The sequence below is a fragment of the Aspergillus mulundensis genome (genome assembly GCF_003369625.1).
Source record: "Aspergillus mulundensis strain DSM 5745 chromosome Unknown scaffold_1, whole genome shotgun sequence".
Taxonomy (NCBI): domain Eukaryota; kingdom Fungi; phylum Ascomycota; class Eurotiomycetes; order Eurotiales; family Aspergillaceae; genus Aspergillus; species Aspergillus mulundensis.
The window spans coordinates 2,205,879-2,328,735 of record NW_020797889.1 but is presented as its reverse complement, the minus strand read 5'-3'; the positions used below and the strand labels follow the sequence as shown (position 1 = coordinate 2,328,735).

Below are 122,857 nucleotides of genomic sequence, written 5' to 3'. Positions count from 1 at the left end.
TAGAGAAGGTAGAGAAGGTAGAGAAGGTAGAGAAGGTAGAGAAGGTAGAGAAGGTAGAGAAGGTAGAGAAGGTAGAGAAGGTAGAGAAGGTAGAGGAGGTAGAGGAGGTAGAGGAGGTAGAGGAGGTAGAGGAGATGGAGGTAGGGGATAGGTAGGTAGAGGAAGATAAGAAGAGGTAAGCAGAGAGTGAGAAGGAGAAGGGTATGGAGCAAGAATTGGTAATCACAGATTGGTAATGGCGATAGAGTTTAACAAGAAGATTCTACAAACAGGTGACTAAGAATAGATCAAGGTTTTGCCGGAGGAGGTCGGAACCAGCGGAAAGATGAGAAGAGGGTGGAAGTGGTGAGAAATAAGGAAAGCTGGATGATGACGGAACCAGCAGAAGATGCGAGAATGATGGAGTTGAGGTCGAAGAATATGAAGGGAGAGGTAGCTGGAGGGGGACGGCACCAGCAGGATAAGGAGGGAACGGAGTTGCAGAGGGGATTTGGCCCTTTCGGCCCATGCCCATCCCAGCCACCCGCCAGAGCATGGAGGTACCTGCGAGAAAGGTTAGCAAAGGGTATCAAGCAAGAGAAGCAACGCAGTCTAAAAGCCAACGCCATCTATAAGCCAACGCCATCTATAAGACCCAGGCCTTACCCCTCCCTACCTCCCACCTGAGTAATGAGAGGATAAAGAGGAGTGAGGAGATGGAAGAGAATAAAAGAGGAGGAGGATGAAGAGGAGAAGAAGAGGGAGGAGGAGAAATAGGGAAGTAGAGGTAGAGGAAGAGGATAAGGCCGGGACGCGGAGACCAACTCCATTAAGGTTCCTCAACCTGAGTTGGCCCGCATAGATTGGTAATGCAAGGCTTCCAGCTGCTTCCTTCTGCTGCCGAATCTGTAATTACTTTAAGTTTGTAGTTTAAACTTCCGGAACTCTCGTGTCGAAAAAGCCAGAACCACTGTGTCAATGATTGGCCAGGAACTCAGCCCTAATCCAGGCACAGGTGTACAACAAACACGATATTTACTCCGCCAGGCAGCTTGATTATTGAGGTGCAAGAGTGCATTAAGTACTAATCTTTGTTACGTGCCCTACTTTGGGTGCGTTAGACGCTCGTCGCCAAACCCTAACTCGGAGCTAGATTGGCATTCTGGACGATGAGGTCCACGGATCTGTGCTCTATCTCCTAACTAGACTAGCTCGACGGGCTTTATTAGACTGATGCGTAGATAGATATGGCAGTGACAAGGTCGTGTATATTGGAAGGATTATGTACCTAGGTACATGCCGGACCTGTCTAGCCCTAACTGCGAGGCAGCATGTTCCTTAGGGCTACGTCATGCAGAGCATTTCGATCCAGGCGCTGGTCCTGGTCCTTTCAATGCGAGGCGCTCTGAGCCGTGTCACTAAGTTTGCTGCATACGAGATGCATAGCCTAGGTGGCTTCATTTCATGCATAACCTCTATTCCCAACCGGACTATACCAAACTCCTCCAATCTCAATGGCAACCTCACAGACCAACCCTCTTCTGGTAAGCCGCCCATCCTTCATCACGATACCGCTTGGCCGCCTCAACGGGATCAGCAGCTTTGTAGATACCCCTACCCGCAATGATAAAGTCCGCTCCCCGTCCCACAGCCGACTCCGGCGTCTGGTACTGCTGCCCAAGCTGGTCTCCCTTATCCGACAGATTGACGCCAGTCGTGAAGACCACAAAGTCCTCGCCGTCTTCCTTCTTCTCAGCCTGCACCTCGCTAAGTGCCCTCGTGCTCACGAAACCCATCACAAATCCCTTGTACTTCCGTGCGTACTCGACCGAGCGCTCAGTGTACTCGCCCGTCGCCAGGGATCCCTTACTCGTCATCTCAGCGAGGATAAGAAGACCGCGCTCGTTTGCGTCTTTGAAGTCGGCCCCTTGGGTTGTCTGCGCGAGGGCCTCGACGATTCCCTCACCGGGGAGGATGGCGCAGTTGATGATGTGCGCCCATTCGGAGATGCGCAGGGCGCCGCCGTGGTACTGCTTCTGGACTGTGTTGCCGATGTCGATGAACTTGCGGTCTTCGAAGATTAGGAAGTTGTGCTTTTGCGCGAGGGCTTGGAGGTCGGAGAAAGTTGAGGGGGTGAGGTCGTCGAGGATGTCGATGTGCGTTTTGAGGACGGCGATGTAGGGGCCGAGGCCTATTTCCAGATCAATCAGTTACTGGGCTCTGAGGAATAAATTTAGATGTCGAGAAGACGATTGGATGTGAGTGAGGGCGTACGGTCAGCGAGGTCGAGGAGCTCAGCGGATGTAGTTACGTCTGCGGAGACGGTGACGTTGGTCTTCTTTTCCTCGGCGATGGAGAAGAGTTTCGCGGTGAGCGGGTTTGGGTGGTTAGCCGCGCGAGTGGCGTAGGGCAGATGGGATTTCGAGGACATAATGACGGTTCGTGAAAGACAGAATTGAGATGAATTGGTAAATTGAAGCCCAAGTGGGATGGCTGTATAGAGAAAAAGTCACCCCGCCGCGGTGGAATTTTTGCTCCGGCCCGATAAGATGCGCTTATCAAATCTCCACCAAGATCCATTCTGGAGCTCAATTATGTAGTCAACTATGATACACTACCTGAAACCAATTCTCCTCCTCATTTCCATGTTTCATACATAACGATTTACATCAAATCGCCGGCAACGCCAAAGGCACTCAGACCCCAAAGGCCCGCTTGGGCGAACCAGCACAACATACCGTTGTACCGTCCATTTCCGTTCGGCTTATCGCTGTAGATATAGCCCAGCATGTAGAGGGTACGAAAAACAACCCAGGCCGCGCCTAGGCCCGCCGCAGCCTGAGGATACTTGACGCCGGCGACCAGGATCGACAGCATCGTCTGAGGCGCATTCTCGAGGAAGTTGCCGTGAGCGCGCTGGGCGCAATTGAATTGGTGGGCTTTGGGCTGTTCGCGAATATCAATTAGTATTCTTGTGGGGAGTCTACTAGATGCTTATTGGGCGCGTACGTTGGCTTTGCATTGCTCAATGCTGGCGTAGGCGTGGGGGTATGGCACCCCAGCAGCCTTCCGGCACGAACCGACGAGGACGCCGTGGATGAAGCCGAGGACAGGGATCACGCCGAGTGACACGGCGATGGCGTATCTATAGCGATAAACAGGTGATATAGTTAGCATGAGGCGGTTTCAGGGCCAGGGTGAGACTGGGCTAGCCAGAGCTGTCCGGTGCAGTGTCACCGACGCGGACGTACCCGTAGTTACCGGGGATGGAGATCTCGACCATGGCGGGCAATTGGCGAATGAGGTTTGCAGGTTGGTTCAAATAATTAAATATGAGGATTCAGAGGCTTGGAATTCGCGTTCGTTTTGAGATATGGCGTGATGAGAATTTTGTGCAAAGGAGGCTTATATAGTTAAGGGTGCTCGGAGGACGGGCCAGATAATCTATCCGGAGCTTGGGGCCAGCCGTGTTCCGGGGTAAAAATACAACTATCCGGGGGCCGGTCGAATACTTCAGAAACTCCGTAAACAGTAAACACATTACGATTGATTGCTTATTAATACCAACATTAGCTGGAGAGGTAACTCGTCCTCAGGACCCTTCCATTACATTCGACAGATGTCGAGCTTGATTTCCACCACGCAAGGCCCGTCCAACGCATCTCCTGACCAACTACGGATGTGTCTTGCTGACACTGCCATACTTCGCCTGCCACGCGAAGAAATATAGAAGCGCTCCCAAGGGCTGTCCAAGGACGCAAAACGTCACCCAGAAAAACGAATTTCCAATCGCCTTGCCTAGAGGGGACTTTAGCTTCTCGAAAGGAGCCGTTAGAATAATCAACGGAAGCTGGAACATCATTGCCAAGGACGCGACACCTGACATCGTTAGAAGAAGTCCCAGATGTGGTATGGAAGCATACCGATCATATTATGGGTGGGAACCCCCACGAGGACCTCGTGCAGTACAGCGGAAACCGTGAAAACCACGGTACCAGCCAACGTTGGGCTCCAGCCTCGCGCGACGAGCGGCATGTACACATGCCGCTTCATGAAGGTGTAGACAGGGCGATTCCAGGATCGCCAGTACACTCCGAAGCTCGGGCTGTTCCACCAGTCCGTGTAGAATTCGCGGTCCCCAAACCGCATAATCTCAGCCAGACCATTCATCAGCGACTGGAAAAGAGCATAGAAGCTGGCAAGCCAGATAACGAGGGAAATAGTGGAAAGCTTTAACCCTCGCTCTAGGATAGATGTAAAGTCTAATGTGGCAATCTTCTCGGTCGCGTTGCGCAGAAGGGGCGCAGCGTATTGTGCAGACAGCAGCCAGACAACCACCGAAAGACACACAAACTCGAATAAACGCTTCCCCACGAATGACCAGCGGATTCGAGGCGTTCGGGGATAGACTGGCTGATATACCAGCGTTGGTGCCAACAGAAAATATGCTAGATTCCCAAGAGTAATGTTCCGAGGGTACGGACACGACCGGTAGAGCTCTGGGATATCAAAGTCCGCCGATGGAGAGCCGAGCATGCCGCGACGAAGATCGCGGTTCGTCAGCGCGTACGAGTACGACTTGAGCGACACGATGATGACCTGAATCTCAACAACAGTGCCAATCCCCGGGTGGTTGATGTAGTAAAAGATGACATAGCTCGTCGCTGCCAGGCCAAAAAAGCTGACAATGGAATGCAGTAACGCGATCAGAAACCACGTCCTTTTAGATTCTTTCAGGACATCCTCTTTCTTTGCTCGACCGATTACGCGCTGGGCATGCCCGGATGCAGCCAGCTCGATAAAGTACGAGCACAGCAACTGGCAAGGGACCAGGGCGAAGAGGATCGCGCCAATCACGACGTCTTGCCTGCGATAGTCATGACATCGGATGCAGATCAAAACGCCGTACTGCGCTGGTTAGATGGGCAGCCATTGCGTCATATGCAGGAAGCTCACCTTGAGGAAGTTTTCTATCACCAGTCGAAGATTCATGGCCACTGTCGCGAGTCAGCGATCATAATACAATACAACAGCGACAGCAGTCTTACCCAACACGACCACCATCAGATTCCGGAACCCAATAAAGCTCGTGGCCTTGGTTGAGTCCCGGCTAAGGCATGAGTGGCGGACCTGCGAGTGAACAGCTACAACATGTCCATATGTGGCTGTCTTTCTGACACCTGTGTTTCTCGGTCCGTTATTAGAGGCATGGCCATTAGAATGGTTGACGTTGGCCTTGTGGGTGCCGTTGGTGGCTGGAGCAGTAGGCGACGACGAATTTCCGACGCCCATCTTGCTTTCTATCTATATTAATGATATATGATGAATATATGAGAAGTATTGATGAGGTAAATGATGAATAGATAGCGACCGAGTTTGAATAACTGTGAGAGATAGCTGCGAGAACGCGCCGTCGTGCTCTCCAGAATCTACTCGGCCCTGCGGATAATGTGGGGATGATCAGAGCATCGGATAAGAATGCGTCAGTCGATGACAGACCAGGACCGGTCAATTGACGACAGGAGATGGTCTGGCGTGTGAGTGTCCAGGAGGTGAGCAGCAGGAAAGCAGAGACAAAGGATGAGAAGAGGAGAACCCGAGCAGCACGGCGGGGTTGTCGAGGGTTCTCATACTGTCGCAAAAGGTTGAGTTGAGCATAGGCCTCGACGAGCCGACTAAGAGACAGGGGAGAAGAGCCGTTGTTCCACCTGCATGCCTGGAATGCTGGGAATCTGGGATCCAGCGACTGAGAGCGGGCGCTGTTGGCCGGGGACTTTCGAGGCCTTGGACGGTCGTCACGAAAGTGGCTTAGCGTCGGAGGCAGCTCTGGCCCGGCCCAATCATTCCTGCGGCCGCCTTTCACGTCTCAGCGCTGCTGCTGCTCTAACCTCTAGCTACATCTACGACGTCGCAACCAACAGTACTTAATACCGTTCATTAAGGCCGATAGACCGATCTCGCCGTTCTTGCCGTGTCATCGCCGTCATTGACTCGTCGGCCCGTCGAGCTCTCCGCCTCCACCCTGCCATGGTCGCAGAGTTCGCCAGTTTCTTTGTCTGCTAACTCCGATCGCAATGGCCTACTATGACGATGGTGGAAACGACTCGCAGCCATTCGGCAGGAACCAGGGTGGGATCCAAGGACCTCGTCGACCGAGTACGTATCTCAAGTCGCTCGCTTGCTGGATGCTGCTAAACGCTTGCAGGGCTGGTAACCGATTATGGTTCGTCGATGGTACAATGGATGCGCAACCGGCGACCAAAATACCAGGGAGGCCATCGGATGGAGATGGAGAGGCCAAGCGCCAGCTATATGGTGGATGTAAGCGCTGTCGGGCAGGTCGAACTAGCTCAAGGCTAATGGTTTTGCTTTCGCAGATGCTGCCTCCCCTGGCACGAGTACACTCCCCCGTCGATTCGATTCCCGTGCGACATCTACACCAGTCTATCGGAAAGTCGAAAAAGCCCATCACAGTCGTCAGGTGGACTCCGGAGGGAAGACGTCTCTTAACTGGCGGACATACTGGAGAGTTCATGTTATGGAATGGCACGGCGTTCAATTTTGAGACAGTTATGGACGTAGGTGGACATTCTTGCCGTGGAGTCTCCAGAGCTGACCATATAGGCACACTATGATCAACTGCAAGCAGGAGTTACGTCGTTAGCGTGGTCGCATAGCAATGATTGGTTGATTTCAGGAGGACAAAAAGGCGATGTGAAGTACTGGCGGCCAAACTTCAACAACGTCGAGACAATAGACGATGCACATCACGATGCCGTCCGCGATCTAGCATGGTCCCCGAGCGATACAAAATTCCTGTCGGCCTCCGACGATACGACACTTAAGATTTATGACTTTACGGCGAGAACATGCGACACTGTCCTGACCGGGCATAACTGGGACGTCAAGTCGTGCGACTGGCATCCGACAAAGGGCCTGCTCGTGTCGGGATCGAAGGATCATCAGGTCAAGTTTTGGGACCCCCGTACCACCCGCTGCTTGACGACGCTTCATAGTCACAAAAACACAGTGACCGCTACGAAGTTCTCGAGGGTGAACAACAACCTTCTCGCGACGTCGTCGCGCGACCAGACTGCGCGCGTATTCGACCTCCGCATGATGCGGGACATCTGCATTCTCCGCGGCCATGAAAAACCAATTTCTACCCTTACATGGCATCCAATCCACGGCTCTTTGATCTCGACTGGTAGCGAAGATGGGTCTTTATACCATTATCTACTCGATGAGCCCAATCTACCAGCAGGCCAGATGCCTACTGTCGCCCCTTACGACAGCCCCGACCCAGCAAACACCCCTGCTCAGGTCATCTTTCCAGCCCACCGAGTACAGTATGCTCATGCTGCTACTATTTGGACTCTCGACTGGCATCCTCTTGGTCATATCCTCGCTTCTGGGTCGAAAGACAATTTTACGCGATTTTGGTCTCGAGCGCGACCCGGAGAGATAAGTTACTTGAAAGATAGGTTTCACATTGGAGAGGAGGCCGCGGAAGCTCAGGGGACATGGAGCCGCAACTTTGGAAGAAGACAAATGCGTGAAGAGGAGGAGCAAGAATTACAAGACGAGGCGGACAGCCTTGTCGACCAAAGGAAGGCTCCAGGGACAGGTCTTCCTGGTATACAGAGCGCACCTCAACCGGACGGGATGGGTTCTCTGCTGCCAGGTATTGGCGCGGCCCAACCTCCACCTCCACCAGGACTAGCCGCCTCCATGGCTCCAGGCAATGCTTTCCCTCCCAACCCTGCTTTTCCCGCATTTCCTTTTGCGCCACCGTTTTCAGGAGCTCCTCCTGCCTCCGGTACACCACCAATGAATCCGCCCAACGTCGACCTAGCAGAGCTTCAAAAGCAGCTCGCCGCGCAGGGAATCAAATTACCACCGGGCTTCCCACACCACTTCGCTCCTGTGTCTGCGCCAATGGGCGGCGGCGGGCTCCCTGGGTTACAGGGCGGTTATCATCCAGACAACAACTATGGACGGTGAACGTGGAAATGACACGGCATGTGATGGGACTGGACGGGGACGAAACGGCAGGTGCCTTTCTCGGATAGTAGCATGGCAGGGGATATGGTCTTATCTATGAATGTATCATAGCATCTCGACGCTTTGACCTGCTCCTAATCGGAGCAGAGGTTGCATTTTCGGCGTAAAGTTTCTGATATCCTGAACAAATGAGTTCGAATTTCTCACTTTTATATCCAAGCCATACCTTTTGTACGATTCCCAATCATAAACCGCCTGGCATCGGGAAACTGGAGAGTATCAGAACCATGATATTGACGCCGCCCCAGATTATCGGAATCCACGTCGACATTCGAAAATTCCCTGCTTCATACACGGAGCCCAGCCTGTAAGATTTAGCACACAGCCTCCCCAGCTTGCCTATCGGACCGGCAACTTACATTCCGCCGACAATACTCCCCGCTACAACCGCCTCTATACCCCCGATGACGGCATAGACCAGTGGTACCCCCAAGCATATCTTCCAGTTTCGACCTTGCATAATGAGCGCACAGGCTGCGACCGCCAGATGGCAGCTGATATAGAAAATCAAGGTCCAGTATAGCGTGAAGCGCCAGATGTCTTTGGTGTGGTATAGATAAAACGCGACATTGCTGCGGCCGGGGAACGGATCGTAGAGGGACGGGAACGGAGGTGTCACATAGTTTATCGGTACACGGTTATTTGCCATGTCGGATACACATGTATAGCGGGGCCCGTCATTAGGAAGAGCTAAGTAAGTTTGAAGAAGATATCATAATATTGTTTCGCAGAGTTGAAGCTATCAAGCTTGTTCTCTCCACAGCGCTTTACGCGGAAAGAGCCCGTTTGCATCGTTTGCATCCACCCATACAGCAGTAACCTCGGCAGGTGATCGCCGCGGTAATCGTCCGCTGATACCCTAGCTGCTCCACGCCTGTTGACATCCATCGGTCCATCACTGATACCCCTTATGCCATCTATATCCGCCAAACTGGGGCGTGCTTCTTGACATGGCGACCGAGCGCTCTCTGGGCGCTCTTCTGCGTTCTCTCCAAGCTCCATCTTACGCTCAGGATGGCTTAAGGTAACATAGGATTCGCGATAAGCTCCCCGGTCCATTTACGAATGCGATAGCTAACCTTACACTATTTTCCAGCTTGCTTCCCACCGCAACAAGCCTTCTCGCCGTCCTCAAGAACCCATTGAATATCACGCTCCTTTCCTCGCAGCTGCTGGCAGCTCCGGCAATATGGGACCAACCCGTCGACCTTCACCTCTGCCGACGGATTATCAGCGTCTTCAATACGGCATCCATGGCAATTCTCCAGAGCGAAGAGTCGGAAGACCCGCGGATACCATGGGGTGGACCTGGTCCTAAGAAACTGGATCGTGAGGAATGGGTAAAGGCTGTTGTTGGTGGCGCTGATGAAAAGTCGCCGCGATGGAGGCATCTGCTCCTAATTTGCGGCGTTCTGCTAGGGTTCGAGGGTCAGGATAGGCAAGGCTTGCCATGGAACGTGCGGAAGAAGCTCGAGTCTGCGCTTGTCACGGCGGCCCAATTTGCACTGGAGGAGTTGGACCCGCGGGATGAAACCGCGGGTCGCTGCGTTACTATGGTGCTCAATTATTCGTTTCAACTCATTTCGGACGTGGAGAGGGAGAGGCTGGATTATGATCGCTTGTTGCCAGTTATGGTTCAAACGACCTACTTCTCACCTGAGGGTTTTGAAAGCGCCTACTTCCTCGGATCCGTTGACCAGGATATCATTCAAACGCCCTCGAAGCGATTCGCGTGGCCGCCGCAGGCTTCTACCGTTCAGCGTGTAACGGCAATAGCTTCGAGTCCGCTCATTTCTGCATTAGGTCCGCTCTCCAGACTCATTGCTCATGCCGTCGAGAGTGCTCGGGATCCTAGATTGGTTGCACGCTCCGTGGATCAGATCGCGGATTTCGTTCGGACAATGATGGTGCAATGGCGACAGAACAAGTTATCGGAGGTTGACAAGGCTGAAGAGCTTGAGTTCTTGGAGCCTGAGTCACTGCGGGATACGATTCCAGGCCTCTGGAAGCTTCTACGCAACTGTCTATACTCTGTTGTTATTATTCTTCGAGCTGTCCTTGGGCGGGTGATCAATGATCATACATTGGCGTCCGACAAAAGTGAGTGCCCTAGATCGACTGAACGAATACTTACTAATAAGGTATTAGGCGCACCATTTATTTCGATGCAAGCTCTCCATATCCTCCGCAATTTATATTTCATCTCCTCTCGAGTTGGCCAGAACTCTTCTTCTCAGCATACATTCGTAACACTGGCGGCCGTTGATGTCCTTGCGCAATATCCGGACTTGACAGAAAATTTCCTGAAGAGCATCAAGCCAAGCGAGATAGGGCAGATCCCTGCTCATCCTCTTGAGCGATGCCTTGACCTTTATTTCTTGAATATCTCCGAGCTTTTTACGACTGTTGTCTCTCCAAAGTTCAGTGAAGACCTGCTTATCCAAGCGGCTATGCCGTATCTCCCAGCAGGTGGAAACAATCACCTTCTCGAGATATTTGAGGCTGCCCACAGCTTAGCGCTTGCCGTCTTTGCAATCCCTAACAACGCAGCCGTGGCGGCAAAGCATCTTCCTTTCTACATTGACAATCTCTTCGCCGTAAGTCATTAATCATTCATTCTAGGGGCTCCAGCTTAATCTCTTCCCAGGTCTTTCCCACCAACCTCTCCGGTCGCCAGTTCCGCCTCGCATTCAAAACAGTTCTTCAAGTCACCGCACCCCCATCGCCAATCGCGAACCGGCAGCCACTCCTCCCCTCAATACTCCTCGAAGTTCTTTACGATCGTGCCCTCAACAACGCCTCTACAACACCCCTTCCACCATCTTTACAACCGCCCAGCATCTCGCCCGATCCAGACATGGCGAAAGAAGCCCCAGTTCTGCTCTCCGAACAAGCGTACCTCACCCTCGCTCTTATTGATAGCCTATGCTTTCTCCGAGTTGAAGACTTGGAAGAGTGGCTTCCCCTGACTGCAAATCTGATAAATGCTATTGCTGCGGCGGAGATGCGCAGGGCCTGCGTGGAGAGGTTCTGGGATGCGCTGTGCAATGGCGAGATGGATGTTGAGAGGGCGCATTATTGTGTTACCTGGTGGAGTACAAAGGGTGGAAGGGAGATGATACTGTTAGGAGCTGACGATACGAATGCGCAGGGCGATGGGCAAGGAGCTTTCATGTCTGGGGCTCTTGGACCAGTTGCTCCTGAGAGTAAGCTCTAGATTTACCCTATTTAAAGCGAGTCTGTACGGCGTCCGAGGCATCCGATACCACTGATTGCGCCCAGCATGACAGATTGCTGCAATACCCTTCGTCTCAATGCTGGGCGATGCACAAATTATCTACTTGTATATAGCCGATAGAGACATGATTCAACGACCACCCTATGCGATACACGGGATACCAACGATGGTCCTCTTCTTGTACTCCACATACTCCTCCCCAAAGAACGCAATTAAGAAGCGCTCCTCTCCTAAGCACAACGTTAGCCAGACCATCATAGAACCAACAAAGCAAGGAAACTCACTCTGAATCCGACTACTAAAGAACTTCCATAGCACAACCGCGTACCCCACAAAGCAAACCACATTCCCAAGCACCAGCTGCGTCCCGAGCCCCCACCAGAAGAACCCAAAGTAACTCGGGTGCCTCAACACACTGTATATTCCATGCGTAACAAGCATATGTCCATCCTTCCGCTCAACCTGCACCGTATGGTTGAAGTTACTCCCCGCCTGCGCCATCGCCAGCGAGCGAATTACCTGGCCCACAACCATAAACAACAGCCCAGCCACAACCTGGACTTTCACCCCGTCCACAGAAGCCGTGAACTCGAAATACGAGTCACGCGGGCAGAAGAGGTATCCCAGCAGACACTCAACTGCCGCCGAAGAGTGCGCGACATTGTAGGCCCACCCGTTCGTGGAGAGCAGGAACGCGGCGACGTCGGCGTAGCGCGTGTTGTGCGCTGCGGTGATGTAGTATTCGAGGAAGTGGAAGAGCGCGAGACTAGATAGGAAGAAGGGGAGGCGCCAGAGGTAGTGCGGCGACCAGTCAGAGTCGAGGTTGAAATAGTCAGTGATGTTTAGCAGGGTGAGGGTCAGCGCGGTGGAGAGGCCGAGCGTTGTGCCGAGGAGGAACGCGCGCAGCGAGATTCCCGAGAGGGATTTTGAGCCCGAGGGGTAGAGGAGGGCGTCGATTGTTGTGGTCTTCGTTCCAGTGGGTGTTGGAGATTGGGATGGCGACGCTTTGGGTGGGTTCCAGGTGTTGTATTCTGTTGCATCCGCGGCTGGTGTCTCGGAGGACGCGGAGGGAATACCGGTGTCGTTGGCCATGGTTTGTGCTGATTTTCCGTCAATTTAGAAATGAGAGGTTGTAGATTTGTGCTAAGGAAGAAGCATGGCAGGAATTGGGAAACTGGTGTGTGCTTAAATGGTTGGAGCAGAGAGGAAAAGAGTGGTCGAGGACAATCGGAGAGTTGGCGGAGAACAATATCAAGTGGGGATAGCTGTCCGGTACGGTTCCAATGGAGCCTCAGGGACCAATGCTGTCTTCGTTCTTCGCTCCCTGTCTGGTTCTCTTTCTTTCAAACAGCAAGTGCTCTAAGTTATCGCGGCTACTACCATACGGTTCCTTCCGATTCATCCCATCAAGAATATCGTGTCCGTGAGAGTGCGAGGGAAAGAAATTTGAGTGCCTACGGTCTAAACATCCCAAGCCCGAAAAGGACTAGTGGGCCGCAACTATATATAATGGCGGGCGATCTGCCACTCTGAGGTCTCCAGCGTAAGCTTCAGGTCCCCGCTTCCGAAAGTCAATCGATTCAACACGGCCACCCGGAGGGACGGTCAATCGAAATCTATGAAGAGTGAACAATAGTTTCATATTGCTGACGTGCTGACGGGAGGGATACTTGCTAACATGCCGCATAGCATATTCCAAGACAAGACGTCTCTCCCGCCATCCAACGAAGATCCAGTTGAAGATGACATCGTCCTAGAAAAAGAACCCTAACTTGAGCAGCTCATCAGAGTCGACTACGGCTACAATGTAGAACTCGGGCAGGGCGTTTTTACCAGTTTCGACTGCGTCATAATCGACACCTGTCTAGTTACCGCGAACTCTGTTGGGACCTAAGGTGAGCTTGTACAGCGGAACGCACCCTTTAGACCCGGATCTTCGCAATAGAAACTCAGGCCCGGGTCAGGGAAGGAGGTCCATACTGGCGAGGGCTGCTGGATAGGGGAATGTGAATATGTCTCCAGGGGTGACCATAGGAGACAGTGCGGTGATTGGAGCAGGAAGTGTGGTAGGTATGCTTGTCCTCGCCCGTTATCCATTAAGGTTAAAAGGCTTGGTTCTAAGTCTTTTGACTGAAGGATGCAATTTGGACCCTGCATATCATCTTGCTGTTGGGAATCCTGTTAGGATTGTCCGCAAGATTGAGCGTTCTGGAGGAAGTAGATAAGTCGGCTCTAGCATCAAGTCCACACACGTATATCCACCCTACGGTCAAAAAGCTTCTAGTCCGCAGGAGCTTCGATCAGGCGATAAGCTAAAATTGACATGTGCGCTCATCAGACAGTGGCCCAGGCCCGATCCACACATCCTTTTCACAAAGAGACTGTCTCCAGCATCATGCTTGAACACCTCACCTCCTGCAAGGGATCAAGGAAATTTCATCCGTAGACACGCGCTAGGGAGTAATTTGGTAAGAAGAATTGAAGCCACAATTCGACTGGGTTAAGGAAGCGTGGTTGAAGAAACATTTATAAATGGGATAAGCGCCAGTTGCGTAGACATTCCATTGACAGCGTTTGGTGTTGTAGGGAGCGAAGAAGAGAGACACCTGGGCATGTACATAGCCGGCTTGAGGCTAACTGTAGTGACCAGATGCTGTAGTGCAGAGCCTGAACCAATTGAAGATCAACTGTAAAAAAGATTAGCTGTTCTAGTTTCTCGAATGTTGTGTAGGTGAATGTGAAATATAAATGGTGTGAAAGTGCCAGAAGAAGCCTTGCGCCCGCGTCGGCCGCTCCACCGCCAACGTCAGAGCTGCTTCCCCGTCTCCTTCAACACCGCGTTGCTTTTCCAGCTCCAAACCGCCATAAAAGACGGAAAAAAGGCGCATCAGAATCTCTACACTTAAAAAGCGCTGAGCTTACGAGACGGATTCTTCCATCGGTCAGGATTCTCTGGCCTTGGTGTTGCCTCCATTCTTATCTTCTGTTTCCACTCTCTTTTTTCCACTCCGCTCTCCGTGAGGTCATTTGCCCAGGTACCTTTCCCGACCTTAGCTATCGCTCACTCTTAACTCCTGTTCCGACCCTCCATCCTTCTCTCGAGATCTTTTGTTAGTTTGATAAGGCTTGCCGAACTTAAATCGCCAGTTCTCAACGGCCGAGCTGTGAAAATGTCATGGCAGTTGCCCCGCTAGAGAGCTCTAGCACCCCGCCTGGCGCTACATCGACCGACACAACGCGTCCTCCCGGTGATTCCATGGAAGAAAGCGACCCCCAATCCACTCGGAAACGTCCTCGTCTCGACAGTGGGAGCGGTGCTTGTGAATCTCTGCCTGCTCCCGACGAGGCGTCCACCGCGCTCTCCGAAACTGCCCCGAATGCGCCTGCCATAGCGGACCAGGAAGCTGCTGTGCCGAATCGTCCAGCTAGCAGAATGACTATCAACATGAAATCCCCTACTACCACCGACACTCTCCCCTCCGCTCGCGAGAATACTCCCGCTGGGGAACCCATCGCCGACACCGACACCGATGCGCGGATCAGCGGCGAACAACCCTCGAATGTGGTTTCACTCTCGTCATCTCCTGCCAAAAGCCCGGAGATAGAAGTGGCGGAGTTGGAGGATATGGACCAAGATCCTAGTACTACAAGTTGGAAATCCTTGGGTGAAGCCTTGCGGGACCCTTCGATGCCAGACGTGGTGCAGCTCCGTGAGCAGGTCCACTTCCTAGATACTTTTCCGGCCATCAATCATGAACATCCGCGTGAGAATCTGGATGACGCACTCATTATGATTGAGAAAGGTATGGGTTTGCCATCTGCTCTCAAGCTTCAGCCAAATATGGGCTAATATCGTATCCAGGACATGAGCATGACACAATAGCCTTCACTTATGTCAAACAATGGCTGGATGATGTGGTGACCTCTCTAAAGCAGTTCACCTATGAGACTTATATGGATTCAAGGGCGTTTTGGGATGAGGTTCCGCTGCTAGCAGAATTCCTGCTTCGCAGAGCGTAAGTGGCCTTTTGCGTCTCTTCAGTTGTCATCCAGCTTGACCGTTGCGGTCTCGTGTAATGGCCTCAACAAAGCTAATATATTCCCAGTGAACCATTTCAGTCAGATGACAGCGCCGGAATCTGGAGGTGTATAGAAGGGTTCCTCACCAACTATGCTCGGCTAGCTTTCCACCTCGTTTACTTGGACGCTCAGTATCTAGGACGGTTGACCAACGAAATTAACTTACAAGGGCTGGATCTGATATCGCGCAACTACCTTCCGCCGCTGGGTTGGTTGGTAAGCTACGAGAAGACCCCGTTTTTTGTTGCCCTTCAGGGGCAATACGGGCACGAGGTTTGGAACATGATAACCCGCCTCAACGACCAAATCCTAGCCGCTCCAATAAATGGTGTGCAGCCTCTTTGCAAGTACGCGTCCAGTTTGACGGCGCTCATCCCCGAATGTCCTCAACTTTTACCGTCCTTGCTCCAAGCGTTGAGGATCGTTAATTCCTTGGCGGAAGCAAGGAACAACCACGGCGGGTACAGTGGAGATAACCATTTGACGGATTCCCATGGGGATCAACGAGCCATGAGTACGATGTACAACCTCATACGATCCGTGGACGAGGCATACCAGACTCACATCACCAAAAAGTCCCCTTGGATGAACAACGAGGCGAGCGTCACAGTGGTTCGGCATTTGTCGAGCACATATATGGCTCTTTGCAACCAGAGTACAAAAATAGCCTCACAGATTGCCGATGATCTGGCTATACATGCCCCCGAAGACGTGCCCCCGATTAGTCTTCCAGCCATCGTTTATTACAGCTGGAGATTTGGTGTTCTCAAGAAGCACATCATGGGCGGCCGAATGGAATTACGTGTCGCGGGAATTGATGCAATGCAGAATGACTTTGTCAGTGTCTTTACGCAGTATATGCGAAGAGATCCATCAACTGGACTGCATAATCCCGTTGTCCAACACATGCTCAAGCTTCTTAGGGAGAGTAGGATCGTTGAGTACATGGTCGGCATCGAATCCCATCCCCAGCTAATTTTCAGGAGCTATAATATTGTAGGCTTCCTTGTCGTTACCGGAACATACACCGATGCCGACACTGACACGATTTGGACAACCATCACCGAAAGTCCAGATCCTCGTACGGTGTCGGAAGTGCTTGGGATGCTCCAAAAGACGATTACGCTGCATAACGACGTGTCCAACCTTCTTTATATGTGCTCGAAGCTGCTGGAACTCCCTCTGACACATTTTGACCCGCGAATGGTGGATTTCTGCCAACAGCTTTTCATGGCCCTGCGCGACAGGAATCCCACCAGGCAGGATTCCTTGGACAAGCCACACATTGATGTAAGGCCTTTACATCTATGTGTGCGCCTAATTCGTGAGAGCGCTGCCACTGAAGACCTTGCTGTCGATCAAAAAGCCCATCTGCAAAATTTCGCTGGCAGTCAATTAAGCTCCTTTATGAAAGTCGGGCTAAGCGATGCTGACAAGACGGAGATATATGAGCGATGTGTGCAGGATATCGCCGAAAAGAACCACTTTAGCGTCGGCAGTATCCAAGCCCTGAATGCTCTTCTTAGCAGCCAAGATTCTCAAGAAGTCCGGAAACTTGCCATTGAATTCAATCTTACACAGCTAGCTATTTCCGAGGTGGCTGAGCTGGTGCAACAGAATCGAAACGATTTCGCAGATACCCTGTCAAGCAATGGGTTCAGTTTCCGTGTTCAGATGCTTTCCAAAATTATCGAAGGGGCACCTGATTCCATTACTCCAGAACTTGGTGACGTCCTATGGCAAGATGTTTTCATGTCTCCGTCTCTTCCTCGACAAGGAAGAAGACTCCTCTGGGACATGCTGTGTACGACCACTCGGCATAGCATGGTCGAGAACTCATTTATCGATCGCTGCATCCAACACCATCTGCCTAAGCTGTCGCCCTCGGATTATTCTCCCGAGGTGCTCGCATTTGCGAAGGAGACCATCAACTACGAGATCCGGTTCAATCCTCCTGCGTCAGTCACCGACCATGAAGTGGTCTCCATTCCTGGCATGGACCGAATATGGAAATTTATCTTGACCGCGCCTCCGAGCACGATCGAAGTCGATGCGACTGCCTTCGCCATAGAGGTTTATCTCGACCATAATATTATCCATCGTTCTCACAGCTCATCTGTCGAAGCGACGCACATGGCCTTAGTTGATCGTTGTGTAGATCAACTCAAATCTGCTGCATCAAGGCTCAAATCGCTTTCCAGTTGCCGTACAAATCCTGAGGGGGGTATGATGGTTGCTGAAGCCACTAATGGAGAAACGCCCGCGGATGAACTGAAATTCAGCCGCTCGCTTTTCTTTCTTCGTCAATTTCTGCAAGCCTTACGTGCTCGACCCCAGTATAGTCCACCGCAAAACTCACCCGCCAATTTGCCAACCAAGCCGCAGAATGGCGAGTTGATCGACATTCGCTACCAGGCATTTGACGGCGGCGCTCAATCAAAGGTTCGCTCATTGCACATTGGGGATTTGTCTACAGCTTCCGAACTTGTTGAAACGCTTTCGAAAGTGACCGGGTTCCCTAAACTTATGATCATATTCTCGGGACAAAGGATTGAGCTTCTCGAAAAGCCAGACCAGACGCTTCGCGATTTGAAGCTTTCGTCAGGGCTGATGATCGTCCGGAAGGACCCGAGCTGCCGCCGGGCGGCCGCACGAAAATCCCAGCCCTTGACTTCGGTTGATAATGAGGTACTTAAGCACTTCGATGACCTATACGAACTCCTCAGCCTTGACGACGGTTTGGCCCGGGAGGTGCGTACTAATACCTCAAATTCCCCCCAGGAATTCTCGCTGATTTTCTTTGACAGATATACGAGTTTCTTATGGTCTTTCCACCTCAGGAGAAAGTTATGGATCTGGTCAAGTCAGCTGATGCAAACGATGACAACATGTTTCCCATGGCCAAGCCCTACAACCTACTCTACTCTGTTCATGCACTTTCTGAATGCCTTCGACAGGAAGCCCTCGAGGTTTGTGATTTGATAATCCGTCAAGCCTATATTTGCCCGAAGTGCTAATGGTAATCCTCAGCAAACTCCGAGTGAAGCATTCATTTCTCGCAGTATTAGGATTGTGGTTGCCGCTTTGACTCGGCGTGAAATATCGGAGTCACTGGCGACTTCAACGACGAGTATCTTGATGGCTAACAGCTTGATCGATTGTTTTTACACCGCCTTGATGGGTAAGTCAACTGTTCTAGGCTTGGTTGACTATTTCATTGATTTGTCACTAGTGAAAGCCGATGTGTCAGATGTATCAGACGATGTGTCCCTAGTCCCTGACTCCGCTACCTTGGTAAATCGGTTAATCCGCATCCTGGAGGTTGGGCAGGGTTTTCGCAGCGCTCAAGTTCCAGAGTTCGTTACGCACAGAATGGTTTGCTGCATTTTTGCCGTTTTTATCCAAGGGTCTCTTCGAGATCCCGGATTCTGGAGCGCAACCAAGCAGCAAGTCAAGTTCGAACAGCTCCTATCCTCCCTTCTCATTGAGGAACCCCGTCAGCCTATCAGAAAGGGGATATCGGACACCATCTGTCTCATCTGTAGTTCTTCAAAGCAGTTCAAAAAACCAAAACTTCCATCCCCTCAAGCACAAGAAGCACGAGAAGTGGCACTTACAGAGAACCCAACCAGAATTGATATACTTGCGACGATATGGGATGCTTTCGTCCGTGCTTTCTCGCGTGTGCTAGAACACCCAGCACAATCTCAGGAGTTCTTCGACACCGCCTACGTCGTATTCTCCTCAGTTGCGGAGAAGTCGCCTCATGACCTTGTATTCAGCGAGTATCTCAAGCAATGGAGCAATATTATGCTCAACCACAGAACAACTGAGGTTTGTCCCATCTACCTATCTAGTCACTCCCTCAGCTAACGTCGTCCAAGTTTGTCGGTAGAGAGCCTGTAGATCACATCATCTTTGGCTTTTCCCGGCTCTTGAAGTCCTGCTTGGAGATTGCAGAGGCGTCTAATATCACGCTCGATACCTTGTGTGTTGATACATTCTCTGATCTAGTCTTCACCGCTAATAGCATTCATTCACAGCAATCTCACGGAGCAGCTCTTTGATACTTACCTTTTCCCAGACCTTTCGCCTTCTTCACAGGACCTGGTTGTCCCACAAATTCCCGTTATGCACAATCAGACGCGGCAAGAGCTCTATGGTATAGTCTATCATCTTTCAAAATATGGCGATAACTTTAGTCAACTCATATCGCGTCTGGAGGAAATCATACCAGAAGGTCTGTACTGGATGCCTTCAACCTACTAACGCCTGTGACTGACAACCCATTTTATAGACCACACCTATCAGCCCGGCTGGTCCTTTGAGCGACAAAAATTGATTCGCTCACCAGAGGGCTATTCAGGGTTGAAGAACTTGTCAAACACCTGTTACCTGAACTCACTTCTAAGCCAACTTTTCATGAACGTTGGATTTCGTGATTTCATGCTTAGGCTTAACCTTACGGAGCCATCTACGTCTCAAAGGCTGCTCAACGAAACGAAGAAAGTGTTCGGGTACATGCAGGAATCGTGGCTCAAAGGCTTCGAACCCCAGGCATTCGTTGAATCTATTCGAACATACGATAATGAGCCCGTGGATGTGACTATTCAAATGGACGTCGATGAGTTCTACAATCTTCTTTTTGATCGTTGGGAAGCCCAGATATCGAACCCTGAGGACAGAAAGAAATTCAGGTCGTTTTATGGGGGCCAGCTTGTTCAACAAATTAAATCAAAGGAGTGTGACCATATTTCCGAGCGTCTAGAGCCCTTCTCCGCTATTCAATGTGATATCAAAGGGAAAGCCAGCCTCGAGGAGAGTCTGCAGGCTTATGTCGAAGGAGAAATTATGCAAGGAGGCAAGTGCGCCACGATCAGTTGGTGATTCTTTACTGACTTGACAGATAACAAATACTCCTGCACCTCTTGTGGGCGTCATGTCGATGCCGTGAAGCGGTATGTTAAGATCTTGCTGCTGCTTTTTCCTGATGCTGACTTGCGTGCAGAGCTTGTCTCAAAGATGTGCCTGATAACCTCATATTCCATCTCAAACGATTTGACTTTGACATGGTAACCATGATGCGCAGCAAGATCAATGATCAATTTGAATTCCCCGATAGGGTAGACATGACACCCTTTACCGTTGATTATCTCTCGAATTCGAGCGTGAACACCCAGCAGGATGTTTTTGAGTTAGTCGGTGTCTTGGTGCACAGTGGGACCGCTGAGTCTGGTCATTACTACTCCTACATTCGTGAAAGGCCGAGTGTGAACGGGAGCGGCACATGGGTGGAGTTCAACGATTCCGATGTCAGCAGATTCGACCCAGGCAGGATCGGAGAGCAATGCTTTGGCGGATACAGCGACTCTCTACACTCAACCTCTGTTGGACAAATGCGGTTCCATAAAGTCTGGAATGCTTATATGCTGTTTTATCAACGCGTTTCAAGCATTGAATCTGCCAAGTCAACTTACAAAGTGGCGGACAATCATTACCCGATACGCGTTCCTCTGCCAGTGCCGCTTGCCAACCATATCGTGATGGAGAATGAGGTGTTCGTACGGACCTACTGTCTCGTGGATCCGTTCTATGCCCTTTTCGTTCGTTGCCTCATCAACCAACTCACCGAGGAAAAGCTTGCTACGAGTGGAACAAGGAGCAAGCTGGATAGATCAGTAATTTACCTTGCTCTTGACACAGTGGAACAACTGGTATCCAGGACAAAGGATACGACGATGTTTGAAAATATTGTCTTGGAGGTCTATCGGATCATAAACGAATTTCCCAAGGCTTCTTATAGAGTCCTCGAGTGGATTTATGATAGGCCATCTGGAATTTCCCATCTTTTGAGGAGTTTCCATCCCCAGATTCGCTGCGGGTCAACGAGGCTCCTGGTACTCGCCTTGTCAAAGATTCGAGAGATGGCGACCGATAAAGGAAGCCATGAAAGAGACAGCTGGTATGCTATTTACCTGGATGGTCTGGAACATGTCGTTAGCACCCTTGACGACATGTGGCCGGCGCTGCAAAACGTCAGTCGCTCATGGGATGATTACTTTGAGTTTTTGTGCTCGCTAGCAAGTCTTGGCAGAAAAGAAGTCCAAGTGATCCTCAGCCGCGGGTTCCTTTCGAGGTGCCTAGAGATGGTATGGCTGGACTCTGATGACTCTATGAGGCTAAAGCGACAGTACATGACCTACTGCAAACTTGTTGAGAAGGGCAGAAAGTTTTCGCACCGGAAGCTGATGGATTTGATGTCAGAATTACTCGCCGTGATTGACTTTACCGCGCGGCCGGTTCCAGATGATGAACGAGAAGTGCTACCGAATGGCAAGTTCCCAGTCACGCTTGCAGAGAATGATCTCCTTCGACCCTTGGGGCAACGCAGCGAACTAGTCGTCCTGAAGAAAATCCTTACCCAGTACCACAGCCCCCCGGCATGCAGGAGTATCTTTGGTCTTCTCATGGATGCGGAGCCAGATGCCGGTCTCATGGAGCCAGTCTTCCAGGTTCTGGTAGAAGGTCTTCGTATTGCACCGGCTGAGCGCTGTGCTCCGTTCTTGGAAGCCGCCCTCGTCCTTTGCAGAAGAGGCCATTCCAAGGAAAGAATCATATCTATTCTCGACTATGCCGCGAAGGGTGTGGACACCATTAATGATAGCGGAGGCATAGAACACCTTTTGTTCTTCCAGAACATGATGAGCAGCCAAAATGAGCGCCTGGGCCTCGACGACGCATGGTTTTCTTCCCGTGTCATTGACTTGATTCCGGATTGGGTTCCAGCTCTGCTTTTGTATCCTGACAGAACTATACGGAACGGTACGATGGATTTCCTGCGCAAGATCTTGTTCAATGAAGAGTCGGCAGCTGTTGAAGACGAAGGACAGGCTCGTTATGCAGACGTGGCCAAGAAGTTGGTAGCTACGAGCGTCGACAAGCTACGTAAGATGTATCTTGCAGCTCCGGGTATCAGCGCCGAATCCGGGACGTTGGAGGCCATTAGGACCGTGATTGATCATTGCTTAACTTCTTACTTTGCCGGCTCTGAGGAAGACCAGAAAATTGCCACTCAAGCACAAGGTTTGTCTCCTGGAAGCTACATTATTCAGCACTTACTAATGTGCATCTCAGCGGTCATATCGGCGATCGAAGAAATGGCAGTGGAGGTGCCCGAAGAATTACCTTCAGGTAGGCTTCCCTTTTACTTTGTCTGCATTTTAGCGTCTAACTCTTGGGCCCCAGAGTCTGATGTACCTTCTCCAGAGGAATGGGATGACGGCTCAATGATAGCGAGCGACTCGGAGATGGGGATAGCGGGATCTCCCTGAAGGGCGAGACACAGCGAACAATCCTAGTAACACGCCGCGGTCGTATCACACATGAAGAGATGAATTTATGAAAAACGAAAAATGCACAATGCCCTCACCAATCTGTGCTTGCATCAACCGGTGTTTCTCACAAACAGCTCAGCTGTACTAGAGACAGGCTTCGGGCCACGCGCTATGGACCTTTTCAATTGCAGCAGCTCCGACCTGGGTCTCTTTGTATGAGTGCAGAGAGTGGCGTTATCAGGGAATTTGAATCAGGCCTGCTTTTTTTTTCGCTTCGCTTCGCTTTCTATGAGGGCGTACGGCGTACGTATTTAGCTAGTTCACAAGTTTCCTCCAGCGAGCCTGTCTATGACTGTGGCTTTTTTTCACATAGTTTTCTTTTTTCTTGGTTGAGGGTTGCTGCATTGGCTTGTTCATGCACATCACGTTGGGGAGCAGAGCGAGCAACGTACCTGGCTGAGGAGCAACGCCATGTGTGTATCTAATGCAGAAGCATTGAGGCCAGTATCAGGCTATTCGGGCCATTTTCCTCTACTTTTTAGGGCTCCACGAGGCTTACTATACCGCTTACGGGGGACCTGTCTAGATAGCTGTCTGTGGATCCACCATACCATATGTAGTTCAGGGCCTTACATGGTGCGACATCAAAGAAGGCAGGACAATAGTGTGACTAAAGATCAATGTGATTGGTGTGCATTAAGTGACGCCGGAGAGGGGAGTCATAGGTACGGTATTCAGACAGCGAGGTTGACGAAACATGGAACAGCTCTCGACATAGACATTGCTATGGAATAGCTGATATCTGTAGATAAAGAATAACCATATTAAATTGGGGGGTATTCTGCCTTATGAAGGAGGAGTGAAAGCCCCTGACTCTTTCCTCTCATTATCCTCCACGGATTCCGTTCCTTCCAAGGCCACTACTTCCCCATTCCCTTTGCATCTTTCCCCGCGTTGATTGCTATTCAACTGACACCTCCGTTGAAGAGCCATCCACAGTGGGCAATAGAGCGACGCACCTAGACACGAGGACTTCGAGAAACATCGCTTGTCCCCCATCACAGATCCCGGCGCTCAGAAGGGGACTGCAGAGGCTGAAGGTTTTCTACTGAGATCCAAGCCCTCATGTCTAAGCCCTCATGTCTAATCGTGAACAATTTTCGACGCCTTCAAGCTCAAGGAGGGAGACTGTCTATAACTTGGCATCGTCTCTCGTGATGATCCTCCAAAGGATGACTGGTGGGCGGGCTTTGAAGAGCGTGGCCCGTATATTGTCTGTCATACAGCTAGTTATAAAATGGCACCGGCGAGCTACGAGTAGCCTTCTACAAGAACGACACTACTAGGTACGTTCCTTTTTCATGACATCATGAGTTTTCCAAATCAAAGATTGTAATAATAGCAAGTGGTCGTTATAAAGCAAAGCCTTGCTAGTTCAGTTTGTCAGTCCCATTCCAAGTCGGTAGCCGATTCCGCGCCGCCATTCAGAATTGGTCCAATTTTGTGATAATGGCCGTTATGGATAGCATAACCAAGTGGCGTGCGGCCATACGGATCTCTGGGATTACGGACTGCCCCTCTGTCTAGCAAAAACTGCACCATTCCCACTGAGCCTGAGCCAGCGGCATAGTGAAGTGGAGTCCCAAGCCCGGTTCTTTCGTTCATAAGATATTCCGGGGTTCCTTCATCGAGCATCTTGTTGATGCAGGACCTATTGTAGGTAGGATCTTTGTTATAGACAAACTGGAGGACCTCGTGGTTGTCGTCTTTAGTCCGCATTGCGGCGTAATGTAGAAGCTGCCCGCGCTGGACTTCGCCCCCATTTTCAAAAAGCAACTTGATGATATCAAACAATCCACCTTCAACAGCGAAGGAAAGCGGCGTAGAGTTTCGTAGGCGGGACTGTTTATTAGGATCCGCGCCATGGCGGAGGAACCACTCAACAAGCTCCACATCTTCAAAGGTATGCCTGGTCGATCTATTAGCAACAACATAGAAAGGAAGCACGAGATCCACACGTACACTAGTGCGGATGGCAGTTTGTCGTTAATAGGAGAGTTAATGTCATATCCCTTGGACAGGAGCATCTCAAGCATGCCATAATGCTTGTTTTGTGTCGCAGTCACGAAGTGGTATACCGACACTGCAAGACCACTGTCAAGCAGGCCTTCGGCTTTTTGAGTGTCGCCAGCCTCAATTGCAATTCTGAGGTCTTTGTATGGATTCATTTCGGCGTGAGTTCTGAACAGCTTTGAATCTGGGAGAGTTCTGCAGCTGAATGTGGATTATCATGTGGAGTGAGATGGTTACCTACTGTACCACCTCATTTGCCGATCAAACTAGCCGTGGTTCTTAATAAACCGAGTATACCTGAAGGACGTACTGATGCTCAGACTGGAGTTGATGTTGCGCCAGTCAGAAAATGACTTGGACAGAAGACGCGCCGCTAACTTGGTTGACATGTTGGTCTATTGTGTGCGCTGCGGCAGTACCTAGAGCCGTCAACTAATCAAGAACCCTGGGAGGGTGTTTGTGCCTTAATGTGACAAGTCTCCGTACTTGCTGTCTAACAGTCTATTAGAGATGAGCCGACGCACCCAAGACAAGTAGCGCTGCAATCTTTATTTACTACTCAAGTCTGTCTGTCTGTATGTATAGACATCATTAGTTGTCCTCCGGGCCATTTTGTTCATCCTCTGATTCCTGCTCCACCTCAGCCAGTGCTTCCCGGGCGGACTTTCGCTTAGGCGCATTGAACATGGCATCCGCATTTTCTCCGGGGGTACTAGCGGGCTTGGCTGCGGCGATGCCACCGGAGGTGATATAGAGGAACTCCTCCTGGGCATAGTGGTCAATGTGGTTGAAGAACGAGGAAAAGCTGTAAAAATGGTTAGCACCCTCTGCTACGTCAAGTGTCATGGGAAATCATACGTATGAGTCTGCTCTTCCTCCCTGAAGATCCGATCGTAGATCTCCCGCTGCTTGAACTCGTTCATCTCCTTGTCGTACTTGCTAAAATCAATCGGATCCTTCTTCAGATCCTCCGCCTTTTTATTATAAGCGTCGAAAACCGGCCGTTCAAGAAGCAGTCCTAGCCCTGGGGCCTTAGGAATCGCCATCTTGAATGCACCATACGATTCAGAGATACGCTTAGGGTCACAGCCGCAGCGGACAACCATTGTAGCCATAGCGACCATCTTACGGATCTGATGCATCATGAAACTTTGCCCGTGCACCTTCAGACTGAGCCATTCGGTGCCGTCAATAATGATGGGCTTGGGGTTGAGCTGGAAGGACTTGATGTGACGCTTGGCGGAAGGGTCGCGGTACTGTTTCTGGATGGTGTAGTTGTAGAAGTTCTTTGTGCCAACGTACTGGTCCAGAGCCTGTTGGATGCGGGCGAGACGGGCAGGCGGGATGCGATATTCACGGCGGGCCTTAAGGTACGCAACTTTGACGGTTTTGACGGCCTCATAAATCTGCTTGCGGAAGGCAATTGCAGCTTCATCTAAGGGCTCGGACTCGGCTGGTTTTGATTCAGACGAGGGCTCGGTGGCTGCAGGGGTCTCGGCCTCTGTTGCTTGCTCTCCCTCAGTCTCTGGTACGCCGTCGGTTTCGTCGTCCATGTGCAGGGCTTTCTCAACGGGCTTGCGAATCTCCTCTGGGAAAGTTGCCAGGAGCGGCTGTATGACCTTCTCGTCGATCTCCTCCCAGTAGGTGGCAACCTCCTCCTGGCGCGCTTTGTGTGCTTCCAGGTCTCCCTCCTTCTCGGCGATCTCCACAAGCTTCTTCCCCAGGTACGTGTTTGGGTGCGGGGGAAGGTAGCAGTGCGATGGAATGAGGTATTCGTAGATACGGGAGTCGCACAGCTGGTAGCTGCTGAACGACTTGTTGGTGACTAGAATGCCCCAAACACGAATCTGAGAACTGAGGTTTGCGTTGATCTTCTCGACAACGTCGGGGTCCTCGACGATCAACTTCAGCGAGACAATGTTTCCGGCGGCATGGACACCTTTGTCTGTGCGTGCGCAACGGACGAGGGACGACTTCTTCGGGTCGGCCGCGTTGGCCTTTGAAATTGCGCCGGCTGCCACAAACGCAGTGAACAGATCTCCTTCAATTGTCTTTTCAGTTGTGCTCCTACTCTAGTTAGCAAGAATAGCCCTCTCCCGGGAAGAATGACATCGCACAATTGCATTCCCTTGTAACCCGTTCCCGAGTACCCAATCAGCACAGCGACCTTCTTCTTCGGCCGCCGCTGCTCGTTCTCAATATCCTCCTGGGAAAACTCCGTAGCATATATCGGTGCAACAACCTCCTCGCCATTGTCTAATTTCCTTCGCTTCGCCTGCTCCGCTCGCTCATTCCGCGCTCTCTTATCTGGCATGTTGCGACTAGCCTGTGTCAGTCGGGTTCGAATTCGAAAATGCGGGACCCCGCGGGACTTGTATCGGTCACTACGCCAACGTACCTACCTCCACTCATTTCTGCCCATATCTCTTTTCTTATGCTTGCGACCAGCTTCTTGGGGTCTCTCAGTTCCTCCGGCGTTATTCTCCATTGTTCCGGGTTGGGTACTATCCACCATTGTAGACGAGCTCCGTGGCAAACAGAGGGGAGAAGAAGGCGGTTTGAGGTTGATCGGGGGACTCGCAGAGATCTTCGATTGCACAAGATACTGGGTGCTGACAACTGCCGGAGGAGGAGGTGGGAGCGCATCGGGAACGACTACGAGCTGAAGGGTGGTCTTTTTTCTTGTCGGGAGCTTTTTCACATCTCCGGCGCTAGTCTTGTCTGGGTTTAGCGTCTGGGTCCGTCTGGGCCGAGCCTCATTCGGTTTCTCGAACTTGCGAAGACATCATTCATTCGGTTTTCTCTTTCATCCCATCCTTTCACCACTTCAGCGGGCGGATGGCGTCTTCTCTCACTTGATTCTTTTACTTCTTACGGTCTTTACCTACAGTACTCAGGGAGACGGGGATATGCTGAGATCTGAAACTCAGGTCTAGGCACCGCATCACCAACCTCTCCGCGCAAGCGGCACTCTCGCACTCCCTTACTTTTATCACCTCGTTCCCTTCAGACAGCCCTGTGTTCGCTAGCACCATGGATCTCGCCAACACCCTAATCCGGACGGTGGCCCGCTCCTTCTACGAGACTCGCCACATTCTCGTGATCGATGCGCTCTTCATCCATTCGGTGTATGTGTGACTTGCGGATGCAGAGACAGAGATACTGGAGCTTTCATTGGCTGACTGCTTACTATGAAAAAGGCTTCATGCCGAAGATCTTGCGTTCCTTCTAGGAATGCAACAGAAAGATCTGCGCAAACTTTGCGCCAAACTGCGCGAAGATCGCCTGATCGCAGTGTATGGCCTGCCTTGTCATTCTGAACACTACGTCTGTATACGACACATGGCTAATAAAGCGCTTCTTGTGTGACTGTAGTAACACACGAGCCGAGATTCGCGATGGATCGACCCGCCCCGTTAACCGGGAATACTACTACATCCCGCTGCATCCGGTTGTCGACGCAATCAAATACAAGGTCTCCAAATTGACGTCGACCATCAAACTGCAATATACGCCGAGTCAGGAACGCAAGGAATATATTTGCTTGCGATGCGGGTCCGAGTGGACGGAGTTGGACGTTCTCAGTCTGTATTCGGACGAGGGCTTTGAGTGTCAGAACTGCGGAGCTATCCTCGAGCGCACAGAGGACGTCAAAGGAAGCGAGGGTATCGACCGTACGGGCCACGAGAAGAATAGCAAACTCATGGCGCAGCTGGATGGGATGCTAAAGCTGCTTAAGCAAATTGACTCCGTTGAGATCCCTCCCAACGACTTCGATACCGCTTGGGACCACAAGGTCGATGTCGTCCGGAATCAGCACACCAATCCCACAAGAGCCGCGGTTGTTGTCCCATCCAAGAAGCAAGAAGCCGTCCGTGGTAACCTAAAGACGGACACCGCCGCACTTGAAATATCCTTAACCTCAACGGAAGAAAAGAGCGCCGCGGAGCAAAAAGAAGAGGCGGCCCGCAAGGCGGCTCTGGAGAAACAAAACGCTCTTCCCGTATGGCACACCCACTCCACAGTCTCCACTACAGCTGGAAACGTCGGTGCCATCAAAAGCGAGAGCGACATCAAAATTAAACCTGAGCTCAAGGAGGAAGAAGACCAGAAGCCCAACCTTGTCGACCTCGACGACAAAGTCGCCGCCTATTATGCTGAGATGGAGCGCGAAAAGGCCCTCCAGGCACAAGAAGACGCCAGCAGCGTGGACGAAGACTCGGACGAGTTCGACGAGTTTGAAGACGTCGGCGTTTCTGCATCTGCTAGTGATACCGCTTCGCCGGCAGTTGGAGGTGTGAATGGTTCTGCCCCGACTAGTGCTCCTACTGCTGGTATAAAGCGGGAGCTTGATACGGATTCTGGGACGAGTGCGCCGCAGACGGCAAACGGGACGCCTTCGACGCCAGCGGATGAGGGCCCCGCCGCGAAGAAGATCAAGAGTGAGCCGGACGTTGAGATCAAAAAGGAGGAATCTGATGAGGATGATGAGGAGTTTGAAGACGTTTAGTTGTCGATCTTTGGGCGCTGGCGCTCAAAGCATTATAGATCAAAATGTTTCTTTTTTTTTTGTTCTCTCCCTTTTTTTCAGGCACAACATCCTGATTCAATCAAGGTTGATGAAAAGAGTCCGAATTGCTTTGTATTCACACCACTACCCTAATAAGGCCTTATGGGGGCTTTCTTACTCTCCAGCAAACATATTATATACAGGTTTAGGCCAGAGGCCTCGCCATGGACGGCTGAATTTATATTGATATCCTAGAACAATTGATGTTATATTTCTGATGCAGGACACACGCAATAATCCCCTCTGATTCTACAACCAGTGCCCTAGTTTTATTATTTTCTGGAAAGTTTCAAAGCAAGAACTTTCTGCTATGGTTGATGTCAGCAACTTCCGCGTTTCTAAACACCATCCACGCCTTCCTAGTCCTCTTTCCCACGGTCGTCTAGTCCCTCAGTACCTCCTGTGTTCTGCCTCAATCCAGACGACGCCATCTGCAATTAGTCTTACCTTCTCTCTGTCTTCGCCTCTGAGAGTGGATTATCTTGTCTCAACAGCCAGCGAGGGCCAGTAGGCTCCAGTCAAAGCTGCAGGCTCCTGGGAGCGCTTCCAAGGTTCTCCACAGAATCTGCTCTCGCCGCTGCTTCCGTTGTCAAATCATTGTCAGGAGCCTTGAAGGGCCATTTAGCTCAAATTTCATACCCCTGAGAGCCGCCTTCCTCCAAACCTAGCTGATCGGTCTTGTTCAGATAAAAACAATATATGCCTTTTTCTGCGCCACTCATAGACTAAGTATGATAGGGCACATAGTAGTTACATGCAAAACGTAAAAAGCCGATCCAAGAGAACCAAGGCATAAAATAACGAGATTGGCACACAAGGCAAGATGATCCAAGATAACCAAATCATGTCTCAAGTTCAAATATCCTGATATTCATCCTCAAACTCGTGCGGCTTCAACAACTTCCTCATAACCTCCGGCAACTGTGCCTCTGGATAATGAGCACCAGTCACAGACCACGGATTTACCCACGTCGCGCACCTTGGGCGAAGGAAGTGCTTCAGCATGTTCATCCTCAGCCTCCTCGTCTTAAGCGCGTCGACCATGTCCCCTTTTCCGTGGTCCAAGCAAATATTGTACCAGACCTGCAAAGCTAGCACGAGGTCCGCGAGCTTGTGCGACGAGCCGTCGGAGACAACATACTTGAACTCGGGGTTTTTGTGTAAGCGCGCTAGAAAGATATGGAAGAAATCTGTAGTCCAAATAGGCGTAACTGGGGAGCGAAGAAATGGAAACGCAGGGAAGGGGTTCCGGCAGAAAGCGGCCATGGTCTCGCCGAGAAGGGCTACTTGGCTTGTTTTCCAGGTATTACCCTTAAAAGGGCGCAGATCCAACTCAATCTTTGACTTGATGAGGTGAAGCTTTTTTGAGTGGCAATCCAGTAGGGCCTGAATGAACACATCGAACTTGAGCATGAGAGAAAGCAGTTGGACCTCGTTTCTTGCTCTGGGGTTTGGGTCAAACTCGGGCGCGTGGACGATTAGCCGGGTCTTTTTCATCTTGTGGAAGGGTATGCAGCGCAGTCCACCTTTAGATTCGTAGACGTGGTCTTCATCCAGGACGTAGCGGTGGGCGTCTTGGAGGCCGCGGAAAGTCACCTTGTACCAGGGTCCGGCGATGCCTGGGTAGAGGTGCAGGTCGAGGGTGTCATAGAGGCGAGGCTCAAATTCCTCTTTGATGGCACGGCTGGTGGACATGAGGGCTGGGGCGGTGCCGTTGGAGACAGCGTGCTCGTAGACGAAGAGGCGAAGCTCTGGAGGAAGGCGACCGAGAGTGCCGAGTGGTGAGTTAACCCCAGGTATGGGTGCTAGCGCTGGATGGAATTGTGCTGGGGCACGAGTTGAACTTCCGGCTTGCATGATTGCCACTGCTGCATGGTGTCGTTGACGTTTGAGCCTTTGGAGGTGATCGCCGGGGGGTTCCTTGCGCTTATTGTAAACCATAGTGATATTTATCTATCACAATATGTTAGGAAGAACAGTCGATTTCAAAATCAAGGACGCTTGGTGAATATCTTACCTGTATGGCACCGAAAATTCCGGCAACCAGCAAGACAATATGAGATAGATGAGATCAGATCAGATGGTATGAAATGATGAGAACAAGGATTAGATATAATCCAAGCAAAGCTGTAGAAAGACAAGGCGTAGATGAGAACGAACGGGTTGATGAGACGGGGTCGACGAAGCAGACAGCATGTTTTATACCTGATAGTAGCTATGACTCCTTCGGACCTGTACTCCGCCTGGTAGAAGTAAAGCTTTGGTGACAGAATCATTCACTTTCACCCTGATCAGAGAGTGAAGCCGGGCGAATATTAGGGCACAAACACAAGAAAACACACACTTGAGACGTCAGCGAGAACATCTGCAGGGACACGGGAAGGACGTGGAGCTTTTTCACCGTTGCATGTCAGTCCACAGTCCCTGCACCAGCTGCACATGGCATCCCACGCCGGATACGCCCTCCGCGAAGGTACCGACGAGTGTCATTCAGGTGGTGGCACCCGATTCCGACGGCTGGCGTGGGAACGTAGGACTTGCGAAGGAGATTTCATATGCATCTGCCGAATGACGGTAGACTATCCAGTGGTCGGATGATATTGTAATGATGGTTTGTGAAGGACCAGGTGTTGTACCGTAGGTTGAAGTATCGCTCCTTCCTCAACGTCTTCAAGCCACCACGCAGAATAGCGGCATCAAGCGAATGAGCGCAAAGCCAACAACGCTACAATGCGAACACTGACGGCGCAGAAATATTATATTGGCTCTATTATTGGTATATATGCTGTCAGCTCTCTTCGGTCTTGCAATGAGCCATGACCATCATCAATCCTTGATATATACGCTTCTCCCAAGGATCCAGCACTCGTCAGATCTCAACCACTCCGAGCCCTTTGCCTAATTATAACGGAACAATCGTCTTCAACCCCTTCGCAATCCGCTGAATCTGCCCCGTATAATACGTCTGTATCGCATTAGCCAGTCTCTTCCCAAGCGCGCAAATGAGAACTAGAAAAGAAAAGCATACACTCTCTGCCCCAGCCCCAATAGCAGCAAGCGGAATCATCTTGGCCCAGAACGGCAAAGGGATTTTGTTCAGCTTCAATTGCGCTTCACTCTCCTCAATACTATCATCCAGCAACAACTTCGAGAAGTGCGGGTCAATCGCTGCAGGGCGCCCGATGCCCACGAGGTCGCACGCATTCTGGGAGAGGGCATAGTGTGCACCCGCGCGAGAGCGAAAACCGCCTGTTAGCATTAGAATTAGGGATGGATAGCGCGTGCGCACGGCAGCGGCAAATTCCAGGAAGAAGGCTTCGCGTGCGGCAGTGCGCGCAGATTTCTCTGGTTGCGGTTGTTGTTGGCCGGCAGTGAACATTTTGGGGTCTTCATAGCTGCCACCGCTAATCTCGATGAAGTCAATCCCCGCATCGGCGAGGAGGCCAATCTGTGTCATGGTGTCTTCGAAGCTGGACGAGGTGTGATCCGCCGAGTTAAATTTGATGCCGATGCAGAAATGGGAGGGCACGACGGCTCGTGTTTGCTGGAGGATGTCGAGGACGAATTTGGCGCGGTTCGCGGCGCTGCCACCGTAGGCATCGGTGCGGACGTTGCTCTGTATCCTCGTTAGTACTCAATCTCTTTTGTCTGCTAGTCTAGTAGGTAGGTAGCGCACCTTAGGGTTAAGGAACTGGTCTTGAGAACGTCAGCACATGTACACTGAAGCCAGCAAGAAAGAACAGGAAAACATACCAATCAAGTACCCATGCGCTCCATGCAACTCAATACCCGAGAAACCGGCGTCAGCCATCAGCCTCGCAGCATCAACAAACTGCCTCGTGACGGTATCGATATCCGCCTGCGTCATCTCCCTCGGTGGGGGAAACGCAAACCAGCCTAGCCAACGCTGCACAAAGCCATCACCCATATCCAATGGAAGAGGGCTAGGCGCAATGGTAGACGCAAAGACGCCCCTACGCCCTGCAGGACGCGGAGACTGCCGACCCGGGTGGCAGAGCTGGGCGATAGTCGGGGTACCGTGGGCCTGCGAGACTTCGGCATACTTGCGGTATTTCTCGAACAGGTCTTTGTTCGTCTCGGCGTCGGTGTACTCGCCTGATAGGGCTACGTCAAAGGGGTTTCCGAGGTGGTTCACGTCGACTTGTACGTTTCCTTTAGGAATATCATGTCAGAGCCGTCATTTTTTGTTCCCCTCCGTGCCGTAAATGGTGTTATGGAGGCGAACCTGTCAGAACAGCGCCCCAGTCGCCCTTTGCCCATTGATCATAGACATTGATCAGAGATGGGGTAGGGATATTTTGGAATCCGGCCAGCATCTCGGCCATTGCAGCCTGTTGAGGTCAGGATTGGTGCTACGAGGATAGGAAGTGGCGTGGGCGTACCTTGACGAGGCGGTTAGGGAAAACCAGACCACATGGGAGCTTGACCGAATCACTTAGAGAAGCCATTATGTAGAAAAGAACACAATCTTATAATGAGGCGCGCAGGACCAGTCCTCAAGATAAACAATCGAGAGGAGCTCAACCAAAGGTCGGCACGGAGAATAAAAGGCAGCCGAGGTTTTCCATTTCCATCCACATGGGTGGGACCAGACCTCCTCTGTGTGCTATCACCAACCTCCCTACAACACAACAATCCATAACGATGACGAACCCCTCTCGCAAGGAACAACAAAGTCCGAAATTCCGAATCAAAGCAAGTCATCGAGCCCTAAAAAGACCCAGTCCCCGGGAGCGTCCATGTCCGGGCCCGTGCTGAAAATAGCAGAGGGGACTATGACATCCGCCCATCCGACCCGGATCGCAGTCGTCCGGACCTGCAGAACCACCTCACCATGCGGTCCACCCCCGGACTCTGATCCGATCGTCTGGCGGTTTGAAGCCCTGCAGTGTCCAGAAGCTTAAATCCTGCCACGACGGTGAACCGTGGGTCAGGGGTCAGGACCCTGTGCCCCGGCCCCCAGGGTCCCCTCACCCCTAGGCCCTCACGCCGGCTGATGCCAAGAAACACCGCATGTGCGGCTCTCAACGTCTTGCATCATTGGCTGTCACTACCACTACTGTCACATGGCTCTGCTTGAGAGTTGAGGATTGGAGTACGGAGAAGTATTCTAGGCGTCTTTGAGATTGCACTGAATAACACGATCAAGGATTGGTAGAGTGATCGAAGTCTACGCCAAGTTTATCACACAGTCAGAACTACAAGGGCAACAAGAGTAAGAGCCATAAATCATTCATTTTTATCAACCCGCTATGAGATAAGCCCAACCCGGATGGGCATGCAACAGTGTAAAGATGGCAATAAAAGATAGCCAGTATCCGTGGAAGGATGGGGTATACAAGAAGATCGACATGCATCCTCTCAAGCCAAGGAGCGTATCAACGAAACGAAAAAGACCGCTGGAAATCAAGATCGACGAGCAAACCTGGACATGCCAGTATTAGAGACAGAAACAAGAAACAGAAATGCGAGATGTCACGGCTCATGTTGTGACTTTCATAGAGGCGGTGGGGGAAAGTTGAGGGTAGATGAGGTGTCGGTCCTTACAGCTTAGCCTCGTCTGAGGAGCCATTGGTGAAGTGTTGACCTGGGGCACCCAGGGTAGACAGGATAGAACCAACTTCCCGCTCGAGTTGGTGAACCTCGGAGTGAGCGTCGTACATGTGAGCCTTGATCCACGCATCAAGGGCCTCATCGTCCATTGTGCGGAGGGTAGCCTCACGGTCGACCTTGGCTTCTTGGGCAGCCCGGATAACGTTGCGGGCCACAACAACGCTGACCTGACGGATGCGGGTCAGGTCGGGGTAGAGGAGACCACGCTCAATCTCCTCCGCAGTGAGAGCCTTGGAGAGGGCCTCACCGGAAGCATAGATCATGCTGTCGGTGACCTTCACGGACTTGGACAGGATAGTGCCCAGCCCGATACCAGGGAAGACGTACATGTTGTTACCCTGGCCGGGGTAGTACATCTTGGTCTCGCCGGCGGAGTTGGTGAAGGACATGGTAGGGAAGGGAGAACCGGAGGCGAAGAGAACACGGCCGTCGGTGTGCGTGACGGCAGCCTCGTAGTCACATTCAGACTTGTGGGAAGGATTTGAAAGAGGGAAGACCATGGGCTTGTCGTTCCATTCGGCCATCTTGCGCAGAATCTCGGGTGTGAAAACGCCACCCATGGTGGAAAGACCCATGAGAATGGAGGGCTTGACGTGGTCGACGACCTCCTCAAGGGTCTTGAACTGCTGACCCTGGTTATCTGTGCGGGCGAAGTAGACCTTGTGCTCGGCAAGCTTATCACCTCGGTCTGCGGTCACAAGACCCTTGGTGTCGACCAGATAGAAGCATGAGCGAGCCTCATCCTCGGTCATACCCTCGCGCATGAAGAAAGCCACAATCTGCTTAGCGACACCCACTCCAGCACTTCCCGCACCGAAGAAAACCGCACGCTGGTCCTTGCAGGGAACTCCAGAGCGCTTCACGGCGTTGATGACACCACCGAGGATGACGGCACCAGTGCCCTGGATGTCGTCGTTGAAGCAAGTGTAGACGTCCTGGTAGCGCTCCAGTGCAGGGAAGGGGTTCTTGAAATCTTCGAACTGAATGACAATACTGCAAGAGAGTACACCGTTAGTCTCAGCATCCTCGGAAGAAATTGGGTGGATCAATCTTACCCGGGCCAGCGCTCGGTCAAGGCAGCCATAAGCTCGTCCAAGAACTCGCGCTCCTCATCGGGAGTAACCTTGTCGCGGCGGCTACCCAAGTACAGCGGGTCTTCCCGGAGAGTCTTGTTGCTTGTTCCGAGATCAAGAGTCAAGGGCAGGGTGGCTTCAGGTCGGATACCAGCACATGCAGTGTAGAGAGCCAACTTGCCAATGGGGATACCCATTCCGTTGATGCCAAGGTCACCTAGACCGAGAATTCGGGAACCATCGGTAATGCATGTGATCTCCACGTTGGGCTGGGGCCAGTTGGCAATGACAGAAGCCAAGTTACCCCGGTCTTCCCAGCTGAGGTACATACCTAGCTCAAACGTTAGTGCTCGGAAGCTTGTGCTATTCGCTGCAGCATGAAACTAACCTTCCGGCTGTTGGTAGATCTCGGACCACCGCTGGCAGGCCTCGCCAACGACTGGGGTATAGATGAGGGGAGTCATTTCCTATTCGACGGTGAGCTCTGTGATCTGCAAGCAGCTTGATGCAATCCCGAAATCTTACCCGCAGGTGGTCTGTGACCAGACGGTAAAACAGGTGTACATTGTTCTTACGGAGAGTGCTGAGGTAGAGGAATTTATCGATGGGAGTCTGCTTCAACGCCAACTGGGCGAGACCTGATCTCGTTAGCACCCGAGCTGAACATAACCCAATATGTTATACATACACCGAGTCTTCTGGGTCTCGTAGCTTTCTGCGCGAGGGGGAGTCAATCCGTATGTGCGGAGGTACTTGCGGATGTAGGCAGGGTTGGCGGTGTCATAGTTTTGTTCACTAGGAGTAGATATCCGTTAGCACCCAGCCCTTGAACAGTTAAATATACAGAGAGCAACATACATTGGCCCATTGTGGTTGACATGGGGGGTCGCATGGACCGGACGGTTTTGTTGTGAGGGAAATCGAGCCATTTTGGGTTTCTGAGTCACAACAGCAGCACTATGGCAGCGAGGACCAAGAGCAATTGAAGAAGATGAAGAGACGGAGAGAGGCAATTGAGCTGACGGCGACGGTCTTATTTTATGTAGTAATCCACGAGACACTAGCATTGAACCCCCCTGAGAAGGAATCCACCGCATTCCGAGATTGCAAAGTCACGACGACGACCCTGCGAGCTTCAAGGAGGTGGTCGCGAGCCTCGAGGACTATGAACTTCGAACCAGGGCTGGAGCTGTGACCAAACGATGAGTCTGGGGCCAGGAATCGGGAAGAGTCGGGGAGTAGAGGACCACTCAGGGAGGTCGGGATCGCAACGGTGGATATTTCGGGGGGCACGATGGTTGCATGGCAGCGAACCGTTTTGATTTCTGGCTGGAACAGTGGTGGGAAGGGTGGGCATCGATGGAAAACGAAGCTTTTCAGCAAATGAGCGCGTCCTTGGGGGCGACGTGGAGTAAACGGGACGTTTCCGACTGTGCTTAGGCAGCTAGTTTGCCTGAAATAAATGCGGAGAAAGCAAAATGGACAAAGAGTCGGAGACGATGTCTGATTGTGGTGAGGATTATTGGAGGAAGCAGAGATTTTGGTGAGGTATTTCTTTGCAGTCCCGGAACTACAATGTAGGGGGCAGACCGCTTGAAGCACACGCGACGTCTGTTTGTGTCGATACGTCAATACCAGTCTTACTAAGTTCAAGCCCCGTTGTCCCAACAATAATCATAATACCTTATATTATGCCGCCGCGTCTCCAACAGCTCTGTCTGCATATCCCAACAGCCATGCTTCGACAGTCATGATGCGGACATCCGAGCATGCTCCCGATGTTTTTCCTGTGGGGGCAGTCTCCAACCCCAATCCTGCGCTAGAGAAGGAACAGGACTAGGTCTACCGAGTAGTTTCAAGTCCCCGAAAGGGCCCAGCTGGCCGTCTTAGCCTCTTAGCCTAAACTGCCACATGAGCCCCGATCCACCTCACTGCGACTGGCAACTGCGCAGCTCAACTCCCGAGCCTAACGCCTTGAGGAAGGATTCTGGACGAGACTGGGGCATCCAGCTCTGGACCAGTGACCACTCGTTTAGTTTTCGTGGCTCAACGAATTCTTCATCGCCCTTCCCCGCAGCCACACGCGGCCCGATTACTATGCACCCGGCTTCAATTCGTGATCTGAGCTTGTGCTTTTGAGCATGTCCCTTGCTGCGGGAGACAAAGTACGCGTTGACATCAAGGTACATATGCACGGGAGGAAAATGCCGCATTCTGGAGTATCCCAGGCACTTCTCAGCATCTCGTCCTACCCGGCTCAGACTTCAGGCCAGAGTAAACGACAGCATACTCGCACAGCAGCAACTCCGACAAGACGGCAATTGAGAAGCCGACTCGATCGGACCCGGCCGAGAATATCGGAAGCGTTGCACTGCTGGTTTGAATGGCTTCTCCGCACCTTTTGAAGTTGAAACAGCGCCGTCAAATGAGATTGTCAATTTCGGATCCATTATTGGCGCTCACGAATATATACCGGGTTGAACATTAATAATGTCAGGCGGCCAGCCCGAGACTCGGGATACGAACTTTGCGACATCTCCGAGACTTTTGTAGCCCTAGCCGCTTTACACGCAGTAATAGTCAGCTTCTGCACGGTGTCTACTCTGGTCTTTCTTCAGCTCGTCAGAGATAGAATTGTAAGTGCAGTATGGAACAAACTCAGTAAGACTCCGTACTTTGCATACAATTGTCTTGCAGTAAACCCCTCGTACTTTTTCTCCGAAGATTAACCATCCCGACCCGGTCCACAGTCTCAAATGCCGCCATGTTACTCTAGAAACCGCCAGAGGCACTTGACTTGATGCCCGATGGGGACGATCTTCATGGTGGTCCTTGAGCCTCTAGACCTCGAAGATCTCAGCTTCTGAGTGTGGGTCAAGAGGCTGTGCGATCCATCCCCTTATGCAATTGCATAAAGTGTCAGAAGCCCTAAAAGGTCGCTTTCACCCCCAATCTCTAGGTGCATTGGACTCCTTCAAAAGCAATCCCGCATGCACTTCTGATTCCATCCATGTACATACATATGTCGTGCGGAGTAACCATCCAAGCTATACACTAGTCCGGATGCTGCAGACTCCAAAGCTTGACAATGCCGATCACGAATTACTCCTACGGGCCCACGAGAGGGAGAGACTGTCCAAGAATGGATAACCCGAGACATCTGTATTTCTTTTCAACATGTGTAACTCCATTATCTGGATGATGCTGACTCTAGAATCTAGATCGATCGATTCTTGGTGGAGAGAAATCACCTGACGGTAAAGCGGCGGCAGTGACGCAAGAGTGAGCTGGCCGGCGCCCGAGCTCCAAGCAAGGAGGCAGCATCTCCAGACCCCAGCTCGAAGAACCAAGGTTGCCCACTTCTGTCATGCAATCTTCCCCATCACATCCCCCCATCATCCGGCTGGGTCCGTGCATCATCCCATCACCCACGTTGTGAGCGATCTCCATCCCAACAAAGCACCTCGGTGAGCTTGCATCCCAAGTCGTACACCAACTCGATCCTCTCGCCCACCATGTCCCGGGCAGAAACGGAACCCCTCCTCCCTCGCTATGACGACGAAACGAGCCGTCAGCGTAGGCTGCATCAGAAGATCCATACCTATCAGATGCTCCGCGCCTTTGCCGAGGGTTATATGCCATCCACCGAGCAAGCAATTGCCAATCTCCGCACTTTGCTAGCGTTCGACATCTTCAACCCTCGAAATCCCGATATAGGCTCCGTGGGACGTCAGCTGGTCCGCGATTGCCGCTTGTGGATTCAATTGTTGATTGAGTTCTTGCAGACCAAGAATGGCGAAGATCAGTTGCAGGAATTCGTTTGGCATCTCTCCCACGGCAAGGCCACTATGCATGCAGGGGAACTCACTCAACGCGCGGCTCATAACAAAGCCAAGGCAGATACCAAAGCGGGTATGATCATAGAACAATACCCGACTTGTTTCTTAAATGCTAATATTGTGCTAGCATATGATAGCCTTCGAACCGTTGGAAACCTCTTGCTAACCAACGCCGACTTCCGCCTATTCGTCGAGGACTTGACCACCGTTGGCCGTGAGATATTTTCGGATACAGCATTCTCTCTGTCTAGAGCGTCACGAAAAGCCGGGAAGAAACTCAAGCCGAAACAGGCGGATCAAGAGGCTTTATCTGGCGCTGGCGCGGATGAGGATCATAACGTATCGAACGAGGAGCTGCGGGAAGAACTAGGCCACGTTGCAGAAGTTGCCAAAAATGGACTTGTCCAAACCGGCAAAGAAGCGAAAGAGTCTGCCGAGGAGCACCTTACCGGAGAGGAGCAGGAGACCTTGTTGTATCGGCTGAAGCAGACAGTCCTCAAGCTTCGTGATCGTAGAGATTATACAGACTCGGTTGCGATATTGGCACGTTTGTTGCAAAAATACGCCTCCGTCTACGTGAATGCCGCCACAGATACGGTTTCGACTGTTGAGGATGAAACTGAGATCAACGAGGACCTCAAAGAGGCCATACGTAAATTCTGGGCCTTGCTTCAGACCATTGGTGATCGCAAAGAATGGCAAGATTTGGAGCGGCGTCTTCACGACGTGCTTCAGCATGCCAGTGGAGATCCTGAGTTCGAGGACCTGGTATCAGAGATAGGATCCGCCATGCAGGAAATGATGACCAACCCTGATTCTTTCGACTCTGCACCGGAGAAGATTGAGGAGCTCAAGGAGAAATCCAAGCAAGTCGGTTCAGAGTCTAGTCTGCGCAAGGACATTGACGAATTCCTTGCCCAGGCAAAGCGAGCCCTGCGGTCCATCTCTCAGGATGAAACAGTCTCCAAACTAACCAGCGCGTCACGCAAGCTCTACAAGGATGTCTCGGACGGCTATTACAACCGACGTGCAAATCTACCCGCGGATATGCTCGAGATCTTCTTGCCGCTTGTTATCCGGAACATCCAGTACATTCCTATTCCTCGCCTGGAGATTTCCGCACCTGAAGTGGACCTTTTGATCGAGAATTTAATCCTCGAGCCCGGCCACACAGTGAACTACTCGTCATTCCTGCCTTATCGGATGCATGTAACTACACGCAACGACATCGACGTCGTCAAGCGTCATTCAAAGCGGACGACGGCAAATCTGAAGACAATGTTTACCGTATCACTCAGCGGGATTAACGTGAGTGCTTCAGAATTCGGCTTCTGGCTCCGCACCCACAAAGCACTCTTCTTCTATCTCAAAGACCAAGGCATTGCGAGCTTCTTCCTCGATAAACGAGGTGTCGATATCTCTCTCGATATAGAAGTCGGTCGGGATCGCTTAGAGCAAATCTTCACCTTGCGCGGAGTGCGTGTCCGCATCCACAAACTCGACTACAAGGTGCACAGCGGCAGATGGAGGTTCTTGGTCTGGCTCACCAAGCCCTTCCTCAAGCACATGATCCGTCGAGTGCTGGAGAAGCAAATTGCCGAGTCAATTGTTCAGGCGGCTCATGCACTCAACCGGGAATTGGTATTTGCTCGGGAGCGTCTTCGAGCCGCGCGTATCGCCAGCCCTCACGATCTGTATACTTTCGTCCGCGCGGTCATGGCCCGTTTGACGCCGGCCCCTAACCCTGATATTGACGCCCGTGTTGGTATTGACGCACCCGGTCAAGGAGTTTTCAAGAACGTCTATGCCCCCGGAAGCCTTGTCAAGGTCTGGCATGAGGAGGCTTTGCAAGCACATGACTCCATCGAAGAGGGTGAGGAGACTCCTGGGCTGCACAGGACCTGGAGAAATACCATATTTGATGTTCCAGTATAACGATGTATATGCTAACTTTATGTGTTATGATCTGATCACCCAGCTTTCTTTCCTATTAGGACTTTTATGTCCCAGTGTAACGATGTATATCCTAACTTTTATGCGTTATGATCTGTCCACTCAATCTTCTTTCTTCTCATGAGCTTTATGAACCATGTCACTATTCACTTATTCAATTTGAATCAACTCACTTGTCGATAGTCAGAAGATTCATATCCTGGTCCTCTGAAGTAGATGTATACACGTGACCATCGGAAAGGATCAACCATCCCCGGTCCGGCCACCTCATCGAAAGCCCAGCCAACGAATCCCATTCGCGGAAGTAGACCATTATCTCCAATCATTCACTTCACCCTTCACACTCGACTTTTCTTGAGATCTTCACTGATCTTGAGGTCTATATCCGACCTTGCATAACTGACTTTGCAGTCGATATTTCTTTCCACCAACAACAAACTGTACGAGCGTCGAACCATCATCGCCAGAATTAACTCCGCGGGAGTCGAGTCCGCTAGAGCTCGAGCTTCATTCCGATCCGGCTTCGCTCGACAGTGGGTTGTACAACACTCACCTTCAAATAACATTTAAGACTCCAGCTGCAAATGCGCTGAAACATAATCAGTCATAATGCGTTTCCTACGAGGGCTCATCCTTTCCTTTGCGTTTGCGCTACTGCTTCTGCAATTGGTGCTTGCGGCAGAGGACTACTATAAGATTCTGGGGTTGGACAAGGGCGCATCGGAGAAGGATATCAAGCGCGCATATCGCACACTGAGCAAGAAGTTTCATCCGGACAAGAATCCGTAAGTTACTGACAGCCTTATCTCAAATCTCAGGTAAAGGATTCCTGTAACTGATGAATGCAGAGGAGATGATTCCGCGCGCGAGAAGTTCGTCGAGATAGCCGAGGCGTACGAGGTCCTATCCACACCAGCCACACGCAAGATCTACGATCAGTACGGCCGCGAGGGTGTCGAACAGCACCGACAGGGCGGACAAGCAGGCGGCCAGGCGCACGATCCATTCGATCTCTTCTCGCGGTTTTTCGGCGGCGGCGGACACTTTGGACATGCGCCGGGCCATCGTCGCGGGCCCGATATGGAATTCCGGATTGGGCTTCCTCTGCGCGATTTCTACACCGGGCGCTCGTTTGAGTTGAATATTGAGAGGCAGCAGATTTGCGAGACGTGCCAGGGAACAGGATCTGCGGATCGCGTGGTCGAGACGTGTGATAAGTGCTCGGGGCGGGGCGTGGTTATTCAAAAACACATGCTTGCCCCGGGAATGTTTCAGCAGATGCAGATGCAGTGTGATAAGTGTCGTGGACAGGGCAAGACTATCAAGAAGCCTTGTCATGTTTGTCACGGACACCGGGTTGTTAAAAAGGATGTTGAGACGTCCGTTACGATTGAGCCGGGTATGGACAAGGGCACGCGACTTGTGTATGAGAACGAGGGAGACGAGAGCCCTGATTATATTGCCGGTGACTTGGTATTGATTCTTGAAGAGAAGGAGCCAGATTTGGGCACGTCAGAGGAGCACCGAACAGATGGCACATTCTTCCGCCGACGAGGACGCGATCTCTTCTGGAAAGAGACGCTGTCACTGCGAGAGGCATGGATGGGTGATTGGACGCGTAACCTCACACACCTTGATGGCCATGTTGTCCAGCTCAGCCGGTCGCGCGGAGAAGTCGTGCAGCCGCTGTCCGTTGAGACAGTCGCCGGCGAAGGCATGCCATTCTGGTCGGATGGTCACCTCCACGATCATGAGGATGAGGGTCCTGGAAATCTATACGTTGAGTACACTGTCATTCTTCCCGACCAGATGGAGAGTGGCATGGAGAAGGACTTCCATGCACTGTGGGAGAAATGGCGCAAGAAGAACGGTGTCGATCTGTCGAAGGACAGTGAGCGGCCGCCTGTTCCTGTCAAAGATGAGTTATGATGTACATTAGATAGACCATACACTTCATGACCTATTCAATCCCTTTCCTGCATTTGTAACGTTCCATACTCCGTAACCCTAGGTGCTTGGCTTGACATAGGGTTACCGTCTGGAGTATACCTGTTTGCCCCGTTTGCACCGGCAAAACACTCACCGCCCAGCTATCATCTCGAAAATTTATCCAGACCACCAGCAAGAACAACCCCGAGAACCCAACCAAACCGAATCAAACTCTTACCTGAACTCCGCCAAAATGGTCCGCAAACTCAAGCACCACGAGCAAAAGTCCGTCCTCCCCCTCCCCATCCCCAGCCCCAACTAACACCCGACCCATCCAGACTCCTCCGCAAAGTAAACCTAACAACCTACAAATCCGACCACTCCCACCGCGAATCCCAAGTCAGCCAGCGCTACTACCTCCAAAACCCACTCGACTACAAAAAGTACTCGGCGATCGTCGGGTCGCTGCGCCAGCTCGCGCATAAACTGTCGGCGCTGGACCCGGACTCGGACCCCGTGCGCCAGAAGACCGAGTCCGAGGTCCTGGATAAGTTGTGGCGCATGGGCATCCTCAAGCAGAGCCGCGAGCAGGGGGCGGGGTTGTCGAAGATCGAGCGCGAGGTCACGGTTAGTGCGTTCTGTCGGCGGCGGTTGGCGGTTATTATGGCGCGGAGTGGGATGGTGGAGAATATTAAGACGGTATGTACCCGCGTCTGGTTATCTTTGCTCTGGGTGGTGCAAGGTTCGTGGGGTTTTTCTTGCTGATGGGGTGGATAGGCTGTTACGTTCATTGAGCAGGGGCATGTGCGCGTTGGGTCGGAGGTCGTCACGGACCCGGCTTATCTTGTTACGCGGAATATGGAGGACTTCGTGACGTGGGTGGACTCGAGCAAGATCAAGCGGAATATCATGCAGTACCGCGAGAACTTGGATGATTTTGATCTTATGTAGGCTGGCTGCATACATACGTGTTGGGGCGATGTGGATTGATACCCTCTGTTGAACATTTGTTACTACTGCATTGCATCGCATACGGATATTAAAACTCTACGGAAAAGGACGGCGTTGAGGCGAAATGAAATTATATGATATGAAATGCATTCATAATTCTATGTGTATATAGAAGTAGGTATCTGTATCTGGGTATCACATGCAAACTCATAAGATCAGGTATGCCAGCCATAGATCAAAGAAAGCAATCAACGCTAACAGCAGTGGAAGTAGAAGCGCACAGTCACAATCATAACCAGCTGGAGTTCGTTTTGCTCCTGCTCCTGCTTTTGCTCTTGCTCTGGATCTGCACAACGAGCCTCGGCTTTATCTTCAGTCCAGTCCCACGCCTCCGGCACTCAGCAGGCTCATCGGGGAGATCCATCCGGAACCTGCGGACGCTCCCTTCATAATTTGCCTTGCCGTCTTTGCCCTCTTCGAAGAATGGCACTCGCTTATCGCCGAACTGGCACCACCGGGGTGCGACTCTTCGCCAGAGTCCACGAACGCCGCTGCTGGCGCGGTCGATCTTTTCGTACTCGCGGCGGCGGGTGGAGGGGGACGTCCATTCGATTACAGTGGGTTTTGTTTCGGTGGTGGAAAGGTTGACTTCGACGCGCTCGATAGCGACGTCTTTCGAATGCGAGCTGGAGTACGAGGGGCGGAGGGCCGGTGAAGGGTGGCTTTCGAGTATTGGTGTAACGGGTGGAGAGCTAAGATTGGAGTATGTTCTTGCTGGACGGGGAGAGAGTGGTGGTGAGGAAGAGATAGACGACTGGCGGGTGACGGTGGCAGTGGCAAGGCCGTTGTCCTGGAAGAGGCGACAGGATTCGCGGTGCAGGGCTAGGAGGTTCTCCCGCCTAATTGGTGAGTCCGGGACAGATGGTGTGAGTGAAGTGACGGTATTTGTCCGGCGATGGGAGTGAAGCGAGCTTTGGCGACTATGGGTATGGCCATTTATACTTCCCCCTCCAGAGCGCCGTGTACTGCGTGAAGTTGAACGGATCTCGCCGGGAGATTTTGTGGACGAAGCAGTTGGAGAGACAGTTCGTTTCCGTTTCGGCGTTCGCAGCTTATCGGGCGAGGATGAGGGTGGAGGTGATGAGGGAGACTCGACCATGCCGCCGTTTGCAGGTTTGGAAGTATTTTGTCTGCCCGGCGTTGTGGTTTCAGATTCAGAAAGTATATATACGCCACCAGCAAGGTCGAAGGAGTGGCAAGGGTGAGGTTGATCAGATACAGCGCCAGAGGAAGTACTAGTATCCGACGGGATATCGAGAGACGGCACTGGCACTGCCACTGCCAGGGATGTGGGTGTAGGATACGAGTGTTGGTCCGGATTGGAGTAGAGTGGAGTAGAACTAGTAGCTGCAAGGGTCGATGCAGCTAAATGAAGCGGAGGGGTACCATTATTATGGTTAACATAGTGGTCATAGCCACCTGGGCCGGGAGAAAGATGACGATGGCATGTGATGGAGGCCATGGTTGATAGGCTGTGTCATGAGTGCCTGAAGTCGAATTCCAACGAAGGACGGGATGGCCTCACATGCCCCAGCGATCGCGAATGGAGGGTCGGAACGATCAGCAAGGGTTTGGCGGGATATACGGGATAGGAAAAGGCGTGAATGGTCAAGAAGGTCTGTCAGAGCGCCACCAGGACGTCCAGGCGATAAGATTAGGGCTCTGAGAGGGGTAGTCTGGCCTGGTCAGTCCGTGCGGCAATAGCAACTGCAGTTGGACAACACGTACTGGAGGGGATACATCTTGGTCCTAAGGAAGAGGGAGCGGATAATTGTCCGTGGTATGGACGTGGTCAGCGGACAGGGCCGAAAGAAAGAAAGAACGCGGGCGTGGAGATTTATAGCACGCACTCCTTCTTGCAGCCGACATCGCCGCTCACCGTCTATTGTTAGTCTTTCTGGCGGCAACAGAAACAGTAGTAGCGTACTAGGGACTAGGGACCGACGACCACGCTGCAGAACGAGTGGAGGGCTCGCTGCCCGGGCGGCTAGTGATGCAGTCTAGTCCTCGATCGTCAGCACTTTGCAAGTTTAGACTTCTCAGATTTGTCACGAAGGGCAACAAGTGAACTCTGATGCCCCGCATTCCTCCAACTCAGCAGTGCCTTGCAGCAGTGCTTACAGTGCTGACCCTGCATTGATATCGTCTCTCTGAAGACTATGAAGTCGGCAATAATCTGCCCCTATCCGACAGTATCCCCTATCCAGTCCCAATCACAATCTATAGCAATCTATCAGCCCTCTTGCGTCTGTTGCCCTGGATCTAGACCGTTGTATAGTGCAGCACCGGCCCCATCCCGTGTCTCTGATTGGCTGGAGGCATTGACCGCCACTTTCTCGGCAGTCAGGCCCGCAGTCCAGGGCGGTGAGCGCGGTCTTTATCCGCTGATCTGCGCAACCTTGGAACCACGGCTCCTCTTTTTGTCCCTGAGCTTGTCTATCCACCAAATAACGTGGCAGATATACGTCAACCTCTGTCCACTTGGGACTTGTCACTTCAGAAATTTCAAAACTGACGGAGCTACAGCGGATTAAATGCCGTGGGATCCCCAGCACTCCACAGATTTCCCGAGAAATTCTCTAGGGTCTCAAAATCAGGAACCCAGAACGGCCCATGTCCGTCTTCGAGATCAATCCAAGGTGCAAGCTGTAGCGCCATCCGCACGCCGTGGTCCTGACTCGCGGAGTCAACGAGTCCCTGGGCCAGATTCAAATCTGGGGCGACGCCTGTGTGATGCGGATGCGTAGTACCAGGATACTCCGGCGCGGCCATTGCAGGACCAGGGGCCTGGCCGTGACTGGCAGGCGTGCCGATCCCAAGATTGTACCCAGCACCGGGCCCAACGCCGAGTCCGGCATGTTGGGCTGTCATTAACTCGGCCATCCCCGCTGTTTTGGCCGCTTCGTTGCCCTGGAGCTTTTCCATGGCAGCGTTCACGAGAAGCTCAAAGGCGTCGCGGTATTTCTTGACCCATGTGGCGCGCTCGCCCATGACGAACAGGACAGTCGAGCAAGCGCGGATGTCATTGCTTATTCGGACGGACCAGACTTGGTCGCTATGTGTCCAGAGGGCGTAGAGTAGGGTTATTCCAGAAATGAAGACCGTCTGTACGGCCAGGAAGGAGTGGCCATATTCCAATGTTTGGTGGAGCCGTTTATGTGTCTGGCAGATATCCCCCGCTGCGCGCAGGCAGATGTGGTAATAGGGGTCTGTGAGGGGGAGTGACGGAAGAAAGGGTTGGATGAGGAGGCGGAGGGCCCGGTTGTAGTGGAGCATGGGATAGTCAAGGTCAGAGCCTGTAAAGCGTTGGAGAGCGGATGTCTTCCACTCCTCCAATTCAAGGAAGAGGCGGTCCATCTTTGAACGGAGTGAGTGTATCGGCCTGTCGGCGCGGTATATCTTGTGTTGAATGCGGGAGTCGATGCGGCGGAGTGTGATAAGGTAAATGGAAAAAGTGAGTGACGTGATACGGTTGTTAGTACCACCCTCGGGTGAGATGGTCGGAGACGCTGGCGGAAGAAGCGCCGGATCACGAACGTCGTCGTCAACATCAAGAGGGAGAGGGAGGTCGATATGCCTGTCAGCAATACTAAAAGGCCGTCCGAGAGATACTGATACAACCCGCTCTAGGTAGTATACGGTCCAAAAGAGACGCCGACGCATCTGTGCCGTGATTGGGTCAAGGTTGATTTCATTGGCCTTGCGGTGCAGGCCAAGATCGATTGCGGTACGCATAGCCATACCAATCATATACCAGACACCTTGGCTAGAAGCAGAGCGGAGATGGTATACAACCAGCAGGGTCATTGCCTCGACATTCTCTACGGATCGGGTCTCACACATAGCCGGCACTTGCTGAAGGGCTGTAATGTAGAAGCGCTGGACGCGGTTAGCACATGCTTTGGCGTCCAAAACAGGTGACGTACCTCTGGTGGGACATAGTCGTACTTCTCGCTCAGCTGCATCGTAGTCGCTCCAATCGCATATGTCAGATACAGCTTGAAAATGCCAAATCTTTCAGACTTGGTAAGCTCTTCTCGTTTCGCTTTGGCCAGCCGCCACCGGTCCTCGTGCAGGCGCCATAGTTCTTTGCGGTCGAGAAACGGATAGCGAACATGGAGTCTGGTCAAGTATGCATGAAGAATCCGTCCGCCCATCTCCTCATTCGGCGGTTCTGTGCTCTTCGCAAGCAACTCCTCCATGCGCAGTGTACGCGGGCGGTCCAAGCCAGGCGCCCTATCTGATGGCGTGGGCTGCGGAGGAAGACCACTGACGCCGGCATCTGCATTCCCTCTACCATCAGCAGACAAAGAAGGCTGGTTGCGCGACGAAGACAACACCTGGTTCCACACGGTAGCCTGGACCATCTCGCCCAGGTTAGCTGCTAGGGAGAGCCCCGAACTCGAGCCAATGTACGCAGGTGCCTCGGACGAGTTGATGGCGAGAAACCCGACTAATTCCCCGACAGCATTATGGTCAATGCCATTTCCAATTCCACTTCCAGGCCCCACGGCAGAGCCTGCCTGTCCTACTCCTGTAGCATCTTGACTGTTCGGAGACAGAAACGCAGCTACCGGTTGTGCACTGGTAGTCCTGCTACTGCTCGTCCCCGCCTCCAGCTGCGACTCTAGAAACGCAATGCGCTCTTCTAGAGCACGTGTGTACCTATTGATGTTCGTGTAAGCAGCTCCCGTAAGAACAATGCATGGTGCTGACATGACCTACTCGCTCTGAGAGCCACTTTCCTGCCGGACCGATGCCTTGTCGCATTCTGCACCGGCTCTGAGGCAGTTAGAGCAGACAGGGTACTCGTTATCGCACTACACTTGTCAGTCTGATGCGTTTCAGAGTACATTGCGCACCGACCTTTTGCTTCCTGGTCTTGCAGCGAGTGCATGCCGTTCTTCCTCTTTTGCGGGGATTGTAGTCTCGGTAAGGAGAGGAAGCCCTTGTCTGGGAGGCAGACAGGTCAGAAGGATTCATGGCGAGAGGTAGGGGTAGTCATTGTTGGCGATGACGGACAGTGGATAGTTGGAGAAGGTTGGGCTCATTCGGATCTGAAAGACCCGCCAAGACGCGTTCCGTGGACGGTTCCTGGCCCAAGAACCACCACTCATCACATCGCACTAACTAGATATCGTGATAAGTCTATCGAAACGATCATGATGTCTCATCTCTTATCATCCACAGGGTTTTTTTTTCCCTTGGATGCTCTCTGTTGGCCGGGAGTTCAAATCAAGGCCAGACACAACGGCCAGTGGATTACTAAAATATGTAGGATATGCATCCTATCTATTGGATTATATTGAAGGACCGGCTGATTTCGAGTCCGGGTATACACTAAAAGAAGAATTCGACACTGTATGTGGGGAATAGATGGTGAACAGAAAGGAACCATAGAAAAGACAGGCAGAGAGGTGAGTACGAAGGAGATAGCACGAGAGAGCGAAATTGAGATAGTAGGAGAGATGTGTACGGCAACGATAAGTAGTGAGGTAGTGTCCGCCGAGTCAGATTGGGTATTAGATAGAGTAAAGGAGAAATGCGCTCCGCTGGCGAAGTTGAAATGTGTAATGCAAAGATAATTGAAAGCCAAGGGCCCGAATCCTATGTTGGGCTATTGTGAGCATGCGCCGAAGCCAGTGAAACATCCATGGGGCCAGTTGCCGCCCAAGGAGATGGCGCCCCGCGAGTGCTAGCCCTACGAGCGCTGTCAAATCTATGCGCATCGTTCAGGCGTTCGGTTGCGCTCTCAACAATGCCCTGAGCAGCGGCTGTAGGTGCCGAGGGACCCGCGTGTGGAATTCCGACATGCTCGGGCATGGGTTGCGGAGCAACGTAGTGTGCGCCAGTGACGTTCCCTTGATTTGGGAAGAAACTCTGATTCAGAGCTCCACACGTAGTGCAAGAAAATTCGATCTTGAAATTGGACAGGACCAGCTGGGGTGCAGAATGATGACCGTGCCCAGGTTGTTGGGCTTGCGTTGGAGATTTGGCGAGTCCTGTTTGTCGAGTAGGTTGAGTAGCAGTCGGTAGGGGATAGTTAGGCTGTTGAGAGGTTTGCTGAGATTGGAGGGAATGGTTAAGGGTCTGCTCATGTTGTGGAACAGCTGGCGCTTGAAGGACGGGAGTGGGCGGAGGCAGCGGCTGTTGTGTCTGGACAGTGGGTCGTACTCGCTGAGGATTATGTAGCTGCTGCGGATGTTGCTGTATGGGCTGTCCCTGTAGAGGTGTGGTCGAAAAGGTCGTGTTTCGTGGATCTCCGTTCAGGGGCGGTTGGGTACTATCAACGAGACTCGGTGGAACAGACTCGGGCAGCCACCTCTGGCCCGGAATTCCACTATATGCTGAACCCTCGCTCTGCCCTTCTACAGGCGGCGGCTGACTCTCCCGGTCCTCCCCACTTGAAGAATTGGCTGCATCGCTTTGCTGCTGTGAATCCCGCTGCTGCAACCTGATAAGAGCGCGCTGGGCCTGTCTGGTCGATATATCATATCCATGATACCGCTTTACCGCGTCGACAACCTCCTGCGCCTTGATCTTGTTCTGCATGTTGAACAATTTCGGTATCTCACGAAGCAGGAACCGCACATGGGAGGCTTCTGAACGAGCCGGGGTTTTCGTCGTGGAAGTCGCATTGTGTCGACAGCTATGATTATCCAAAAGACTGCTGATATACGTTGCGTTCCTATTTGCGCGACAAACGACGCGAAAGTAGCAGTCGGGTCCAGGCTTGGGCCCAGACCGGCAGCCTATTACCACACTCTTCTTGTTGCTCCGCGTCACGCGAAGCTCCCAATGCTGCCGAACAGATATACTCCGTACCAGGGCTTTGAAGTCCTCCAACGATGGGAACCGCTGGCCCACATGGAGACCCGAATACATCTCCGTCATTTCGATCAGGTTTCACGGCGCAAAACGAATGGCGACGAGTCGGTACCGAAAGAGCTTTCCATCAGTGGAATTTCATTCGATGTTGCTGATCCCAAGAACGCGACGACCGGTTTCGCATCGTTTACGTAAATAGGCACCAGTAATCATAGATCTGAAGGGTATTGTGTTCGAAAGAGCAAAGGTGAGTACGGCGAACACAGAGGATCCCAGTAGGTTACGGTATCGGGCCGATCTGAATAAGTAAGCCGAAAAGCCGGGCTCAATGTGAACCAACAGATGCCAGCAGGGTTGGTCGAATATAAGAAATAAAATTCAGGGAGAGACGGAGTAGTAACAGTAACAGCAATAGTAGCAGATTTGCAGTAATAGTTTGAGAAAGCAACCCGCATGGGGGGTTTGAGAGGAGACGGAGGGTCACCTTTCCGCCTAGCGTGTTTCTCCAGCTTCAACTGACCGCTACCGCTCCCTTTAAGCCAGACCCGAGCTCCTCTCGGTGGCCGAGAAAGCGGAACACGCGCTCCCCCACCTCCATCGCCTTTTATTCAGCGTAGCGGATAAGCACATCCATCATGACGTCTCACGGGATGCTAGATCAGGCGGATGAAGGTCGGTTCGTGCCAACGCAGATTTGTTTCAGACCTAACTTTTGGAAATCTAGATGCTCTCCACAAGTCGCGTCTGCTGAATGTCGAGGAAAAGCCTTTCAAAAGAATTTCCAAGCGCCTTCTAAACCCCGAATCGATCGTCATTACGAATGCGCCGCTTCCTACGCCCCCGCCCGAGGGAACCGACGAAAAGGCTGCGGCGGCTGCGGAGGCAGAGAAACAGAAAAAGCTGGAGGAATGGCGTCAATTTCGTGAAGATGCATCGCTAGACTTTGCGGCCTTTGAGGGCAGCATTGCACGAATACAGTTCCTGCTCACCAGCAACGAGAAGGAAAGAGAACGATACGTAGCCGAGAAGGAGCGAATTCTTTCCACGATGCAGGCAGTTCGCAATAGCACTACCGAGCTACGCGTTCAATTGGAGGAAGCGCAACGAATTCTAATACTAAGGAAAAGCTATGACGAACAGACGGAAAAGATCACCAGCAACAGACTGCTGAAGCCGCGAGAAGATCAGCAGGCAAATCTGCAAAAACTGCAGGCGGAGATTGCAGAGTTGGAAAACGAGAGCAGAGATTACGCGAAGACTTGGGCAGAGAGACGAGAACAATTTGGTCGCATTGTGGAAGAAGGAATGCAGCTTCGGCGATTGATTCGAGACGAGAAGGAGGAGGTAGAGCGTCGAGAAGGCATGCAAGAGGATGAGGATGAAGACGATGAGAAAGCTTCCAAGGGGAAATTGAGCGGTGCCAACACACCTCGGCCAGAAGAGAGCTCAACGCCTTCCCAGCCAGGTCAAGATGAAGCGAGTCGTTCGCCTCTCGCAGTACCGGCGGACAAAGCCACGCCTGGAGCTACGACACCTCTCCGGCAAGTTACCACTGCCGAAACAGACAAAGAAGACGCGACCATGGTGGACGAGGGCGAGGTGACGGGTGATGAGGGCGAACAACATGACGATCTTGAGGAAGGCGAAGAGTTACCGGATGACCGCAACGGCGACAAAATGGACACTACATAGAGGATATGGTTTTATGCATTCACGGAGTCAGGAGTCAGGTGGTGGCTTACTTCCCGGAAACGGATTTTTATGAATTCACATACTTCCTGTCCCAGTGGACATGTTTATCATTGGTTTCTGGAGTCATCAATCATTCAAGCAATTTCCCGCTCGGCAACCCTGGCCTTTGCAATGGCTTCTTTAGCGGCATTGATATGCTCAACGTTGCTTTCAGCTCCCTTCTTTCCCTCTTCGATCTAACGCAAGTCTCAGTATGGTCGCACAAAGCTTATCAAAACGAGAACTCACCAGTAGGCCATCGAGCTTGGTAATAGACTCTTCAATCTTCTGCTTCAAACTCGGGAAAATCCTCACCGTCTCATCCAGTGCAGCACGCTGACACACACGATCAGCAAGCCGTGCCTGATAGGCTAAGAGTGCCGAGAACGCAGCTTACCTCTTGCTTCAGCATGTAGTCTCTGTTTTCATCTGCACTAGGGTCTTGAGCTTCTAGCTTCGCAATTCTTTCGTTCTGCTGCTCTGCCTCGCGGCGGTATGACTCCTCTTCCTTGATCAGGCGCAGGACGGCGCTTGTGGTGATTTCTAGCTGAGAGCGCGGAGCCATGATGTTCCTATTCCTTAGCTTTGCATAAGTATTTCTCTATCAGGATGTGGAAAAGCAGAAATAGGAAGAGATAACAGTGGCCGATTAGAACCTATCAATATTCGGAGTATGGTTGTGGCGGGGAGCATACAAAGAGCGCGATGACTCTGATGTCTTTAAGGTGCAGTATACGACTGCGGGTTCAGAAAAACAGGATCCCGGAACTCACCTACGCCGTACTGTCTTAATTGCGGCTTATGTCTCAGTAAATTCAACTTTTGAGCACTTGATGAGGTAGCGATGTTAAACCAGCTTCTGCCCCTCCACTTCCGATGACGCTGGTGATAAAGGGGTTTGCACTGTTTGTTCTGCTTAGGTAGGTATCGGGTAGAAGCATGGCTGCATGAGCTTTCCCCACCCGACCATTTGATTGGACCAAGCTTGAAAGACTGCGACGGCCTCTACAGCTCTCTCTCCTTCAGTGTCTCTTCGTCCCCAAAACGACCAGAGACATTATGATCAAAACTGTCGCAATGGGTCCACCAACCGGGCAAGTGGGCAACTCCGGCATTATGCTGAGCTGCCTTACCTATCCAGGGGCAGTGATACTGAAGCTTCGCGAGGCTGCGCAAACTTACCGACGGTAGGGTCAAGGAGTCGGCATTTTCAGCCTTGCCGACCATCATAGCCTCTCGGCCTAAGGCAGCTTGGCTCATCTTCTCTCGCCGTTATTGGGCATTCTGGTTGAAAGATCATCCTACCATGAGGCTCGTCTTCCCCGCGATCAGCGTCCGGGCCCCCGGGGCACACAACCAACCAGTAACAGCATCGCATACTCCGCTGCAAATTGCCCGGCACCTCAGAGCGTGCATCTGTACTGCATGTGCTCGGCGCTCGCTTACTCTGACAGCGAAAGGTCGGCAGCGCATGGCGGATGAGTAGGCTGATAAACCTTGTTGTCAAACATCTTTACGGCCTCTCAAACCGGGCGACAGGGCACTGCCCAGCTGTCCCCGGCAAACGGCAAAGAGAGTTCCTTTGACCCATTTACATGTCTTGCATTCGTAGAAAACTGCATATATAAGTGGCCCTGCGCCTGTCGTAATCCTAGCTCCTTACATCTTCCATCGTCTCGTCTCATACTTTGTCATTCGGAATATATATCTGCCCATCCATTGACAACATGAGGTATGTAATATCCATTTTGAGCCTGTTATCAACCGATCTTAATTTGGACTTGCAGATACTGCATTGCTGAACCAAGCGAGTACCTCGTGCTCACTGGAGCCGGGATCGCAGACATCGAGATTCTCAAAAAAGCCTGGGTATGGCCATGGCAGCGGGTATGTTCTACAAGACACAGTCATCAGCGACTCTTCTGACCATGTCTGCAGTGCGCAAGAATCTCGGTCATGCCGTTCGACTTCTCCCTTAGCCTGCAGGCCATGACAATCGAAAAGCTTCAGTTCTCGCTACCTGCAGTATTCACCATCGGCCCAGAGGACAAGCTGTCGTCCCTCAAAAAATACGCGCTCTTGCTATCTGGCAAAGCCGACGAAAAGTCCGCCAGGCAACCGGCGGTAGAAGAACTGACCACACCGGCTACTAGAAACCATGTCCAGGATATCGTGAAGGGTATCATCGAAGGCGAAACCCGCGTCATCGTTTCCAGCATGACGATGGAGGAAATCTTCAAGGAGCGCCAAATCTTCAAGTCGAAAGTCATCGCCAATGTCCAGAACGAACTTGAGCAGTTCGGACTCAAAATGTGCGTTCCGTCATACCATATAGTGGGCTACAACTGACCATGTCCTAGTTACAATGCCAACGTCAAGGAGCTCCAGGACACCAAGGGCAGCGAGTACTTCGCCTTCCTAAGTCGAAAGGCCCACGAAGGCGCCCTGAACCAGGCCAAAATAGATGTCGCAGAAGCCCGGATGAGAGGTGAGATTGGTGAGGCCGAGAAGAAGGGACGGACCAAGCAAGAAATCTCCAAGATCGATGCGGACACCGCCGTTCTCGAAACCAAGCGAAAGGCCGAAAAAGCCAAGGCCGACTCTGAGCTCATGAACCGCCAGACAGAGCTTGATTCCCAAGTGGAAATGGGCAAGATCATTGCTAAGCGTCAAACGGAAACGAGGGACGCAGAGCTGCAGAAGCAGGTTGAGACCAAGCGGGCGGAGACAGAGCTCGAGCGCCTTAGGGCTAAGCAGGTCACCAAGAGTAAAGTGGAGCGAGAGTCTGCCCAGGAACAGGCAGATGCGCTTTACTACTCTAGCACGAAGGCTGCAGAAGCGAAGCTCTACGAAGACAAAATGGAAGCAGATGCGAAATGTAAGTCGCCGGGCAATGTCTCCATGCCGAAGGGTGTACTAATCAAGCGCAGTCTACCGCTCGTCCAGAGACGCAGATGCCGCGTTTAACACAAAGAAGCGCGAAGCCGAAGGTGTCCTCGAAATGGCCAAGGCTTACGGGGCCCTTATTGGCGTCCTCGGTGGTCCCGACGCTTTCCTCCAGTGGAAGATGATCGAGACCGGCATGTACGAGAGACTGGCTCTGGCCAACGGCCAGGCTATTCAAGGTCTTCAGCCCAAGATCACCACATGGAACACTGGCGGTAAGTGTTTCCTCATGCTCGCGGCTATGGATTTTACTAATAAACCGTGCGAACAGATGCAAGCGGTCCTGGCGATGCAATGGGCCCGATCCGAAATATTATGCAAGGTCTTCCTCCCCTGCTCAGCACGATTCATGATCAGACTGGCATCAAGCCCCCGCAATGGTTTGCTCAGCTACCAGATGGCGAAGGCGCAGCAAATCCCAAGGCCGTGGCCAGCAAGTAGGGCTAGCTGGGTGATAAGCCCTGTTTGATTCACGCTTCTTGATACCTTGTGATTCCCCGACTCTTCTGTCGACTGTTTTGCTATCTGTTAGGTCCTATTCCATGGACGACTTAGTCGTCTCTGTTGTTGTTTAGGTTAAGAATCAATCATACATGCTTTTGATGACTCACTTCATCTTTTTCGCGGCATTGTCCCGCAATGAGTACGGAGGCCACGCGTTGAAGGACTTGATCTTCAACCGCGGACAAAGGTCGCTCAAGTCGTAACAGGGCCGTATACTTGAAAGCCGACAGTCGTATTCCACTTGTCGGAGACTGGCACCATATCCAGGCGACTCCAAAAACGATACTCAACTTACAAGGTGCCAATCACACAATCAGTCCAGATTGAAAAAACCAAGCGGTCCCCAACACGGTGAAACAATATATGTGCGGCCGGCCAAAGGGGGCCATTCTTTGGAATTAGCTGTCCCATTCCAGACAGGAACTGGTCTCAGGTATTTCACTTTCAACTCCGCTCACTGCGCAGAGTGTGCTGCCGCCGAAGTGACCAAACTTAGTAACATGGCTGAATACCAAAGCAAAGTGAATGAGAGGCTGAAACTCGGTCTCTTTTTATCTCAGCCAATCATGTGATGTCATCCGTTTCGGGCTGGATCGACGCCGCCGGCCATATATAAACGCTGGAACCGCAGCTTGAATACCCATTCACTTCGTCTTATCTTTGATTGTGAATTTCGGGCGATTCTTGCATGCCTTTCTGCTAGTATGATATGTTATAATTCGCCCATGCTCTCTTTTTGGTCTCATTTTGGTTGTCATTCGAGTCGTCCACTATGTCTCCCCCAACCTTGCGCCAGCTCTGTACTGCGACTGCGATTCGGAACGTGAAGTGTAAGTGGAGGAGACCTTTACGCTCTCAGGCGCTCTTACTGACCTCACTTGCTTTTTAGATCTCAACGATATCGGCAACATTCCTTATGCGCTTGCTCGCCCTTTCCTGCTCAAGATTGAAAGCCCGGAGAAGCTGGTTAGTTGCCGACTCGCACCCTTACGGTTTACCCACCCCTAACCCGCGAGTCAGAGATCCCTCGAAGTGCAATCACCACATATTATGAATGATGATTCCGAGTTATGGCTCGAGTTTATAAAGCGCGATATACCCAACTGGGACGAATTCCCCTTGCAAGAGCAGCCGGACTGCTGGTACGACCTATATTGTGAACTACGAGATGAAGTCCAAAGGGGAGTAGATGAGGATGCGGAAAGACTCAAGATGGCCCTCGATGGCTTGAGCTCGGAACGAGAGAAGCATAGCACCAAATTTGTGGCCGACCGAAGGACCATCGGCGTCCCGCGGAGCCGGACGACTGCCCGGCATCGATATAGCACATTCGCGGGCTTCGCACCAAAGAAGAAGAACATATTCTCCGCCACAAAGAGAAACAACGTTTTAGCTGTTCCGACTAAGCAGCTCAACAACAGGGCGACGCAGGTGCAGCAGGCTCCACGCTCTTTAGTAGAGGCTCATCGTCGACCTGCTGAGCCGGCCGTCGCTCGGCGACCACTGCTACGGGCCCCCAGGCGCTCTCCCTTGCAGGATGTTTCAGGAAGCAGAAGCCAAAGCGGCTCTCCAGCTGCTAATAACTCATCTCTGCGGGAGAGAGAAGCCAGACTACGTGCGATCGCCTCGGGCCACGTTGCAGCCTCTTCCCGATCCCACACCCCTCAACAAATGTCTTCTACGGAAATATCTGTGTCAGCCAGAACTTCATCGGGCGCCGAGTCTTCTCGCCCTGGTGCTAATACGATTTCAGAAGCGTCAAGGGCGTCACCACCTCGCGCAACAATTCGGAAACGGCCCGCTCCTAACCTTTTCATTCAACCGAAGAAGAAGAGGATGAACTAACTTCTTCTTCGTCGGTATTTATCTCTATTTATCTTTAGCAATGGGCGTTGGCTTGTGCGGTAGGCGGTTTTGACTACGAACTTTGTATCTCGTTTACTTTTTGGCGTTAGTGAGCTGGCGGATATTGCTGCGGAGTTTGGGGTATCTATGTACACGGGTTTTTTTTTTTTGGAGCCGGGTGGGCGTTGGAGTGCCGTCTCTCAGCGATGCCCCGGTGCGGTCCTCAATCAAATTCCACATCGTCTACGCCTGTTTAGGATACTACGCGTTCGCATTCGTGCTCACGGTCATTCGAACATCTACATATTCGGGCGTCCTGCTTACCCGATGCCGAACGAGCGGCGACGAGATAGTTTATCGTGTGGATTCATATGTCACATGAGGTGAGTGCGCCCATATGGGTGTCATACTCTTGAATCATGCTGAAAACTCCGGGTGCATGATACTGCTCCTTTGCTCCCAGCGGCAAAGCATCAAGACCAAGATATCATGCCCGTCTTCAACTTGGGTATATTAAAGCGCAAACCACCTCGCAGTACCTAGATTTCGCGTCGTTCCCATTGTGCAGCCCGGCTCCACCGTTCCAACTTGTCACCATGGTCGAAACAGAAGACCTGTCGCTTGTGCTTCCGAAGGGGTAAGTCGTTCGATTGCCCGACATAAAGAAATCAACTAGAGGGCGTCGCAGCCGCCTCGGAGGGCAAGGACGAGATGTAGTGTCGCGCCACCTTCAAGGTTGTAGTCTTGGGCGGTCTTGTCATCGGCCCTACAAGCAAGAAGACAGGTAAGCGATAGAAATAAAAATGCCAGAAGCCTTGACATACATTTGTTTTCCACCGAAAATCAACCGCTGCTGGACAGGCGGGATACCCTCCTTCTCCTCAACACGCTCCTTTATCCGAGAAACCTAGGATAGCTATCAGCATCGTAGAGTTGGTATCAGATCGCGCCGTATATTATACCTTGTAGTCGGCCTCGATGTCCAGCTCGATCTCCTTTCCGGTAAGTGTACGGACCCTGGGCGTTGGAGATCTCCCGTTAGCCGCTGCAAGAGAATGGATGGTGGATGGTGTAAACTGACTTGATCAACATTTTGAGGGCTGTGGCAGTTTAACCGCTTGCTTGAAAGTATTTCGGTGGAGTGAGGTATAGGTGAGCAAGGGCTAATGGAGGTGATAATGAGGGGAAGATGCCGGCGTTTGATAGAGAGAGTTAGAGAGGATGACGGAAAGCCTGCCGTGGGCGTGGCGGGGTCTAGGTAATAGTGGGGCAGAGCAACACTGATGGTAAAGGATGCCTAGCATAGGCTTCACAACAAATGTGAAGGACACATCTTTGATCACAGAAGAATATGCAGGCTTTCATGGGACTTCAGTGCTGAGTCAGGGGTGTTTTGCATATCCACGATCAGTTTCGCGCGATAGGAAGAAGGATAGGGAAAAGGAAATATATACACGCAGTAGCCCATGCTTTTAACCGGTATATATAGCCAGTTTCCGCAGACCACTCTACATTTTGATTTGGGATCTATACCGGCATCAATCAAGGAAGGATCTGTCCACCCAGCTTGATAATGTTGTCACCTCTTACGAACCCTTTTGATGAGCTACTTGTCAACTGCCAAAATAACCCCGTAAGGGCCTAGTTTCCAGGTACAACAAATATCAGAGCTATGCTAATTCCGATACCAATAGAAGGTGATCCAAGCGCGATACGAAACTCACCGTACAAACAGAAATGCCCAGTTTCGGGAGAAACTCCTCCATCAGGACTTCGCTGGCTGGCAAATTGACGAGATCCTGAGCAAGCTAGTCGCGCAATCCGTCGTTCAAAATGACGGTGAAGTCGCAGCGCCAGAAGCAGCACCGACATTAGCATTAGTAAAGTTTGTCGACCACCGTCATAACTTGAATCTCTACGCTCGGCCACCAAAGCACATCAAAGAGCTGGTTGCTGAGATTCAGCAGGAGATTGTTGATGTAGCACCTTGTTCGTACCAACCCAGTCTCTTTACCTCTGAAAGTAAACAAAATCTGCTAACATCTACTAGCTCTCTGGTTCTCGCCTCCCGAGTCGCTGCATATCACAACGCTGGAGATAGCCAGTTCATGCACCCAAGAAGAAATCGACGCCCTAGCTGGACGGCTCTTGCAGGACGGCACCGCACAGAAGCTCGCCAACTACATACCTGATAACAACCATCGCGTACGCCTCGTCAAGCCCATTGTCAGCTATGACGCCTCGGCAATGGCACTGAGCTTTCTCCCTGCCGCCGGAGAGCCTATAGCGGTAGATAAATGGCCGCATGAAGATGCATATAGCTACCACCATCTACGCCGAGACCTGGCCGCCACAGTCCTTGAGTCCGGAGTTGCATTGGCGGCGAGGTATGTTGTGCCTTCGGCGCACGTTACCATTGCGAGATTTGTGACCCAGAATGGGTTCTTGCTTGACGATGAGAAAATGGATGGCAGCAATGTGGCTACATTAGTCCAGAGGATAGAGGGGGTGAATGCGATGTTGAAAGAGAAGTACTGGCCCCGAGAAGATGGAGAGGATAGTATACCAGCGAAGGGAGAATGGGTTGTTGGGCAGGAGCAAGGTTTGGAATTTAACAAGGGGCCATCGTGGTATGGGGGTGGTGAGAAGGTGCTGGTCGGGAGAGCGTCTGAGTAACCCGAATTCATGCCAGGCACTCAGATCCAGGCTCTGATAAGATGTTGAATAGAGAATCAATAGACAAGTGAACATAGAGAGGGAATTGAACATGTTAGCGCCTCAGGCATGATGGAGTAGAATTGGTTGGATCCGATGGCTTGGCACGACCAAAAGAAGTTTAGACCGTCCACACGCCGATAGGGCCGGCCTAAGCGAAACGAAATCCCACAACCACGCCTGACCCGACTTGATCTCACGACAAGAGACCACTAACGACCAGCAACCCGCGAGCCGGCAAAATCAGTCAAAATGGTAAGAGACCATATTCCATTATCGAGTGCGCTGTCGGTTCCTGGACTTTGGAGAAATTCGATTCGAAATATACGTCTTTTGCGGAGCGATTCAATGGACGGCGATAGCGGCTACGGCGACAAGGAAAGGATGGCGAATGCATACCGAGACGGCACTCGACACCTATGAAAGAATCTTCGTCAACGCAAGCGGTTGGACACGCGGAATGATGGTGTGCGCAAGGGACCAACAGTCTGTGGAATCAGTCTCATGACGGAGCGACCTTCGGCTACCTCGAATATTACAACCAGCGTGCGATCGGAGACCAGAGCCTAAGCCCGCAATAGACGACGACTACGAAGTTTTGTTAGCACGCTTATATTCCGAAGCACGATTTCGAATATACATTTCTTCAAAGTCCAGGGACATGCAGTGTAGCGGAGTTCCGACTCCGACCGCACTATGTCCATCAGTTTACATTCCACGCACCAGAAACTGACGAGTTCTCGTGCAATAGGTCAACGTTCCCAAGACCCGCAAGACGTACTGCAAGGGCAAGGAGTGCCACAAGCACACCCAGCACAAGGTCACCCAGTACAAGGCTGGAAAGGTGAACACCACCGCATCCCACGGACACGACTGAACGAATGCTGATATGGATGCGACTATTCAGGCCTCCCTATTCGCCCAGGGTAAGCGCCGTTACGACCGTAAGCAGAGCGGTTACGGTGGTCAGACCAAGCCCGTCTTCCACAAGAAGGCGAAGACCACCAAGAAGGTCGTCCTGCGCCTCGAGTGCACTCAGTGCAAGACCAAGAAGCAGCTCGCTCTCAAGCGCTGCAAGCACTTCGAGTTGGGGTACGTTGCGCTCGTTGAATACTTGAAGGTGCCTGGTGCTAACATGTGTGTTCGTACAGTGGTGACAAGAAGACCAAGGGTGCCGCTCTTGTCTTCTAATTTTGCGATTTCCTTGTTCGGCTCTGGGTTCCTGCATTGCACGCGCTGCTATTCCGGCGGGCGGAAAGCATATGATATTGGGCAATGGAAAATGAAATAGGATTTCACATTTAGAAATCGAAAAGAAATATTATGTGACTCCGGACGACTGATCGGGTCTCTTGACGAATCCCATTATTTTCCCTGCTCTTGCTCTCTGTTCACCTTGCTAGCCTCACTTTGTCTTCGGCCTGGTGGGTGTCTTGACCTTTGTAGATCCTGCTACTGTTTTATTGATGACTCATGATGAACGTCCTCTTCAACATTTTTCTTGTTATTCTCGTTATCACGTACTACTGCTACATATCTACATTAGGTGCCAAGATCCAACCAACTCGTCGGCTTCATCCCTAGGAATCCAACTTCTTCCGGTACAACTCGCCACCACAACCCCGTAACCGGGCGGCCGCCTGCTCGGGGGTGATATCACGCTGAGGCTCAGCCATCAACTCATATCTGTTTATGGTCAGCAACGACCCACTGACACTCAGATGTTAGGGAGGACTTACCCAACCAAAAACTTCCTCACCGTCGCACTCCTCAACAAAGGCGGATAGAAATGCAGATGCAGGTACGACGCCTCAATCTCCTCCTCTGACCCCTCCAACGGCGCCTGGTGAATTCCCATGCTGTAGGGGAAGTGCGTCTCAAAGAGGTTATCGTACCGCCTGGTAACTTCAGCAATCGCCTCAGCAAGCTGTGTCTTTTCGCCGTCATCAAGATCAACAAGAGCACGCTTGTGCGTCTTGCTAACGATCATAGTCTCAAACGGCCAGATCGCCCACCAGGGGCAAACGACAAGGAACGCATCGTTCTCAAAGACCACGCGCTCCTGCTTCTTGCTCTCGAGTGCGGCGTAGTCGGCCAGCATGTGTCTTCCGTCGTGCTCGCGGCGGTACTTCTTCATCTGCTCCAGTTCAGCGGCGAGTTCTTCAGGGAGAGAACTGGTTGTCCAGATCTGGCCGTGCGGGTGTGGGTTCGAGCAGCCCATTGCCGCGCCCTTGTTCTCGAAGATTTGCATGTAGCGGTATTGTTCTTTGGGCTTGGAGAGGCTTGCTGCAGGAGAGTCGGGAGAGATGGTGATTTTGGATGCGTCGGCCGCGAGAGCGCTGTTGGGTGACAGGTGCGCGATGTAGACGTCTGTCCAGGCGGTGATGACAGGGACGATCTCGGCCGGGGAGAGGTCCGCTAGGGTTAGGTTGTGGGCAGCAGAGAAGGTGAGCACGTAGCATTTGCCGGTGACCGGGTCCGCGCGGAGAAAGAACGATTCGGCATCTGGAGGGTCTGTTAGGAAGATTGTAATGGACGGTCTTCCACTGACGTACCGTCTCCGGACTCTGGGTAGTAGGGCGCCTGTTCCTCCTTGACTGCGCTGTAGTCGTTTACGAAAATGAAAGTCTTTTCGTACTTGGGGTTGTGGTCTCCCTGCGCACGCTTGTTACCAGGGCAAAGGTAGCAGGTAGCGTCGTAGTCAGGTAGGGTTGTCTTGGAGGGTGTTTCTTGGGCGCCTCTGTTGCATATTAGAAAACACCTTGTTCTGCATTCCCCGCGCCATCATGCGCTTGAAGGCCACTAGAAATTGGATATAGCTTACTGCCAGGGGCGCTTGGTACGGTGGGGGGAGACCAGCACGTAGGCACCGCGGAGAGGGTTATATCTCCGATGGGAGATGTCGTTGAGGACGCTTTCGACCATTTTCAATGGATATGTTAGGGGTCAAGGGAGAGGGCAAAACAGGGGGGAAGAAGAAGATGGAATTAAACAAGAGGGAAAGAATTTATTATGAGCTAGGCTTTAGGACATGTGGAGGGGAAGACCGCGGGGAACCGAAGCATGAATTCTTCCGGGCGCGGAGGGGCATTTCCTGTCAGAATGCGACGCTACATCACTCGCCATTTGCTGGGACGGCTAATTTCCTCGGGGCATTTGACCGCGAGGGCTTTCATATTCTCAGGCTCTGAGTTTGTTCTAGGTATTGTCCAGCCAGAAATCGCGCATGTGGTAGGTATCCCAACAAGAGGTATATCAACACGATACATTGGCGAGGATATCCAGGGAAGCTCCTGAGTACGAAGCAGTATCACGGCCACCTTGGCCCTCTCGTTTGTATGGAGTCAGGAACGCGGAGAGAGCCGAAACATTTTGGCCGACTCGGGCCGATACATGCCTAGTATTTAAGGCAGTAAGTGACGTCATGAGGAGTTCTATGCTGGGGTAGGAGATACGGAGTACAACTGCTCTATGCTAGTAGTGAATGCTTATCGCCAGCCAGATAAGCCTCAGATACCCTGGAGCAATGTAAGACCGTTTGCTTCTTGTGATGTTATACCTGGCAAGGACATGGTCAGCTCTTCCTTCTAGCTAGGCGATTCATCCATACCCCAGCTACCCCGCACTCCTGGAAGTGAACAAAACATCTATCAAGATGGCCGTCGACTCTGCATCAGAACTCCATCTATACTCGTTGCCTAATGAGGTATTATCTACTGGCATGCTACTGAAATATGCTCTAAATATATGCCAGGTGTTCGTCCAAATTCTAACGCCGTTTACTACTCGCGAACTCCTCGATCTGGCCGCAGTCTCCCAACGCTTCCATGCCCTAGTCCTGCGTCTCTTGCATTACCGACTCCTTCTTTCAGCGCAATTGACAGATTACAAACTGATCCTAGAATGCTATCACCCAACATCCAAGCTGACCGAGCCGTACGCCTTCTGTAAATACCTCGGCACACCTGGCCTAAGTGACAAGTACGAGGGAGAAGGTTCACTCTACGAGAACATAGACACTGCACACAAACTTGAGAGACTTGGAACATTATACTCTGTGTTCAAGCCAGAAGAGACCGAGGAGACGCTGGGTGAGTGTGGGCTTGATTATGGTGTAAAGTCAATGCTAGACTGATCGATAGGCTGACCGGACTAAGATACCACGGTTCCGAAGGAAGATTCACTCGCAGTACGACGACCCGTCAGTATCGAAAGCTTCGAAGATTTCTACCAGCTATGCGTGGTCGTGAACGTGGTGAAGGTTCTCCCAGGGACTGATGTCTTTCTGAGCGCCGTAGGTGTCGAGGACGGTGTGATGAGGCTGTTCAGAGCCTGGCTCAAAAGCCAGGTTGGTCGCCCACAGGACTCGCGAGAACAAGAACACACCCCTGTAAATCAAGATGATGGAGTCTTGTGGGTTGACCAAAGCAAAAATGTCGGCCTGAAATTTCGAGTCCGCGAGATCACCAAGCCAGATTCCAACTTCCCTGTGCTAATCCATCGAGACGAAGAAACGTTTTCCAGCTATGAGATTGTGATTGATGGTATTTTTTCATTGCTTTTAATTCTGGGTCAAGGCTGACATGGGCGGCAGAGCTTCATATCCGTACCACGCGTCTGCTCTTGACTGTAGAGCAGTCGCTTCGGGAGCAACACAGTCATCCCAAAGCTGTTATCTTCACGAGCATGGGTTAGATATTTATTCCAGCTTGTATGACAGTCTAATATCCTGATCATTGTTTGTTAGAGGTAAGAGACTCCGTGTGATGTGCTAGATAGATTATATTTCATCTGTTGGAGAAATGTACCGCTCTACTCAGTGGCCCTGTTATTCAAGCATGGCTCAAGATGATAGTTGATTGTGGCATGTTATGGTACACAAGTCCGATATCTATTCACTGAACACTCTTTACTTCACAACTGTGTAAATAGGTTAGAGTCAAGAAGCTTGTTTAGTGAATACTTGCTCACTGTACATAGGGCTGTGTTAATTGAGAATTCACTATCTTATTCACCCCACCCAGAACCAGTAACACATCCTGTATTTGCCTCATCTATCTTGTCTATATAATGCCCTTCCAATATTCTGTTTTAGCTTCTTTTTCTCCAATTTCCTCTTTCTTCCCAACACCATCTCCCTCGTCAAACCCATCAACACCAAAAAATGGCAAAACCAAGCATTCTCTTCGTGACCAACCAAGAGCTAGGACAAGCTACTGTCGCCCTGGCAGTTGCCCATGAGTTCCTCATCCGTCAGTCCCACGACGTCCACATCGCCTCGTTTCCAGGGCTTGAACCAACCGTGTCCCATCTCAACGTCCAAGTCCAGGCTACCCTATTGCAGTCCTCGTCCACAAGCGCAACCTTCCATGCTCTACCTGGTCGGTCCATGGCAGAGGCTGTGATGTTCGGCACTGGCAGCAATCCATCCAGCCGCAGCTCATCCGGCAGCCCATCCAGCAGCTGGTTCAATTCCCATGACATTGGCCTCTTCGGCGCTCGTAAGGCTTATCCCATGCTGTGTGGTCTCATGGTACCTTGGACTGGAGATGAGTATATTGCGGCCTACAATAGGTGCATTGAAATCATCAAGGAAGTTCAGCCCTCAATCGTCGTCATTGAGCCTCTTCTTGCTCAGGCTATCGATGCTTGCCGAATGCTTCAGTGTAAGTATGTGATCTTGAGTCCGAACACCGCGAAGGATCATGTGGTGCAGCCATATCTAGCAAATCTTTGGAAGTTTCCGAGGTAAGTCTTGCATGTATCTGACCCTGACTTAATTATATATTGACTGACGTTGATGTAGCCTCTGCTCTGGATACTCATTCCCCGTACCCTGGAAATACGTCCTACCCAACGCATATCTTGCCATCAGTGGCGGACTCACATTTTTCAACTCGCCCGTCTTCAAGGCCATCGATGAACGCCGTCACGCCGAAGGTATCACTGGCCCATACCCGGTTATGATGTCCTCCGAGAAGAGCCCCACGCCTATACTCATGGCTTCACATCCTGCTATCGACTTCCCTTGCTTCATCCCAGACGGCATAACGAGCTGCGGTCCGATCCTGCGTCCTTGTGCTCCGATCAGCGAGGCGTGCCCGGACCTGGCCAAATGGCTGAAATATGGTCCTACTATTTTGATCAATCTTGGATCGCTTGTGTGCTATGACCGTATCCAGGCTAGAAAGTTCGCCGATGGTCTGCGCATGATCTTGGATGCTAGACCCGATGTACAGGTCCTCTGGAAGCTGAAGCCTGACCGCAAGGTAGAACCTGCGGATTGGATCCCTGAAGCTCTGATGGATATCTTCGACGAGGTGTCAGTCGGCCGTGTACGTATTGAAGAGTGGCTTCCCGTCGAACCAATTTGCATTCTCCAGAGCGGACGTGTCTGTTGTATGGTTCACCATGGAGGCGCGAACTCGTATAACGAGGCTGCACGGTGAGTATCTCTAAAAACTTCTCGTATAAGAGTGCTGGCTGACAAACATCTTCTTAGGGCTGGTGTACCGCAGATCGTCCTCCCCGTCTGGTTCGACACGTACGACTTCGCCGCGCGTGTGGAGTACCTCGGAATAGGAGTTTGGGGAAGCAAGACGAGTGCGCCTGCAGTCAATGTCCCCGAGCTAGGCAAGGCGTTTCTCACTGTTTTGCATAGCGAGGATTGCACCACGATTCGTGACAACGCCAAGGCAATTGCATCAAAGCTCGGCTCTTCGGAAGGACGAGTCGTGGCCTGTGAAAAGATCATAGAGATGCTCGAAGACTAGAGCCTAGAGCCTAGAGATTAGAGCCACATCTTGGGGGTATTGGCAAGTTCTGGAAGAATCTTCATTCTGTACAACGTTGACTGTCATGTTTATTCAGCAAATTAAGAAGTTTCAGCTGTATAGTTCGCTCGGTGTAGAACTTCGGACGATTTCGGCAGCAGTTGGGGCCGCACCAAGCCTGCCATGGTCTAGTCTCCGCCATGAGCCCAGGCTGGGCCATGGTACGTAGCCTCGTATAGATGTAAAAGTAGACTAATCAATTGAAACAAGCTTCCGAGCTGGGGCAGAGTGGGGAGACGATCACTTGTGACTCAACTTGAAAGGACCTCTTGTTGGTAAGCAGCCGGTTAATCCCTAAACCGCGGCATACTTAAACAGCTACGTAACCTCTCGCATCGCTCCTCATCAATTGCCTAAAGTCTCATCCATCACAGTTCCAGCTGAACAACCCTTCAACACTCACCCCGACACAATGGCATCTGAGACTGTAGCCTGGATTGGCCTGGGGAACATCGGCCGGGTACACCACCTGCCCCTCATCGAAGAACAACGGCTAACAATCCCAGGGAATGAGCCGCAACATTGCGCTCAAAGGTCCCCAAAAGACCCCGTTGGCCCTCTACAACAGGACCGCATCCAAAGCAAGCGCGTTTGCAGAGTCCATCAACGCCGAGAAGTCCCAAGCGGCTGTTGCGGTCTCATCTCTCTCCACAGCCGTCGAGGATGCCTCCATCACCTTCATCTGCGTCGGCGATGACCCAGCCCTCGACCAGATCATCAACACCATCACCTCAGACGACTCCCTGACCCTCAAGGGCAAGATCATCGTCGACTGCTCCACCGTCCACCCAGACACATCCCGCCGCATCCATTCCACCCTCGCCTCCAAGGGCGCATCATTCATCGCGTGCCCCGTCTTCGGCGCCCCCAACGCCGCCGACGCAGGCCAGATGGTCGTCGTCCCCGCCGGCTCCCAGGAGGCAATCAAGCGCATCCAGCCCTTCCTCGAAGGCGTAACCTCCAAGGCTGTTCTGGACGTCGGCCCCGAAGCCGAGAAGGACGTCGGCCGCGCCTCGCTGCTCAAGGTCCTCGGCAACACGTTCATCCTGAACACCGTGGAGACGCTAGCTGAGGGTCTAGTCGCCGCTGAGAAGTCGGGTCTGGGCACGGACGTGTACCAGCAGTGGGTGTCGACTATGTTCCCCGGCCCGTTTGCGAAGTATGCTGAGCGCATGGCGACGGGGGAGTACTTTAAGCGTGAGGAGCCGCTGTTTGCTGTTGATTTGGCGAGGAAGGATTTGAGGCATGCTGCTAGCCTTGCCGAGGGGGCTGGCATGAGTCTGCCTAGCGTGAAGGTGACCGATGACTTCTTGAAGGTTGTCAAGGAGGAGAAGGGAGAGAAGGGGGACATTGCTGGTGTTTATGGTGCTATTAGGAAGGCATCTGGCTTGCCTTATGAGAATCAGTGACTTGATTCATGTGAATAGACATGTGCTCTTATTTAACTGACAAGCCATCTACCTTTCGTTATGCTGTACTCGTAGTCCTACCATGTCTTAGGTACCACCTGCCCATACTTGAGACAACACCAAGCACGCGGAACTGGACGAGAAACAACCCACGCATCGCGGTCAATTTATCCAGCAGGCTGAGCATGAGTGTGCAAGTATCCATTGGGACAATGAAGGGCATGCGTGGTGGAGAGCAGCCTGCAACAACTACAAGCCTAGGGTACCTACCTAGGGCTGTCTTGTACCTTAAACCAGTGCCTATTATAGTCCGAAGTCACCTTGAAAGCTTTCTGCTGAACATGAAACATCACCGCCAACCTCTTCTCTAGTCCACTGCTCAACCTACCATTCTAAAACATACCCAAAAAGAAGCTCTCCCTTTCTACACTCGTCCTCCCGCTCGTCATTGCTGCTGAAATGGCCGCGGAAATGGCCGCACCGGTGCAATGAGTATGTTTTCCTAAGCGCTTATCTATTGTCTTTCTCTCAAGGACGGGGCTAACTCCACGGAATACAACAGAACAAGTCAGTAGCCCACGTCATATCTCCGGCGGGAGTTTACCGGAAGCACTGGGGAATGTCGGCGGAGTATCGGGCGCTCTTTCGCAGGCGAAGATACCGTTGCTGTGGAATTTGGGGCAGTGATTGAGAATCAGGATAGGTGGGCTTTCTGTGAGACAATATCAGATAGAATGCGCGAGATAGAACTTCTTGATCATGTGTGGTATTGATGTCTCATTCATTCTTGATCTTTTGGGGGTCATTGCTATCGCTAGTAATCGCTAGTTTGGTTATCATGCAAAATAAGGATAATAAAGACAAAGCGTTGTTGTCATGGCCATCGTCATGTCTCGTCATCAGTCGTCAAGGGCTGGTAATAGGCAAGAAGGTGAAAAAAAGAGTGCAAAGTGAGTGTGACCAGAGTCGGGTATAAGGGTGAGTGCGATCAGTGTTGAAAGGGCGACCAGTGTCAAAAGTGAGTGTAAGAACAGTTTTAATTGGCCATGTCCATATCATCTTCGACTTCCACACGCGTTCCTAGGGCTTGCCTGCCTTCTTTGATCATGGCCTGTAATTGTCGATTCAAGCGCTGTAAGCTCGCATCCTCTTCGCGTTCTAATCGTCTTTGTTTGGCAAGGTAGCGCTGGGTTTCGACCGAGACCGGACTTTCATGTGGCTTTGCAGGTGCGGAGAAAGGAGAATGTGGAATGAGCGTTCGTCTAGAAGGACTGCGGCGGTGAACCACACGGCGAGGAGCATGGCTTTTGCGTGAACGGGGACGATTAGAAGGCATGCTATGGCTGGCCGCGCCTTCGCTTTGGACTATGACCCAACTTCCGCGGAGGGCTTCCTCTCCAGCTTCCAGTGGATATTCGCCGGGCACGGAGACAGTCGGTTTTTCGGCCGGTGTCGGAGACAATGACGAAGATCGAGGGGGAATAGAAATAGGGTAGGGTGTGGATGAAGGACGGTTTTCACGGTCATCGTCAAGTGAAGGCTGTGGAAGGTCGAGTGGATAGCCTCGACCACCACCAGCATAGAATCCGCGAAACGGACCAGACCAACAAAAGTCCCAGACCTTTTCCACCACACTGAGGACCGCCTGACTCCACCGGAAAGGCCTAGCTTCGGTCGCCATCTGCTCGGGCACCGAAGCTTTTTCGTCTATACCGGAAGGCGAGGCAGCGATGACCATGGAGGGGTCATCAAGGCGGCATCGTTTGCGACGGAAGTCATCAACAGATTCTGTTAGACTTGCGTCAAGAGGAGTTCGAGGATAATCGTGATAGCGACTGGGACGGTGAATATCATGGTCCTCGTGATCATAAGTCTCATCGAGGTCCCCGAAGTAATCATTCGCTAGCGGTGGGGGTCGATGAGGTGTCTGGAGTACATTCACACGACTGTAATCCTGGCTCTGGCCCTGACGGCACCGTTTGCGCTGAGGTACGGAGATGGAGCGGTATAGAGCAGATGACGCTGAGGCTGTTGGGGGGACCTGGAAGAGTGGAGATGGAGCTCCCACAAGATCGAGATGCGGGGGAACGGGCGAGTCGAAGAGGAAGGAAGAGGCTTGCATTATCATAGACCCTTAGATTATTCAATGATTCATCAATGCATGAGATGTAGATTGAGTGGTTAAAAGAGCGAAAAGATGGAGATGGAGAGTTGCAGGAAGAGAAATGGAAAGGCGGAGTTTCCCCAAATCATATCGTGAGGAGTCGAGCTAAATCCCAGCCACCACATTCACCGGTTTTTCAACAACCCTCAACATTTAGGGTCTAACTCCTTAAATTTAGGGCTTTACAGTCTCTGACTTGCCCAGTTTACACCAGCAGCCTCTAATCCCTCTTCACCATCCACCAACACACACCATCCCTCCGATCCGCGACCTCCATCGCCCGCTATCACCGCTTCAAAGTGCGACCGCGCAAAGTCCAGCACTGCATTGTCAAAGGTCCCTGGTTGTAGCCAGACTGCGGGAATACCAACCGAGTGGGCCTCCTGGAGCAGAGGAAGAGTGACCGCTGGAGGAGTCACCACCGACAGTGAAGTCTGCGACGGGGAGGACAGCAGGCGGGGCGATGCGACAGTGTCGTAGGAATGGGAAGGCGACAGTTGAATACTGGGAGCGCGAGGATTCAGAGGGGTCACCGGCAAAGAATGCTGATGATACCAGGCCAGAACTAGCACCAAGGTCAGTACACATGATCTCCTCTTTATCTCTTAGGGTTCGTACGCTTGTAGCCAAACTTGTGGGAGTCGTTGCTTGCTCCAGCGACGGCAAAGCGGGGAGACGAGAAGAATCGTTTGACTGCCTCCATTTGCAAAGCTTGATCTTATAAAGGGTAGATAGAGGACGGTTTCGTGAATGAAGATTTGTAGAAAGGCAGGATGAGGGGCAACTGTCATCATTAAATATCTCCGATCATCCCTCGATTTCATCATTTCCAAACCTCGGTTCCTCATCAGCTCAACACCGTCAGATGCGATCGCCCGATTTTGTCTTGCTCTATTGCATTTAGTTTCGCTATCTACTGGATGCCCCCTTTCATTCCTTCCAAACGTCAGTCCTCTGAGGAGCCACCCCCTTCTAAACGCCATGCCATCGCTGCGGCGACTTCGCCCTCCGGTAGCTCTCCTCTAACACCAGTCTCCGACTCTTCCTTGACTCCCGTTCCGACCGACTTCGACAATAATCTTAGTGATGATGAAGATACGAAGGTTATCTCTGAATCTGATGACGGCGACTCCGACGAGGTCGATTGGGAAGATGCCATTCAGGAAGACGCCGTCCAGTCCGCGGCTCCCACCACCACCTTCGTATCCCCGCACGAGAACCTAGAGCTGACTTTAGATCGGAATGAGGTGCACCTGGAAGATATCCTTCAAGGTCAGAAAGCGCCGTCAAAGATCGAGCGCCAGATCCGTATTCTAATCCATCGTCTGCATGTGCGGTGTCTACTCGCCCATAATGCCGTGCGCAACGACTGGATCAATGACACAAAATGCCACGATATTCTACGAGGGAAGCTGCCACCTGCGATTCAAAGCGAAATACAGAAATGGCGCCGGGCATCTGGTCTCGAGCCGCCAGAGCCACCTAAAGAGCCGCCATCGCAGAAGAAGAAGAAAGACAGGCAAACCAAACGCCAGGCCCAGTCGCAACAACGCGATTGGGGTGAGAATTCGTCCCGGCAAGAACCCGGACAACCTGATCTGAGCAATGGCGATCCCATAATCCACCTGATGCGTATCCTTGCTGCATACTGGAAGAGCAAATTCAAGGTTACAGCGCCAGGTCTCCGAAAACGTGGCTACCGGCCCTTGGCCCAACTACAGGCCCAAATTGCCTCCTTCCATAAAGACAAAAACGACCACGAGCTCTACGGGGAGCTCGTTCCCAGCGTCGAAGAGTTTCGTCAAGCTGCCGAGCGCATGGAAGGCTCTCGCGATATCGGCGCGCAGCTTTTCACCGCGCTACTTCGCGCGCTCTCAATCGAATCTCGCCTTGTTGCTAGTCTACAACCGCTCGGCTTTGGTTGGACAAAGGCAGAGTCGTACACTTTGCCAAAGTCGAAGGAGAAGCAGACGCCTACCAAGGGAGCAACGAATGGAAATGATCATTCTAATAGTGATGACGAGGACGAGGAAGCTCAGCCCTCCTCCCGTGGCCGGAAGTCTACGCGGCGGTACGACCAGGACCTCCCTTTCCCGATCTACTGGACCGAGGTAGTATCTCCGATTACACATCAAGTGGTCTCTGTCGACCCTCTTGTGCTCCCCAACGCGGTGGCGGCTACCCAAGAGCTCCAAGCAGCATGGGAGCCGCGCGGTGCCAAAGCGGAAAAGGCTAAACAGGTAATATGCTACGTAATTGCTTTCTCAGCCGATAAGACTGCGAAAGACGTAACCACTCGGTATTTACGCAGGCGGACCTGGCCTGGGAAGACCAAGGGCTTCCGGCTGGGGAAGAAGGGGCCTGATGATGATCCGCTGGACTGGTTTCGTGTTCTTCTGCTCAACTATAAACGCCCGCATAAGGATCGCAGCGCCGTCGACGACATCGAGGATGCTCAAGACTTGGTCCCTAATCGGCCGACAAAGAGCAAGCCAACAGATGAAACAGTCGACACTCTGCAGAGCCTACGCACATCCACTGAGTTTGTTCTAGAGCGCTTCCTCCGCCGGGAAGAAGCCCTCCGACCAGGCGCTCAGCCCGTTCGCACCTTTACCCCGGGCGGAAAGAAGAAGACCAATGCCAAGGGCAAGGGCACAGCAACGCCGCCAGCAGAAAGCCCCAAAACCGAAAACGTCTATCGCCGCTCTGATGTTGTCAAATGTCAATCTGCTGAAAGCTGGCACAAAGAAGGCCGCGAGCCCCGACCCTCCGCGATGCCTCTCAAACGCGTCCCCATCCGCGCCGTCACTCTCCTTCGCAAACGCGAAGTGGACGAAGAACTTCGGCGAACAGGCCAAAAGCCGCTTCAGGGCCTTTACTCCCTTGAGCAAACGCAAGAGATTATCCCTCCACCAATTGTAGACGGCGTCATACCGAAAAACGATTACGGCAATATCGACTGCTTCGTCCCTCGCATGGTTCCAGAAGGCGCAGTACACATCCCCTTCTCCGGCACCGCGCGCATCTGCAAGAAACTAGGCATTGACTATGCCGAAGCTGTTACAGGATTCGAGTTCGGCAGCCAGATGGCCGTGCCTGTTATCGAGGGCGTTGTCGTAGCGGCCGAGAATAAAGATCTTGTGAAGGACGCATGGCGCGCAGATTACGAGGAAAAGCAACGTAAGGAAGCTCGAAAGGCTGAAGCGAAGATCTTGGCGACCTGGCGAAAGTTTCTGTTCGGGTTGCGCATTGCACAGCGCGTACAGGAAGAGTATGCTGAGGATGAGGAGGGGCATTTACCTGATGCGCATAATCCCTTTGCAAGCCGGAAGGCAGCATCTGCACAAGCACGAACGCAAACCAGTACGCCAATAGGAGAAGAACACCCGGCAGGCCTTGTAGACGAAGACGAGGAGGAAGCTGCGGATCGGGGCGGCGGCTTCCTTCTGGGTGGGCACGACGATGTCGATGACAGCCTGATCGTGGAAGAGAGAAAGCCTCCTGTGCGAAGAGTGCCGCGAATCTCGCACAAAGAAGATTCTCCCACTCTTAATGATGAAGCTCACCTTGGCGGCGGATTTCTACTCGATGGAGACGACGATATCGATGACAAGGATCTAGTTGTGGAAGAGAGGAAGCCGCCTGTGCGGCGAACCCGAAACGTTTCTTACAAAGATGAGTCCCCAGACTTCGATGAGGAATCGTCGCCGGAGGAGTATACGGAGGATGTGGCTTCTCCACCTCCAAAGCGCAGACGTACTCGCAATTCTAGGAAGACATGAAATGGGACGTCTGTTTCTCTCGGTTCATTCGGAGTTCAAATTTCTCTAGGAATAGGTGGATGGATGGAACGGTGTTTGGTCACAATAGGAAGGCTCATGAATAATGCTGTATACTAGTCAAAAGGGTCATGACTCGTGTATTATATGTTTCTATCCTGCGCTGAATCTAGACATTATTAATGTAAAAAGACACGATGATCGTTAGATCATCATGTCCAAGGAGACACTAGGTATCACCATCTTCCCCTAGACCGCGAAGGTGACTCCGTGGTAACATACTCCAAATCCCCCTCGGCACGATCATCCCCCGAGTCCTCATACGCGTCCGCGCTGAGTTCAAAGTTCCCAATTGGACTGACATGCACGGCGGGCGACGCAACAGGACTCAATGCAATTCGCGGTCTGGACTTGAATACACTTGCGTAGTCAGCCTGCTCCTCAAATAACTCGTCCCGCGGCGTTGATGCGCGGCTGGGGAAATCATTGGCAGTAGAAGATGTCTTGGGAGGTGTTTCGAATTGGTTCACCGGAAAAGAGACGCGGGATTTGCGAGATCGCCGAGGACGCGGGGGGTCGCGAGGTGGAGGAAGTAGGGACATGGATTTGCGAGTGCGTTCGGCGAGGGTGTAGGTTTCTCTAGGCTGTTCTTCCTCCTCGGGGGTTGTTTCTGAACGCTGTTCGGTGGGAGGAGATTCGGGTTCGGCCTGGGGTGGACTTTCGGGTATTCCCTCGAAAAAGGACATAGACTTGCGGGTGCGTTCGGTGAGGGTGAATGTTTCTCTAGGTTGACGCTTGGACAATTCTTCCTCGGTGTACTCATATGTGGTGGGTTCGGCAGGTGGTTCGAATAACTCCGGTCTTGTGATGGATAGAATCGGCCTTGATACCTTCGGATTGGGTTCGGCTTCGGCTTCTATCTCGGGCTCGGACTTACGGACAGTCATTGGCAAGGCCTGTTGCTGTGTTGAAGGGCCATTGATGCGCTCCATTGCTTCAGAGATGGAGTGCAGGATGTGCTGGTCGCCGGCTGTTGGAGGTCCTCGATTTACAGGTTGTCGCACCGCTTTTGATATACTGGCAACAGTGAGGGCCTGGTGGTCACGGAAAAGCAATTGAGGGGTCTTCTTCGTGTCCGCAGGCTTGGATGGAGATGCCACTCCTGAATGCTTGAGCGAAGCAGAATACTGATGCCATCTCTGTAGACGTGCTCGCTGTCGTGAGATGCGGTTCTCGAGGTCCAGGACCAAGTCAGGGCGAGTCGAGGTAGTTTGGAGGTCATCAATTGTGGAAGCCTTTGCCTGGGACCAGGCATTATCAAACGGCAGCTCTAAAAAGGCGTCGCGACTGCTGCTAAGGCCTCCGTAAAGTAAAGCATCGGCCCACTCCACACTTCCTTGCCAATTCGCCTTCGTCTCCCGGGCGAGAGCCTCCAGGTCACCCTCCTGTATCTGTATGGCATGGTTGTCAGACGTGGACCGGGCCTGGATTTCATCCTTCTTCCTATCCAGAAGCTGCGAGAACTTCTCATGGGTGTCGCGAACACGGCCACGGCGCTCACCGAGGGTGCTCAGCGAAGCTCTATGAGCAAGGATCAACGGTAGCAGAAGGGGATACTCCTGCTGAGTTAGGCCGGAAGCGAGCGAGAGGTCAATAGCAGGGTTTCGGTCCTGCGCTCTTCTCCGTAGCACATTGGTAGAGAAGACAGCTAGGATTTCGTCGAATTTCTCGCCTTTGCAATCGTCCAACATGGACTTGCGCAAGATGCTTTCGCGGCCCAGATCTCCATTCTTCTTCAGATCGGACAATACACGGAAGAGGGCAGCTCGTAGATTGACGGACTGAAGAGGTTCTAGTGGTGGGAAAAAGGGGCGAAGTTTCTAATGCGACAGGCATCCTACCATCAGCTCTTTGAGTTCTTCAGGAGCAGTGGTCTGAGCGGGGGACTGAACCTACATCGCGAGCAGTCTCTGGATCCCAAAGTGCGACCAAACGATACAGAATCCACTCAACAGACTTGATGCGCTGGCGTTGGTTCTGGGATGAGGGTGAGAGAGTGCGTAGTGTGATGCCCGGCCAGTCTTCGAGCTGGTCGAGCTCCAATAATTGGAGATTGCGGATCAGGACGGTGTGGGAGGATTGAGGAGGCCAATTGGAGGGTTTTGGTCGGGGGGTTCTGGACGATTGCATTTCTATTTGTTTGTCAGTGATGTCACAGAGCATTAGATAACTGCCTACCTATCAGATCAGGGGCGTGAAAGACTCCGGACTAGAGAGAGGTTGTCAAAAGAGTTGTTTACAGTGGAGAGGAACGGCGGCCATGGTTCATTGTTTGGTTCCGCGGTCAACTCGTTTTTGCTTTTCTTCTCCTCATCTTCCTCACTTCTTGCCTCCCATTCTCTCTTTTACCTGTAATTTCTGTCTTTTCAGGGCATCTCCATCTGCTCCTTAAAACTATCCTCTCCGTCTCTCTGACATTCTTTCTTTTCGCGCTCCAAAATGGGTTCCCAAACTCCCTCCGAACAAGGCCTCTGGACCCCTCAATCCGGTCCGTCCACCCTCCAACCCACCGAGCTTTCTCAACATCACTAACGGCAGCAGTCCTATCTACTCTCCCTTACCCTCCCGAAGAGAACTCGACTTCTCCAGTCCCGTTCTTCCACCTCCTCGAGCGGCTAAAGACCACAAAGCGCGAAGGATGGCGCCGCTTTGACATCAACCACGGCGAGTCCATCTCCGACCACATGTACCGCATGTCGATGATGACTATGCTCGCCCCTCCCTCTCTCGCTGCCCGTCTGGATCTACCCCGCTGCATGAAGATGGCCCTTGTTCACGACATGGCCGAATCGCTCGTCGGCGACATCACTCCCGTTGACCCTGTCAAGAAAGAGGAAAAGGCCCGTCGGGAAGCCGCTGTAATGGAATACATTTCGAACACGCTGTTGCGCGGTGTGCCGAGTGGAGCCTCCGCAGGCGACGGTATCCTGGCTGTCTTTAATGAATACGAAGCGAACGAGACGCTTGAAGCGCAGTTTGTCCATGATGTTGATAAGATGGAGCTTCTGCTGCAGATGGTGGAATATGAGCGGAGTTACGAAATCGACCTTGAGGAGTTCCTGAACGTTGCCAAGCGAATTCATCTTCCGGAAATCAAGGAATGGGCGGAAACCGTGCTGGAGGAGCGCAAGGCACTCTGGAAGTCAAGGCAACAAACGTCAGAATCTGAAGCTGCGGCATAAACAGCGACTCGCGGATCTGCCAAACGAGCCATGGTCGAACCATGAATCGATACATTTATTCATGAGTGATACGTTGATGGTGAAATGTCTGACGATACCGCATCTCTATTTTCTTATCTAGTTCTCTTGATTCTCTGACTTAGAGGCGTTGTACGGTCGATCCTGAATAGATACCAACCCGCATCATTAGACATAGCATCACAACAATGGAAGCAAAGCTCTATCTTATTAGCATTGTCCACGAACTGTGCCCATGTCATCCCATTGGCTTTGTACCCGTTGATTGTGACTAGCTCAATCAACAGGCTCCTTTTCCATCTCCCTCGCCAGCATAGCAGCCTCAGCCTCCATCTCCTCATTCCCCCTCGCAACCCTCGCCTCGTCATCAACCTTCAACCCCTCCCTGTTATCTCTCCTCCCCTTCAACCCCCTAGTAAGATCCCCCTCCTCCCCATCCAACTTCTCATAGACCTCATCCGTACTACTCATATCCCTCTTCTTCCGCGGAATGATATGCGCATGAACATGCGGCACGCTCTGTCCCGCCTCAGCGCCGTCCTGAATCGCGATGTTGAGACTTGTGGCGCCGTAAACGCGCTCGAGCATCCGACCGACGCGCCGCACTGTGAGGAATAGATCTGCTGTTTCGGGGGGTGTCAGATCGGAGACGCGGGGGACGACGCGGCGCGGGGAGACCAGGACGTGGCCTGGCAGGATAGGTTTCAGGTTTACGAGGGCGATGCTGAGAGGGGTTGTGTGGAAGACCTAGTAATGGGATATGGTTAGTTAGGAGTTGGATATAGGAATGTGGAGAGAGGTGAGGTAAGTAAGGGGTCTTGTTTGGGGTTGGAGGAGAGTTGGAGAGGACGGACCTGCGGGGTGACAAGGAAGTGGCCGAAATGGATTGGCCCGCTTTTTGGGAGGGGCATCGTAGAGTCTTCAGGAGAAGGATCGGACATGTATATAGTTGGTAGAGTGAACGAGACTAGGGAGAGTTTAAAGCATGGTATGGTGTGTTGGTTTGGGTGCGGAGCGCAAGGTTGTTAGGAAATTCGGAGGTGATGCGGAGAACGGAGGAAGGCGGAAGTATCCATATCCTACAAGGTACCCTAGCAGCCTTCACTTCGTGGACAGATTATCATTACACAGCAGATATGGGTATCATTATTAATTCTGTAGGTAAGTATAGTACATGAATCTTAGATCTTGGAATAACCCAATACGTCGAAACCGCATAGAAAGGCGTATTACAATCGTAGCATGAGCACTGTCTCGTCACATGAAGGAAAACACCGATTTCGCGTGGCATCCATCAGTCTTCTTTAGCAGGCTCCTCTGCCTTCTCCTTCAGCTCGAGCTTCGTCTCCGGCTCGGGCTTCGTCTCCGGCTCTGCTTCAGGTTCTGGCTCCGGGCTTGCGGCTGCTGGTTCGGATTCGGGGTTGGACTCCGGTGTCTCCTCCTCTGGGGCTGCAGAAGGAGATTCTTCGTTATCACTGTCTGTTTGTTGGATGCCTCCATGTTCTTCTGTGGCTGGGGCCGCCTCGGTAGTCTCCGTGGGTTCGTCGTCCGGCTCAACTTCAGCAATAGTAACCTGAGAATCGTCGCTTTGAGTGGGAGACCGGACCGGCTCACTCGGTAATTCACTGACAGGCTCTGGCGGCGACTGTGTTTTAGGCACTGCTACTTCCGCCGGCGGTAGCTGTGGCGGCTCCTCATTGTCCTCTGCGCTCTCGCTAATGGTTGTGACGCGAGATCCCATCGAAGGGCTAGACTTGTGTCGTCGAGTGGTAGCACCAGTACTAATTGACGCGGGCTCTACTTGATCCAGAGGAGGTAGCAATGATTCATTGTCCTTGCGCAAGATTGTCAATCGACGCGGGTCGCTCTGTTCCGGCACATGTTGTGGTTGATGCGCCTCTTCTCCTTCTGCTTCAGGGGGTACAGTATAGTTGTCGTCCGGGATAAGACGGTACGTATCGCAAACGGTTTTGAAGAACATATACAGTCCATCATGGGTCTCCACTTGCCAAAACACTTCCCGGTGCTGGAACCAAGCATGCGCGAAGATGCGATACAGCCTCCGAAAGATGTTCGTGAGATGCCTCAAGCCCGCCTGCGGTCCGCCCCCAGACTCCGATCCCAGGGTGAGCCTGCTTGGAAAGTGCTTCGGCGACGTGAGGATATTGGTGGCCCAATCGAGTGTGTGGCAGCAGTAGTCAATGGCACAGCAAGCCTTGGGCGGATCATGAACGGCGCAGAGATACTGCCACTCCGACGCGCGCATCTCAGGGCAGGTTTGTGAGGAGCAAGGTGGGTTCTCAGCGAAGAAGGCGATGATGAGATTGTTCACTTTCATGGTCAAGAAACGACAGAGTTCGTACAGCCATAACGACCGCTCAACACCCTCCGGCGGCTCCGCAAGCTGGCGGGCAACCTCTCGTTGGATCGGAACCACTGTGTCGGAGTCCTCGGGCCGCGTATAATGATTATAGAGCGCTTTTAAATGCTCTTGAAGTTGGAATGGGGAGTCAAGCTATACAGAAACAGGCCGTGTTAGCATGCCAGGGGGTTGTGAGATGCCTCGGTTGGGCATCGATTTGTTTGCTGACCTGCGGAAGAGGAATTAACGGAGGGCCAGCGGCCATCTCACTGCTCTTCGACCCTGGGCGAATCCTCCTTGTTGGACCATCATCTGCGCCGGGTGAGACACCTAAAAGTTGTAGATCTGCCTCTCCGCCGAACGACTCGCCAACCGACGGCGACTGGGGTCCGATCTGCACCTCTGTGAACGGAGGGGGACTGGGAAGCCGCGGAGAGCTTGACGGGGAGACTCCCGCAGCAGCCATTGTCAGGGAGCTGTGGGAGGAGTATATCAGAGAGCGGACGGGAAGCAAGCAACAAAAGGAGGGAGGGTTCGGAGGAGTTCAGCAGTACGGAGTAGACAGATAGACAGCCGCCGACGGGACCTAGCCCTTCTCCAACTGAAGAACGGAGCTAAAGATAGGAATCTGCCGGGCGGTGAGAGACAACTAGCCCATGACCGCTGTAGCCCTATTTCTAAGCCCTATCTCTTTCCCCTCTTGGTAACGTCATTGATCTTCCAATTGCCCCGGATTCTGTCTACTGCTGCAGAGCCGCAGTACTGCTTCTCAACTCCGAAGTGGGTTAGCTTATTCTCCCAATATGGATAATGACGACGCTCCCCCTGAGCTTGTGGATGTCTCCCAGCCCCCAGAGTCTGAGCTTCAATCCTTGTCTCTGGAAGAGCCTCCGCAGCAACGCGTGCCTATCACGCTGGTGACGGGTACGACGAACATACTGTAGATTCTTTGATTAGAAACATGAATGCGGAATACAGGGTGGCTGATACTGCGTTCTATAAGGTTACTTGGGTGCCGGTAAAACCACACTGCTCAACTACATTCTCACTGAGAAACATGGCAAGAAAATCGCTGTGATCATGAACGGTATAAGTCATCCGTAAGCCACTACATACAAAACCCCAGCTAACATGGCTCAGAATTTGGGGACTGTAAGTCTACCACCACTTGTCACAAGCATAACTTGAAGGAAGCTCAAGCTTACGTCCCCCAGCAACGGACATCGAGAAACCTATGACCGTCAACCAAGACGGCCAGGAAGTCACCGAATGGCTGGAAGTCGGCAACGGCTGCATTTGCTGCTCAGTCAAGTACGCCTTCGTCATCCCAACATATCTACACAGCAATACCTAATCCAGACCGCAGAGACTCCGGCGTCATGGCCATCGAATCCTTAATGGAACGCCGCGGCACATTCGACTACATCCTGCTCGAAACAACTGGCCTCGCAGACCCAGGGAACATCGCCCCGATCTTCTGGGTAGACGACAACCTCGGCAGCTCGATCTATCTTGACGGGATCGTCACGCTCGTCGACGCCAAAAACATCCTCCACCTGCTTGACGAGCCTACGCCAGAGGAAACCGTTCCCGTGGATGACCACAAAGATGATCACCATGATCACGAGCATTCTGGACCGGTCCTGTCTATGGCACATATGCAGATCTCCCACGCGGATGTGATCATTCTTAACAAGACGGATCTTGTTATGCCGGAAGAACTCGAGCGCGTCCGGGATCGCGTGACAGCCATCAACAGTGCCGCGAAGATCCATGTTACGGATCACAGCCGCACGCCTCAGATTGAGGGGGTTGTGTTAGATCTTCATGCGTACGACCATCTCGATAGTCTTGATTTCAGCCAGAAGGGGCATAGCCATATCGATCCGGTAAGTCCAACCTCAAATAAGCATTAACAGCCAACTAATACATGTACTTAGTCCATCTCAACAATAGCCCTAACGCACCCACCCCTACAGCCCTCCAAGGTCTCCCTCGTAGACGCCTGGCTGCGCTCCGTCCTCTGGGATTTCACACGTCCGTCCAGTTCTGAACCGGAATCTCACAAACTCAGCTTCGACATCCACCGGCTGAAAGGTATCCTCGCTTTCTCGGACGGGTCAAGTAAAATCATTCAGGCTGTGCGCGAGGTCTTTGAGATCCGCGACGAGGTCGCCTCCAGCTCGGATGAAAACCAGTCGAAATCACAATGTAAGATTGTTTTGATTGGACGGGGCTTAGGCGACGTTGGGCCCTGGCAGAGGAGTTTCGAGGAGTTTTTGGCGAAGGGTGAATGAAACGTATAAAGCCATGAGGTTGTATATAGCTAGGGTTAGTATACAATGCATAAAGGATTGCATATAATGGCGACTCATGAAAGCCTAGTTATGTCAGAATAAAGATACCCGTGACCGAAGGAAAGAATTCTTTTGGATTAATACAGTCACCCTCAAGAATGGTAGATGGGTGGGCTTGTAGGTACTAAGTAGGTAGATAGATGCCGCGTCCAAATCAACAAATAAATGCATCAATCAATGTACAAATATGTGAGGCGTGCATGCAAAGGCTCGAGGGCACTGACAGAGACCGGGAAGCTGAACAGGACTTGGAAGAAAAGCAACAGAAAAGAAAAGAAGATGAGAGAAAACCAACTCTGGGAAATGACTAGGGTAACAGACGGTAATCAAAGCAAAAGCAAAAAAAGACCATCCATCCATTCGTGTATCATCATAAAGGAGGCAAAAAGAAAAGGGAAACAGGCCAGTGAAATAAGCAGGAAACGCAGGGAAATGCAGTCAGTAGGGCCTTAGGACGAGGCTCTGAGTTGATCGAGTCTGTCCAGTGATGCTGAGTGAACTGAACTGAAACATGCTAGGTAGATATGCAGCTGGTAAAAACGGGATAACTTATCAAATAGAATTTTATGTGACGGAAGACGGCAGCGATATCCAATTGAGCAAGATTAAAAGAAACCATGAAGTCAGAAAAGAAAGGAAAAGAACAAGGAATGAAACTCCAAGTTTCGCCGTCATAACCCGCTCGCTGCATTGTGCTGAAACGCAAGGAGGTAAGCAATAAGTATACAACGCAGGAATACTGCGCGGAAATGTTGAGCATATGTAGCGAATTTAATCAAACATTTTTATCGAGGTCGTGATGGATAAGTCATACAAACTGTAAGACCTTGTCGGTGAATGCTGGGTTGATGGGTAGATGGGAGTCGTTTAGGTGGGGGTTTCGGTCGTGGGTGCTATGCTGCGGGTAAGAAACGGGCTGAGCCTCAGGAGACGACGGTATAGTAGTTGGATGTTTGCTGACTGTTGCTTCAGTCGAGCATTTTGCGGCCGGGTTAATGGGTAGGTGAGAATTGCTGAGGAAGGAATTTTGGTTTTCGTCCTGGACGATCGGTTGAGCGTTGAGAGCGTGCTTCGTATCTATCCCGTGGTCGAGTGCCTCCCCTGACGTTGTGGCTGCATTGGCGGACAAGCTGAAATTGCTGAGGAAAGCATTCTGGTTCTGGTCCTGGGCGATCTGTTGAGTACATCGAAACGACAGGTCAGGAGCCGCTTTGATAGCTATGCTGTAGTCGAGCGTTTCCCCTGAGGATACGGCGGCTGGGCTGATGGGCAAACAGGAGTTGATGATGTTTTGGAATTGTATGTCCTGCAAGGAATCCTGATTTGGCACGTTCTGAGAGGCTGACAGAGCAGTCGTTGGAGGTTTAAAACTGCTCGGCGATTCAGTTGCTGCTGGATTAATGGGCAGGCGCGATTCGCTCAAATTCGGAACCCGGTCTTGTATGGCTTTTTCGTGACGTCCAGAAGCTTCAGTCTGCAGATTAGATGCTCTTTCCGGCTCGGGGATCTCTGTCTCCGGTAACTTGGCCGCTGGATTTATGGGTAAAAGAGAGTCGCTTAAAGGAGAATCGTGGTGATCGTCTGCAGAATATTCAAAAGTCGACTGAATATAAGATTGCGCCTGGGAATCGACGCTTTTTTGCGTCGTTTCTTCCAATCCTAGAACGGCCGGGTTAAAGCGTAAACTTGACTCGCTCAAAAGAGTGCTCTGCTGGGCGATAATTTGTGGGCTATTTTCCAATGCCAACCTTGAGGACGCTACAATCGGAGGCTGCTCAATGTGGCCTGTTGTCGTGGGGATCAACTTCTCCTGTATGTCGGCCGCCGGATTGATTGGTAGTGCAGACTGCAGAAGTGTTGACACATCCTGCAGCGGCTCCTGACTAGACTGGGCTTCGGTCGCCGAATCCAACGGGTATATATCGGCAGAGGCCTGTATGGTGGCTAACTGCTCAGGGGGGTTGTAATGGACAGAACTGTTGCGAGACGGGGTTTTCCATGAGCCAACACCAACCAGTTCACCTGACAACGGTTCGGCATTGAAAAAAGGGTCGACCATTGTCATATCTGTTGAGGAGCTTCGGTAACGAGGATCAACGCCAAACTCGTCCTCTTCATAGTCAAGTGATGAGCTTCTCCGAAATTGGTGTGCGGCATCCGGGTGTGTTGGGAGCCTCGTTGGTACAATGTCATTCACAGCACTCCGCTCATCGAAGATTATGGATTCGCTTTTCCTTACTCCGTTCGGCTGCGTCGCCACGTCATACAGCTCGGGTCGCCGTTCTTCCTCCCCCTTGTTGGCAAACGCCCCGTCCGTTTCAGGTGCAGAAAAGCTCTCGAAGCTGTCACTATGCGGCTGGTATGGGATCTGTGTATTGCTGTGGCCAAAGCTCCCTATCTGCCTGCCGCGTGGGTACAAGAACGCAGCGCGCGAGTCGTACAAAGGCAGGGCGCCATTGTGTAGACCCACTCCAATGCTTGTCTGGGGTTGTATTCTAGGCAGCTGGTCGAAGGTCCCTGTTTCAGGAGGGAAGAAATTAAGCAGTTCCTTGGCAGATAGTCGTTGTCGAGGAACAGGGCTCAGGCAAATAGACACCAGCCTCCGATAATAGTCCGGTAGGGGAACGTCATCGTCCAGCACGAATGGTCGGCGCTGCCGCTCGGGTTCGTCTTCCTCCATAGCCAAAGCCCAGAGTGTCATGCCCAATTGAAAGAGGTCCGTTTTGACCCCAATGTACATCGATATACGTTGGTTGCTCTCGATCTTCGCCGCAATCTCCGGGGGTTCCCATCCAACCGGACAACCTCGTCTGTTGATGTCGATAATCTTCGCGTCATCGTTAGCGTCGACCACAATATTCGACAACGTGAAATCTCCCTGGACATAGCCAGTCTCGTGGATCTCGCTTAGGCCGTGCACAATCTGTCTGGCCCAACGCTCGCGGCGCTCCCAAGAAATCGTCCCGCGGTATTCATATAAGATATCCACCAAGGCTCCCTTTTCAGCAAAACTAATGAGAAGTCCCTTGACTACCTCTTCTCGGTCATCCACCACAACTCCTTCCACCTGAATCACATTTGGCGTTCCTTGAAGCGCATGTAGGGCGTTGATCTCGTATAAGAATTCGTCGACGGTATCCGGTCCTGGGATCTCCTTCTTTATAAACGACCTATCGCCCAGTCGTACATTATATACAAATCCTGACAAGTGTGCCTCGAAGTGTAGCCGGTGCTCAGGGACGAGTCGCGCTTCGGGTAAATGGCCGATACTGGATATAGGCGGATAAGGGATGATTTCGTTCACGTCCTCGGTTACATGGACATGCAGACGACCGTCGCGCGTCTCTAGTTTCAGGTTCGTGACGGTGTCGTAGAATTGAATTTCGGGGAGTGATTCGCGAATTGACTCGTAGATGCGGGCACACTTGTCTCTCTGGTACCGTAGTTCCTTCAAATCTTGTTCTAGAGACTCAGGTTCGGCATCGCGATAGTCGCACGAAATTGTAACGCGACGCCATCTGTTGGCGGCTTCGGCGTAGGTGACGAAAAATTTTTCCCTCTCTGAGCGATCCCGAAAGTGCATGCTCAGGTTCAGAATCCACCGGCGCTCCAGCTCCATGTCGAAAATATCAACAGGATACCCCTCGGGAGTATCCGTCACCTGGGGGAAGTGGTCCCATTCCGACCTGACGTCGTTGTTCTGGGGGGTCTCCTCATTCGCTTCCGGAGGTTTGTCGACTCTGGTTGAGGGGTTCGGGTCTGGGTCCGGGTCGTCGCGCGGCCAGTTGATCTCGGGAGCGGATAATCTGGGATCCACGACAGACTGTGGGGACTTTGTCCGCTGCAGGCTCAATGTACGACGGTCGGCTGAAACAGCGCGAGGCCGGGGCTCTGAGTCGACGGGGGAAAGTCGATCCCGATGCTCGGAGTGTTGTCTCCTGAAGGTCGTGGATCGGGGGAGGCCAACGCCGACCCTTCTCGACAGACGGCGCGTGAGGTTATCGTGGGATTTGGGTGGTGGAGAATTGGTGCTCTTGGAACGATCGTTGGACGCGGGGGAGGAAGAATCACTGCTCGCACTCGCAGGGGAGCGAGAGGGAAAATCTCGGTCATCGCGGCCAAGCCATCGCCGGAGACCCAGGCGATGCCACATGCTCTGCTTGGGACGCGGCAGCTCGACCTTTTCCGGGTCCAGCAAAAAGGCCAGAGACGACCTGGGCGAGCTACTGGAGCTATCGGCAATGGAGATGGCCATTCAGCACAACCCAAGAGTTCAAGACGGTCGGGAGGAGGAGGACGACTTGAAGACTCGAGGGGGCTGGGAAGGCGACGGCCATAAGAAATTATTGCGGCGGAATTCCCGTGGACAAGGGTTTCAGAGGGAAAACTCGGAGCAGATTAGGTAGTAACAAAAAAAGAAAAAGAAAAGCAATTATAACCTGACAGCGCTTGAGAAAGATCAGAGGAAAATTTAAACAGCCCGAACTGGAGTCAGACAAATCAGACAGATCCAGGCAGAGAGCATCGAATGGTCCTCGACGAGTCGGTGAGGGTTCAGCGTCGTAGCAGGTCGCACAACAGCAGAGGAATAGTAGGGGATGAGTCTAGGAATCGATGCTCGTCAATTAAATGATATTAAAGGGGAATGCAAGCAGCAAGCCCGAGTATCAAAAGATATTTGGGAGATGAAGAAAAGAAATCGAAGGGCAAGGGAAAACACGATGAGATGGGATGAAGCTGTCGCTGCATTAGCCAGGATCGCGCCTGGAATAGCCACGCGGTTATTTATTATTATCTCTATGACTCACTGGAGGAAAGGAAAAAATGGTTCCTATAGCTACTGGCAGACTATCAGATATCAACAAAGAGTTGAACCGCAGAGCCCGAGCCAGTTGGAGTGGTGGAGGACGATATATGGGTGACGATAATGCAGTATACAAGCAAGTCAAGCGGACGCACAATGAACCTGGGATTTCTGATATTCGAAATTCAAAACCAAGAAACTCTCGCAGTTTAGTTCAAACGAACAATCCCTGATTTGCCTTATGATTAAGCTGATACTATTCCTCCAAAAAAAAACGCACTGCGGCCTGACAGTGCCTGATGTCCAACCAGATTATACCGTTTTATACTGAACAGACTCATAGATCTTCTTCGCCTACGTCGTCGTCGATATAGAGTGTTGATATAAAGCCAATCTCATGCTCTGTAAAGTGATAAACCTTTTCTAAATAACAATTCGCCCAAATGCTCTATTCATCATTAGGCATGGTTCGTCTACAAAGTTACTACCTCTTAGCGAGCAGGCAGTATAAGGTATGTATGTACCCAAGTACTCCACACCCCATCGTACCTATACGGTATACCCTAGGTATATCCCCAACCCATCCTCACTCGGTCATAGATCCATTCCATCCCACAGGGCATAGGCATCGCAACGACCCCACACCTGCAATGCACAGCCCAGACCAAATCCTTCTCGAAGCCTGCTCTAGTATTCTCCAGTCGACCACAGTTCATCCCCTGTTCAAAGTGAAGCTCACCATGAAACAAAGCGTCCAATCATCGGCAAATCTCCGGCACAACTATACGCCATTGACCACGCTGCCATGCTAATCATATGCACCCACAGAACCCGATCTTGCTTCGTTGGGATCCTTGCAGCGAATGCTTTACTTCGGCTTAACTTACTGGCCGCTGTGATGCTGCACTGGCCACGCTGCTGGCATGCTCCGGGTCTGCGATAGGTAGAAGGGTCACTAGTGGTATGAACTGGACTTTAATATATTAGTGATGAGCGCATGGTCTTTGATGAGGCTTGGAGGTACTTGCCTAGTGTGGTGCGAGCGTTTCTTTGTCTTATCGTTATGTTATATGCGTGCTTGTATGTGGTCGGGACGGGAGCGTTGACTATTTACCGAATTGGGTTGCAGGAAGTACCTCCATAGCCTACAAGTAGCAGCAAGGTGTTCAATTGTATGAGAATAGGCTTCTTCATGTTTTGTTATAGTTTATTATATACATGCATGTGTCCGTAGATATCAAATCAATCCAATCGTACAGCTGCCTCATCATGCAATCCTCATTTTCAGAGCGGAGTGTGTCAAGCTCTTTCTTCAACTCTCTAGTAAAAAGAGAATCCAAAGGGCCGGCAAGTCTAAAATGTATTTAAAGCGAAACAACTCCGGACCATGCATTCCGCAATGAACGCCTGTACATGACCAGAAACACAGAAACCAATTAATCCCAAGGCTCAACTGCAACAGAAGTCTAGGTACCAAAGAAATGCCGGTTCAAGGCGAGCCCCCGACCGAAATCCCAAGTTCAGTCGTCGTCCTCGGACTTCTTCTGCTTGGGCTCCTCGGACAGCTGCTTCTGCCAGATACGGTTCGCAGCATCCTTATCGAGATCGGCGAACAAGATGTCGTACACTTCTGAGTACCAGTTCACTGCGTGACCTTCGATTCCTGATTTGATGTTCTATAGCACGAAATATTAGCCAAAAGAAGCTCAGGATGTTCCTAAAGATAAGCACTCACTTCAGGCAGCTCCAGCCAGTCGGACATGTTATCGGCTGGGAAGATAATCGTCTTGGCACCAGCACGGCGCGCAGCCACCGTTTTCTCTCGCAGTCCTCCAATTCGCAGTACCTTTCCCGTGACTGTCAACTCTCCAGTCATCGCAATCGTTGGGTCAAGAGGGTGATCCAATGCCAGCGAAAGGAGGGATGTGGCCATAGTGATACCAGCGGACGGGCCTAATTGCGATTAGCTCATTTCAGCTTCTTCTTGCTTCATTGGGCTGACAACTTACCATCCTTAGGAACAGCACCCTCCGGGCAGTGCATGTGCAGCTTTGCCTTTTCGAAGAACCGATTCTCCGGGAATTGCTTCGCCATCACGGACTTCACAAATGAGTAGGCAATCTGAGTGGACTCCTTCATCACGTTCTGCAGATTGCCGGTGATGTCAAGACCCGGCCGTGACTCGGGTGTCAACGCATTTTCCAAGATGGACTCGACGTAGAGAGCCGCACCTCCCATGCTGGTCCAAGCCAGACCCATGGTAACACCCGGTGGGAAGGTGTCATACAAGCGGTCAGTGGTGAAGATTGGCGGGCCAACGTAATCGGTCAAGCTGTCCTTGCCGATGCTGAGCTGTACACTGTCGGGTACCTTGAGTGCCACCCGAGGGGTTTCTGTGGTGGACTTTTCCGATTCGCTCGATGTTTCGATGGACTCAGTCTCCTTCTGCGACTCCTCTTGCGCCGCCTTGCCCTCGGCTGTGAGAGCCTTGTCCTCCGCTAGTACGTCTTCTCCGAGGTCGGAAACAATCTTGAACGCCGCCTTTCGATACACTTTCTCGATCTGCTTCTTCAGATTTCGCACACCACTTTCTCGACAGTATGACTTGATGAGTTCTTCAATCGCATCTTCGCTGAGAGTAACGTCCACATTCTTGAGGCCGGTTAGTTCTCGAGCAGCGGGCGCAAGATATTTCTGAGCGATAGCCATCTTCTCGTCCGCGACGTAGCCAGACAGCTCAATGAGCTCCATACGATCTAACAATGGTCGAGGAATAGTGTCAGTGACATTGGCAGTGCAAACAAACAGAACCTTTGATAGGTCGACGGGTACATCCATGTAGTGATCCAGGAACGACGAATTTTGCTCAGGGTCCAAAAGCTCAAGTAGTGCAGACGACGGATCACCCTGGTGGCCACGGCCGATTTTGTCCACTTCATCGATCAAGATAAGAGGGTTCTCTGTTTGGCACTTCTTGAGTGCTTGGATAATACGCCCAGGAAGCGCACCGACATACGTCCTCCTATGTCCTTTAATCTCCGCAACATCCGTTAATCCACCCACGGAGAATCGGTAGTACTGGCGGTTCAGCGCCCGAGCGATGGACTTCCCAATACTTGTCTTTCCGACACCAGGAGGTCCAACAAGACACAGGATCTTGCCTTCCACAGTTCCTCGGAGCTTTCCAACTGCGATGAATTCGAGGATGCGGTCTTTGACATCCTTCAAACCGTAGTGGTCTTCGTTGAGCACACTGGTCGCGTTGCTGATGCCAAAGTTCTCCACGCTCTTCTGGCCCCAGGGAATCTGGGTCAACCAGTCCAAATAGTTCCGGGTCACGTTGAACTCGGACGCGGCCGGCTCAAGGTGTGCCAGCTTGTTGATCTCTTCATCGAATACTTTCTTAACAGCCTCGGGCATCGCAAGCTTCTCGGCCTTCTCCTTAAACTTCTCCACAAGCTTGTCCTTGCCGTCAGACTCAATACCTAGCTCCCGCTTAATGCCCTTCATCTGCTCCATCAGCCAATACTCTCGCTGTCGTTTCTGAATCTTGGCCTCCACATCCTTCGATATCTTTGTTTGAAGCTGGGCATTCATGAGCTCCTTCTTCAATACGACCAACCCCTTGGGCAGTCTCTCCTCAATGTTCATTGACTCGAGAACCTCCTGGAGCTCATGCAACTCTCCGCCAGACACAGCCGCCGCAAAGTCTGCCAACTTGGCAGGTTCATCGCTCAGGTTTCCGGGGAATTGATCGGTGTAGAAAGCCGAGATCTGATCCCGGAACAAGGGGTTGAGAGTGGCAATTTCCTTGCAGACGTTGACAATTTCACTTGTCACAGCCCGAATGATGGCGCTCTTTTTATCAAAGGGCTCCTCCGTTAGGTTTTCAACATTCACCAAACTGACCGGATACTTTCGTAAGAAAGAGGTAGGCTCGTAATGATCCTTTGGTACTAGCTCCGCGGCGTTCTCCTCGAAGCTTGCTACAACATCACCACGCTTCTCTGTAGTCTTATCCTCCGGCGAAGCAGTCTTGGCAGAATCGCCCGGTGGGAGTAGGGAGGAGATCTTGATACGCCGGTGGGGATATAGCACGGCCGTCACGCCGCTTTGCTCTCCACGAAGTGGATATGCAGCAGTAACTTGAGCAAATACACCGGTGTCGTAAACATCATCTGTGTTCTCAATCACATCACCGTCTGCGTTTTCGTCCTTGAACAGGAAAGCGCCAACGTATGGCTGCCCGCGTTTCATCATGTCTTGAATAGCTGTAGCGACATTTGGATCGCGGATCGTGATGGCCTTGTAGAAGCCAGGAAATAGCGGTCGTTTGGCAATGGGGATCGCCATGACCTGGGGATACACATCGGGTACTGAAGGCTTTTGGAGAGCCTTGTCGTTCTTCTTTCCCTTCTTTCCACCATCGTCGCCGTTCGAGCCGCTGGGCTTAGAGTCCGAGGGACTCTCACTTACAGGGATAGCAGACGGTGTGTCTGAAGAGTTGCCTTTTCCTTCGGCTTCCTTCTTTACATCCTCCGCCACGCCACGCTGTTCTTTGTCCGCCGCTTTCTCCCTCCGCCTTGCGAAGCCCGATGTCGGAGCTCCGGGATCTACAGACAAACCATGCTTCCCAGGTGAATCTGTCGTTTTACGACGAGATTCGCGCTCGACATCTTTATCTTCGCTTCCATCTTTGTTATCTTTGTTCTCTTTCTGGTTCGGATCCTCCTTCTCGTCTTCGGGTGGAGGCTTCTCTCTCCGCCGGGCGGCGCTAGATGAAAATGTGCGAGGGGACAGCGGAAGCGAGCGGAAACGGCGCGACGTCTCTAATAGTGATCTGGAACCGAGATTGTATCCGTGTGAAGCAAATAGAGGCCGGAGGATGAAAGGTCGCGGTGTCTGGAGCGCGGCTCTCCAGCGGAGGGTCTGGCCGCGGAGCATGCTCCCAACTTCTATGACGACAGACGAGGTAGGACGGAGGGGCCGTGGGAAATAGAAAACAGTATAATGTACAGAACAGAGGGGGTCTTGCACGGAGACCAAGGAGAAAGACACAGGATTCCGGTAAGGCCAGGCAATGACGAGGAGGAGGCGATGGCGAGCTCAGACGATTGATTACCGAAGCAAGCAGTTCCATCATCTCGAAGCTCGGACCGCTATTTTTCCGGTCGGGAAACTTTGATGGAGCCGAATGACTGAGAAGCTTCGATTCTGCTCCATCAAGATTCGCAGACCAAAACTCGGGGAAATTGTAGCAATCACTCTCCCCTCTGGCATGGGCATCTTGCGCCTCGCTTAATTCGCTCTCTTAATTTCACCCGTCATTCATTATCTCCACGATGAACCCTTCTTCGGTACTCGTACCAAAAGCTACGGCTATTCCCGGCTGTATACTGCGCACCTCGCGGCAGTGCTCGAAACATAAGCAGACGAGCGGGATTCGAGCTTCATCCTCAACGCGCCAATATCATGCCTCCGCCATCGATTCGCCTGCAAGGCGTCGGCGGGAAGACATTTTCATGAAGAAACGCCCAGACTCCATCCAAACTAGGGTATGTAGATAAACCTCTGACTGAATATGACTTGATAGCCGAAAGTCTCTGACCTTTCTTATGTTCGCAGGCTTTTCACGCTACAAACATGCTCGCGGCAATTCCCGACCCGTACAAAGTCCTAGGAGTAGATAGAGGTGCCTCCGCTGGCGACATCAAGAAGGCCTACTATGGAATGGCAAAAAAGTACCATCCCGATACCAACAAAGATCCCGGCGCCAAGGAGAAATTTGCGGAGGCCCAGACGGCCTATGAGCTGCTTTCGGACAAACAGAAACGTGAAACCTACGACCGATACGGCTCCTCTGCCTTTGATCCGAACGGCGGCTTTGACCCGAGCGCCGGCGCAGGACCCGGAGGCAATCCTTTCGCTGGCGGAGGAGGCTTCCACGGATTTGGTGGATTCGGCGGTGGTTTCCCGGGCGGTTTTGCGGCGGATATCAATATTGAAGACCTTTTCGGGGCTTTCGCGGGCGGCGCCCGTCGCTCCGGTCGGGGCAAACGCGGCCCGTTCCAGGAGATACTGGTTGGTGAGGATATTGAGGTTCAAACCAACATCTCATTCATGGAAGCGGCCAAGGGTACCTCGCAGGACGTCGTTATCACCCCGCTGAAAGAGTGTGGTACCTGTAAGGGTGACGGATTGAAAGAGGGTGCGAAGCGCAGCCAGTGTCGTCAGTGCAATGGCACCGGAACGCGCGTGCACATGATGCAGGGCGGCTTCCAGGTAGCTGCTACCTGTGACGCCTGTGGCGGAGCCGGTCTTATTGTTCCTCGAGGCTCGCACTGCGGTACATGCCAAGGAAACGGAGTGGTCCGTGACCGAAAGACCGTCAGAGTTGATATCCCCGGAGGTGTTGAGGATGGCATGCGGCTGAGGATATCTGGCGAGGGTGATGCACCCCCTACGGGGACAGCCGCCGCACCTGGAGCTCGGACGCAGCGTGGAGATCTTTATGTGTCCATCCGGGTTTCTCCCGACGAGCGCTTTAGTCGCTCTGGTTCCGATATCCTCTATACGGCGTCGATTCCGCTTACTACGGCGCTTCTTGGTGGTGAAGTTCAAATCCCCACTCTGGATGGGCAGGTCAAGGTCAAGGTGGCAACGGGAACTGGAACCGGTGACAGAATCACACTTTCGGGAATGGGCATGAAGAAACTAAGCGGCCGGTCCCGCGGCTTCACTTCTAACGGCGATCTGAAGGTCGAGTTCAAGGTTGCAATGCCCAAGTACCTGACGGGTAACCAGCGTACCATCCTTGAAGTTCTTGCCGACGAAATGGGCGATAAGACTGCCAGGCGGATCATGGATATTCCAAGGGACGGGTATGATTGGCACCTATATTAATCCTTGTTTTTGGATAGTAGCTAACCGCCATAGTGCTGCTTCGACAACCGAGGCATCTTCCGGAGATGCAAAAAAGGGCGAAGGGTTTCTCAAGTCCGCATGGCACAAACTGATGAACCATAAGAAACCTGCTGAATCGGAGAAATCTAACGAGAAATCCAGCAAAAAGGATTCCGACTCCTCGGACGGCAAGAAGAGCGACTGAACCATGAACTTATCTTCGCCCTGGGCGGAGCAGTCAATCCACTCCGCTCAAACAATCTACCTTCTAATTCTTTGTGTATATCATAGCGCCGGCGAGATTAGGGAGTGGTGTTCTTCTTTTGGTTTAGGTGGTTTTGCATATTCTGCATGTTGGGAAGCTCTTGATTGTATTACCATTTGTTCTATTCCAGGGATTACCATAGAGGCTGTCTCTGCATGTACATTATTAGAGCCACAACATCTCTACTTCTCCGTATATACATACTCTCCCAGTTGCGATATTTTATTTGACGGTAATATTAGAATAGTCATCAAGATTCAATAGCGCCTTAAGAGCTGAGTTATTGGTCCCCCGCGCTGGCTGTCAATCATCGCATCGGCGCCATTGAATCAGCCCGACTCCAACCACTGCAATTTCCGCCGCTGGATATCATCACAATCACATCCTCCTTCCTACCCCACAGCCATCGCTCTCCTTTTCGGTCCTGCTTTCTTTTCCTTCTCGTTCTCTGAACTTTCATTTTTCATTCCATCTCTCACAGCGTATAATCCGTATCGCTCCTCGCTCCTATTTCACCCCCCGCTCTCCGTTTAGGTAAATGGGAGCTCCCCGCTCCACGACGGCAAGATGGTTCAGTCGCCTATGATATCATGTCCTCTCAAACAAACCAACGAAATCGATTGGATCCAGCCTCTCAAGGATTATATCCGTCAGAGCTATGGTGAAGACCCCGAGCGTTATGGTCAGGAATGTGCTACGCTCAACCGGTTGCGCCAGGATATGAGGGGCGCTGGCAAGGACAGCGCGACAGGACGAGACCTCCTCTACCGATACTATGGACAGCTCGAGCTCTTGGATCTCAGGTTTCCCGTGGATGAGAGCCACATCAAGATATCGTTCACCTGGTATTGGACCTACGAATTGTGCTCACTTCCAACCTCGCTAACCATCCAATGCTGCCTATAGGTATGATGCATTCACGCACAAGCCAACCTCGCAGTATTCTCTCGCCTTCGAGAAAGCCTCGATCATCTTTAATATCTCCGCCGTCCTTTCCTGCCATGCAGCAAATCAGAATCGCGCCGACGATACTGGCTTGAAGACTGCATATCACAACTTCCAAGCATCCGCCGGCATGTTTACCTACATCAACGAGAACTTCCTCCATGCCCCTTCCACTGATCTGAACCGCGAAACCGTAAAGACACTCATCAACATTACACTCGCCCAAGGTCAAGAGGTGTTCCTCGAGAAGCAAATAATGGACCACAAGAAGGCTGGATTCCTCGCGAAACTCGCTAGCCAGGCCTCATATCTCTACGCGCAGGCCATTGAGGGGACGCAGGAGCATGCTAAAGGCATTTTTGATAAGTCATGGGCTACGCTCCTCCAGGCTAAGTCGGCACACATGGGTTCCGTGGCGTCGTACTACCAGGCCTTAGCTGACGGTGAAGCCGGTTCGCACGGAGTAGCTGTCGCTAGGCTCCAGCTGGCGGAAAAACATTCGACAGCTGCACTAGGCTGGGCTAAATCGTTTCCCTCATCAGTCTCACCGAACACAAACCTAACATCAGAGGCTGGCCCCAATCTTGTGGACATCGTGAAATTCCATCTTGCGAACGTGCAATCTCAACTTACTACTCTCGTCAAGGACAACGATTTCATCTACCATCAACCTATACCAAGCGAGGCGGGACTGTCTGCAGTATCCAAGCTCCCTGCAGCGAAGGCAATCCCCGTTAGCGAACTATATCAGGGTCAAGATATCCAGCGGATTATTGGCCCAGATATCTTCCAGAAACTTGTCCCTATGTCAGTCACGGAGACGGCAAGCCTCTACGATGAGGAGAAGGCGAAACTGATACGGGCAGAAACGGAAAAGGTTGAGACGGCTAATGGCGAGATGGCAGCGAGCCTGGACTATTTTAAGCTTCCTGGTAGCTTGAACATCTTGAAAGGAGGGATGGATCAGGAAATGACGGTTGATGAAGAATTCCAACGGTGGTGTCAAGAGCTGGCGGGCCATGATTCTTTCGCCAAGGCTTTCGATGGCCTCCAAGACCGCAAGTCGGAAGTGCTAGCCACACTTGACCAATGCGCAAAACAGCTGGACTTGGAAGAAAGCGTATGCGAGAAAATGCGCTCGAAATATGGGGCCGATTGGAGCCAGCAGCCCAGTAGTCGATTGAATACAACTCTTCGCAATGATATCCGGACATACCGGGATACGGTGCATGAAGCCAGCGCTAGTGACTCGCAGCTTTCGGCAACCCTTCGGCAGTACGAGTCTGACTTTGACGAGATGCGGTCTGCGGGAGAAACGGACGAGGCGGATGTGCTTTTCCAGCGAGCAATGATAAAGGCTGGCTCCAAACAGGGCAAAGCTAAGAACGGTGTGACAAGCCCTTACTCAGCTGCAGAGGGCAGTCTATTAGATGATGTCTATGACGATGGGGTTCCTTCTGTGGCCGAACAAATTGCTCGGGTAGAGTCCATACTGAAGAAACTGAACTTGGTAAAACGAGAGCGAGGACAGGTCTTGAAGGATTTGAAGGACAAGGTACCTACCGTCAGTACGTGTGGATACTGTGTCAAAGCTGACAACGGGCGTTATAGGTGCATAACGATGACATCTCCAATGTCTTGATTCTTAACAAGAAGTCAATTACAGGCCAGGAAAGTCAACTCTTCGAAGCCGAGTTGGAGAAGTTCCACCAACATCAGTTGCGATTGGTCCAGACCATTCATAAACAGGGAGCGCTGATGAAGGAGCTGACGAAGACTTATGGAGATCTATTGCAGGATAAACGGGTGAGAGCTGAGCAGTCCAAGTATGAGACAATAACCCGACAACGCAATACCGTGATGGCGAGATATAAGAAGATATACGATTCCTTCAACAGCTTAGGTTCAGGCATAAAGCAGGCTCAAACCTTCTACACTGAGATGGCTGAGACTGTCGACAGTCTCAAAAAGAACGTCGAGACATTCATCAACAACCGCAGGGCTGAAGGCGCCCAGCTTCTGGGCCAGATCGAACGTGAAAAGGCGGCCGGGACGTCCGACCACGAGGAACGCGAGCGAGAAAAGTTAAGGCAGCTGATGGAACGTCTGTCTACAGAGCCCAAGCCTCCTTCCGTTCCCCCACCCTCGTCAGTCGCCGGTCCAGCCAAAGCCAAATCTCCGCCGCCGCCTATCAAAGCACCGGCTTACCCGACGAATATCGCTCCTCCAAAGGCGTCACCACATTTCCCTCCGGCTGTTCCACAACAGCACGGGACGCCTATATCTCATTCTCCGGCCCCTTACGGCCAGTACATGCCTCCAGGGACCGGTGTGTCCTACCTTCCTTCCCAGTCCTTCCAGCAAGGTGCTGCCGCACCACTTTCTGAGGGCTATAACCCGATGGCATACCCGATCCCCGCCTCATCCATGTCACCTCCTCCGAGTCAATCATTCTACTCCCCAACACCTACCCCGTTCTACACCAGCCCTACTCCCCCCGTGCCTTCAAGCCAATACATGCCGCAAGGCTACGTACCCCCTCCGCCACCTCCCCGACCCCAGCAGACCACCTACCAACCATCCACCGGCCCATTCCCCTCAGGACCTGGCGGGTACGCTCAGGCCAGACCATACGGGAGCAGCCAGCACCACAAGGCTCATTCGCAGTCGTCGCCGCAAACGGGGCTTCCCCCTTCCTCCTCAAACACCCCCGACCCTTGGGCCGGTCTAAACGCCTGGAAGTAGGAGGCGTTGTCTTGTTCCTTTTGCGGATATCGATATCTTGCCCGACTCAGATCATGAAGAGTTACGATAGCTTTTTACGTATGAATGTACCCAGTATCTTATTTTTATGATACGTTGATGTTCATCTCTTTCCTATCCTTGCATCACGGCGTTATCACTCAATGCGCTCCTCCCCGTATTTGGAATAGCCCTTGTCACTTTGTGTGGGCCTGCTTCTCGACGTCTTTGGTAGCGTATCTCTTCATCTTCACTTGTTCCGTGGTATTTGCTTGATTGCCCTGCCAAAAGTTTAGCAAGCTTCATGAGCAATGAATCAAGTTGTCGAGGATGTCCGTCCCGTCGTAGACCTACCTACGTACCCATGGAGCTCAAGGATATGGTCAGTGATGATGGCTTATATCCAGAGCACCCACGACATCCTCAAACCATAGGGCTAGGTAGTCGAGGCTTCCAAGGACTCCTACTGGCCGCCTCACGGCGATGGCTCGGCCAGCGCTCTCGCCCTCTCTTCGTCGGACGCAAAGCGTTGGATACCGATGTACATCTTCATCGCGAGGTAGTAGGTGCACGCTTGAGCTATGCCCTGGGAGCCAAAGCTGGCAGAGGTCGGAGCGGGGATTGAGTTTATGCGAGAGTAGAAGAACAGATGAGCTCCGGCAATCTGAGCATTGTTATACATGGAAAAGAAGTTCTTCCCATTTGCAATAATGTATGGGTTGGTCTTTAGAGGGCAGACCTGGGATAGTAGTTCAAAATTTCCTTGTCCTTGACATGCACGTTGAAGCTAGAAAGCCCTGAGGTAATAATAAAGCGCGTGAGGTTGAAGAAGAGCAGGCTGTAGGTGGGGCACCCTCCCTACGTAGACGCGGGGTACTCGCCAGGTAAGAAAAGCGACCTGGAGATGGGAAGCTCGAAAAATATAAAAGTCCTTCATGGGTCCTACTCATTGAGGAATCTACAGAATATTTAATGGTACAATTTTCAAAGAGACTGTCGTAATTGTGTTTGTATTGTGAGGGCTAACCTCAAGAAACATAGCAAATAGCTGAGGAGCTTTGCCCGATTGGAGAGGGCCTCGAAAGAAAAAAGTGTGGTAAAATAGGTATATGTAGAGAAGAGAAGTGAAGTGACTCGAAAGAAAAACACGACTTGTGTGTGTGAAGAAGAGAGATAATCCGTCTATAGGCAACGCCTCGCAAAATAGTGTAATCAAACAGTGAAGAATCAAAGCAACCTAATTCCGTGACACCAATGATGCCCATGACTCAACCAGAAATGCAGTGTCTATATCTTTCGTACGCCTAACAAGAAACAAGGTTTTTTTGGACGAGACTGTTCGCGATCCGAACTAGAATCGCTCAGCCAAATCACCACCCGCAACAGAATTGGCGGTGGACGAAGAGACCGATGTGAAACCGCTGGGATTTAACATGTCCTGGACAGCCACTTTGGGCACCTGGGGTATCGGAAGTTTTCGCTGCGCACCCTCAGGGCGAGACATGATATCGCTAATACTCGGCCCAACGTGAGCCTGGTTTGGGTTGTAGTAATTAGGACCCTCAGCCTGGGGCTCCATTGGCGCAAGGGCCGGGGTGTGGTGAAGCGATAGGTGACGGATGGAAGGCAAGTGCAGCTCATTCGGTGACATGGGCTTCAGTCGTGGCGAATGGGCGGGAGTGGCCAATGGCGTGTGGTCAGGCGTAGGCGATAGGGAGTCGTGGGAGAAGGTAGGAGAAGAAGGAGCGGTCGAGTTGGGAGAGTTGGGCCTTGAGCGCTTAACGCGGTGTGAAGCATAAGAGTCCTCGTCCTCGTGCGAATGAGAGCGGCTCATGCTGTGCGAGATAGCGTAGGCTGAGAGAGAAGGCAGTCCCCTCGTGCTATGACGGGGTCCGTACATAGGATGGCTGCGCTGGCCGGAGCGGAATCCGAAACTCTCATCACGCTCAACCTGGGACGCGGCGGTGGCAAGAAGATTGATATCCATACCTGATGATGCCCTCTCGCTGGTACGGGAATAGGGGCTCAGATTGGGGCGCATGTGGTTGGCGAAGTTGGAGAACGAGTGCGGGGGCGAAATATCCGGAGATCCAACCTGAGAAACAGGAGCAGATCGAGTAATCGGCTTGCTAGGAGGAGGCATCATCGACCCAGCATTGTTGGCCAACGGGCTACCATCCTGGCTCGCAGCAGCGGCCGCCGCGGCAGCTGCCAGGTGCTGAGCCTTGTTGCCTCTCCTTGAGTTGGGGTTGTTGTGAATTCGCGAGTGGCGAGTAAGCTCATCTGAGCGGCTGAAGCGCTTTGAGCAGCCGGGGAACTGGCAGGCGTGGGGCTTTTCACCAGTGTGAGTGCGAATGTGCCTGGTCTGATGCTCCAAACGGTGAAAGGCGCGCTCGCAGAGAGGGCATTTGTAAGGCCGAGGAAGGTCCTGGCGAGCTTCCTCCGCTGCAGGGCGAGCACCCTTCATCATAGGGGGTAATAAACTGGCTCCGGTCGCCATTGTAGCACTAGCAGTAGTGTTGGAGACTTCGGCGGGGATAGCTGTGTTCTGAGGATTCAGCAGATTGGAGAAATCCACTGACGAAACTGATTGCGGCATGTGAAGCTCGTCCTTCTGCAGCTCCGAGGAGACCAAGGCGGGACGGAGCTCTGAAGAGTTGCGATAAGCCGAGAAAAGGGATGTTTCCGCGACCAGGGGGTAGCTCGGCGACAGACGATCACCACGCTAAAATGTCCTAGGTCGGTCTTCGGATGATATCGAATTTTGGCAGGGTGATGATGACTGTTGTTTGCGTGCTCAGGCTAGGCAATCGCGAGATAGACGGCTTTCCTGTGTTAAAGAGTGACGAGCTGCCAAGGTAGGTAGGTAGCCCGAGTCGAAGGACGGTGTGTTGGGATGGTTGGGTGTGTTAAGGTCGAAGGGTACGCTGTCGAGGGAAAGATCGGAAGAAGGAAGAGAGAGGGAGAGAATCTGGAGAAGAGTCTGGGGGAGGCAGGATATAAGAATGAGAGGCGGAATGGAGGGGGAAGAAGAATGAGACGGAGGGAGCTCGGGGGAGGGGAGTGACAGTGGTTATCGGAATCGGAGCAAGGAGCGAGAAAAAGGAAAAGAAAAAGATAAAGTGAGGACTTTGTGTGGGGATGAAGATATTGGGGGGGCAAAAAGAAAAAAAAAAAAAGATAAAAATTACCAAATAATAAAAGGAAAGAGGGGGGCGGAGGGCTAAAAGGGCAAAAAGAAAAGAAAAGAAATAAAAAAAGAACGTGCTCAATCCAGATCGGCTGCTTTGCTTGGAGATTCGCCCGGCCCGGTGTGGGGTTGGTACAATCTTCTCTTTGGGCAGAGGATGGACTATTATATGGAATCAAGAGACTCAATTCGATGGCTTAATTGTATAATGTTTGTCTCTTTAGCTTGCCGACTCTGCAGTCTGCACAGGCTACAGTACGAAAGAGGCCAGCTTGTCCTGTTCGTCGGTATGAGCAGAAGTACGGACGGGGAGTGCTGCGTAGAGTACGGAGGCGGCTGAGTGGGCTGGCAGGTGCGTGTGCGTATTGTCAGGATACAGGCCAATACGCGTGTCTCGTACAAGGTTCCGACCCGGCTATCGCGGAAGATCACACAATGCTGCGAATGGCATCACCGACAAAGGCGGTAGCCAAGCTTGACTCACTGCTGCGGAGGACGCTCTTACACGGTACTGGTCGCATCCATGTGATGGTATCTCCTTCATCATCTGAGGCTTCAGGTGGTCACCCCTCATAAACAAGAAGATTATGCAATCTTGGTCACTCTGCACGAATGATACTACGGAGTATGCTAAACTTCCACACCAACCCAAGGACGGGGCCAGCCTGTGATGCTCGGTAGATCGTCACCCGGGTTCTTACGTTATCATTCCTAAAGAAGAGGGTCCAGCTGGAATTGGAAATCCGCCTTACTTTCCCAAATTCCTTCCCCAGCTTATCTGGCAGGCTGGGGCGCCACGGGGAGCGTCGATTGATAGGATTCGGAGATAGCCTAGTCGAGACCTGTCGATCCACCTCTGGTGGTTGGCTGATAAACCGACAGATTTACCAGCAGGGCGGACGTCGCAGCCCAATAGGATCCCTGCCGCGACGTTGACGAGGCAGGGCGACGCGCCGATGGTGGTAGCCGTGGCCCGTAGACGGCGTAGAGTCATACGATGATGATGATGATGATGATGAGATCCGAGATCCAACTCCAGGTCTGCAGCAGAGGTGAACTCATTACTGAGCCACGAAAATATCCCGGGATCATGCGGATTGCGGGGAAGACTTAAAAGAATTGCATCAGCCTCTTGACTCACCGGGTAACCATGGATGGCTCAGGGCGCTGATAACTCGGTGCTCGCTCGGAAAACAAGATATACTGTAGTTCACCAATTTAGGTAGGTCGAGGAAGTTATAGCCGCATAATTATCGGCTTTAAAGTTCAGGCTCAGCTGGCAACTCAGTATCTTCTCCTCAAAGCTACCGGGGTATCTGGAGGTATATAATGGTCGTTGCGACTGGTCTAGGCCACGGACAGGGGTGTGCACTGTTCATCTCATCACGCCCCGGTCTTGCGAAGTTGCGTCTTTCCTGTCGAATCCTTAACTCCTCGACTCGTCGTGCTATCCATCATGAAAGAACAAAGAAGGACCTTGTGGCTAGCAAGGGGCTGTCGGAAATTGGCCTCCGCACTCGGCGCGATCCACCTCCCGCTGTGGACAATGGAATGCTGGCAGCTGGAATTCTTCAGGAATCAGGGAGAACCGGTATGCAAGCGGGCATGGGCTCATGAAGCGTTTCCATTGGGGCGATGATTCCCGTCATTCAAGCGATTACTGGATGCCATATTCTCCGTTGAGAATCCGTCGGTGCTCCGTACTCGTATGTATACTCCAGAAAATGACGCCGCATCCGGGGAAATGAGGTCAGTCAGTTTGAAGATTTCCTAAGTTCCTTCAATATTCCTTTAGGTAAAAGGAATCCACGGACGATGCAAGGGAGAGCGGTCTGCTAATTAACCTGGATTTTGGGTCTGAAGCAAGATCCAAAGTCTTGGGCAGCATGCAGCAGGCCGTCTCAGCGAGTCTTCCTAGTGGTCGATCATACATAGCCCGATCTTAAGTTCTTGACACAGACCACGATTGCGAATTGGCGGTAAGATAGTATAGCCTGCCTAACACACACAGAACAAGCAGGCCCTATCTCAAAATCGAGTTGCTTACAGTGTTTGTCATCCTCGTCCCCGCTCTGGGCAGTTAGGTATCCTGGACCTGGAGACCCCAAGGAGATACCCCACCGACTTGGCAGGTGGCTTCACCCCTTGTTTTGATAGGACACCCTCGGATGATCAGCAGATGTCGCATTATAGCCTTGATAGGGTCTCGAATCTGCTCGGCTCGTATCTGAATCTGCCCTCAGGGATGCCCTCCTTGGCCGCGTCACAATATCACGGATCTCATTTGCGGCCTTCCGGCTGCCGCGGCCAGCGCCGCAGGAAGCTACAGGGGAGCGCAGGACGCCAAAGCAGCCCCAAACAGCCCCGAGGCGGAGCAAAGGTACTATGCCTCTCACAGGCGCTGGTCGGCGGTCGCAAGAAATGGACAGCTGTCCAGATGCTGGCTTGCAGGTCGCGAGTCGCGCCCAGGCTTCCAGCCCAGCCCCAGGCCCCCAAGTTCTACGGCCTGCGCCTCCGCATTATTCGCTTTCGCATAGCCATACCCCGTACAGCACGGAGCTTCCTTATCATTCTACGTCTGCCTATCTGGCACTGCGCGGGCACCGGAAGCATGTGCTCGTACCATTTGTAGCCAGCACGCAATGGGCGATAGTCATTTGAACTTCACTTCCAATGGGGTCTCTGCCTCAGGTGACTCTCACATCCATGCAGATGCCGGCCCGACTGCCGAAACTTGAAAGACAGATAGGCAGAAGTGCGAATCATGCCTGCTGTTATCACCCCACACTATGTAGGAGCACAACCAGTACAGTAGTAGTCAGCCAGCCAGCCTCAATCCGATATCGTGGGACCGCAGCTATGGAGTCACGACTCACGCAGGTACCAGCGTGCCCAGTGCACTGCCAGGTGTCGGATAACGGCACAGATAGCACAGCCAATTTATTTTCAATTTAACTTAGCGCCGGCGAGCGAGCGAACGAACCTGGGGTTCGTGAGATCCGAAGAATTATCGCGGGAAGCACGGCACTTGGCCCTTGGGCAAGGGCACTTGGACCTGGTTCAGGCGGTTATTTTTCCCGCATTTTACCGAAGTTTTAAGGATTGCGGAGATGGCTGGAGAGGCGCTTTTGAGTCTTTGACTCGAAATTGAGTGGAGTGGACACGGCCTGACACTGAAAACCCAGGGAACTGAGCTGTCACGGGCTCTGATAACGACAAGTCAATGGTCAATTGCGCCAGTCGATGGATTTCTCAGCATGCTCATGATCAACTTATTACTTCTTATCAACGATCGTCTTTATCTTCAACCGGGCCCGGTCAGAGACTAATCTAAAAGCTGACATTATGTACAAAATTCACATCGTGTACGAAGATGATGCAAATAATCGAGTCGCGGAAGCACGCAATAATCATGAACCCCCCGCCTCGATCCGATCCAAGTCGAATCGCACTACATTACTCCGGCGTCCGGACGGTGTAGGAATTTCTCCGCAGAGATCTACTGTACCGTACGCCCCGATTTGTCAGTGTCTTGATTCGGATCTCGATCGCTTTAGTTGATGTGACGACACCTCACCGCGGCGTCTGGTTGTCACCATGATGGGACAGTAGTAGTCGTCACTGCTGCTACTGTACTCAAAATGCCCGGTCATGCAGTACCTGGTCGGTGCATGCCGGTAGCACAGTGGACGCTTGGGTCGTCATCCAGTCCTAGACAGCAATGCACTGCAGCTAGGTACATCAGGCACCGTACTACGAAGTGACAAAGTCCCTGGATAGGTACGTTTTCTCTGCAACATGAACTGAGACAAGCTACATCAGTATGGAACTGGGAAACTAGGCAATGGAACCTTGAACATACGGAGTAATAGCCGCTTAGCCGACAAACAAAGGTCAAAGAGCAATAGCATGATCAATTCTCATGTTCATGGTCATAGTCATGTTCTATGACCTTTCTCCGCACTCGACGATGATCACCGGCCAGGATCGAGTGGTTCGCCCGTTTATTCCGTGGAGAATAGAATCCCCACCAAATACATCAACAATAGACCAGGGCGAACCTCTTAGCAGCCTACAGATGCCGCAAGCGATAGCGATCTAGATCATGGGCTTTGACTCTGTAAGGACGCTCATGCCTCCAGAGATTAGGGAATCGGCCCATGACTCCGGGCTGCAGCAGAGCGTCTAACTTGAGTACAGTACGGAGTACACGTAAGTTCACAGGTAGATCGCAAATCATCTATAATTGCGGGGAACGCAAATCCCTCGAATCCGGATAACCCCAACCCCCAATTACCAAATCGATTGAATTACCAAATCGATTGAAGAATTTTCTGTCGCCTGCACACCGATGCGTGTGATGCGATTGTGATCGTCTCAGCCTGGAGATCATCGCCAACTGCCTTGCTTAAGCGCCGGCGTGGTAGATCCGAACTTCCCCCGCTGTCCGAGGTCGCTGCGTCTACTTTCTTGAGGACCCCATGGGTGAGCGAAAGGCCCCGATCTCGGGGGTCTGGGGTGTGGTGTCATGAAGCTTGTATTGACAATCTGCACAAGGGAGATCCTATCGCTATCCATACCCACAGATCGCCTGGGGGCTGGCTATCCTGGGCGTATGTGTGTCCTGGGTACAGCTTCGAATAGGCTACACGAGACATACACCGCAAGTTGACGACCAATGAGTGAAGCTATACCTCGGAGAAGGGTCTATATATAACCCTTGACACAAACATCACCTAGCCTGCCCCCATCCATCATTTCAAACGCCATTCAAACAGCAGTCAAACACCGAACCAAACAGCTCCAACGTCGATATCGGCGTCGTCACACAAAGAGGTCCGTTCTCTCTCATGTACCAATCGACAGGTATTGCAGCCCTAGCGGGGGACCGGGGTGAGGTGATGCAGGTTCGCCAAGGTTGCGCGGAGTATCTATATTTATGCGCAATGTACGCGTTGACGTACTTCTGTGCTACTTTAATGGGACTGCATTGACTCCTAGTTGGGAGTTGACAGCTGGGGTCCAAAGTTAGGCTGGGATGCCAGTTTGTCAAAGCGTCAGCACCTCAATTGTCCGTCCCTTGTTGTGTATCCAATATTGACACGAGAATCGCCAACCCTACAGAATACACCTGCGGCACTGGCTGGGAGAGAGATCCAAACTCATGACTCCATGGGATGACGCTAGCTCCTCCATGATGATCACATTGGATGAGAAATGCCGTGTGTTATTCCGGGGGCCGCGGACGGAGTATTACTGTCCTCCCGCCTGGTATCTGAGATCATCTTGGTCCAACTCTGGTGACCTCAGGATGACCTGATCCGATCTGACTCGTCTACCAACCCATCCAACCAAGCGGGTGATAGGAGGAAAGCAAGTCACCCGAGCAGTGAGCGATACCAGTAGCACTGCTACCTCGTTATCAAGCCCCTTCAATTCGCCATCGGCGAGCTGTGATGACCGTAGGCGTAGGTCCCCAATCCCTGCGGCGGCTAATTAATGGTGGGGGCAGAATCCGGGGAAGAAGGTGAGATAGCGAGGTGTTTCGACTTTGCTTTGCACGAACCAATAGTTCGATGCACAGGCCGACCTATCGCTTTCCGAAACCTCCTGCTGGCCGGGATACAGGAACTGTGTCCGGGCGCCTTATCTGACACTATGGTGCAATAATGGATGAACAAATGTCCACCCAGTCAGGGCACTGAAACGCCATCCTCGATAGAAGGAGGGGAACGGCGTCTGCCGTTATCTTAGAAGATAAGGTAATCAGTATTGTTTCAATACTTGTTCCAATGGCGTATTTTACCCTTGGCACACCAACATCCACGGCCCTCGCCTAATGCCACGCACCTCCGAAAAAAGAGAATCGAGAAAAGCCCTTGGTGAAATTCTCTCCCCACAAGGCACCAAGACCAACACCAAGACCAGCGATCGGGGGATCCACAATCTTCTGGAACAGGACGGTCCGACGGTGGAAGCTTCGGTCCAATTAAATGGCAGCTCTGTATCATGCCGATGATATCATTGTCGCATAGGGAAACCCGTTCCCCAGCTGTCTTATCAGCCTGGAGTTATGCGGGGCCGTGGACAGTTCCGGATTGAGCATCTGTTGACTCTATCCAGATTCCGGAGACAGCGTACGGCGTCTTATGGTACCGGTTAATTTTTCCCTGTGTTCTTTTGCGTGGTATCGGTCCTTTTTTGTCTTGCTGACACTGTGGGGTAAAGGTGATTGGCGGAATTAGATATTTCCCATTGTCGACTGCCCCCGGGGATGTAACTCGCCGGCGAAACATTAGAGCTAGCATCAGCCTCTGACGGCCTTTCCAGAACCCCGGTGTCAAGGAATAATCTAGAAGGAGGAGAACGTGTTCTGGACCTGAATCAGCAGGGTTGTTGCAAAATTTCCAACTAATCCCGGTTAATAATGGCTGTCTGAATAGGCTGATCCTCGGCAGCGAAGGTCCATCATGTTATGACGTTCCGAGGGTTGTCCTCCGGCCGTGGAGGCTTTGGAGACGACCTTATGATGTGCGCAGACTTGCGCAATCCGGGGTCTTGGATTCCAGACTGGGGAAGGGAATTGCCCCGGATATTTGCCCCCGGACAAAGTCCGCATCAGAGATAGGAGGAGCGGGTCAATAATAGAGAGTACTCTGTACACACAGACTTGGCGCCTCAGCACTACTGAACCCGCGCTTGCGTCTTGTGTATGCCATTCGGTGACACGCTGTCTACTTCATCGCGGGTAGTTGGCCCGAGTAAGCGAACCATATCACCATGACCCCGGGTCTGTGGCCGGCGTTGGTTCTCCCCGGAGATACCCCGGAGAGCATCCGAGAGAAGATAATAATAGGTCTGATTGTCAGGCGGGAAAACATTCTCCAGAATTCTACCCCTATCTTCATCCTTTGGAGAAATTATCCCCGCACTTATGAGGATTGACAAGCTGATCTACTTCCCCAGGGAGACTATCGTTTTGAAGATGCCTGTGGCCTTGAGCAGCCCCTGTTGAAGCTCCTAACTAGCTACTGTTAGTGAGGTACTAGTCTGCATTACCATGCGCTACACGACCGGGGTGATGAAGAGCTTGGAGAGATACCCCGAGATTCCGGCGATGCACTGATACGGATTGTCGACCAATCTCGATGTCCCTTTGATCAGCTCGAACGAGCAATTATCTGGACAATTGAATCTGCGTGCCATATTCTAAAAATTGGGCTTTGATCGAGTCAGGCCGAGAATCGAGCTTGTGATGGTCGTGGACTCGTGATGTAAGAGCGTCTTCCCCCTTCACATGCCCTGTCTCATATCGATGGCATGATCCCGGTACGGGGTAGCATCCCTTCCCAGGTACTCCGCACATGGTTGCCAGGTCACAACCGTCCCGTCAGTCCGCAGCTTTAGCTTCCGTTTGTGTAAATGAAACGTTGTCTGCAGGTATATCCCTGACGACCAGAGTATTGAATGATGCACTGCTTGATACAACGACTTTCAGCGTTTTGGGAAACATGGAATGCAGTTGTGGGGCAACGATGATTGACCGGATGAGTGTAGCCTCAAGAGGGCAACGGCTGAAAAGGGAAAGGTTTGATGATGGCGTCATGCTAGGATGTGCAGCTAACGTTACTACGTTAGCGAACCAAGAAGTCAAGACATGGTCCTGCCTTAGCGGCATACGCGGCCGTGTTTGAGACGCCCATCTCCCGCAGCTGCGGCCTGGATCACAGCACTCCGGGAGAACCGCTGGAGACTTGAATATCGATTTCATGAGATATTTTGCAAGGCGACAAGCATGGCACGCAGAACGGGGTCGAAACTCCAGGAGTTCCGTCATTTGCCCGTTGTCCGAGGCACAGCACAAGAGTCAAATGCAAAGTCAACAAGGAGGGCTTGGATCGATGGGCATCTCGACCGCTGCGGTGCCGAATCGACAGGCAATCGGATCGGAAGGAACCGGGACAATGTCGGGGCTGGCAGGGGTGCGACTCAGTGGTGTGATTGCGGAGAGAACGCTTTGCTTACCTAACTTCTCCCCAAAAAGTGTCTCGGTGAAGTTTTCCCGGACATTGTCCGCCCTGGCCCTGGAGGTCCCTCTCCACTGCTCCTCCAGTCTGCAAGACTTTCCTGGAGGGGTGGAAGTCCCGCGGGCCCGGCCAGAATTTCCCTCGGTATCGCCATCCCGAAACCTCGCCCTTTTGCCAGTGTGCCGACCCTGTCCCGAATCCCGTGGTGGCCTGAGCTCGCCGCAGAAGGAAACTCAGCCGGCGTTATCTTCACCCTTTCGACCAGGGAACGAGGCTAGCCGCTAGAGTTGACAACCCCGGTTGTTTGCCCGTGATAAATTGTCATCCTGGGGTCCTTCCAAGGCTCACAACGGGTTTACTCTTTCGGGAAGTCGTGTAACTATCCGCTCTGCGATATCTTACGACCCGGCTATACCTCGGCTGCTGCTTTTTTACCATATCACCTCTTCTACGGGGTGCTCGAAATATGGCGCATGTGGGCGGGATCCATCATAAAAAGCCGTTTCAGCTTTTCGAAAGTTCCTTGGAAGTCCTGGGGTTGAGCGCGGCGGCTGGTCTCTTCTTCTGGTGAAGAATTTTCTCCCCGGGTCAGGCTGAGACCTGCATTCCAAGGTTGATATGGGTCTGTGACTTTGTGTGGATATCGCATCTGAGATAGCGGTGAGCAGAAAAATCAGTTGGCTCCAGCCTCCAGCCAGATCTCAAAGTCAAAATCATGGCGTGCAGCTCTTGGCTTCGCTCGCAAAGGACTCCGGTTCTTGGGGCATCTAGGGCGCAGACAAGAGGTCGTCTCTGAAGTCAAAAGGAAAACAGCCACCATCACGTGTCCTAGCAGAACCTGAAGGCACATTCTTCCTTTCGCTTCGAACACAGTATTTCAAGCGCGAGGTATTGGGCTTAAAGCAGGCTAGCAGCTGTCAGCCTGTCAAGTCAAAGTGTCAACAACTGTTACTCCACACTTTTTAGGATAAGCCATCTCGCGGTTCCTGAACCACACCTTCGATCTTATCTATCAATCCCCTGTTGTCAGTCGGACGGTCCTCTCTCGAATCGCATCCTAGATATTAGGTACAAACATGATCTCAGGATCACTTCAGCAAGGTAAGGTTCCGCAAAGCAGAAGAGATATGGTGGGTGAAAGAAAGATGGATGGCTGTTCTTTCAGGTCGGTACAAAGGTCTTTCGTCATATTACCGGATTGGGCGACGCTGATGATGTCGCGCCACGGAATTCTGCCGCGTCTTGCCGCCTAGAAATGCCCGAGACAGAAGCCAAAAAAGTTCCTCTTCATGCTTTCAGCGCCCTAGAGACTCACCCTCGCCTGCCCTTGGCTTCAATTGTAATTGCTGCTTTTGGTTGAACAATCGTTTCTCTATAGTACCTGCAACGGGCTTGGTTTCCACCTTCATCTTCCCGCTGAGCCTCCGAAAATTCCTCATTCGTTATGGCGCCCCCGCGCCAGCGGACCACAGCCGTTCAGGACGACTCGCGATCTGAAGCGTCCAGTACAACAACAAAGGAACTGAAGGCCGCGGCAACCAAAGGCAGAAAAGGTACAAACGGTGTCACAACGACCACTATCTCTCGAGAGGTCAAGGTCACTACAAATGTTACCAGCGCCCCCGCTACACAAGGCGAGCAACCGGACAACCTCCCAAGAGTACGTTGTTAGTCGGGCTGAAAAGCCTTGTTTTTACATGCTCATCATGTTTTTCTCTTCATATCTAATATTAATGCACTTTTGCTCTTTGTTTGTCAATACTAACTGGCTCTCCGCATTTAGATCCCTTGGTCCGAGATGCCTCTCGACTTCCTCCACTCCTACCGACACGCCTACAAGTTGAACTGTCCTAGCGCACACTCCAGCGAATACTCGCATAATCTTCTTTCACGAGGGATCGGTCTCCTATCACCAACGGCCATTGCTGCACAGCGAGCTCAACGTCACGGTTCCCAACAGACGAACGGTTCGTCACGACAACACCATAGCCGAAGCCGCCTCAATGGCATTAGCGGAGGTTCCCACAATTTCTCTTCGAAAAAGGCCAACACTCACAGCGGAAAGGGTTCATTGAACCATATCGTCGGTCAGGATCGTGTGTCTAAAACTCAGCTCGCCACGGCCGTCCGCAAACATTTCAATAGCGCCGGTCTGGTGGAACAGGAGGCCATCGCACGATTCCTTTACAAAGTTCGCGAAGAAGGTCGAGGACGACACTTTCGACTGAAATTCCAACCTTGACGAAGTCTGCTCACATACTTTCTGGATTTTGCGAGATTCTTCAGCTTGCTCTGGTGTTTGTGATGTCCACCTGTACAAAACATAAGAAGGCCCTACAATAGTTGTGGGGGCTCGCTTGGGTGATTCTCTGGTTCTGGCCGCATACCCCTATTGCTATTTCTTATTGAGTTATTAAGATACCCATTCATGGTTCCGGTGCTCGTCGACTTCTTTTGTCTCTTTCGTTTCACTCATTTTCTTCCCAGTTGGTGCATCCTGGCTTGGTCTGCATCTCGGCGTCTCAAGGAAAGTCGCAGTCACAGTTGACAATCTCAAATCATACTTGATTTGTTAATCAGTCACATTTTCCTGGCTACCTACTCCTGATACTTCTCTTTGGTTGTCATAGACTATATCCTGTCCGACACGTGTTTCAATACATACAACTGGGAACCTCTTTTCCCCTCACATGTATGAACGTCTTGCGCTTGTGGGATAGTCTCCCGCCAGGCTGCCGCTACGAAATAGGCACTCAATGACCTGTTCCACATTAATAGGAACTGGAAGTTCCTTAGTACCTGCTATGTACCTATTAGTATGTATGTGCCCGTCACATTACGTTTGTGGAATCCGATACCAAGAGTTCAGCCAGTACCTGTCCACGATTTCATGTCCCAGATTTGACAGTAACTCCTTGGTAACTACTACTGTTATGCTCGCCTCTATCTAGGGAGGCTGGCTTTAGGGCTGACTGGCTTTACGGAGGGGGTGCCTACCCATGTACTACTCAAATCGTGCAGTGCAGATGTAAGTATATTAGGGTTAGTTTAGTTGGTAGGTTTTGAACCCAGTCTGGTGAAAAGGCAGAGCCCAGTGATATTTGTCGGTTTCAATAACTACTATTACTGCTAGCAGGAACCTGCAGGCAGGAGAATGGGATGAAGAAGAAATATTTTTATGTACAGTGTATAATGTAGTTAATTCGATGCCAACCAACCGAGCCAACGACCAACCAACCTTATAAGTAAGTAGTATCCATCCGATCCCATGCGATCTGTTCCATCGGTAAATGCTGAAAGAAATTGAACTGGAAGACAAAACGGGAGGAAGAAAGCGAAAGACAGAACGGTCTTCTTCAAGAAGGGGAATAAAAACAGCGTACAGCTGGAAGAGGGTTGAATGTTGGAAATGTAGACAGAGAAGTAAGGTAAATACGTAAGCTTGCTTGCAATTCAACTCAAAAAGGGTGAAAAGCAAAGGGGGATATAGAAAAAGGATAGTTTGCTGGGAAGGATGGAGGTCCGTTCAAGACGGACAGACGAAGATAGGAAGAGAAATACACCTCCGAGCCCGAACCTAGACACCGTGCCGAATCGTGACTGTGATTATGACCGCGACTTAACTGAACACCCGTACGGAGTTATCCGCGCACCCTGTTGCAATGACACACCGGAATGAAGGCTTAGAGGCGTCCTTCTTACCCGCGCTCTCTTCAGGGTTGTCGCTGTTAGGGCTGGGCGCCCATCTGATGCAGCTGACAAAGTGCTCGTGGGCGCCGGTGATCGTCTTAACCAGCCTCCCTTCCTGGGACAGATCCCAGCATCGTATTGTTTTATCATCGGCAACACTGAAGAGATATTTCCCACCGGGATGAAATAGCAAACCCCGGACCCAGTTGTCGTGCCCGTGTAGGGTCTTTATCAGTTTCCCTCGCGCCTCCCAAAGCTTGATCGTTTTATCTCTGGCCCCTGTGGCAACAAACTCACAGGAGCTTGTTGCAGGAGGTGGTTTTTTGAGTCCAGCTAAGGTAGCTAGATGCCCGTAACTTGCTGGAGGCGCAAATACACAGCACTCGATAAAGTTTTCGTGGCCTAGTAATGCGGCCTTTGGTTCTGCTGACGAAACCTCCCACACCGTGACTGATTGATCTCTACCACCGGATACAAGCCATTTGCCGTCAAATGAAGGCGACACATCTCGGATCCATGACTCTGTCGCTGATTTGATCACCTTCACACAGAATCCTGTTGAGACATCCCACATCCGCAACGTTCCGTCTCGACTGGCGGAGATAAGGTGGTTCTCGTTGGAGGTCAAAAAGCGCACAGTTGAGACCGAGTGGTCATGACCGGATAGCGTTCGAATGTTCGCGTAATCCTTGCTTGGATCCCATAGCTTGATTGTGAGGTCGCTAGAACAAGATGCTAGCATAGTGTTTCCTTTTTGCCCGCCGTAATCAAGACCAGAGACACCTCTTGTATGCCCCTTTAGGGTCCGCTCTATTTCCCCTAGTTCCCAATCCCATATCTTTATCGTGCAATCTTCGGAGCCGGAAGCGAGCGATGTGAACACCGGGTGGAAAGCAACACATGTGACCGCGTCTCGATGCGAGTTCAATGTATGCGTTGATGAGGGTTTAGGAAGCCAATTAGTTGGGTCTTGATTCTTCGCACGGGCCACTGACGGTGAGGCTTCAAGTTCGGCTTGGAGGTTGCGGACTTCGGCCTCTAAATCATTTATCTGCACTGCCGGTCAACAGTCTCGTCTCAGCAACGTGGTCCCGTGCATCCGGTCCGTACTCTTCTTTGCAGTCGGGCAATTCCCGTCCATTTCTTCTCTAGTACTCCTTCGAATTTCTTGCATGTGGCCTCATTGTAACCATCGTCGAATTGAAGCTCTTTGCGTAGCGTTTCGGCAGTCTGGGGCGCATTTATCACGGAAAGGTAGGCGAGCATGGCCTTATGCCTGGTTGCGCATCATCAGCAAGATTCCTGGTACAACGTAGGATGTGAGATGCTTACAGCGCCTCCGCTTGCGGAGCTGTCAATATTTGGCTCATTGTTGTTGTGTTCGCGAAAGTTGGGGGGTCGGATATAAAGTAGGTCGATGTTTAAGGCAGCGGAGGCCGCGCGTACTCACGGTAGAACAACTAGGCCAGCAGTGTTCATAATCAACAGCACAAAGGGTCATCAAGACGTAGAAAGGACATGAGATGCAGCTGGGGGTTGGGACCAAAGCACCAGCAAACGCCGCGGAGAGCCCCTCAGACCGAGCGGTGGCAGATCACGTGACGTACATCCGGCAGCAAGCCACCGCCTTCATGGCGTTGGGTATCACCATCGCTATAGTATGGCTATCAGCAGTCGCAGTATAGCGGAGGCTATTATGGTCTAATTTATACTATAGCTGCAATTAAGCAATCGGGACGCTGGGGGCTATAGCAGCTGGGTTCGATATTAATTGTCGTTAATTTGATAATCAGCCCTAAGTCATGCCTTCCCCTCATTTGCTCATCTCATCGCATTTCGCAGTCGGACTTCATCCAGTCTGATTGACTCCGAGCCTCCCATCCTTGATCCGCTCGCTTCTTAACCACCTTCTCCCCCGCCCAAAGGCTGTTTGCTCTGGATGCTGTTTGAAATCCAACCATGGCCACTGACTCGCCCGTTCTCATCTCGGCCCTTGTAGTTGATGCAGCCGCCCGCTTCGATTAGGCATGTCTGCTAGCGAGCCTCGTCTATTTTGGTCTCGGACGAAGAAAAAGCAAAAACGGTCCAGAAAGGCCGCGTGTATCTGCTTGTTTTGCGTCAACAACATCAGTGTCAAGAGGTAATGAGTTGGCCCTTCCTTCGCACTGCTCTCCGTCAAAGTGCTTCCATATCCAAAGATGTTGCCCCGCATGGTTAGGCATTGGATAATGGCATCGCAACCATGTCGGAGCAGCCTCTATGCTCGCCGTCCACAGACTAAGAATGTGAAAGCAGGATCGCTTGACCACTTTCCCAAATCCATATCGCGTCTCAGTGCCCACTCTTGAGTGCTTCTAGGATCAATCCAGAATCCCGCGATTAAATAATAGTTGTTTGGCATCAGATAGAATGGCGCAAGACGAAAGCGCGAGAATACTTTGCGCCAATGCGCCAGGTGTTGCCCCGAGGGTCAATTCAAGACCGAATTCCACAGCAGCGGTCCCGTCCTTGTCGAATGATAGCGCTTCCTCGCGCTCAACACCATCGTGCTTGTCGTTGCGTACTATGTGGGCATCGGGAATCATCGGTAGTGGTATTTTGGAAGAAGACGATACGGGGGCCCTTGTCTTACCCCCTGACCATGCCATCCAACGGCATGTCCGTTCTCCTTCTCCACCGTCTTCACCTCTTTCCCACCAACAGCAGATATATATCTGCCTTTTCCACATCCTCGACTGTCATGATACATTCGACGATTGTGAGCAATGGAAGACACATGTTTTAAGCCACTTTCGTACGCATGAACCACCGGACACGGCCCGTTGCCCTTTGTGTCCCGCAGAGCGGTTCACTAGCACTCCTCATCAAAGAGCCTGGGATCTTATGCTCAAGCATGTGGATGTAGCCCACTATCAACAGGGCCAGAGTCTCGCAGGAAGTCGGCCCGATTTCGAACTCATGCGGTATCTTTATAACCAAAGAGTGATCAGTGTTGATCAGTTCAAGGCGATGCAGCTTGCACCCCAGCCATCTAGCCCAGCATATCATCGGCGGCAGGACACGGTCCGTGCGAGTGTCGGTTCATCGGATGAGCCATACTGCGTCCCATACAGCCGACGACGAGAGGACCGGCTGCGAGGACAGCGACGAGGTTTCAATGTCTCGTAGCCGATGTGGGCCCATTGTCGACGCTACTGCTTTGCGTCCATGGTCGTTATTCTCAACATATTGTATCCATTATTTGCCCGTTCTGTAAGCGACGCAGACGGAGAGATCAACTCTCGACGTTTCGGGAGGATCGACAGCCCTATTTGATGTGGTTTAGCTTTTATGTATGATTTAGCGAATTCTCTTCTTCCATGATCACGACTTGTGCCTGTACTATGACGAAACATTGGATTCGGATAGCAAGGGAAGGGGAAGGGATCATGCGTTTATCAAGTCCGAATCATCCCTTGAGAGTTGAAACGTCAGCCAAAACTCAGTAGAGCGCAATACGGAGTATGGATGTATCCCATTACCCCGCAGTACTCGTATTCGTCCACTGTTGACCAGTTTCTGGATCAGATCATCAATCCACTCGATGTGGTGAACATACATATCTCTTGTGGCTGGGCTGCACTCGACCTTGCATTGCTCTGCGTCTGAGCGTCGAGGACAGATGTGAGACATCAAATCTGATGCTATTGTCAGGCATCTTAGGGTAATTCAATTAAAGTCACCTGAATGGCTTCTAGGAGTAGCTCAGTGAGTGGTTTCGTTTTTGGCTATTCTCTGTTGCTGTAGTTTGACGTCTCTAGCTGGGAAGAAAGTGAAGCAAAATATATAGTTCTGCTAGCATCTAGTGTATGCGGCGCTCACTGCCACACAGCGCCTCGGTAGAGTAAATATAAAACGAAGACCTAAGCGCTTGATATCCCGTAGATCAAATGCTCCACAAGACAAGGGATCCAAAAGAGCATATCAGCTTGGATGCCTCTGTGCTTCATTCAAGGGGCATGACAGCGAAACAAACAGGACAAACATGCTCGCTCCACATCCGATGCATGTTGCAAAAGGCGCCCAGTCCAGCAGCTTGAAAGCCAGCGTTATTGTTACCATCCGACGTACAAACATTCGACGGTGAAATACTCATTGCAGTCTGCGGTTTCCTAGTAGTCGCTGGTTCTACTGCACTTCAGGGACTACCATCCGAGCATACTTACCTGCTCTAACAAACGGCCTATTCCCCTCGTTTCTCCCCGCGCCTCGAATCTGAACGACAGCTCCGTCGAAACAATGGAGCGATTATCGATCAATGACCCTCCGAATGCTACGCCGCCTGCGAACCCGCCCCAGAGGTTCCCTCCACAGGGCAACCTCGGACAAATGACACATGGACCGCCTCAACTACCACCACAGATGTTCACAACCGCGGCGCAATTGTTAGACTTGACAGATAGTGCGTGTGACCTTTTCGACGCTGCGCTTCCAAGACTGACATTATCCAGAGAAGCTAGTTCTGGTCTTGCGAGATGGGAGAAAGTTGATCGGAGTATTGAGGACATGGGACCAGTTCGGTATGGGAACCTCGACGGAAGCGCCGTCCCTCAGCGTCGGCATACGTTAACAATTGACCTTGTCGTTCACAGCGAACCTTGTTCTCCAAGACACGATAGAGCGGATGTATGCGGGGAACCTGTACACGGATATTGACCGGGGAGTGTTCCTCGTTCGAGGAGAGAACGTGCTGCTGCTGGGAGAAATTGTATGGCCACCAGTGCCCCCATATGCTGGCAGTACGGCTTAGCATGCTAACCAATCTGCTTCCCTATCGACAGGACCTCGACAAGGAAGACGATATCCCGCCGAACCTCGTAAAAGCGCCTTTCAAGGAAGTCTTTGACCTGAAGAAGAAGGAAGACAACGAACGGAAAACCAACGATAAGAAGCGGAACAACAAGCTACAAGGGCTCGGCTTTGAGGCCGAACATAGCGGGGAGATACTCTTCTAGATCGAAGATCGACACCGACGTCCGAATTGTTGCCTTTTACCTCCGCCGAACGGTTGATGTTTATTCATGCGGCTCGCCTCGAATGGTGCCTATGAACGGATATGGTTCTCAAGCATCTGTTAGAACCCGTTGGGCCGAGCCACAGACTGCTGGGCTTTTGCGATGGCCGGACTAGGCGGTTCATTCTTGATGTGGTGCCATCGCCGGAAACTTCAACCAGGGCATTCCGAATCGCATCACGAGACTGCGAACTCAAGGACGAAATGTATTATGACGAGATGGGTTATGGTCCCTTGAGAAATATGGTAAGAGTGCAGTCTACGGGTATAACCCGTGAATAGAGATTAGATGAATGCGCGATGATACGATGCCAATACACGACTCGGTTTTGGTGTTTGGCTCAATGTATGAACTGGCGGTGATGCGATGAAGCCTTGATGCCTGGACGACTCCAAGTGAGACAACGATGACTGGCGACCAATTGTGCCCAACATCTTATAATGTACTAAATGCTACAAGCAGCAAACCAGTATTTTTGATGAGGAAAACTGCTTGTTCTGTCACTGTTGTATCTCGCATTCCTCCGTAGTGACTTATCGCCCGCTATCGATACCGCCGCCAAGAGTCTGTACCTTTTTTTTTCGACCACGAAAAAGTCTCCGCAATCCTTGCAAACTTCTTCCTCGCTCGCCGCTTCTTTGCCCTGTCAACCCCAGGTATTTTTGAAACCGGCTTCTCAAATTGCCTGCCGGTCGATCCGCTCATCATGGCGACCCTGGCCGAGAAGCTCGAGAGGATCAAGTCCCCCAAACTGCAGAACCAGCACCATGTCAGTGCCTGCCCGCCGAAGCCTATCTGACACTGCTAACAATACTTTTTAGACCGCTGTGGTGCTGAACGCTGTAGAAGACACGCTACGGGACCAGAAAGCGGATTTCTCACCCACTGCCTATTTCGCCGCGCTTTTGGCCCTACTCTCACAGTCGCTGTCTGCCGCGCAAGGCATCGTTAATAAAGATCTAGCGACCTCTGTTGTCTACCTTCTCGATATCACTACAAACTATGTTCCCGCCCCGATCCTCCAAGCCAAGTTCTCCCAGATCCTTACCAGCCTTGCGCCCGCGCTCTCCCTCCCAGAAGTCGACGCTCCTCTTCTCCGACCATCTATTGGCTGTCTCGAGTCGCTGCTCATTGCACAGGATGCAGCGGCGTGGAATCTTCCCCATACCCAGGTTGGACCCCGGCGAGCCATTGCGGGACTACTCAGCTTGTCCGTGGACCACCGTCCGAAGGTGCGCAAGGGGGCACAGGATGCCTTGATCAAGGTTCTGAAGAACCCCCCGCCTAGCCCCTCTCTCGACCACCCTGCTGCAGACATGTGCGCGGAATCAGCGTTGAAAACCCTTAGCGACAGCATCGCCGCCGCATCGAAACAGAAGCGCGGGCGCAACGATCCTCACAACCGAGAGAACCATGACCCCCTTGTGATTCATTCTCTGCAGTTGGTAAAAACGGTTGCGGTTGCCTCGGGCGGTTGGCCGAGCAAGAAGATCGAGCCGCTGTGTGAGCTGCTGATGAACGCGTCCCGGTCGACCAACGAGTACATTACCATGGGCGCTTTCGAGGTTTTTGAGGTTATCTTCTCCAGCATGGCAAACGAGTTCACATCATCGAAACTTCCCCGTCTCCTTGAGGCGATTTCCGAGTTGAAGCCTGCCCAGAACGATTCACAACTTCTCCCTCCGTGGATCGCTGTGCTGTCCCGCGGTTACGACGTCTCTGCACAGATCGCCCCTGAAGATACGTTTGAGAAATTACCCGATCTATTCAACATGATCTCCAGCTATCTTGCATCCCCGTCGAGCAATATCCGAGTTTCCGCATCTGAGTGCTTGGTTTCGTTTGTCGCCAACTGCATTCCGGCTAACGTCATTATTGAGCCTTCCGTCTACGACGAGAAGACTTTGGAGAAGCTCGCGAAGGCAGCGAAAGATCTGCTTTCCGTGAAGTATCAGGCTGCGTGGATGGAAGTTTTTAATGTTTGTGCTGCCATGTTTGAGAGTTTCAAGTGGCAATCGAGCCCGTTCCTCGATGATGTCGTCCGCACCGTTGGAGAATTGCGCAGCAACGAAGCCTTCCAAGGAAAGAAAGAGGCAGACAACGTTCTTGGTGCCGCGATTGAAGCCATGGGCCCCGAAGCTGTTTTGGAGATACTGCCCCTCAACCTGATTGAGCAGAAAGCCGGCCAACCAGGCCGAGTTTGGTTCCTCCCGATCCTCCGCGACAGTGTCACTAACACAAATTTGCGCCATTTCCGTTCCGAATTCGTCCCTCTTAGCGAGGCTCTCTACCAGAGGGTCATGGAGTACGCCTCCGCGGAGAAGACTGTGGAAGTGAAGATATTCGAAACCCTTGTCCAGCAAACCTGGGCAATCCTCCCTGGGTACTGCGAGCTTCCGCTTGACCTGGCTGAATCGTTTGACCAGAGCTTTGCGGAGCTGCTGTCTAACATTCTGTACAAGCAGACCGAATTGCGAGTAGATATTTGCAGGGCGCTCCAGAACCTCGTCGAGTCCAACCAGGCCATCCTGTCTATCGAGACCGAAGGCGATGATTTGATCCTGCAACGCAGGATTACGAAGGAGGCGGCCAAGAACAACATTGCTCACTTGGCCGGCTTTGCTAGCAACCTCCTGGCGGTTCTTTTCAACGTGTACAGCCAGACTCTGCCGCATTACCGTGGTTACATCCTGCAGTGTATCAATGCTTATTTGAGCATTGCGCCCGAAAATGTTAGTATCCTGCTAATACCCCATCATTGTTCCAGACTAACTCTGTCCAGGAACTAAACGAAACATTCGAACGTGTAACCCAAATGCTCGAGGCCTCGGTGACCTCGGAGCAGGAAGCAGCTAAGCAGGACAACCAGGCTGGAAAGTCCAAAGACAAGATGCCGCCAACTTCTCACACACTCATTGACCTTGTCATCGCAATGTCAATCTACCTGCCTCGCTCGAGTTTTGCTACCCTCTTCTCTCTTGCGGCTGCGGTTTTGAACGGCGGCACTACTGATCAACAGCTCATCAAAAAGGCCTACAAGTTGATCCCCCGCCTAGCGTCAACGGAAACAGGAGCTGCCGCATTAAGGGAACGGAACGCAGAGCTCCAGAGTCTCATGCTTGCCACGGCTGATAAGACACCCGCTTCTGCGCGCCGTGATCGCATGCTCGCTATTCACGAACTCGTCTCACATCTCCCAACATCCGACCTCCACTTTATTCCTTCAATTCTATCCGAGGTTGTACTAGGCTGCAAAGAGAGTAACGAGAAGGCCCGTACCGCCTCGTTCGACATGCTCATTCACCTTGCAAAACGCACCATCGATTCTGAGCTGAACCCACCAGGCACCACGATCCGCAACTCTCTTGTCCCCCATATGCCTGACAACGCCCCCGATGCACCTGCTACGCTCGAGGAATTCTTCACAATGGTATCTGCTGGTCTCGCCGGTAGCTCACCTCACATGGTTGCCGCTTCGGTGACCGCGCTGTCGCGACTCTTTTTCGACTACCACAAGGAACTCCAGTCCTCCATGCGGATGGACCTTGTTCAGACCGTGGAGCTTTTCCTCACCAGCAACAACCGAGAGATTGTCCGATCCGTGCTTGGTTTCGTCAAAGTGGCCGTTGTTGTACTCTCTGACGAGGAGCTGCGCCCACGCCTGAACACCCTGGTGCCTAACCTAATGGTATGGAGCAAAGAGCACAAGGGCCGTCTTAAGAGCAAG

At 51.9% G+C, this 122,857-nt stretch overlaps 46 protein-coding genes across 46 annotated transcripts in view; 23 read left to right on the top strand and 23 right to left on the bottom strand.

Annotated features, from left to right (window-relative positions):
• Window positions 1-1,502: 1,502 nt before the first annotated feature.
• pyrG (orotidine-5'-phosphate decarboxylase pyrG) lies at window positions 1,503-2,410 on the bottom strand (the record flags this gene model as incomplete). The annotated part of the gene is made up of 2 exons (XM_026744286.1): window positions 1,503-2,170; window positions 2,254-2,410. The coding sequence occupies 2 exons, from the start codon at window positions 2,408-2,410 to the stop codon at window positions 1,503-1,505; spliced, it is 825 nt and encodes a 274-aa protein (XP_026607449.1).
• A 233-nt stretch (window positions 2,411-2,643) lies between these two features.
• DSM5745_02269 (MAPEG family protein) lies at window positions 2,644-3,262 on the bottom strand (the record flags this gene model as incomplete). Its single annotated transcript, XM_026744285.1, has 3 exons — window positions 2,644-2,925; window positions 2,989-3,124; window positions 3,231-3,262. 3 exons carry the CDS (start codon window positions 3,260-3,262, stop codon window positions 2,644-2,646), a joined length of 450 nt encoding a protein of 149 aa, XP_026607448.1.
• Window positions 3,263-6,053: 2,791 nt separating this feature from the next.
• Window positions 6,054-7,983, top strand: DSM5745_02268 (WD40 repeat domain-containing protein; the record flags this gene model as incomplete). Its single annotated transcript, XM_026744284.1, has 4 exons — window positions 6,054-6,135; window positions 6,185-6,300; window positions 6,357-6,557; window positions 6,604-7,983. 4 exons carry the CDS (start codon window positions 6,054-6,056, stop codon window positions 7,981-7,983), a joined length of 1,779 nt encoding a protein of 592 aa, XP_026607447.1.
• A 1,010-nt stretch (window positions 7,984-8,993) lies between these two features.
• Window positions 8,994-11,260, top strand: pex8 (putative peroxisomal membrane protein Pex17; the record flags this gene model as incomplete). Its single annotated transcript, XM_026744283.1, has 4 exons — window positions 8,994-9,067; window positions 9,140-10,143; window positions 10,192-10,640; window positions 10,691-11,260. The coding sequence occupies 4 exons, from the start codon at window positions 8,994-8,996 to the stop codon at window positions 11,258-11,260; spliced, it is 2,097 nt and encodes a 698-aa protein (XP_026607446.1).
• A 162-nt stretch (window positions 11,261-11,422) lies between these two features.
• Window positions 11,423-12,373, bottom strand: DSM5745_02266 (protein-S-isoprenylcysteine carboxyl O-methyltransferase; the record flags this gene model as incomplete). Its single annotated transcript, XM_026744282.1, has 2 exons — window positions 11,423-11,511; window positions 11,566-12,373. The coding sequence occupies 2 exons, from the start codon at window positions 12,371-12,373 to the stop codon at window positions 11,423-11,425; spliced, it is 897 nt and encodes a 298-aa protein (XP_026607445.1).
• A 2,083-nt stretch (window positions 12,374-14,456) lies between these two features.
• DSM5745_02265 (putative ubiquitin C-terminal hydrolase) lies at window positions 14,457-22,613 on the top strand (the record flags this gene model as incomplete). Its single annotated transcript, XM_026744281.1, has 13 exons — window positions 14,457-15,084; window positions 15,144-15,297; window positions 15,388-18,112; window positions 18,169-18,330; window positions 18,392-18,542; window positions 18,594-19,195; window positions 19,246-19,349; window positions 19,405-19,601; window positions 19,659-20,240; window positions 20,268-20,319; window positions 20,370-22,444; window positions 22,496-22,552; window positions 22,609-22,613. The coding sequence occupies 13 exons, from the start codon at window positions 14,457-14,459 to the stop codon at window positions 22,611-22,613; spliced, it is 7,494 nt and encodes a 2,497-aa protein (XP_026607444.1).
• Window positions 22,614-24,138: 1,525 nt separating this feature from the next.
• Window positions 24,139-24,923, bottom strand: DSM5745_02264 (ankyrin repeat domain-containing protein; the record flags this gene model as incomplete). Its single annotated transcript, XM_026744280.1, has 2 exons — window positions 24,139-24,664; window positions 24,718-24,923. 2 exons carry the CDS (start codon window positions 24,921-24,923, stop codon window positions 24,139-24,141), a joined length of 732 nt encoding a protein of 243 aa, XP_026607443.1.
• Window positions 24,924-25,359: 436 nt separating this feature from the next.
• On the bottom strand, window positions 25,360-27,082 carry DSM5745_02263 (pseudouridine synthase PUS2; the record flags this gene model as incomplete). The annotated part of the gene is made up of 3 exons (XM_026744279.1): window positions 25,360-25,573; window positions 25,627-26,835; window positions 26,886-27,082. 3 exons carry the CDS (start codon window positions 27,080-27,082, stop codon window positions 25,360-25,362), a joined length of 1,620 nt encoding a protein of 539 aa, XP_026607442.1.
• A 719-nt stretch (window positions 27,083-27,801) lies between these two features.
• DSM5745_02262 (putative transcription factor TFIIE complex alpha subunit) lies at window positions 27,802-29,278 on the top strand (the record flags this gene model as incomplete). The annotated part of the gene is made up of 3 exons (XM_026744278.1): window positions 27,802-27,896; window positions 27,969-28,064; window positions 28,144-29,278. The coding sequence occupies 3 exons, from the start codon at window positions 27,802-27,804 to the stop codon at window positions 29,276-29,278; spliced, it is 1,326 nt and encodes a 441-aa protein (XP_026607441.1).
• Window positions 29,279-30,193: 915 nt separating this feature from the next.
• On the bottom strand, window positions 30,194-31,279 carry DSM5745_02261 (uncharacterized protein; the record flags this gene model as incomplete). Its single annotated transcript, XM_026744277.1, has 1 exon — window positions 30,194-31,279. The coding sequence occupies one exon, from the start codon at window positions 31,277-31,279 to the stop codon at window positions 30,194-30,196; it is 1,086 nt and encodes a 361-aa protein (XP_026607440.1).
• A 961-nt stretch (window positions 31,280-32,240) lies between these two features.
• Window positions 32,241-33,807, bottom strand: DSM5745_02260 (NADH:flavin oxidoreductase/NADH oxidase family protein; the record flags this gene model as incomplete). Its single annotated transcript, XM_026744276.1, has 6 exons — window positions 32,241-32,303; window positions 32,367-32,954; window positions 33,015-33,034; window positions 33,092-33,511; window positions 33,585-33,690; window positions 33,742-33,807. The coding sequence occupies 6 exons, from the start codon at window positions 33,805-33,807 to the stop codon at window positions 32,241-32,243; spliced, it is 1,263 nt and encodes a 420-aa protein (XP_026607439.1).
• A 1,095-nt stretch (window positions 33,808-34,902) lies between these two features.
• On the bottom strand, window positions 34,903-36,974 carry DSM5745_02259 (Malic enzyme; the record flags this gene model as incomplete). The annotated part of the gene is made up of 6 exons (XM_026744275.1): window positions 34,903-35,965; window positions 36,028-36,376; window positions 36,434-36,512; window positions 36,571-36,683; window positions 36,734-36,840; window positions 36,904-36,974. The coding sequence occupies 6 exons, from the start codon at window positions 36,972-36,974 to the stop codon at window positions 34,903-34,905; spliced, it is 1,782 nt and encodes a 593-aa protein (XP_026607438.1).
• A 2,586-nt stretch (window positions 36,975-39,560) lies between these two features.
• On the top strand, window positions 39,561-41,819 carry DSM5745_02258 (uncharacterized protein; the record flags this gene model as incomplete). Its single annotated transcript, XM_026744274.1, has 2 exons — window positions 39,561-39,957; window positions 40,012-41,819. The coding sequence occupies 2 exons, from the start codon at window positions 39,561-39,563 to the stop codon at window positions 41,817-41,819; spliced, it is 2,205 nt and encodes a 734-aa protein (XP_026607437.1).
• Window positions 41,820-42,446: 627 nt separating this feature from the next.
• On the top strand, window positions 42,447-44,717 carry DSM5745_02257 (putative DnaJ domain protein; the record flags this gene model as incomplete). Its single annotated transcript, XM_026744273.1, has 4 exons — window positions 42,447-42,622; window positions 42,686-43,728; window positions 43,849-44,465; window positions 44,544-44,717. The coding sequence occupies 4 exons, from the start codon at window positions 42,447-42,449 to the stop codon at window positions 44,715-44,717; spliced, it is 2,010 nt and encodes a 669-aa protein (XP_026607436.1).
• Window positions 44,718-45,006: 289 nt separating this feature from the next.
• DSM5745_02256 (uncharacterized protein) lies at window positions 45,007-46,239 on the bottom strand (the record flags this gene model as incomplete). Its single annotated transcript, XM_026744272.1, has 1 exon — window positions 45,007-46,239. The coding sequence occupies one exon, from the start codon at window positions 46,237-46,239 to the stop codon at window positions 45,007-45,009; it is 1,233 nt and encodes a 410-aa protein (XP_026607435.1).
• A 1,058-nt stretch (window positions 46,240-47,297) lies between these two features.
• On the bottom strand, window positions 47,298-49,495 carry DSM5745_02255 (putative C6 transcription factor; the record flags this gene model as incomplete). Its single annotated transcript, XM_026744271.1, has 2 exons — window positions 47,298-48,656; window positions 48,704-49,495. 2 exons carry the CDS (start codon window positions 49,493-49,495, stop codon window positions 47,298-47,300), a joined length of 2,151 nt encoding a protein of 716 aa, XP_026607434.1.
• Window positions 49,496-50,384: 889 nt separating this feature from the next.
• Window positions 50,385-51,329, bottom strand: DSM5745_02254 (uncharacterized protein; the record flags this gene model as incomplete). Its single annotated transcript, XM_026744270.1, has 1 exon — window positions 50,385-51,329. One exon carries the CDS (start codon window positions 51,327-51,329, stop codon window positions 50,385-50,387), a length of 945 nt encoding a protein of 314 aa, XP_026607433.1.
• Window positions 51,330-52,255: 926 nt separating this feature from the next.
• Window positions 52,256-53,297, top strand: DSM5745_02253 (uncharacterized protein; the record flags this gene model as incomplete). Its single annotated transcript, XM_026744269.1, has 2 exons — window positions 52,256-52,277; window positions 52,330-53,297. The coding sequence occupies 2 exons, from the start codon at window positions 52,256-52,258 to the stop codon at window positions 53,295-53,297; spliced, it is 990 nt and encodes a 329-aa protein (XP_026607432.1).
• Window positions 53,298-53,431: 134 nt separating this feature from the next.
• On the bottom strand, window positions 53,432-53,901 carry DSM5745_02252 (putative tubulin-specific chaperone Rbl2; the record flags this gene model as incomplete). Its single annotated transcript, XM_026744268.1, has 3 exons — window positions 53,432-53,533; window positions 53,586-53,672; window positions 53,734-53,901. 3 exons carry the CDS (start codon window positions 53,899-53,901, stop codon window positions 53,432-53,434), a joined length of 357 nt encoding a protein of 118 aa, XP_026607431.1.
• Window positions 53,902-55,063: 1,162 nt separating this feature from the next.
• Window positions 55,064-56,723, top strand: DSM5745_02251 (flotillin domain protein; the record flags this gene model as incomplete). The annotated part of the gene is made up of 6 exons (XM_026744267.1): window positions 55,064-55,068; window positions 55,124-55,223; window positions 55,275-55,648; window positions 55,697-56,214; window positions 56,267-56,497; window positions 56,554-56,723. The coding sequence occupies 6 exons, from the start codon at window positions 55,064-55,066 to the stop codon at window positions 56,721-56,723; spliced, it is 1,398 nt and encodes a 465-aa protein (XP_026607430.1).
• Window positions 56,724-57,558: 835 nt separating this feature from the next.
• DSM5745_02250 (uncharacterized protein) lies at window positions 57,559-58,631 on the top strand (the record flags this gene model as incomplete). Its single annotated transcript, XM_026744266.1, has 3 exons — window positions 57,559-57,616; window positions 57,676-57,752; window positions 57,807-58,631. The coding sequence occupies 3 exons, from the start codon at window positions 57,559-57,561 to the stop codon at window positions 58,629-58,631; spliced, it is 960 nt and encodes a 319-aa protein (XP_026607429.1).
• Window positions 58,632-59,303: 672 nt separating this feature from the next.
• On the bottom strand, window positions 59,304-59,723 carry DSM5745_02249 (NEDD8 family protein RUB1; the record flags this gene model as incomplete). Its single annotated transcript, XM_026744265.1, has 4 exons — window positions 59,304-59,397; window positions 59,456-59,538; window positions 59,594-59,648; window positions 59,713-59,723. The coding sequence occupies 4 exons, from the start codon at window positions 59,721-59,723 to the stop codon at window positions 59,304-59,306; spliced, it is 243 nt and encodes an 80-aa protein (XP_026607428.1).
• A 481-nt stretch (window positions 59,724-60,204) lies between these two features.
• Window positions 60,205-61,307, top strand: DSM5745_02248 (uncharacterized protein; the record flags this gene model as incomplete). Its single annotated transcript, XM_026744264.1, has 3 exons — window positions 60,205-60,264; window positions 60,326-60,620; window positions 60,682-61,307. 3 exons carry the CDS (start codon window positions 60,205-60,207, stop codon window positions 61,305-61,307), a joined length of 981 nt encoding a protein of 326 aa, XP_026607427.1.
• A 291-nt stretch (window positions 61,308-61,598) lies between these two features.
• Window positions 61,599-62,537, top strand: DSM5745_02247 (60S ribosomal protein eL42; the record flags this gene model as incomplete). The annotated part of the gene is made up of 4 exons (XM_026744263.1): window positions 61,599-61,601; window positions 62,098-62,190; window positions 62,254-62,438; window positions 62,498-62,537. The coding sequence occupies 4 exons, from the start codon at window positions 61,599-61,601 to the stop codon at window positions 62,535-62,537; spliced, it is 321 nt and encodes a 106-aa protein (XP_026607426.1).
• A 389-nt stretch (window positions 62,538-62,926) lies between these two features.
• DSM5745_02246 (UDP-glucose:hexose-1-phosphate uridylyltransferase) lies at window positions 62,927-64,271 on the bottom strand (the record flags this gene model as incomplete). Its single annotated transcript, XM_026744262.1, has 4 exons — window positions 62,927-63,032; window positions 63,086-63,851; window positions 63,902-64,086; window positions 64,171-64,271. 4 exons carry the CDS (start codon window positions 64,269-64,271, stop codon window positions 62,927-62,929), a joined length of 1,158 nt encoding a protein of 385 aa, XP_026607425.1.
• Window positions 64,272-65,001: 730 nt separating this feature from the next.
• Window positions 65,002-66,041, top strand: DSM5745_02245 (F-box protein; the record flags this gene model as incomplete). The annotated part of the gene is made up of 4 exons (XM_026744261.1): window positions 65,002-65,052; window positions 65,101-65,437; window positions 65,504-65,890; window positions 65,941-66,041. 4 exons carry the CDS (start codon window positions 65,002-65,004, stop codon window positions 66,039-66,041), a joined length of 876 nt encoding a protein of 291 aa, XP_026607424.1.
• Window positions 66,042-66,510: 469 nt separating this feature from the next.
• Window positions 66,511-68,119, top strand: DSM5745_02244 (glycosyltransferase family 1 protein; the record flags this gene model as incomplete). Its single annotated transcript, XM_026744260.1, has 3 exons — window positions 66,511-67,094; window positions 67,153-67,791; window positions 67,849-68,119. The coding sequence occupies 3 exons, from the start codon at window positions 66,511-66,513 to the stop codon at window positions 68,117-68,119; spliced, it is 1,494 nt and encodes a 497-aa protein (XP_026607423.1).
• Window positions 68,120-68,591: 472 nt separating this feature from the next.
• DSM5745_02243 (NAD(P)-dependent oxidoreductase) lies at window positions 68,592-69,588 on the top strand (the record flags this gene model as incomplete). The annotated part of the gene is made up of 2 exons (XM_026744259.1): window positions 68,592-68,639; window positions 68,686-69,588. 2 exons carry the CDS (start codon window positions 68,592-68,594, stop codon window positions 69,586-69,588), a joined length of 951 nt encoding a protein of 316 aa, XP_026607422.1.
• Window positions 69,589-70,624: 1,036 nt separating this feature from the next.
• DSM5745_02242 (uncharacterized protein) lies at window positions 70,625-71,710 on the bottom strand (the record flags this gene model as incomplete). The annotated part of the gene is made up of 1 exon (XM_026744258.1): window positions 70,625-71,710. The coding sequence occupies one exon, from the start codon at window positions 71,708-71,710 to the stop codon at window positions 70,625-70,627; it is 1,086 nt and encodes a 361-aa protein (XP_026607421.1).
• A 224-nt stretch (window positions 71,711-71,934) lies between these two features.
• DSM5745_02241 (CoA-binding protein) lies at window positions 71,935-72,455 on the bottom strand (the record flags this gene model as incomplete). Its single annotated transcript, XM_026744257.1, has 2 exons — window positions 71,935-72,317; window positions 72,371-72,455. 2 exons carry the CDS (start codon window positions 72,453-72,455, stop codon window positions 71,935-71,937), a joined length of 468 nt encoding a protein of 155 aa, XP_026607420.1.
• Window positions 72,456-72,672: 217 nt separating this feature from the next.
• Window positions 72,673-75,534, top strand: DSM5745_02240 (Rad4 family protein; the record flags this gene model as incomplete). Its single annotated transcript, XM_026744256.1, has 1 exon — window positions 72,673-75,534. The coding sequence occupies one exon, from the start codon at window positions 72,673-72,675 to the stop codon at window positions 75,532-75,534; it is 2,862 nt and encodes a 953-aa protein (XP_026607419.1).
• Window positions 75,535-75,767: 233 nt separating this feature from the next.
• Window positions 75,768-77,721, bottom strand: DSM5745_02239 (uncharacterized protein; the record flags this gene model as incomplete). The annotated part of the gene is made up of 2 exons (XM_026744255.1): window positions 75,768-77,411; window positions 77,488-77,721. 2 exons carry the CDS (start codon window positions 77,719-77,721, stop codon window positions 75,768-75,770), a joined length of 1,878 nt encoding a protein of 625 aa, XP_026607418.1.
• A 309-nt stretch (window positions 77,722-78,030) lies between these two features.
• On the top strand, window positions 78,031-78,773 carry DSM5745_02238 (HD domain-containing protein; the record flags this gene model as incomplete). The annotated part of the gene is made up of 2 exons (XM_026744254.1): window positions 78,031-78,079; window positions 78,133-78,773. The coding sequence occupies 2 exons, from the start codon at window positions 78,031-78,033 to the stop codon at window positions 78,771-78,773; spliced, it is 690 nt and encodes a 229-aa protein (XP_026607417.1).
• Window positions 78,774-79,067: 294 nt separating this feature from the next.
• DSM5745_02237 (HIT family protein) lies at window positions 79,068-79,702 on the bottom strand (the record flags this gene model as incomplete). Its single annotated transcript, XM_026744253.1, has 2 exons — window positions 79,068-79,538; window positions 79,646-79,702. The coding sequence occupies 2 exons, from the start codon at window positions 79,700-79,702 to the stop codon at window positions 79,068-79,070; spliced, it is 528 nt and encodes a 175-aa protein (XP_026607416.1).
• Window positions 79,703-80,085: 383 nt separating this feature from the next.
• DSM5745_02236 (Mob1 family protein) lies at window positions 80,086-81,619 on the bottom strand (the record flags this gene model as incomplete). The annotated part of the gene is made up of 2 exons (XM_026744252.1): window positions 80,086-81,306; window positions 81,383-81,619. The coding sequence occupies 2 exons, from the start codon at window positions 81,617-81,619 to the stop codon at window positions 80,086-80,088; spliced, it is 1,458 nt and encodes a 485-aa protein (XP_026607415.1).
• Window positions 81,620-81,956: 337 nt separating this feature from the next.
• On the top strand, window positions 81,957-83,450 carry DSM5745_02235 (CobW family GTP-binding protein; the record flags this gene model as incomplete). Its single annotated transcript, XM_026744251.1, has 6 exons — window positions 81,957-82,077; window positions 82,157-82,246; window positions 82,294-82,305; window positions 82,368-82,464; window positions 82,520-83,042; window positions 83,094-83,450. The coding sequence occupies 6 exons, from the start codon at window positions 81,957-81,959 to the stop codon at window positions 83,448-83,450; spliced, it is 1,200 nt and encodes a 399-aa protein (XP_026607414.1).
• Window positions 83,451-84,318: 868 nt separating this feature from the next.
• Window positions 84,319-87,765, bottom strand: DSM5745_02234 (protein kinase family protein; the record flags this gene model as incomplete). The annotated part of the gene is made up of 1 exon (XM_026744250.1): window positions 84,319-87,765. One exon carries the CDS (start codon window positions 87,763-87,765, stop codon window positions 84,319-84,321), a length of 3,447 nt encoding a protein of 1,148 aa, XP_026607413.1.
• A 2,069-nt stretch (window positions 87,766-89,834) lies between these two features.
• Window positions 89,835-93,258, bottom strand: DSM5745_02233 (endopeptidase La; the record flags this gene model as incomplete). Its single annotated transcript, XM_026744249.1, has 3 exons — window positions 89,835-89,990; window positions 90,050-90,267; window positions 90,324-93,258. The coding sequence occupies 3 exons, from the start codon at window positions 93,256-93,258 to the stop codon at window positions 89,835-89,837; spliced, it is 3,309 nt and encodes a 1,102-aa protein (XP_026607412.1).
• Window positions 93,259-93,957: 699 nt separating this feature from the next.
• DSM5745_02232 (putative mitochondrial DnaJ chaperone (Mdj1)) lies at window positions 93,958-95,422 on the top strand (the record flags this gene model as incomplete). The annotated part of the gene is made up of 2 exons (XM_026744248.1): window positions 93,958-95,195; window positions 95,251-95,422. 2 exons carry the CDS (start codon window positions 93,958-93,960, stop codon window positions 95,420-95,422), a joined length of 1,410 nt encoding a protein of 469 aa, XP_026607411.1.
• A 627-nt stretch (window positions 95,423-96,049) lies between these two features.
• Window positions 96,050-99,172, top strand: bro1 (putative signal transduction protein BroA; the record flags this gene model as incomplete). The annotated part of the gene is made up of 3 exons (XM_026744247.1): window positions 96,050-96,327; window positions 96,389-97,991; window positions 98,039-99,172. The coding sequence occupies 3 exons, from the start codon at window positions 96,050-96,052 to the stop codon at window positions 99,170-99,172; spliced, it is 3,015 nt and encodes a 1,004-aa protein (XP_026607410.1).
• Window positions 99,173-100,520: 1,348 nt separating this feature from the next.
• Window positions 100,521-101,768, bottom strand: DSM5745_02230 (C2H2-type zinc finger protein; the record flags this gene model as incomplete). Its single annotated transcript, XM_026744246.1, has 1 exon — window positions 100,521-101,768. The coding sequence occupies one exon, from the start codon at window positions 101,766-101,768 to the stop codon at window positions 100,521-100,523; it is 1,248 nt and encodes a 415-aa protein (XP_026607409.1).
• Window positions 101,769-111,830: 10,062 nt separating this feature from the next.
• DSM5745_02229 (histone deacetylase complex subunit SAP30 Sin3-binding domain-containing protein) lies at window positions 111,831-112,628 on the top strand (the record flags this gene model as incomplete). Its single annotated transcript, XM_026744245.1, has 2 exons — window positions 111,831-112,046; window positions 112,170-112,628. The coding sequence occupies 2 exons, from the start codon at window positions 111,831-111,833 to the stop codon at window positions 112,626-112,628; spliced, it is 675 nt and encodes a 224-aa protein (XP_026607408.1).
• Window positions 112,629-114,005: 1,377 nt separating this feature from the next.
• DSM5745_02228 (WD40 repeat domain-containing protein) lies at window positions 114,006-115,446 on the bottom strand (the record flags this gene model as incomplete). The annotated part of the gene is made up of 3 exons (XM_026744244.1): window positions 114,006-115,127; window positions 115,187-115,352; window positions 115,409-115,446. The coding sequence occupies 3 exons, from the start codon at window positions 115,444-115,446 to the stop codon at window positions 114,006-114,008; spliced, it is 1,326 nt and encodes a 441-aa protein (XP_026607407.1).
• Window positions 115,447-116,485: 1,039 nt separating this feature from the next.
• Window positions 116,486-117,244, top strand: DSM5745_02227 (uncharacterized protein; the record flags this gene model as incomplete). Its single annotated transcript, XM_026744243.1, has 1 exon — window positions 116,486-117,244. One exon carries the CDS (start codon window positions 116,486-116,488, stop codon window positions 117,242-117,244), a length of 759 nt encoding a protein of 252 aa, XP_026607406.1.
• A 1,110-nt stretch (window positions 117,245-118,354) lies between these two features.
• Window positions 118,355-119,070, top strand: DSM5745_02226 (uncharacterized protein; the record flags this gene model as incomplete). Its single annotated transcript, XM_026744242.1, has 2 exons — window positions 118,355-118,741; window positions 118,897-119,070. The coding sequence occupies 2 exons, from the start codon at window positions 118,355-118,357 to the stop codon at window positions 119,068-119,070; spliced, it is 561 nt and encodes a 186-aa protein (XP_026607405.1).
• Window positions 119,071-119,836: 766 nt separating this feature from the next.
• DSM5745_02225 (mRNA-binding protein RRP12) overlaps window positions 119,837-122,857 on the top strand; it is a gene marked incomplete at both ends in the record, with an annotated part of 3,963 nt that continues 942 nt past the window's right edge. The window contains 3 exons of the mRNA XM_026744241.1: window positions 119,837-119,899; window positions 119,952-121,862; window positions 121,913-122,857. The exon at window positions 121,913-122,857 is cut by the window's right edge and continues 942 nt beyond it. Coding sequence (XP_026607404.1) covers window positions 119,837-119,899; window positions 119,952-121,862; window positions 121,913-122,857 — 2,919 coding nt within the window. The remainder of the gene's footprint in view (window positions 119,900-119,951; window positions 121,863-121,912) is intronic.